This window comes from Lagenorhynchus albirostris, chromosome 15 (assembly GCF_949774975.1).
Source record: "Lagenorhynchus albirostris chromosome 15, mLagAlb1.1, whole genome shotgun sequence".
Taxonomy (NCBI): domain Eukaryota; kingdom Metazoa; phylum Chordata; class Mammalia; order Artiodactyla; family Delphinidae; genus Lagenorhynchus; species Lagenorhynchus albirostris.
In genome coordinates this window covers 15,232,978-15,371,006 of record NC_083109.1, presented here as the reverse complement: position 1 = coordinate 15,371,006, position 138,029 = coordinate 15,232,978, and the positions used below count along the sequence as shown (strand labels likewise).

Below are 138,029 nucleotides of genomic sequence, written 5' to 3'. Positions count from 1 at the left end.
CCTGCTTCACCTCGGCCGCCGTGCCGTAGCGGCCCAGTGGGAACTCGGTGCGCACGCGGCTGGAGAACTGCACCAGCCCCACGCGCGTGCCTTCCGGGGACACGTCCAGGAAGTCCACGATCTGGTTCACGAAGCGCTTCACCAGCTCGAAGTTCTGCGGACGCATGCTCTTGGAGCCATCGACGAGCAGAACCAGGTCCACGTGGCCTTCCTGGCACCCTACGCCCACCCGAGCAGAAGAGCTGGGATTAAGGGATCAGATCCTTGGCTGGCAGCAGCCACCTGCTCATTCATTCACTCGCAAACGTTTATTATATAACAGATACTATGTGTGAAGTCCTTCCTATGCCAGGCACTGTGCTAACTAATAATTATTATTATCATCAGTGGCATCATTATAATCTTTGCCATTTATTAAGCGCTTACCACAAGCCTGCTAAAAGCATCTTTTTAATCATCATCATCACAATAGCTACCATTTATTGATCATCTACTATGTATCAGACAGAATTCTAAACTTTACCACTACTAACAATAATAAATAAAAACAAAAACATTACTATTTGACAGCTTACCATGTACCAGGCACTGGGCTAGGTGCTTTATATATTTTTTCTCAATTCTCCCAATAACCTTGGGTATTATCCCCATTTTCTAAGAATCTGAGATTCTGAAGGATAAAGTCATTTATTTGCTCTGGATTCCACCACTAGTAGTGGCTGAGCCAGGATTTGAAGCCAGGTCTGTCTGACCCCAAAACCCAAGCTCTTAATCACTCTACAAGATTGCCTCCCCTGTTCTGAGACAGGGACCTTGCTAGGCCCTGAAGGAGGTTCGCCAATAAATGAAACATAATCCTGACCCATAGGATATCAGGATAGAGCAGAGCAGTGAGGCATGCCATTTGCTACCATCAAGGAAAGTGCTTGAATAGAGGGGCTTGCAGGGAGCAAGGTAGGGGTAATTCATTCTTCCTGGAGTTAGTGAGGAAGGCTGCATGGAGGTGGTGACATGTGATTTGATCTTCAGGGATGAGTAGGAGTTCTCCAAGGCATGAAGGGACATTCTAGATGTTGGGGGCAATGTGTGTGGAGGCATGGAAGCTGGGAGCCCTGGACACGTTTGGGAATGGGCAGGCCAGTATGGCTCAAATGTTCAAGTTTGTCAGGAGACAGGCTGATGGGGTTGGCTCAAGCTAGATTATAATGACCTAAGGCGGTGGTTACAAAAATTTGACCACAACCCACAGTAAAAAAAAAATAATAATTAATAATAATAATGTAACAATACATCATGATGCACTTATACTCACATATAATTAAAATTAAGTTTCGTGAAACAATACTTACTCTTTCTACATCCATGCAGTAAACTCTATTTTCTCTCTCTCTTTTTAAAAAAAATTTCTAGTTTTTAACCCACTAATTTGATTTTGTTATCCACTGTGGTTACACCCGCCATTTGAAAAACTCACGGGTAAGGCATTTGATCTTTATTTTGTAAGCACTGGTGAGCCACAGAAGGCTTTCGAGCAGGGGAGAAATGAGATCAAATATGTATTTTTGAAGTTAACCTTGGCAGCAGGGTAGAAGATTGAGGGGTAAGACATGGAGGCAGGGCATGGCACACCCTCCAACTCCACCACCACCAGCGCACACACACACACACACACACTCATACCACATTCTTGGGCCACAGCAAGGACAGGACAGAGTCAAGGATACTCAGAATGTGGGCAGTGGGTCAGAGGCAGACAGAACCCCCTCCCACCCATAACTCACGGCTGCAGCTCTTGCCATCTGCCTGGAGCTGCCACCGCTCAGGGCACAGGCAGCGGTAGGAGAAGCCCTCACTCACGCACTGGAACTCGCATCCATGGTCTACGCCATTGCAAAGGTCCTGGGCTTAAAGGAGAGACAAGACAGAACGAGTCAGGGTGGACTCCACCAGCTAAGATCCCTCGTCGCTCTGCACAAATGCAGGAGACCCCTCCTCACCCTGACAGCTCCTGCCGTCGGGCAGCAAGTTGTAGCCCCCTCTGCAGCGGCACCGTGGCCCACCAAAGGTGCTAACACACTCATGCTGGCAGCTGTGGTTCCCAAAGCTGCAGTGGTCAATGGCTGGTGGGAAGGAAGAGACAGCAAGATGTCACTTCTGCCTGGAGCCATCAGAGACCTTGGTCCAGGTGCTAACTGGGGGGTTCGCTCACCCCTGCAGCTCCTCTGGTCCTGCTGGAGTACAAAGCCAGTTCGGCAGCGACAGAAATAGAAGCCCGGGGAGCTGACGCAGTGATGCTCACAGCCATGGGTCCCTTCAGTGCACAGGTCGAGGGCTGAGGAAGAGGTGAGGTCAGGCTATGCCCTGGGGCTGCCCTTGTCAGCCCTGACAGCACAACCACCTGGGGAGCTTTTTAAAAATACCTATGCCTGGACCCCAACCCCCCAAAATCCTGACTTAATAAGTCTGGGGTGGTACCCAGGCTTCTGTAATTCCTCCAAGCAAAGGCCCCCTTCCTACTGAGCCAAGCGGCCCTCCCAATTCAAGCTCCAGATATATCCCAGTGGGCCCATGACTGAGCCAGGCATAAGAATGGGAATCCACAGTTGTAGAAGACGGACCCCTGCCCTCAAAATGTTCACTAACTCACAGAGGAGGACCAGAGTTAGTGAGGCTCTGCCACTTTACCCGTCTGAGCCTCTATTTCCCCATCTGCAAAATGGGGATATAATGGAAGAGAACAGTTGTTATTTACAACTGCCTTCTGAGGAGGGTGAACTATTGCCGCGCTGAGTATCTTCATGGTTTCGATGTGCAAATATGGCCTAGAGCTGAGCTGGGGAATAGGGGCTGGAGAGAGATGAGATGCCCTGCATAAAAGTGTGAGAATGTGGGGTTCCTAGAAAAGAGATGGGGAGTGGAGAGAGGAAAAAAAGGACAAGAGAGATGGTGTGGAGAGGATTTACTGTGGATTGAGTTTGCCAATGGAAAATCCCCTATAGAAGGGTGACTGAGGACTTTCGGGATCAAGGGTGCCTAATATCCAATTATAAATAATGGGTGTTTCTTTTTCTGTGTATATGTTTGACTTCACTTAGACGTAAGTCACACCTCTGTCCACCCCCCATCTTTAGTAAAATAGATGTATGCACGACTTAACATATACATGCCCTTGTGTGCACAAGTGTGTCAACCGAGGAAGAGGCTGAGTTACACCCACAGGACAAGAACAGCGTGTGTGGACTGAGAAACTGCACGAGGACCCATAAATTGAATTCAGCAGAAGCTCAGAGCTAGAGGTGACCACAGGATGTAAGCACTTGGGGAATTCCCGGAGATCTTGGGAAGGGTTTTGAACGTTCACAGGTCATCAAATGGGGCTTCACGCCAGCCTTTTCTAAGCCCCAGAAACAAGAAGACCCCAGCTGACATCTGGGTTATTGGAAACACAGGACCTCTTTTTCCAGAATGTGGTGAGCTTGAGAGATGATGCATGTAACTAACGCTCCTAGCTTAATGTCTGATGCTAACCTGGCATACAGTAAATGACAGCTGCCGTTATGATCAAAGGATTGGACATATATACACAGGGGGAAAATCCTAACTGTATAAGCAAGGCATTGTGTGTCATAGCTTTTCAGAAAGCAAACATGAGGAACAGGCCTTGAGAGATCTGCAGCTGCAAAGAGGAGTGGCAAGAGCAGCCCAGGTGAGCAGCCCGGAAAGAACTGAGATGCAGAAGCAGGAATGAGCAGCGTATATGGGGGTGGGGAATGTAGGAGATGTATGGAGACCCCAACTCTGTCAAGTAACAGAAACAGTAAGGATATGCCTGTGAAATTACACAAGTTTGGGAGCTGTTTTGAAGCCAGGTAGGAGATGAGCCTGAAAGAGGGGGGAGACAAGGCTATAGAAAATACACTTAACTGTATTAACTGTATGACCTCTGTGAGGTCAAGATTTCTAGCCCTGGTCCCACCAAGGACTTACATGACCCCAAGCGACACCTTCCCTTTCCTAGACTTGTAAAGTGAGGGAGCTGGACTTTGACCTCCAAAGGCCCTTCCAGACTCATTGTACTGATGCTAGGCCAATGGGGAGCCACAGAAGGCTCAGGAGCAGTGAGACTGGAGGGTGGGGGTAGCTCTCACCCAAACAGCTCTTGTCATCTGCTGCTAGCCGGTAGCCGGGGTTGCAGGCACAGTGGAACGTGCCGGGGGAGCTGACACATTGGTGCTGGCAGCCGTGTCCCCCCTCAGCACACAGGTCCTTTCCTGAGGACATACAAGAGTAGAATCAGCAGGGGACAGATGGGGAGAACCCTCCAACAAGAGAGAGCTGAATGCGGTCAGAGCAGACCCCATGCTCAAGGATGTCTTTAGATGGAATATGACTTGGTTGAGAGGGGCCAATACAGGTGGGAGGTCTTAGGGAAAGTATAGGTCCTCAGTGGCCCCTGTGAATAGGCTCGGAAGACAGGAGCACGGGGCCAGAGCTGTCAGTGGGATAAGGGAGGACTACACGGTGTAAAGTAGAGGAAGAAGAGAGATGCTAAATCGAGGTAAGCGGCATAACTCAAGGTGTGACGAGAAGAGATCTTGCAGCATTGTGGGAGGGGCTAAAACGAGAGGGGAGGGGTCATCCCCAACTGGGCGGGGCTTGACGCCCGAGTGGGCGATGGCTCTCAGCCTTGAGGGGTGGTGCTTCTTGTGTAGAGAGGCGGTTTTGGAGTTAGACATTAAGCCTGTGGTAAACCACAACAGCTCATCAAGGTACGCGGGCACGCTAAACGTTGCTCCTTGTGGGCGAAGCCTTGAGCAAAAATGAGCAGAGCTGGAATTCCACACAACCCGTGGTAGGCCAGGGCAACTCCACGGCCTGTTGGGAGGGGCTAAAGATGGAGTGGGCGGGGCCAGCCGGGAGGGGGATAGGATTCACTGTGGTGGGAATGAGAATCGGAGCGGTTGGAGAGTTCGAGTCTCGCTCCAGCGCTCCCCTCACTCACGACACAGCCGGCGCTGGAACTGAAGGCCAAATTCCTGGATACGGTCGAAGGACTCGACGAGGAAGACGTGCTCGTCCAGCGGGGGGGACGCCATGGCGCGCAGGGAGGCCACGTCAGCGCGCTGAACCCCCACGGCGTAGATCTCGATGCCGCGAGCGCGCGCCTGCGCCGCCACTTCGGCCACGCGATCCTGGGGCCGCCCGTCGGTCACGATTACAGCGACGCGCGGCACGCGCGCCTCCGGCGGGCGCGCGCCCTCGGCCACACTGAAGGCCACGTTCATGGCGTACTGGATTGCCAGCCCGGTCATGGTGCCCTGCGCCAGTGGCACTAGAGTGCGGATGGCGCGCTCCATATCCTCGCGGCGTGAGAAGGTTCCGAGCGGGAAGACGCTCTGCACTTGACTCGAATACTGGATCACGCCGACGCGCGTGGCGTTGGGCCCCACGTCCAAGCTGCGGAGGAGGCTCACCAGGAACTGCCGCATCGTCTGGAACTCGAAGGGGCGCACACTGCGCGAGCTGTCAATCACGAACACCAAATCCAGGGGCCCAGTACGGCACCTGGGACCTGCGAGGAGATCAGGGAGGACTTTCCTAGGTTAGCCAAGCCTCACGTCCCGGGAGAACCCCACAGAAACCCAGGGCGGAATGGTGCTCTCACGGTGTAACAGCGCCCAGCACAGTCTTAACCTAGCAAATGCAGGTTAGCTCCATCCACTCACGCAGCATTTGAGGAGGGCCTGGACTGGGAGACTGCACCAAATCTCTATCCTACAGCTCTGAGGGCTATACTGAGGAGGTGTTATCCACTTGCAAGGAGGGCGAGGGGACGTCGCAAACTCAAATGCCTACAGGAGTTAGGCAGGCAATATAAATAAATATAAATAAATGAGTGAATGTGATGGGTTAGGACGGAGGACCCAGAGAGCTTCTATAGCTCATAAAGTGGGCAGCTCCAGACAAATGTTGCCTTGCAGCCGTGAGATCTGCCAACCCCATGTTGGCAGATCTTGGGTCTTTTCAAGAGAAGCCCAAAATTAGGGTTTTTATGTGAAATCTCCTGATTTTTTTCAATTAACTTAAAAAAATTAAACACCAACTGGACAGTTCTGCATGAGCCCAACTTGGGTACCTCCAAGCTACATCCTACAGATGGGAAAGCTGAGGCCCAGAGAGTTGAAGCTGTGAACTCGAACCCAAGCCCTATGGTTCCAAAGCTCTTGTTTTGCTCTCCCCAGCAGGCAGTTGGCTGCAGATGGAGAACCTGCTTTTGCTCCCCTCCCCCTGCTTCTGAGGGCTGGGCTCTGGCTCACCTGCGAACTGGAGCTGGGTTTCCCAGGGCTGGAGAAGGAGCAGGAACATGGGCAGCTGCGAGCATAGACGCCCCCTCATCGCCCTCGGGGAACAGAGAACAGGGGTATCAGAGCCTGAAGGGAGGAAGGAAAATAGCAAAGCAGAATTTGCAGAGTTCTTATTCTAGGTGATGGGCATTTTGAGGGGGAGGAGGGTCATGGGTTTATTTTACTAATCTCTCTAGTTTTGTGTATGTTGAAATTTTTCGTAATAAAAAAATTTCATCACGGTGAGATTGCTGGAAACACAAGGAATTCTGCTTTGCAGAACTGCAGAATAGTAAATACATAGAACGTAGATTAAAAAGATACAGAATTTAGGGCTTCCCTGGTGGCACAGTGGTTGAGAATCTGCCTGCCGATGCAGGGGACACGGGTTCGAGCCCTGGTCTGGGAGGATCCCACATGCCGCGGAGCAACTGGGCCCGTGAGCCACAACTACTGAGCCTGCGCGTCTGGAGCCTGTGCTCTGCAACGAGAGGCCGGGACAGTGAGAGGCCCGCGCACCGCGATGAAGAGTGGCCCCCGCTCGCCACAACTGGAGAAAGCCCTCGCGCAGAAATGAAGACCCAAAACATACAAAAAAAAAAAAAGATACAGAATTTAAAAAGGAAAAGCCTTGGACTTCCCTGGTGGTCCAGTGGGTAAGACTCCGCGCTCCCAATTCAGGGGACCTGGGTCTGATCCCTTGTCAGGGAACTAGATCCTGAATGCCACAACTAAGACCCGGTACAGCTAAATATATAAATAAATATTAAAAATAAAAAGGAAAAGCCTTTCCTTAATGCCAGCCACGATATTAAACGTTTTTCATGCATCGTGGCATTCATTGAACCCTCTCGACAATTCTATGGGTCTAAGGCTGTTGTTGTTCCCATCGCACAGATGAGGAAACAGGCTCAGAAAACTTCAGCGCTAGTACCCGAAGTCGCGCGGCAAGAAAGTGGCTGCACCAGGATACAATCCTACGCCTGCGGGGTTCCGAGAACCAGCCCGCGTGAACCTTTGCAGAGGGAAACGATTCCCCACCGCAGCCCCTCCTCTCTGCATACAAGGCGCCTCTGTGTGACTGTCCTCCTGCCCACCCCCCCAACCCATCCCACAGCCAAACAGGCACCGCCCCATTGCAGGCCTGCATCGCGTTGGTCTAAACCCTCCACGCAGATGAAGTCGCGACTTGACGCCGCCCCTTCCCGCCAGCTCTCAGGAGAGGCCGCCAGGGGGCGCCTTCGCGCGTCTGGCTGTGTTGGCTAGGTGGCCGTGGGAAGCCCACATCTGCCCAGCAGGTGCCCCTGCCCAAAGCAAATAGGGGACTGGGAGCCCCAGGGCCTTGGAGATAAGGCCCGGGCAGAATATATCCGGCGTTAGGGCCAAAGAGCAGAAGTGCGCAGGGTTCCGGGGACAGTGGCATTGGACGCGCCCCGGACGCGAGCCGGCCCGGGCCTCGGAGCGCAGCCATGGACCCTGTGGGGGCAGGTGAGCGCTCACTCTCCCGCGGCCCTTGGCGACGCCCCTTGAGAGTCATGAAGGACTCCCATTATACAGATGGGAAAAGTGAGGCCCAAGAAGGTGGCCCGCCGAGCTGCAAAGGAACCTAGGACTCCTGGCTTCCCTTCTCCCTTCTGAGCTGTCTGGCAACCTGGCCCCTAGGCGTCACCTCTTTTCCTTCCATTCGCTCCCTGGGTCCCTACCCCACCCCCACCCCCGCACCCCCTGCTGAAGCTGTGTTAGCCATTTTTCTGTTTCTGTTTCTTGGCAGAGGGGGCCAGCTGACCCTAATCCAACCGCAGCCCCGCCCCCTCCCCAATTCCGTGAATGGTCCTATTCTGAGCAAGGTCGGGTGCCTGGAGGGAGCGACAGGCGCCCTTCCCGTGCTGGATCCTCACCGTCTTCGCCTTTCAGGCCTGGTAGAGGAACAAAAATCCCTCTGGGAGGACCCATCGTGGGAGGCTGACTAAGCCAGACGAGCCAGCTGGAGGTGGGAGGGTGTGGAATGCCTTCTCCAGCTTGGGCCACAGTCTAGGCCGGCGAGCACCCTTGCGGAGTATGAGGGTAAAGGCACAGGGGCCTTCGCTGCCTCCCATCCGTTCCCACCTGCAGAAGCCTCTGAGCCCCCAAACCTTGATTAAGTTTCCCCTTATCTTGCTCTTGGCCTGAGCCAACATCTCGCCTGGCGCCCCACCTCCACCCAATCCTAGAAAGTCGAAATAGTCCTTGCCTCAAAGTTCATCACCTTTCCAACCCCTCATTCTACAGAGGAAGAAAGCAGGACCAGAGAGGGTAATGTCTTGCCCATGTCACACAGCAACGTGGCAAGGTGACAAAGCTGACACTAGAACCCGGAGCGCCTCTGAGGCGGTTAATCATAGCTTTAAGAAGAAATGCCCTTAGGGTGGGGAAAGTGGACTCTTGAGGGAGGAGAGGTCTGCGAATAATTCCTCAAGAGTTGGCTGAAGAATAAACACTTTGAGGACGTTCCGGGGAGCGGCGGGGGGGGGAGCCGTGGGGGGAGGTTCCTGGAAGGAGGAGGTCAGGGAAAAAGTCCCCCCCTCTCCATTTTGGCGGCCGTGCTGGTGGGGCCTCAATTTGGAAAGGACCCTACATAGGTGAGGAAGGGCACAGCAGGTCGGACGGGGGCATCGTAGGCGGTGCAGCCGCGCTTAAATATGGTCGCCTGGTCTGCCTGGATGCCTGCTCCCCGCAGACCCCTCAGCGCACCCAGGCCCTCTGACTCACCTAAGCCTGCCGGACAGCTCGGAGGCGCGGCCGCAGAGCGGAGCCGACGGGCGGAGCCTCCCGGGCAGCTGGACCAGGTAACGGCGCAGGAAGCGTGCCCGAGGTGCGGACGGCCAGGCAGCTGGAGCGAGTGGAGGCGGCGGCCGCATTTAACCCGGGGGCTGGCGGGTGGGGAGGGGAACGCGGGCCGCGACCCCTCCCACTGGTAGGGAGCGACTCCCCTTCCTCCAAGGGCTGGGGCGGGGCCAGCGCGGCGCCCCCTGCTCCCGCCACCCCTGGAGCCGCAGACGCCAGCTGCGGGGCCGGAATCGGGCTACGGTTGGAGGCTGGGCGGCTACGCTCTCCGCAGCTGGAATGCGTTGGAAGCCTCCGAGGCCCTTCCCCGGGGAGAGCCCCAAGGGGCGGAGCGGGGCCTGGCTCGGCCGCCGGCTGCTTGGCTCCGCTTCCGAGGGCGCGGCCCGGCTCTTATCCCCCGCCGTCCCCTCCAGGGGTGGGGAGAGGTCCCGCACTCTGATCCTGCGAAGAGGGTAGCCTCAGGGTTCATTGCTCTTCCCAGGCCCCACCTGGTAGTCCCTCAAATTCCGCCATCACCGACGCCTTTCCACGGTCTCTGCAATTACTTAGGTCTTGGGCCCATCACCCTCACCCATCAAAACTCCCAGGCGAAGACGCCACCAGGCCCCTAGGCTCTAACTGGTCCACTCCACAGGGCCGATGGAGGCCCTGTAATCAGGAGAAGGAAAGCTAAGACAGCAACAGGCACCTTCTCTTGGGAGAAAGGGGGCTGAGAGTGTTGCTTTAACCTGGAAAAGACGAAAATATTCCCCCAGGATCCTGGGCACACAGTTTGGGGGCCCGTCCATTTTCCCAGGCATCCACAGGTAGGCGAGAGAGCACTCTGGTCCAGGGGTCCAGCAAAAGCTCCCCCCCATCAAGACTGCACCGGGGTGGGTCCCCCCAGGGTGCAGGGAAGCCAGGCGCCCTCACAAACTCTGCCTCCATCACAAGACCGGCACAAGCGGGGCCTTTGTGGCTCTGGGGCCTCTCCCCAGTGCTCCAGGCTGCAATGGGAGTGGAGCCAGACTTGCAGAATGGCGCCTGGGTGGTCCCGGGTGGGCTCCAGGCAGACCTCAGTGAGCACCACGCAACCCAAATATTTAGCCGACAGCTTGCACCCAAGTCCCCTCCCTTGCCTAAGGCTTCTTCTCTTTGACCCCGAGGGGGCAGACCTAGAACGGTCTCTTCCTCCCATTCATTGCATTCCACCTGCCCCCTTCGGGCGCGCTATGCCACCTCGCCCCTTGACGCTCCCTGCTGTGGGCGGCCGGTCTGTCCCCACTCCCAGGTCATCCCCAGAGCCCGCCGCGGTCCTGAGGGAAGGTGTGCGCCAGTGCCTACAGCAACAGTGTGAGCAGACGGTGCGGATCCTGCACGCCAAGGTGGCCCAGAAATCATATGGAAATGAGAAGCGGTAGGTCCCTCAGTGGCCCTCCAAGGTCCCTGCGACCCGACCTTCTGCCCTGTGTGCCCCTCCCTTTTTAGTGTCTTTTAGAACCTGGAGAGGACTCAGGGCTCAGCTATTGGCCAATCAGGGGCCTTTTCCTTCAGCCACCATCAGCCCTGATTTCGGTTTATAGCAGAACCTCCCTGTGAATCTCTAGTCCCCATTCACTCCCTCATTCACCCATTCATTCATTCTTTCATTCCACAACTACCTACTGAGTGCTTATCATGTGTCAGGCTCTCTGGCACTGCTGGGCACCAGGCATACAGTTGAACAAGACAGCTATGGTCCCTGCACTCCTGGCATCTTCACTGTCGTGTGGGAGAGACAGACAATAAACTCCTCACAAATCAGTAAACAAGAGGCTTCCAGATTGTGGTGAGAGCTAGAAGGGAAATAGAACCAGGAAAGGTGATAGAAACTGAGGAGCGGGGATGTACTTTAGCTAGCAAGGTCAAGGTGGTAGAAAGACCCTTTAAGGAGGTGACATCTGAACTAAGACTTGAATGTGAAAATGGAGCCAGACATGAGAAGATCACGGGGAAGCGTGTTCCAATTAGAAGGAACAGAAAACACAAAGACCTTGACACAGTACTAGCTTGGCCTGTTCCAGGACAAAAGAAGTCAGAGTGGCTGGGATTAGAGAAAGAGGTGGGCATTGCAGGAAGTAAAGTTGGAGAGGCAAGCAGGGGCCAGATCATGTGAGGACTTTGAATTTAAACGGCTGGAGGATTTTAAGAAGATGAGTAACATAGTCTAAAAAATTTTTTTTAAAAACACATTCTGGCTGCTGTGTGAAAAACAGGTTGAAGCGGGTAGGAGTGGAAGCAGAGAGGCCAGTTGGAAGGCTGATGCAGAGGTCCAGGCAAAAAGCTATGGCAGTAGGGACTAAGGTGGAGGTGGTGAGAAGTCAGTGGATTCTGGATATGTTTTAAAGGGAGTGGATAGGACTTACGGATGGATTGAATGAGGAATGTGAAAGAAAGAAAGATTCGGGTGTTCATGGGGTTCACAGTCATGGAGAAGCCTGGGGAGAGCGGTGGGAAAGATGTGTGTTGGGGGGGAATCAAGGATTCTGTCTGGTCTTTGCTACCTTTGAGACGCCTACAGGACAGTCAAGTGGAGATGGATACACGAGTCGAGCGCTTACATGTCTCCGCAGGTTCTTCTGCCCCCCGCCCTGTGTCTACCTCGCAGGTCCCGGATGGAGGGTGAAGCCAGTGCAGGGCCAAGGTGAGGGAGGACTCCAGGGATGCCGGGCGCCACCCTCTGTAAGGGGACCCTCAGTAGGGCTCGGGAGCGGGGCGGTTCTCAGTCGCAGTCTCAACGCGCCCTCTGGCGGCGAGAACTAAGCTTGCCTGACACTTGAGTCCCTCCAGAGCCCGCTCACATCCCTTCCCAGCCCACCAGGCAGGGGAGACCGGGCCCATCGTCTGCGGTTACATGGGACTGGACGGCGCGTCCGGCAGCGCTGCCGAGACGCAGAAGTTGAATTTCGAAGAGCAGCCGGACTCCAGGGTGAGAGCGCATGGGAAGGGGGTTCGATTCTTGCTCCCATCCTTGCCTTTCTCTTTGGTGCAGGGGGGCTCCTTTACTCCCCTGCAGAAGCCAAAAGATAGGTGAGGATGCCGAGAGACCGGGGTTCTGCCTTGAGGGTGCGCCCAAGAGCTTGGACGTGCAGCTTCATGTCACGTCCGACGGGGCGGACGTCAGATAACTGGGGAAAGTCAGTTCATCCAGGGACTGAGGGCTGGGGTCAGACGACCCATCTCCGCCAACCCTGTAGGAATTCGGTTGCGCCAAGACCCTGTACATCTCGGACGCAGACAAGAGGAAGCACTTCCGGCTGGTGCTGCGGCTAGTGCTCCGAGGGGGGCGGGAGCTGGGCACTTTCCACAGCCGCCTCATCAAGGTCATCTCCAAGCCCTCGCAGAAGAAGCAGTCGCTGAAAAACACCGACCGTGAGCGGGGTGGAGCCTGGCCGCTGGGCGGGGCGGGGAGGTGCCCCTGGTCTGGAAGCTGCTAGGTTTGGGAGGGGGGAGGGGGAGATGCCTGGATTGTAGGGTTGGGGTCAGAGTGGGAGAGGTGGAGTTTGAGTCGGAAGGGGGCGGGGTCTGGGTAAGTAGGTGTGTGGCTTAGGTCGGGGAATGGGAAAAGTTGGAGAGGCAAGAGCAGAGGGAAGGGGACAGAGGCCGACTTGAGGTTGGGGGGTCCCCAAAATGGTCGGCAGGTGTTGAGCCAAAGACAGATTAAAGGTGATAATGAGGGCTTCCCTGGTGGCGCAGTGGTTGAGAGTCCGCCTGCCGATGCAGGGGACGCGGGTTCGTGCCCCGGTCCGGGAAGATCCCACATGCCGCGGAGCAGCTGGGCCCGTGAGCCATGGCCGCTGGGCCGGCGCGTCCGGAGCCTGTGCTCCGCAAGGGGAGAGGCCGCAACAGCGAGAGGCCCGCGTACTGCAAAAAAAAAAAAAAAAAGTGATAATGAAAAGGCAGGGGAAATTCAGTTAAAAATATTTATCCAGTGCCTGATGTATATGCAAGTATCTGTTCTGGAGGAACGGACAGCCTAGCAGAGGAGAGAGACACACACAGCTGATCAAAGAGACAGTTTGAGATAAGTACTGCCCTGGATGCCAAGTGACAAATCCCAGGGCTGATGGCTTTGAAAATACGAGGAAACAAAGCCTGAATGACAATGACTACATCACTGCTACCCTCACTGGAAGATGGAAGGGAGAAGTAGGGGACGGGGGACTTTCTTGGCAGGTATATACATACATCACCCTGTTTGATGCTCATCCTTGTAAGGTGAGTCATCGATGAGGAAAATGAGGTTTGGAACGTTCATGCATTCATTTAAGAAATATCTGGGCCTAGGACTTCCCTGACGGTCCAGTGGTTAAAACTCAGCGCTTCCACTGCAGGGCACGTGGGTACAATCCCTGGTCAGGGAACTAAGATCCCACATGCCATGCAGCGTGGCCAGAAAAGAAAGGAAGAAAGAAAGAAAGAGAGAGAGAGAGGGAGGGAGGGAGGAAGGAAGGAAGGAGGAAAAGAAATATTCGGGCCTGTCACCTTCAGGTGACTTGCCTAAGTTTTCCCAGCTAGAAAATGGCCCACCCAGGGTTTGAACTTGAGTCAATGTGACTGTGAAGCCCAGCTCCCACCCCTACACCTTACTGTCTGTTAAAAACCTTGAAGAATGTCTCAGATCCAGGCAGTGCTCTGGCTGGCCCCTGGTGTCAGGAAAGGGCCAGGCAGGGGTAAAGTGGTGTAGTGTGATGGTTTCGAGTGCAGATTCTGGGGCCAGGCGGCCTGGGTTTCAACCTGGCTCTGCCACTGGCTAGCTGTGTGATCTAGAGGGAGTTGTTCTCTTGAGTAGAGATAATATTATCTACCTCCGAGGGTTGTTAAGAGAAGCAAAAGAGCTAACACATTTTAAGCATTTAAAACAGTACCTGAAACACAATAAGCATTAGCTATCATCATTATGCAATGTATAGGAACTTGGGTTAAGTATACATTGCGCACCAACAGTATGCCTAGCACTGTGAGGAGAGAGAGGGCGATGACCCAGTGCTTTCTCCCCAGGTGGTCAAAATCCAATTAGAAAACAAAGTGGCTGCTCTGAGCCCGTGTTAAAAGGCTGGAAGAGATCAATGTCAAGCCCTAGAAATGTACTGCTGTTTCACACCACGTAGCCTTTGCTTACGCAGCCCCCTGAGCAACTCCTACCTACTTCACGCTTCCCAGCTGAGAGTATAACCTCCTCCAGGAAGCCCTCCTTAACCCAGCCAGCCCTCACTATATCATATGGAAATTTTATATTTATTCCCTGTCTCCCCTCTGAGACTGTGAACTCCTCTAGAGCAAAACTGGGTCTAATTCACCCTTTGGCACCCAGTACCCAGCACAGTGCCAGCCACCAAGTAGGCACTTAGTAACTACTTGATAAAATTCTGTTTATTGAACTGAAGGATGCCCAGGCAGCAAAAAGAACCAGACAAAGGTACAGAAGCAGGATTACAGCAGGTGCTAGATAAATAGCGGTGACATATGAATGCCCAGTGTGTCTGGGAATTTGAGCCAGACTGGCTCAGGGGACAGAGGATGGGAACTTACCTGGCAAGTCCAAGGGACCAAGCCAGGCAGGGGCACTGATTCCACCTCCCCTCACAGTGTGCATATCCTCGGGCTCAAAGGTCTCCCTCTTCAACCGCCTGCGCTCCCAGACGGTCTCCACGCGCTACCTCTCTGTGGAGGATGGGGACTTCGTGGCCAGTGCACGCCAGTGGGCTGCCTTCACTCTCCACCTGGGTAATCCCACCAGCAGGCCTGGGGCTGGGCACTTCACATGCATTCCCTTTTTAAATCTTCACAACTCCTCAAGGAAAGTAAAATTTGCCCCATGGAACAGAGGCTCAGAAACACAAAAAGACTTGCCAAAGGTCCCAATGAGTTGGTGACTGATCCAAGCTATTCAGACTCCGGTGTCCAGCCCCTTCCCTCAACTCAGCCCCCACCCCAGGGGGCAGACATTCGCAAGGATGGCCACAAATGACATCTCCAGGCTGAGAATCTTCAGCCTTAGCTGCCTTCCTGTGTGCCAACCTTGCCCATAAGACCCATGTGCAATGTGAGGTGGAGCTAGAGGCAAGAAGGGTGGGATTTGGGGCAGAAGCTTGGAACCTCTGAAACCCTCCTTCCTTCCCTCCTTCTTTTTACTCCCAGCTGATGAACACTGTTCCCAGGGAGACTTCCCGCCTCGAGAGGGCTATGTCCACTACGGCTCCCTGGTGCAGCTGATCTGCACGGTCACGGGCATCACACTACCTCCAATGGTATGGGAAGGAAGGGCACAGCTGGAGGGGTCCCCCCAGATCCACACAGAGGGTGTGACCCACAAGTGCAGCGCTGGAGAGTGAGAGCCCAAAGCATGATGACACCTATCCTCACTTGGGATACTCAGTGCTTTGTGGGGCTGGGTGGAGGTCGAGCGCTGGCGTGGGGGGAATATGCCAGTGTCCTCCCTGGCTACCGAAGAAAGAGAGAAGGGAAGCCTGTGGGCACCCAGGCAACTTGCTGCCACGCTTCCTCCCACCCTTTTGCTGTAGATCATCCGCAAAGTAGCTAAACAGTGTGCACTCCTCGACGTGGATGAGCCCATCTCCCAGCTGCACAAGTGTGCATTCCAGTTCCCAGGTGGTCCTCCAGGAGGAGGTGGCACCTACTTATGTCTCGCCACAGAGAAGGTGGTGCAGTTTCAGGTGAGAAGCGGAGAATATCAGCACCAAGGCGTCCCAGAAAGTCAGAATGCTGAGAACGTAGAACGTAAGGTCACCATCAGCATCATGGCTGCTACTTACTGAGCAATACTGCCTCCCGTGGAACGTTAGAATCGTAGACTATCGGGACAGAATCAGAGAATGTAGACAAAATAGTGATAATGGTGTTGAGCAATACTCCTTCCCAAAGGATATTAAAGTCATAGAATGTTGTGATATAAAATTGTAGAATGTAAATTAAAATAATAATAAGTAATAGTATTGAGTATTATCGAGCAAAGACTATTAGAATCGTAGAATGTTAAGACAGAATTGTGGAAAATTACTATTATTATCATAGTAATAATATATTACTATAAATACAAATAAACTATTATATTATCATAAGAGAGAAAACCATAACATGTAGAAAATAACATTATTATTCAGCAATAATCCGTCCCAAAGAATTTTTAAATTTTGGAACGTTAGGGCACAGAATTGCACAATGTTTAAAAACATGGAATTCTAGAATTCTAAGAAAATACACCTTTAGAAACCAGCTAGTCCAGCGAGCTGATTTAACTCTAAAGAGAGAACTTAAGGGTTTTGTCCAAGCTCACAGGGCAGGTAAACTGCAGAGCCGAGGACCAGAACGCTAGGAACGCGGAAGCCTCTGCACTGCGCTGGATGGACGCGCTGACAGCCACCATCCGCGGCTTCTGCCCCATCCCCTCGGATCTCCCCTCAGGCCTCCCCCTGCCCCAAGGAGGCGAACAAGGCAGTGCTCAATGACAGCTCTTGCTGGACCATCATCGGCACCGAGTCAGTGGAATTCTCCTTCAGCACCAGCCTGGCGTGTACCCGGGAGCCTGTCACTCCGGTGCCCCTCATCAGCACCCTGGAGGTGAATCGCGCGCTGGGGGACGCTGGCGGGCGTGGATACCGACCGCGCTGGAGGGTGGGAGTGCAGGTGAGGGAGGGCTGCGGGCTCTCGGCCACCGCTTCTCCCACACCCCCTGGTCTCACCCTCCCCCAGCTGAGTGGCGGGGGCGATGTGGCAACACTGGAGCTCCACGGTGAAAACCTCCACGCGGGGCTCAAGGTTTGGTTCGGGGAAGTGGAGGCCGAAACCATGTACAGGTATGAGGAGGGGGGACTCCCATGGGTCCCAGGGAACGAAGCAGGTTAGGGGTGGGGGGATGCATGTCATCACTCTCACTGCAGCCCTGACCTCGATGCCCCACCCCCAGGAGCCCGCGGTCCCTAGTGTGCGTGGTACCAGACATAGCCGCCTTCGGCAGCGACTGGCGCTGGCTGCGCACACCCATCACAGTGCCCGTGAGCCTCGTGCGTGCCGACGGCCTCTTCTACCCCAGCGCCTTCTCCTTCACCTACACGCCGGAGTACAGCGTGCGGTCCGGGCCTGCGGGTGCCTCTGCGCCCGCCGCCGACGCCGATGCGCTCCTGGAGAGCATCCATCACGAGTTTACACGCACCAACTTCCACCTCTTCATCCAGACGTAGCAGGCGCGGCCTGGACGCTGGGCCTGATCCCTGGCCGGTTTTCTGGGTTCTGGGCCCTGCCCTCTGCCCCTGTGCTGCGGAATTGAAGGCTGCAGCCCGAGCAGCAGAAGCCTCTCGCCCTAGAAACCCGTCCCTGTGGGTCTAACACGGGTCACTCACTCCTCCTTTTCCAGCTAGGAAGACACGACCTGAGTGACGCTCCCTTTGTGTCCAGTCAGGAGTGTGGCTTTCCCTGTCTTTGTTTCTGGTTCACTCTCTAAATCAATCACACACTCTCCGTCCCTCAGGAACTTTGTAAATCTCTCTTATTTGTGCATCCCTATCCCTCCATCTTTGTCTTTCTCCATCTCTCTATGTGTCTTGCATACAGTTCCACACACTCTGAAAAGTGTGTGAAATTCCAAGCCTAGAGCATTTCCCCTCCCGGCAGCTGTGTTTCCCCTAGAAGAGGAAATCCAGAGTTTCACACATCCGGGCAAGGGGCAATGGACTCCTGAGGCGTGGCCTGCTTGCCCTGATGTACCAGGTCTTACGTGGAACACTGGATCCCACTCAGAGCACTGAGTCCCTTCTGGAGCATGGGGCCCCTGCCCCGGAGTACCGGGTTTCAGCCTGCAGTACAAAGCCCTAACCCTCCTTATTCTTCCTATGGCTGGAGCCAGGCACAGTACCCATGCGGGCTGTTTGGTCTCTGGTCCACAACTTTGGTGGCTGGTTAGATCCCTGGTGTGGTGGTCAGGTCTTGCCATCTAAACTGTCTACCCAGGCATTTCTCTCACAGGCCCAGTAAAATGCAGTCCTGAGGGTCAGAGATTGCTCTGCTGTCCTATCCAAGGCAGAGTCTGATCTGTATGACCCACCTCCACACAGAGGGAGGTGCCCCAGTGTACTTCGCCCCCCGTACACACAGAGGAAAGGACCACACGTGCGATGGAGAAGATAGCTTACATTTGTGACCCTTTCTGGAGGAGGAATGGGGGTTCAGAAGCAGCCAGCATCCCTGAGTCCCTGTCCCTGCCCTGGGGACCACCTGTTGCCTCTGGGGATAAGTTACCCTACTAACTATCCCTCCACCTCAAGCAGAGTGGCACCCCAGGCCCAGGGGCAACCACAGGACACAAAACAAAACTTTCCGAAGACAACTCCAGGCAGAACTCCTGGGATCAACTGGGCGATAAGCCAGCCAAGAAAGTAGCTTCTTTGCTTGGAGCCCAGGGACCAAATCAAAATTCATCCCTGCCCAGCCTTCCCACCCTCTGCCAAGTCCACGCTCTACAGGGAGGGTCCTGGGTCGGGCTTTTGGAACAATGAGGCAGATCTCAGAGGTGCCAGCTACTTGTACCAGCCCCTGGGGGTGCCGAATGGGGAGAACTGGTCTGAAATGTGGGTTGAGAGCTCTCACCCCTCTGGGTCTTCCTTTGAACTCTAAGTTCATTTCCTGTGACACTCTTCCCCTAGAACATGGAAACCCCCGTGAAAAAGAAGCAGCTGACATTTCCCAAGGGGGCGAAATGGGCTTTGCTCTTAGGCTCCCCAAAGTCTTGGCTAAGTTCTGTCCTCTGCCATCAGCAAGCTGAAACCTATAATGATGGGAAAAGAGAAGCTTGTTCAAAGCCTGGCATGGCCCCGAGAGTGGATCCTGGCTGAGGAATGCAGAGAGCAAATTGATAGGAAATGTCCTCGACATGAGTGCCTGCCCGAGGAGAGTTTGAGCTCACTGCTCCGTGAAGATGTTGAAGCAGGAAGCCACTTGTATAGAGGCTAAGAGGAGTTTCATAGCACATCACATGGGGAGTTAGGGCTCAAGGGCCTTTCCAGCCCTGCCCTCAAGAACTTCCTCTACCACTCCACAAGGCAGGAGTCCTAGAAGCCAAGGACCTAGGTTGACCTGAAAGCCCAGGCCCAGCCATGCAGCTCTGTCTTTTTTTGCACTCCCCTCAGGGCACCCCAGGACCCTTGGTTCCACCTACGCACCCACCTGAAAGTCTGTGGCCTCAGAGCTCCAACCCTGGCCTCTCTTCTGAGTTCCAGCTGCTGGACTGTCCTTGGACGTCTTCCCTGCTGCGAGCCTGAATCCATCTAACATCAAACGCCCCTCTCTCTCTCCTTCCCTTTGGTAGAATAGGTTTCTTCCTCTACTCCACTGCTGCCCTGTTCTCCAAACTTAGCTCACAGAGTAACTTCTTCAAGATTTCCACAAGGCAAGACTGGCTACATAACTTGTAGGACCTAGGGCAAAATGAAAATATATGGCCCCTTGTTCAAAAATTATTAAGAATTTCAAGACAACGATAGCAGAGCATGAAATCAAGGCAGGGCCCTGCTAAGCACAGAGCCTTGTGTGACTTTCAAGGTCACAAGCCCACGAAGCTGGCCCTGGCCCCAGGCTTTCCATCTCTTTTTCCCATAGAATCCCACTGGGACCATGTACTGCCCACCTTGGATCAAAGAGCTTTATATATGCGTCAATTGTCCCCTCTAGACTGTGACCTTCATATGGAAAGGAGCTCATTCAGGTGTGTCTTAGGAGGTGCATTACAATGCCTTGAACAGAGTCGGCGCTTAATAAATACCAAATTGCATGGCATTGCATTGGCAGGTATTTGGATTTTCCAAGTGCAAAGTGAAACCAGCAGATGGCACTGTTCTCCTCTCAAGAATTGAGTTTGTTTTGTTTTGTTTTGTTTTTTTGCGGTACGCGGGCCTCTCACTGTTGTGGCCTCTCCCGTTGCGGAGCGCAGGCTCAGCGGCCATGGCTCACAGGACCAGCCTGTCCGCGGCATGTGGGATGTGGGATCTTCCCAGACCGGGGCACGAACCGGCATCCTCTGCATCGGCAGGCAGACTCTCAACCACTGCACCACCAGGGAAGCCCAAGAATTGAGTTTTCATTTATAGCTGGAAGAACTGTTGGGGTCCTTAAAGATAATCTTAACTCTTCCATGCTCTCAGGATTAGAACTCCACAGGGTTGAGAGTCATTACTGTGGTCCATATTTCCTCCTCATTTTACACATGGGGAAACTGAGGCTCTGAGAGAGAAAGTCCATGAACCTGAGAGCAGGTTGATGGCAGCACCTGATTTGAATCCTATATTTTTAATGCTAAGTCTGGGGCTCTTGAGATTCTTTTCGTTTTCTACTTAATACTCTTAATTCCCTGCTACGTGTAGGTAGAATGTGTGTTTTACAAGGGGCGGGGGGTGGGGGGATGAGGTAGGGCACATAGTGTACTCTCACTACGAATAAGGTCAAAATCTCCGTTCCAAAATCTCCCAATTTACCAGCTCTCATGCTGCCTGAGACCCCACTAGGAAAAAGCTAATCTTCCGGTTTAAGCATTGACCTTTGGGTTTCTCTCTCTGTTCCGTTTCTTTTCAGTTGTTTCCTCAAGTAGAAAGTCATTATATAACCAGTGTGGGTAAAATTCTCATACCCCTCCTCCCTGAGGATGCTGACAGCTGTGGGCACAGACCGTGAAGATGGCAAGGGAGAGAGGAATTAGCTTTAAGGGGAACGAAACCAGTAAGATGATATATACTAAGTTTTGCAACGTCAGCCCTGACCATATTCACCCAAAAAGGCCCCCCCAGGCAGACCTGGCTCTGTTCCAGACTCCAAGGGACAAAAGGCAGGCCGGGCAGCGGTGCTACGATAATGATTTCTGTGGTTAAGTGGTAAACACCTGTTATGGCTGGCTGTTCGCCTCCTGGGGGGACGGGGAGGGGCAGGTAAAGTTCAGGGATGGGGGCAGGGGGTAAGGCAGATCCTCGTGACCAAGTTCTCTATGGACTCACTCTGGTTATAGGGCATTGAAGTGGGCCTCACTCTGCCAAGCTCATCCCCAAGCCGCCATCTGGTTCTAAGTATCCTCCTCCCGACCCTGGCTGGGGTCCGGAAGTACACCAAGAGCCCCTCATCCAGCGTGGGAGTATCCTGGGCTTGGCTGGTTGTGTCCTGGTATATACATATACAGATGGTCCCCAACTTACCATGGTTCAAATTACGATCTTTTCACTCTGCGATGGTGCAAAAGCAATACATGTTCAGTAGAAACTGTACTTTGAATTTGGATCTTTTTCCAGGCTGGCGAGATGCAGTCAGGTTTTCTCTCCTGATGCTGGGCAGCAGCAATGAATCTCAGTTCCCAGTCAGCCACGTGTTCGTGAGGGTGAACGGCTGATACACTGACAACCATTCTGTTTCTCACTTTCAGTACAGTATCAATAAATTACATGAGAGATTCAACACTTTATTATAAAATAAACTTTGTGTTAGATGATTTTACCCAACTGTAGGCTAATAGAAGTGTTCTGAGTACATTTAAGTTAGGCTAAGCTAAGCTAGGATGTTTGGTAGGTTAGGTGGATTAAATGCATTTTCAACTTATGATATTTTCAACTTAAAATATTTTCAATTTACGATGGGTTTATCGGGACATAGCCCCATTGTAAGTCGAGAAAGTATATATGTACACTATATGTATATATATACATTCCCTTCTCACACTAATGACTCATATGTATTTTCAGAGAAGTCACCTTAAAATGAAGGAACGCAGAGCTAACAGTGACATTTCAGACGACAGCCAAGCTGTATGTACTAGATGGGTGAGTTTGTCTAGTTCAAGGCACTTAACCTCTCTGTGCCTCAGCTTCCTCTTCTGTAAATGGGGAAAATAGGATTGGTTTCATAAGATGTCATGAAGAATAAGATAATACATGGAAAGTACGGTCAACAGTGGCCCAGAGTTAACCACTTTATATGCGCCAGTTGCTGCCATTGTTACTCCAGAGGCCCTTTTAGAGACATCCAAACACTGCAATTTTCCTCCGACAGATGAGGAATCTGATGGTCCAGAGGAGGCAAGTGAACTTCCTGTATTCGTGTTCCATGTTACATAACTAATTAGCACAAACATAGCAGGTTGAAACAACATGGCTTACTGTCCCACAGTTTCCATGGGTCAGGAGTCCACACACAGCTTGGCTGGGTCTTCTGATGTGGGGCTCCCAAGGCTGTCATCAAGGTGTCAGCCAGGGCTGCAGTCTCTCTGAGGCACAGGGCCCCCTTCCAAGCTCACATGGTTGTTGGCAAAATCCATGTCCTTGTAGCTGCAGAACTCAATGGCAGCTTGCTTCTTCAGGGCCAACAGGAGAGCCTCACTCTCATCAGGAAGGTCCCAGACCCTCTTATCCATATCTTCAACTGATTAAGCCTGGCCCACCCAGGATAATCTCCCTTTTTACTAACTCAAAAACCAACTAATTCAGGACCCTAATGACATCTGCAAAATCCTTTCACGGGTGCTACCCAATGTGCCCTTACCATGGGGGTGACATCCATCATATTTAGAGGTCTTGCCCGTACTCAAGGGGAGGGAATAGACAGGTTATGTACTCCAGGGGGCAGAAATCTTGGGGGTCACCTTGGAATTCTGACCATCCCATTCCCCAAAACCACATAGCAAATTATTGGCAAGGGGGAATCCATTTGGCCTATAGGCCTCTCTCTGCCCCAGGAAGGAACTGCCCCATACAGGGGTCAGTGCTTCTGGTGCTTCAGAAGATTGGCAGGATCATGAACAAAACTGGCCCAGTATTGTCCAAAACCACTCTGCATCCCCTGCCCAATTCTCAGAAATAATATGATACCAAGCTCCACTCAGAGTTAGCATTCCACATAAATTAACCCCTGTCCAGAGTTGACCAGCTGGGGTGCTGTAAGAACCAGCCTTTAAGATGGCTTCTGACGAGTCCTGCCTCCTGCCTTCTGTAGTCCCCTCTCACAATGAATAGGGTTGACCCCTTTGATCAATGGGATTTAGTAGAAACGACAGTGTGCGACTTCTGAGGTTCAGCCATAAAAGGTGTTATAGCTTCCACCTGTCTCTCTTAGATCACTCTTTGGGAAGAGCCAGCTGCTGTGTCATGAGGACACTCAAATCAGCCCTATGGGGGTCCACATGGCAAGGAACTGAGGACTTCTGCCGACAGCCAGCACCGCTTGCCATGTACGTGCACCATCTTGGGAGTGGATCCTCCAGCCCAGTCAAGCTTTCAGATGACTGCAGCTCTGGCCAACATTTTCACTACAATCCCATGAGACTCCAGAACCACCTAGCTAACTCCTGACCCGTGGAAACTATGTGAGATATTTACATTGTGATAAATCCCTAAGTTTGGGGGTAATTTTACACGGCAATAAAAGATACAGGGCTTTCTGGAACTAATACCTCACCCAAAAGATGTGTTTATGATGAGGATAAGGTGCCACTTATGGAACACTTCCTATGGACCAAGTTCTGACCCACCTCCCTGGAGCCCATTGGAGCCCAAAGTAACAGCTAATGAAGGTGAAATCCAAATGCCGGGATCCTGAGCTAATCTCACACCATCCAACCTAGCCCTACCGCAGTCGATAATGTTCTATATCTGCTCTATCCAACAGAGTGGGCACCAGCCACGTGTGACTATTGAGTACTTGAAATGTGACTAGTGCCACTAAGGAACTGAATTTTAATTTTTTGAATTTTAATTAATTTTAATTTAAACACTCACATGTAACTAGTGGCCACTGGATTGGATAATGCAGATCGAACAGATGGGAGGAACTGGGACTTCACTGGTGGTCCAGTGGGTAAGACTCTGCACTCTCAATGCAGGGGGCCCGGGTTCCACCCCTGGTCGGGGATCCTGCACGTATGCCGCAACTAAGAGTCTGCATGCCACAGCTAAGAAGTCTGCATGCCGCAGCGAAGATCACGTGCCACAACTAAGACCCAGCACAGCCAAAATAAATAAATAGATAAATTAAATTAAATTTAAAAATAAAAAAAAGGATCTTACCCACCTCAGAAGGTTGTTATGAGGATCGAGAGGCATCAATGGTATCTGACCAGAGCCTACCAGCTTCGATGCCCAGAGGCCAAGCAGGTGGACAGACTGTGGCAAAGCAGAGAGCCTGCATCTAAACAGGTACCCGCCCATCAGCAACTCCCAGCGGTTGCCATGCAGCCTGAGAGTTGCCAAATCTTGATTTTTTTCCCCCAGGGAGAAGTAGGGAATCAGTCTGGATTTTTATGGGAAACATCCTCACTTTCATAGTCAGCAACTAATTCAAGGATTTCTGCGTTTGTTTTTGAAACACGGTGCCGCTTAAACAAAAGTCCGAGGTAGGCAAGACATGGCCCACCGGCCAGTGTGCATGTTCTGACTTTCCTCCCTCCTGTCCGGGCTCTTTCCTGGCGTCTTACATCTCTGCCTCTGGTGTCTGGTAGCAATTACCTCAGGCTCCACTGAGATCAAGGGAAAGGATGACGTCTGATGAACTTAAAAATGATAGAGGCAGGCGATCTAGAAAGTACCAGGTTTTATTATCTTTTTATCAAAAAATCAGTAACAGACAACAGTGTGAGGTGCTCACTCCCAACATGGCCAGAGGAAAAGGACACCAGGGGAGGAAGAGGACCCAGCCAGCTGGGACCCTGGGGTTATGGTGATGAAAGGTGAGGGAAGCAAGGGTAATCCCCCCCCCAACCCCAGCCAATGGGGTCAGGAGGTGTCGCCTGCCCTGGCTAAGCCACTAGGCCTCTCCAGGCCTCTCCTCTCTGGAGAGGAAGGGTCACAGATAACAGGGCCAGGGCCTGATCAGCCCTCCCCCATCCCCCTTTGTCTAGGGAGACAAAGGTCATCTCAGCAAAACTGGGGCTGTGACTTGTTAAACCAGCTTAGTTCTCGAGCTGTGCTGTCCAAAGTCGCCAGTGGGCTCTGCCTACATGTTTGGTACACCAGCCACCAGCCACACGTGGCTGCTGAGCGCTTGAAATGTGGTTACTATAACTGAGGAACGAACATTTGACTTCATGTAGTTTTAATTGATCTCAATGTGGCTAGTGGCTGCCATATTGGATAGCACTGCTCTCCAATTTTCTCTTAAATCAGGAGACAGCAAATGAAGGAACCCCAGCTAGGCTCAAAGCAAAAGCTGGAGAGAAGGTTTCCAGCCCAATCAGGAGAAGGCACCAAAGAACAGGACCAGAGAAAGAGGCAAAAATCCACTCAGCCACACAAAAATTCACTCACTCAACCACCCAGCTTTACGTGGGAATATCATAGCACACTATTTCCTGAAAAAATATATTTATCTATTTTGCTAGAACCAAGGAAGAATAATAATATATTACATGAAAAAGAGACACAAATATCCCATCCCCTAGGTTATGTTTTGGGATCTGCTAGAAAACTATATTTCAGCAAAAGCTTCTTAGAGGAAGCAGCTTTAGAAAGGGCCAAGGTCATAAGCAGGGAAGTATGAAGAATTAAAAAAACGAAAAACACGGGGAGGGGATTTAAAGAAAAAGAGGCAAGAGGGAAGGAGAGGCCCTGTCTGAAGCTATAAATAGTAAAAAAAAAATTAATAAAAATTATATCTCCAACTCTGCTCTTTCGAGTAACAAAAACAAAAAACATTAAATACAAACTTAGCAAGTACTGTGGAAAGGTGCAAGAGGGAGGAGAATGCCTCAGCTTCTGTGTATTCTTGCCCAGGTAGAGAGGCTCTGTACAAAGGAATGAACCATTAAAAAAAAAAATCCCACTAAAAATAGATTTATGAATATTCTACAAGTCCATTTCACAATGAACTTTCAGCTCTTCTCCCCACCCTCCCCAAATAAAAAATGTTGATTTCCAAAAGTCACTTGGAAGAGGCTAGAATGGCCCAAGGTGTACCACATACTCTCATAGTGTGGTTGCAGGTGCCCTTTGAGGGACACATCTCCAGGTGCAGATAGATGGTTCTGGTTCCTTCTCCCAGCTCCTGGCAGAGGGGCCAGGCTGTGGAAGGAAGGGAGGGAGGGAAGAAGGCCGGGGGTGGGGGCCCCCCTCCAGCAGGATTCACACAATAGCTTAGAAAGGCTCTGGATGAGGCCTGTTCAGTACAGGCTCTCAGCTGGGCCTCGATTCTAAACCGGAAGATGAAGAAACGATCCAATCCCAGACTTGGCCTTGAGAAAGGCCAAGTTTAACCCTGTTTTTCTGCTGGGACAATGGAGGCCCAGAGAATCAAGAAGAGGCAGGCAGGAACAGTAGAAGATGATGTCTCTTCTGACACTGAAACCCTAATCGGAGCTGGAGATGCTGATAGATCAGGACTGGGTTGCCCTCCCCCTCCCCTAATGTCCACCCTTCAAAATCCTTCAGCGGCCCTTCCCCATGAAGTCCAAGCAGGTGCTCAGGAGGAAGCTTCAGGCATAGAACTCGTTGGTGGGGGCTTTTTTGTAGATAGGTTTCTTGCCCAGGTCGTAGCTGCCCTCGTCCTTCTTCTTCATGCGGTACACCAGCAGCAGGACCAGGAAAATGGCAAAGAGGATGCCCACGCCACCGCCCACAATCAGAGCTGGAGAGGAGAGAGGGGAGCGGTGAGGTGAGAGCTGGCTGCCCGTCGCGACCTCGGGGTACACTGGCCACTTCCGCCTGGTCGGTTCTCCTACCACTAGACGTCCTCGCCATCACTCCCCTGGGTGTGCTCTGCTGATGCCTTACTGAATTTGATTCTCACAACCTCATTAATGAGAAGGGGGTCACTGTAAGTCACCGAAAAAACCATAGAACCAGAGTGACAAAGGCACCATTCCAACCCACATCTGCTTGAGTCCAAAGCCAGGCTCTTTCTCAACACCAGGCCAACTCCCAGCTCAGCCCTGAGCCAGGAAGAAGAGAAACTGCAGGCTGTGGAAATCCCCCTTAAACCTACTTACCCCATGGTCCTTAGTACAGCGAGCTCTCTAGCTGACCCCGTGTGCATGCATCCCTGTGCAGACCTACATGTCTATAGACTGGTATATACCTTCTATACACACGCAGGTATATGCTACCATACACAGTTACCACATGCAAATGTGTCCACACTCCTACGTTATAGATAATTATATATGTGGTTTGGGACTTCCCTGGCGGTCCAGGGGTTAAGACTCCATGCTTCCACTGCAGGGGGCATGGGTTTGATCCCTGGTCGGGGAACTAAGATCCCACATGCCGCACGGTGTGGCCAAAAAAAAAATTGTACATGTGGTTTATGTCCCTACATACGAACTCAGTGCTTAAGGCCTACGTTCCATTCCTATCTCTGCCACTTAACTGGCTGCGGGATCTAAATAATAAAATTCCTTCATCTCTCTCATTGCAAAATGGACACAATAGTGCCTTTCTCATAGGTTTGTCCCCAGGATGAAATCAATTAATCCACTTAGAGAGCTCAGAACAGTGCATAGCTTATGCCCAGCACTCATTAATGATGAACTTCGCGGTTTATAGCTGTGTCCCTAGCACCCTGAATCATCTGGCACAACAGTAGGTGCTTAACATATGACACAGTTCGGCTCAGAGAGGAGCACTGGCCGAGGGCACCTGGTTAGTGTCAGGCAGGTGTGGGCTTCTCAGGTGAACGTTATGTTCTCTGTACGACACCAGGCTGCCCGGAGGGCTCACTCCTGTTTGTTGAGCGGGCAGGGATATCTCCCAGAATCCTTTCTGTAGCAGATTGAGTCCCCTAATTCAGTCTTAACCTAAGAAGATTAATTTTCTGCCCTTGCACACACTCCAAATCCATGCACAGAATGGGGCAGAGTGGCAGAGAACCAAATCAGGCTCTTTCTTGACTAAAATGACGAAAAAGCAGCAACAAAGTACCCCCAGGAAATACCAGAAAAAGGACGTGGACTATCAGGTATCAACCCCCTTCCCGTTTCCATCGCCTTTCCCTCTGATGACTCCTGTTAGACCCTTGGTCTGTGCTGGGATTCCCCACAAGGTCAAGGACAGTCTCAGAAGTGCCTGTGGTCCTAGGTTCCAATGCCAGGTCTACCACTGTCTGGTCTTGTGCCTTTGGACAAGTGACTAGGTTTCTCCAAGCTTCAGTTTCCTTATCTGTGAGAGTATAGATAACCATACCTGGTGGATGTGGTTGTTATGGGGACTCAGTGAGGCAGGTGCATTAATCACATGGCACATGACAAGCACTGGATAAAGTCCCAGGTGCTTTTTAAAAACTACTGGAATGGAGGGTCCCGCCTCAGCTAGCTCAACAATATAACTTTTCAACTGAAGATCTCACACTTGTGTAATTCTCCATTGGAAGTATTGAGATGACCCGGTTCTCTCTTGCTAAATGACCCGAAGTAAGCGGTTTGCTTTCTCTGGGTCTGAGTCTCTCTATGTATAAGAAACAGCTGTTTGGACTAGATCAGTGGTTTTTACGTTTTTCTTTAAAAGCAGTAGAACGCTTAGTTGGTAAAAGCCAAAACCTTATCCCACAACCACCAGATAAAAGTGAAACTCTGTGGGTGAAGAAAGATGGGGCAGGCTTTACCTCTGAACTTCCACCAAGTAGTTTGAAACTTACAAAGATTAAAAGGTCTCTAAGGGCCCCTCTAGTTTCGACAGCATCCCTCACCCCACCCACATCACACATAAAGTTCAAAGAACATTGACTCTGGGACCCGTGGGCCAGGGTCAGCGCTGAGCTGGGCCCAATGTCCCCAGGGGTTATACCCCGGCAAGATGCAGGCAAGATCCTTCATCTGTCCTGGTTGCAGGCAGCGCACAGGGCTCTTTCCCTGTACCTCCAGCCTACTCGGAGCTGCCGGCCCAGCTGCTTGCCAGAAGACAGGAAAAACCCAGCCTGGGCCCAGAGTGCGCCTTCACCAGGCTGGTTCATCCAGGCTGGCCCTCGGCCTGTAGAATCTGGCCAGAAAGGGAGTTCCCTCTGACAAAGCCCCCGACCCAGCTTTGGGGATCCCCACAGCTGCCAGGGAAGAAGAGAAGAAGCCAAATACCACCCCAGCTGAAGACCCCACAGCCAGGCTACACAGAGCCACTCCTGAAGCCTCTCCCCGGGACAGAGCTTTCGCCACACAGCACATTACAGTCAAGAGTGCTACAGCTCTTGCCAAACACGTACTCTCTCTAGGCCTCTGTTTCTTAATCTGGCCCATGAAGTTTCCCTGGGTGCCACCTACTACTAGTGTACTGTACTGTACCGTCTACTATTGTGAACTCTACTAAAACCAGAACGGCCCTTTACAGTTTGCCAAGTTATTTTAGATTCTACTTTTCATGAAGTCATGAAACCCAAGGGGATAGCACTGTACCCATTTGCAGACAAGGAAACTGAGGGTCACTTCATCCATTGAGGCTGGAAAGCTTCTCAGCCTAGGTCACAAGGCTGCCAAGTGACAGCAGGGGGAGGGGAAGACAGCCCAACCCAAAGGAGCCTCTGGGCTTTCAGGGGACGTTTTCAAGGTAGGTTAAACTTTTAATAATTGACTCCCCAGGTGCTAAACTCAGGCTGGGAAAGTGCTTTGTAAATAAGAGAAGGACTTCTGGCAAGTGAATGACTCAACATCTATTTTTTTTAGCCCTTGATATGTAATTCTTCCTCTCTGTGCAGCAGGCTGCACACAAAGTCTTTGGGGAAGTGTCATCCTTCAAGGCCCCAGGGCACCCAGGGGTTGTAAGGAAGGGGTACCAAGTTGCCTAATGGGCTAGAGGCATCCTTGCCTGCAGCTCTATTCTGCCCCCACCTGAAGCCCTCTCCCCCTTCGGGGTATCTTGTGGGAAGCATGGGACCTTACCTGCCAGAACCTCTGTCCTCTCAAAGATGTTGCTGCCCTGGGCTGTGCTGGACATGGACACCTTGTTGGACACATCCTCGTCCCCACCAAAGGGTGACATCCTCTTGGGGATGACCTCATTCTCCTCCAGTTCCTTGGGTTCGGTGGGGACCCGGCTCCCAAGCCCTGTCTTCTCAGGTATGTGGTTATCTAGAGGCACCTGGATAGAGGGAAGGAAAAGAGACCAACACTCAGCATGGTTGGGGGAGGGACCCAGGGCAGGGGACAGGGACATTCAGCCAGGTGAGGAATCTGGTTCTGCATCTCGCTGGCCAAACCACATGGTCCTAGAGCAGAAATCAGCAACAACCTCTCAACAATTATGCTGTCAACTTTTCTAGTAAATCTGTCCCAAAAGGGGAATGAATAATGTGACCAAGGGCACAGGGAAGCAGGTGTTCTAGAATATTCTAGAGTAATAGAATATTACTATTCTATTCTGGAGGGTGGTTTGGCAAAACTGCAGAAATAGCTTTTCCATTAAGGCAGCAATTTTGCCTCTGGGACTCTGTCCTAAGGGGCTAATCAGAGATTTGTGTAAAAGATGCTTGCTGTAGTGTTGTCATTGAAGGATCAAAAAATCATAAACCTCTTTTCCATCAATAAGGGAAACTGGGTGAACTCTGATTACGCAGGCCATAAAAATGAATAGGAAAAACATTTAATTATGTGTGGAAATACTCATGATCACTTTAAGTGAAAAACGAAGTACATAGAACTGTATGTATAAATTGATATTAATGTTGGGAAATACCTAGAAACGCACACTAAAAAAGAGGCTGGAAACACATCTAGTGTTTATCACTTACTGATTACCCCTGCAGAGAGGATGGCTTGCCCATGACCCACAGTTGTGCCTGTCCCACGAGTCCAGGGCCACAAATAGAAGCCTTCTTGCAGAGTGAGGTCAGACTCCCACTTATTCTGCTCCCCTCAAGAGGTACTAAGAACAGGAGAGGCAAAAGTGTGTAGCTGCTTACCAAGGGATGGATCACTTCCGGGAAGATAGGGCTGTCCTCTGAGTCATCTGTAAGGACAGAAAGGCCGTGTGAATGTGAGGTCGGTTACCCCCAGGTCAATGACCCAGGGCTGGTGGGAGTTCGAATTCACAATCGGCCCCCAAATGTTCAGTGTCCAGCAGGTGATCATTCCCACCCCAGCCGCAGCCATCTCATCTGTAAAATGGGGCTCCTGAGACCTGCCTCCCTGGCTCTTTCACAGGAATGTTGAGCTGGTAACTGGGCAGATTTTTTTTGTCAGCTCCATATAGATCCCAGGACCAACAGCATCACCCAGTAGCTGGTTAGAAATGCAGAATCTCAGGGTCCACTAAATCAAAATCTGTATTTTAACAAGATCTCCAGGGGATTCATTTGAGAAGAATCTAGATTGCAACAGTAGATATTAGAAATTGCAATATTCGTGTATTTCCCGAGGGTGTGGTAAATGCCAAGGGCTTTCACTCAGTCCCAACTCCACAACACAGACACCGATGCACTGTCATTTCTATTCCCATCTTACAGATGAGGAAACCAAGGCTTAGAGGTCACCGAGTGGCAGTTGGAACTCGGGACTACATGTCTCCAAAGCTCAAACTTCAAATTATTACACCACCTCACACATAGGAGGGATGCTTCTTGCAGTTCTGTCTAGCCCGGCAGCCGGAGCCAGGAAGTCACAGACCAGGAGAGTTGCCGGCCCCTGGTCTGGGCCCCTTCACTACTCCCACGCCCTCCGAAGCAGGGGGTTTGCTATCCGTTCCCACCCACACCGCTCTCGTCACCTTGCCCCCAGGCTTCTGAGCTGCTCCCTTTCCTTTTCAAAGGAAGAAAAACACTCAACAGTCCTCCTCCACACGCCCACCCCACCCAACCCTGTCCGAAGGTGGACAGGTTCGGGCTGGCGCAAAGATAGAACTAAAATTGAACTCAAAGCAACAAACCATTTGCCCAGAGAGCGTTTCAGGGATGGGTTGATCCGGCAACTTTTGTTTCCCCCCTTTTTAGGGGGAGGGGCACGATAGGAAAATCCAACTTCAAGGCGGGGTCACCCTTGTAGGAGGAAGAGGATGGGTTCCCTCCAGCCCTGGGCCCCGGCCTGCCCACCACATCCTCCATACCCAGATCTCCAGAGCCAGACAGCTCAAAGTCATGGGGCTCCTGCCCAGGTACCCCAACATCCTCGTCGTCCGGTAAGTCTCCGGAAAAGTGTCGGCCTTCTAGGAGGTCTCGGGGGTCGATGACCTCAGTTTCTCGGATCTAGGGTAAAAACAGGAGACACATCAGTCAGTCGCCTCCCAGTGCTCTATAGCAGCCCCTGAACCCTGGAGAGGCAGTGAAGTGGGCGTTCAGGAAGGTGAGCTGGGGTGCTGGAAGAGGATCAGGCCAGAGCCTGGAGACCTGGGTCCTGGCCCCCTCCTGGCCCCTAACTTGCTGTGTGACCTTAGACAAATCCCGTTCCCATTCTGAGCTAATAAAAATATAAAGGTGGTCATGAACCGAATATAAATACCTTAGGTGCCCTGTACTGAGGCACTTGCTATATGCCAGGCTCTGTTCTTAATAACTCTAAAGGCCAGTCTTTAACTCCATTTTATAACTGAGGAAGCTGGGTATCAAAGATATTAAATCATTTTCTCTTGGTGACAGGAGTAGCAGATGGAGAAGTGAGGACTCCACATAGGGCTTCCCGCCTTCAGAGCCACTGTTCCCCATCCACACTCCAGGGCGCTATGATGCTATCACAGCTGATTCACCCACGGCAGGGAGAGGGCCACTGGTGCTGGTCACGCCCTGTCTAGGACAACTTTCCCAGCTGAGTCGGACGGGGCTGGGACAGGCAGGGCTGGCCCACCCACACCCCAGGACAGCTTCGGGTCAGGGCTCTGCCTGGAGCTAGGGACTCAAGAGTACATGAGCACACTCGTGTGTTCAGCCTTCCAAACATCTCCCACAGTCATTCTGCGGTGTGCTAAGTGAGCCCTGCCTCTGCCCTCACGGACCACCCACTCCAGGACCCATATGTGTCACTCAGCTGCCACCTATTGGGGCTAGCTGTTCACAGCAGAACCTTAGGTCCATCCCCACTGAGAAGCTTTCAAAAAGAAAGTATGAAAGATCCAGGAAGGCGAAGAACTTTCCCCAAGTCCTACAGAACATCAGCTACCCTGCTCCCATCCCCTCAAGTTCAGCTGAGTGTAAAACAAAGCTCCTTCAAGAGAGTCGGGAAATATATGGGATGCGCACCACCCTTCCCCCTAGCTTCTGGGTTAAGCCTTCCTCTGCCCACAGAACAGCAGTCCTGGGCAAAGTTCATTCTTTCACTAATGAACTCAAATATTAAAGTGCCTATTATTTCCCAGAAGCGTCAGGGTTTCGAATACATTCAATACACACCCCTGCCCAAGACATTCTCTTTTCCCCAACCCCCTAACTGCAGGGGGTGGAAGGTCTCCTCAGAACCAGGAACACCAGCTGGAGCCCAGGGAGGCCCCTGTCCTCCCATTTCACAGAATTTGCAAGATGAGTCCCGGACACAGCAGTGACTTGCCCAAGGTCACACAGTGAGTTACCTACATAGCTCAGGAAAGAGGCCAGGGCGTGCTTCTGACTGCCCAAGCTGTCCTTCACCCAGCAGAGACTTGCCAGTAACACAGGGGAGAGCCTGAGAAGGAATATCCGTTCCTAAGACAAGGTTACCATCTGTGGGAGAGGCCCAGGCTTCCGGGGAGAGGTGGGCGGAACCGGACTATCATATCAGGTCCCCTTCCACCCTGTCAAGGGCAGCTGGATTCCGGGAAGGGAGCAGGGTCAGGCCGGGAGGAAGGCAGTGGGCAGGCAACCCCCTCCCACCGCCAAGGCGAGAATCTCTGCTGAACGCTTGGTACACGTGGGGGTGGGGAGCCAGAAGGGGTTAAGCCCTGGTGGGGGATGACTTCATGACTCGGGAATCAGGAGCTGTGGGGTTGCCGCGCTGGAATTCCAGCCCCCGCACAGCCCCATGCCTGTGGCTTCAGTTTGGCAGCACTGGAGGAAGGCTCCTCCGTGGTTGCGCAAGCTGCCTGTACCTAGGGTGGGGTCCCTGTGCTCTACCCCCATCTCCTGCTGCAAATTCCCCTGGGGCCCAGAATCAGAAACAGCAGGACCCCGGCGGCTTACTAGACTAAGCACTTAGCGTGAATGAGCTCCACCTCATAGCCCTTATTTGCAGAAGTATTAAGAGGTGGGGGGGGGGGGGCAGGGAGATGCTCAGAAAATTAGTCACTTCCCCAAGATCACCCAGGCAAGAAAGTCCCCACACTGGACCAGAACCCAGGCATGGGTCACCTGAGCCTTTAGCCACATACGGATAAACACATGCATGAACACACGTGTACACAGAGTGCCCACCTACCTCGGTTAGGAGGGAGTCCTGTCAAGCGGGAGGTCAAACCCAGCCCAGGAGGGAAAGAAGGTACTTTGGCCACTTGCTTATCTGGCCTGGAGACAAGTCAGAGCTCAAAGTCCTCAAGATGGGGGCTGGGGTCCCAACACTGTGTTGTTTCAGGCTGAGACCTTCCCCTACCTTCTCATTCCCAGGAGCCACGACTGGTTATTTATGAATCCTGCCTTTCTTTTAGTGGGTGAAAGTGCTGAGGAGTGTTTCAAAACAACCCACGGGATCAGCACACTGACTGGTTGGTAACAGCTCTGTTTTACATCAAGAAATGAAGACCAAGTCTGCAGCAAAACCCAGGCTGAAAACTAGATTGATTCCTAGTTCAGCCATCTTGGGGGTCACCGGGTCATCCCTAACCCTTCATTTTTTGTTGTTGTTGGGGTTTTTTTTGGGTTTTTTCACGGGCCTCTCACTGTTGCGGCCTCTCCCATCGCGGAGCACAGGCTCCGGACGCGCAGGCTCAGCGGCCATGGCTCACAGGCCCAGCCGCTCTGCGGCATGTGGGATCTTCCCGGAACGGGGCACGAACCCGCGTCCCCTGCATCGGCAGGTGGACTCTCAACCACTGTGCCACCAGGGAAGTCCCTAACCCTTCATTTTTATACCAGGTTCCTTGAGAGCATAAATGACTTTTCTTAAGGTCAGGAATGGCCAGAATTAGCCAGGATTAGATCCCATCAGACACCTATCTCAGCTCTAAAAGGACAGGGATTGGGAATTCCCTGGCAGTCCAGTGGTTAGGACTCCGAGCTTCCACTGTAGGGGGCACGGGTTCGATCCCTGGTTGGGGAAGTAAGAACCTGCATGCCATGTGGTGTGCCACAAATAAATAAATAAATAAGCAAGCGGACAGGGATCCCTGAAGGAACTTGCATGGCGTGTGGTGTGCCACAAACAAACAAACAGATAAATAAATGGGCAGGGATCCCTAAAGGCTGCATTAGATGAGCCCAGGTGCCCTCTTCCAGCAAGTCAAAGGGCTTAGGAGGAGCTCTGTGAGGCGTACTGTTGGAGGACACAGGAAATTAAATCCTCTCCAACTACAGAAGTGGCCCCTTCTCTGCCCAAGACCCCTGACAAGAGGGAAATTCCCAAGTGGGCAGAATCCCTAAGACTAGACCAGCAAGACGCAACCAGGCTCCCTGGGATTGTGGGCAAGCATCCCTTTTGTGTCTGTGTGCGGATGGGGGGATGCCAAGAGCCCTCCCTTCCCCCACCCTCTTTTCAGACAAGGCCCATTCAGTCTGAGGTGGCTTTGAAGAACCAGGCCCCCCAGCAGCCAGGCCGAGCCCTGACCAGAGAGGGACTCCACCCTGCACCTGGCTCACCCCATCCCTGCCCGGGGAGCATGTGCACGCACAGGCACCCTCTCTGGGCCCTCAGGTCTCTCTATATCTTTGTCCTACTCATAGACACACAACAGAAATCAGCAGCTGAATCAGCAGACCCTGGTGGGCACCTGGGGCTGCTGCCTGGAGGTTTAGAGATGCTGGATGCTTCCCCAGAGTCTCCACAGCAAAGAAGAGGGGTAGGCGCTATTTTGTGCCGTAAAGACTAATGCCTACCTACAGAAGGTGTCTGAGGCCCAACCATCTCACTTTATTACCCAGATTAAAAGATAAGGGCCTTTGCCAAGGTCACCCAAGCAGAACTGGACTTAGAACTTAGGTCCCTAAAAAAAAAAAAAAAAAAGAACCTAGGACAGAAATAGAGACACAGATGGAGAGAACAAACGTATGGACACCAAGGGGGGAAAGTGGCGGGGGGTGGTGGTGTTGGGATGAATTGGGAGATTGGGATTGACATGTATACACTAATATGTATAAAATGGATAACTAAGAACCTGCTGTATAAAAAATAAATAAAAATTCAAAAATTCAAAAAAAAAAAAGAACCTAGGTCTCTGGGCTCCTGGGTTGGACTTGCCTTCCTTTCCCACTTCTAGGGTCTGGGCTGCCCCTAAAGGGCTCAGCAAATGCACGGGCAGCAGCTGTCACTCCAGATATAACCCACATCCAATCCTTAGGCGATTGGCATGAAGCTAGGAAACATCAGCAACCCTACTGCAAAGTCCTACAGCTTCAGTCACCCAGGAAAATCATGGGGCCAGGCACTAGTACCCACGACATGCCGGGCACCAAACTGGGTTTTTCTCCGTATGAGCTGTTTTTATTAACACAACAGCCTTGTAAGGTGCTCTACCCATGTTGCCGGAAAGAGAGCTTCAGTTGAGTCATTCATGTAAAGTCACAGAGCTAGAAAGCGACAGAGGTGGGATTCAAACCTAGATCTTTCTCAAGACCATGTCTTAGCCACAACCAGACTTCTCACTGCCACCCACAATTTACCTCTCCACCCCAGTGCCACAGCCCAGAGCGTACAAATTCCAGGCCAGGGCTCCAGGGCACCCCTTCCCCTGGTCAGGGAGTAAACAAAGGTAAAAGTGATATTGCTTAAACAAAAGAACAGAAACTTGGCTGGGACACCGGGGAGAAGTTCAGGGTCAGAGAACGGGTGGGAGGAAAAGAGAGGCGAGCCTTCCCCCACCTGGCCCTTCCCCAGGGGAGGAAGCCACCCCCAGGGGTCAGGGACACACACGACCCTTCTTTCGGGGGTGAGACCAGAAGGTCAATTGGGCAAGCCAAATTTGGGGGGAAGCTGGGATGCCGAGTACCCTGGGCCCTAACTGCTGAGCCCAGCACAGTGGTCCCGGCAGGAGATCCCCAGAAGGGGCCACTGATCCAGGCATGGTCCTCCCCCATCCTCCTTCTGAAGGGTCAGATATACCCTAGAATGAGCAAAACCTGGGTGCCACAATCAGGACTCTACATGTTGGCAGAAATGGAAGGATCTACCACCAGAGTGGTGACCTGTGAAGGCAGTTCCACCAGCAAACCGCAGTCCTATCACTCCCTAACTATACAAGCCTGGGCATTTATTTCACATCTTAAAGCCTCAGTTTCCTCTTTTTGTAACCAGGGCTAGTAGCACCTTGCTGAAGGATGAGGATTAAGTGAAACGCATTGGGGTGTGCAAGGGACCCAGCACGTGGCCTGGTACACAGCAGGTGCTCAGTGAGTAGCAGCTATTATTAATCCCCATCTGCCTTCCTTCTGGCTAAGGGGATTAGTGCTCAAAGGGTCAGAGAGACCTGGGAAAAGTTGTAGAAGCAGTTGCATTGCTAGAAAAGTGGTTGGTGGGTGGGCAGGTGCTTTGCAAACTGCGCAGGGACATACCCTATAACTTGTTATTTATTTTGCTTCCGAGACCAGAGACTCTTTAACAACCAGTCAGGCCCCCTGATAGAAGAGAGAAAGGCCCAGAGATGGGCAGAGCTCTGCGCAAGGTCACACAGCTTGGAGCACCTGTCCTAAGCAGGTAGAGGCAGAGGAGAGACCAACTGCATGTTTCCAAAAAGAGCAAACGGCAGTGACCAGAGAGACACTTGAAACTCTACTTGGGGACCTGTATCCCCAGAGTATTTCCTGACCTGCCTTGAGGATGAAAAAAATATCTAGAAGGCCAGAAGAAACCACACACAAATCCAGGACCTGGTGTGCTGGTATGGGAAGGGTTAAGCCAGGTCTGGGGATGGGGGTTCGAATGTCGGCCCTGCCCACTCCAAGGTCGGCTTACTAGGAACACAATCGCTCAGGAGAGAAGCCAGGCCTGGCATTGCCAGCAGCTTTTCACCAATCCCCCCTGCCCATCCAGGGCAGCTCCAGGACCCAGGGGTGCCAGCTAGTAATAGAGACTGGAAGGGGAAGGGTGGGGGGAGCTTCTGGACATCCCCCTGGCCGAAGCTGATGCAGCATCCTTGTCACTAACACCCCAGATAATCGTGGGAGATTCTCTCTCTGGGCCTCGGTTTCCCCACCTATGAAAGGCGATTCTCAAAGAGACAAGCCTTCCTCTGTCTGGAGGCCTGGTAACCAAGCTGGGGACTGCTCCGATTACCGATTACCGGTGGAGACAGCCGGGAGGGGGCTGGTTCCCTCAGGGCCGCAGAGACAGAGGTGCATTGAAGCTGGGCTGGTAATCTAGGCAGCGGATCCGAGGTCCCTGCTGGATCCGAGGGCAGGGTATAAACAAGCCTCCCGTGTTCTCTAGGGCAGAGTCGATATAGCCTTGTCTCGGCCGATTAGATCAGCCCTGGGTGCTGGCTTCCTGCCCCTTCCCAGCCTCCCCCGCCGCTCGGGGAAGCCACAGCTCCAGATCGGGTCAGTCTGTCCTGCAGACGTCTTTTGGCTGGGTTTCCCCAGGGCAAGGAGTGTCCCAGCCGTTGGTCACCACTGCCCCCATGCCCCGAGGTTGAACAGTACAGCCAGTCCCCCGCAGGCCTGGCCACGACCGGCGGGCCCCACCAAGTCACTGTTTCCACACATACCAGCCTCTCCCTGCCTCCCCTTTCCATTACCCCAGGTGTCACCTGACTAGCAGCCTCTGCTACTGTGCCAGAGAAAACTGGGGCAGCCGAGCTCCAAGCCTGAAGGAGGGGGAGGGGGGGTGCAGAGTAAAGCAGGAGGGAGGGGGCTGAGTAGGAGGGCCTGGGGCTGGGGTGGGAGGTAGGGAGCCACAGGGCTGGGTAGGGGGGACCGCAGAAGGCTGAAGCTGTTAAGAACTGTTAGGATCACGGAGTGATCTTTTGGGGGACTCCTGGAGCCCTGTGAGAGGGATAAAAAGTTCTGAACCCCAAGAACCATAACTACTGGTTTACATTTCTCAGCGCGCACACAGACAACCGCCTCCCCACGCCAACCTCTGGCCAGGTCAAGAACCCTTGTCTAGCCACTAATAATAAACTAAACTTAAACCAGAACTTCACAAGTTTGCCAAACACTGATGACGACCCGGAGTGACACAGGTGTTTTATAGAGGACGCTGGGGCTCACACCGGCCAAATGACTTATTAACTAACTGCGTGTCCCTGGCTGAGCAGTAGGGCTGAGACGGGAACTCAGGTTTTTCTGACGTGAAACGTACCCATTTTCCAGTCTCCCAGCCTCCCGGGGACAGGGCCAGAGGGGACCACGCCCAAAGATCACCAGTGAGTTAATAACAAACCCGCCCAAGTCAGGTTGCTTGAACTCTTAGGGTTAAATCAGGCCCCAGCTGTTGACACAAGCCTTCTCTCTCCCTAGGCATCACACGATGAAAACATCTGAAAACTGGCATTCCAGAACACTGCACCTTTTCTGTCCACCATCACACTCCCTCCCCCAGAGCCCAGGGCGTTTTTTTTTTTTGCAATTCCCTCGGTCTCTGGACTGGAAACACCGGCCCTCCCCCTACTGCACAAGGCTCCTCCAGCATGGGAGGCCAACCCCTGCGGCCCGGGCAGTGTCCTGGCTGTCCGGTCCCCCTGCCCCGTCTCTCTCCAGGCTGAAAAATTGCTCAGCGGGGGGATTCCTACCGATCCCCGCAGGAGGGGTAGGGCTGCCGGGAACTGGTTCTTGTTTAAATATCAACCCATCCGATAATTAACAAACTTCTAAGACAAACAAATAGGAGATTTGGGCTCTGTCAGCCCCACCCTAGACTCCTCCCTTCCCACCTTGCAGCTGTTGGGGGGAGGGGAGAGAGCTCTCCTGGGGCCCCTGAGGGTGGGATCCTCTAAAGGAAAGGACCATCTGGCAACAAGGCAGCCTGGGCAAAGCTGGGAACTTTCACTGAGGCCTCCTGCCTACCAGGCGGGCTCCTAAGAGCTCCACTTGCGGCCTTGTCATCTCCTACAAGCCTCCCCACAAACCCCATCTTCTTATAGACCAGAAAGCAGAGGCTTGGAGCGGTCCAGTGGCCTGTCCCAAGCCATGGGGCTGGTAAGAGGGGGGGGGGCTTCACATCTCTGGAGTCAGGTCTGCCTAAATCCAAATCAATGTTCCAATCCCAAGAAGCAAGAGAGAGCGTCAGAAAAATCAGAATCCTGGGATCAATCTGGACTGTACCAGCTTTGCTCTGTAAACTCAGACCAATGGTAACTTCAGTTTTGCTTTAAGGGAGGCGGTGGGGGGGGGCGGGGAGCACTACCTGCCAGGGGTCACTTATTTTCTTCTCTTTTGCTCTACGTAATCTTTTTTTGTTTTTAATTGAAGTACAGTTGATTTACAATGTTGTGTTAATTTCTGCTGTACAGCAAAGTGATTCAGTTATACGTATATATACAATCTTTTTTATACTCTTTTCCATTATGGTTTATCAGAGCATATTGACTATAGTTCCCTGTGCTATAGAGTAGGACCTTGTTGTTTATCCATTCTATGTGTAATAGTTTGCATCTGCTAACCCCAAACTCCCGCTCCGTCCCTTCCCCACCCCCTTTCCCCCTTGGCAACCACAATTCAGTTGCAGAGGTCAACTCTATTCCGTCAGAGGCCACACACAGGCAAGGCGCTGTGAAGGTCTGGGGCCTAGTACTAGTATTTCCTGTATGTCCCTTCAAGGCCCTGGACACTAGTTGACTATCCCTAATAGCCCAAAGGACAAGGTGAAACTCTGGAGCCCATGCCAACATGCCCACTGCAGGGCCATCCTATTAGCGAAGAGGCTGAAAGGAAATGGGTGACTCAGGCAGGCCAGCTACCACTCTCCTCCAGTGACTCACAGAGCCCTGTCCAGCCCTTTCCCCCAATTTTAAGTCGTCACTTGGAAATCACACCCACTAGTCCAGGAGGCCGAGGACAGCAAGGAGCCAATTCCTCCCAAGAGGGACCTGGGGCGGGGGAGCCAGGCCAGGCTTCCCACCCCCTCATTCAGGCCAGCTCAGCGCTCCAAGTACTTGGAAAAGCCCTGTTTCCAGGAGCTGGGGATGGAAGGAGCTGAATGTCTCCACCACCCGCCTCCCCACCGTTGCTTCTTGCGTAGACTCTTAACCAAGGATGCCAAGAAAGCTCCTCTCCCCCCGCCAGAAAGGACCCTTTAGAGGGCTTTGGTCCAACAACCTCATTCCAGAGTGGGGGACACTGAGACCGAGAGGGCATGTTTGCTCAAGGTCACCCAGCGATTCAGAAGGAGGACCCAAGGCATCTACTATCAAACCCAGCCAATTTCCTCATCTGGAATGTTCTCCGAGGACCTGCAAATCAGACACCTTGTGTTACCTGACAGACCTGGTCCTGACCTTGGCAAGCCCCTACGTTCCTCTGAGCATCACTTTCCTGTAAAAATGGAGATAATAATACCCACCTCACAGTATCACTGGGAGGCAATCATGTTAGTAAGAAATAACCTCAGTGCACCTTTTAGAATGAAGTTACATGCATACATTTATTTGTTCATTCATACACACATTTCCTGAGTACTAACTATGGGCCAGGTATTTCACTGAAAGTGAATAGAGCAGAGTTCCTGGCCTGGGTGTGTCGGGGGCTGGAAGAGGGGCGGAGGAGGAAGGGCTCAGAATTTGATGGGGTATGTTAATACCCTCATGAGCCATAAGTTTCTTCAAGGGAGGGAATGCCTTAGATGTCTTTATGGTTTCCACAACCCTTTCAAAGAGTAGCTACTTAATTATTAATAGAATATCCGAGCTGGAAGGGGCTCTCTATTCAGTTCAAACTCCATTTTACAGATGGGGGATGTCAACCCAGAGAGAGAAAGGGACCCAATCTCACACAGCCCTCCAAAGCATGGCCCAAATATTTTCCTTTGGTAGCTCTCTGGGCTTCTAAGAATTCCAAAGAACTCTCTCTGGCCACTCAAGGGTCCTAGACCCCCTGGGCTTCCATCCCCACCGCTACTTCCAAGGAGAGAATTCTCAAGAAGACCAGAAACATCTCTTAGCTAAAGTACACGGGGTGCATGGGGGACACTTCCCCAGGACTGACTGGGCCTGGTGCCACGTCTGTGCCCCTGGGCAGCAACACCACGGGGCGGGGGTCCAGCTCCCAAAACAAGGCTGCCTTTAATTGGCCAGGGAGGGAGTGGCAGGAAGGCAGATCAGGGGAATGCTTCCAGCTGGACAGGAAGAACTGGTTTAGGACGGCAAGCCCCACCTAACAGAGAAGGGTCTGGCTCAGCCTGGGTTCCCTTCCCAAAACCTGTGGCACTGAGGGGGCGGAAAAGAGGGCACTACCCACGGGGAGGACAGGCCTTTGGCTTAAACCTAAACTTTGGGCAGTGCCCCCAATAGTATTATTGGAGGGGGACTACAGGACAAGAGATTCTGATGGCCTGGGAGCTCTCTGCTACCCCAAGATGGTACCATTTCACCTCACCTGTAAAATGGGCATAATATAATCCCCACATGTTAGGGTTTTTATGAGAATAAAATACACCAGACCTGGTATATGGCAAGCACTCCATAAACAACAACTGTTATTACCAAAACCGTTCTCTCTGGGCCTCAATTTTCTCCGCCTGCAAAAAGAAGAGTGTCGACCGGATCATCTCTGTGGTCTAATCCAACTGTGACTAGGTCTGATTTTTCCAGCCACAACCTTGGGAGGAAGAAAAGTGCTGGGAGCAGGGTGCGGGGGAAAGGGGGGAAGCCCTGGGACCCAGTTCAAGGTGGAAGATCTCGGGCTTCCCTGGTGGCGCAGTGGTTGAGAGTCCGCCTGCCGATGCAGGGGATACGGGTTCGTGCCCCGGTCCGGGAAGATCCCACATGCCGCGGAGCGGCTGGGCCCATGAGCCATGGCCGCTGAGCCTGCGCGTCCGGAGCCTGTGCTCCGCAACGGGAGAGGCCACAGCAGTGAGAGGCCCGCGTACCACAAAAAAAAAAAAAAAAAAGGTGGAAGATCTCGTAACATTAGCCAGGAAGGGAGCGCTGAGGTCAGGATGAGAGAGACGGACATCTCTCTCAGGAAGCAGCTGTCTAGGGCTCACTTCTCCAGCTGATGGGTCACCACATACCCTCCCCCAAACCACATCCTCCTGACTGCCCCCAGGCACAGCTGCCTGCTCCTCCCCCGACCCCCCAAGCACCTGCAGGCTTGGCAGCCCCTGAACCGAGACCGGCATGTTACCTCTCAACCACCAGGGTCTTTCCCCTTTTCCCCACACCACCCAGGCCGATGCGACATGCCATGCCATTCCTTCGGATGCCTCCACAGCTGTGACGCCAACACATCCTTCAGCGGCCTCGTTTAGAGCACTGCACGGGGAGCAGCAGGCTTGGGTTCGAGTCCTAACTCAGCCACTCACCTTTTGGCGAGGTTGCCCTTCTTAGTTTGGGGAAGTCATCACCTCACTCTGGCCCTCGGTTTCCTTCTACCCCAGAATTCCTTGTGGCCGGCCCACCCCAAATCTTTTATGGATTCTAAAGAGTGACCCAGGGATGAGACATAACAGCAGCCACTCAGAGTAGCATAAGACTACACGTCAAGATACGTGCAAAAGAGAAAAAAAAGGGACCTGGAAGCCTGTCTGCTTCATTTGCATCTGACTCAGCCTCTTATCAGCTGTGTGACCTTGGGCAGGTTAGTTGACCTGTGTAGCCTCAGGACCAGTTTAAAACAGTAAACAGAAGGGCTGAATTAAACTAGCTGATAGAGCCATTACAACAGCTATTAGAAAGCTATTAGAACAGTACCATAAGCACTAAATGTTTGCTGTCATCACTCAGGGCTGCAGTTGTACGTGGGGACGGGGTGGAAGGGGGGCTGGGGTCAGGGGTGGGTATAGCTCAGGGTCTCACCCATACCTCAGATGAAGCCTGCCAGGCAGAAACAAGCACCCCTAAGTAATCCCAGAGGAATAGGAGCCCATAAAGAATTAACATTAATGATTAAACGCCACTGGACTTGCTCTCCCCAAAACCGAGGTTTAAGGGCACCAAGGAAGCACAAAGCCCAGGCTTTTTGGGGGGGCGGGGGTCAGATTGCCTCTCAGCAATTCCTGCACCCCAACTTCCCAGATGTGATTGGCTCACTCCTTCCCAGCTGGCTGCTGGGACGAACGGAGCTTCTGGTGGGCCCCAGGCTTTGTAAACTACAGCAGGGACCAGTAAGCGCTGAGAAGGACGCTCCTCGGGGCTCACTGAGACCTTCTCTTCCCCCAGCCCCCCTTCACCCCACCCCAAAGTGGGAGCTTTAGGTTTCCCCAGCGCTAAACGCTCTTCTGGCGGAGAGCAGAGACTTGACTCCTGGCCAAGTGGTGAGCCTAAACCGTCCCCTCCAGTCCGCCCTTGAAAAATCAGCGTCCCAACTTTGTAGGGACCCTAAAGAAGCACTGGTCACCTCCTGTCCCAGTCCTCCATACGCTTTGGGCCGATGGGAAAATCGAGACTCAGAAGGGGCAGGGCCTTGCCCGGAGCCACAGGCCAGTGGCAGGGCTGCGGCCAGAACGGAGGTCAGGGCTCACTCCTTGCCCCGGTGTGTGAAACAAGGCCCTGCAAAACCCTAAACCCCTCCCCATTCCTAGTACAGGCAGCCCTCTTCACTCCCAGGCCATCTCGGATTCTAGAGGGCGAGAAGGGGCGTCAGGGCTCCGAGCCTGCCCCAGGATCACCAGGGAAGGGGCGAGAGGGTGAGGGGAAACGAGGTGACACCAGCTTAGTCACGTCCGAGCCTTGAGCCCGCGGCGGGTCTGAGGCCAGAGGGAGACGGGAAGCGCAACAGGCTGGGGGCGCACGGCGCGCGAGGGAGCCCCCCACCCCCCCCCTCCCCGGAGCCTCCCTGGGACCCTGGAGCCAAGTTTCCAACAAAGTGTCTCTGGCCTCTGCGTCTAGCTGGGGGCGGCGCATCCCCCTCCCCATTGCCCCCGCATCGCAGGATGCCAGGAACAAAGGAGGCACCAGTCCGCCCCCCCGGGGATCTCCCAGTACCCACCGACTCGGCGGCGACGGCAAGGGCGCCCACGAGGAGCCACAGCAGCGCGAGCAGGCGGGCGGGGGCCATCGTACCACAGTCCGGAGAGAGCGCGAAGGCTGGTGGCCAGGGCTGGCGCGCGTGCCCTCTTATAGGCGGTGATCGGTCCCGCCCCGGCCCCGCCCCGGCCCGCCCCCGTCGCCCGCACCCGCCAGGAATTCCCCAGCGAAAGCTGGGCCTCCGGGGCGCTACGCCTGCCCGCCCAGCTGGAAACCCGAGGGACCCGCCCCGTGGACCGGGCCGCTCAGTCCACCCGAATCCCTGACCTCCAGCAACCCGGATCCCCGATCCCCTGCTAGGCAGGTGACGGGAGATCACTGTGCCTAACCCCATTTTACAGATGGGCAACTGGGGAAACTGAGGCCCACGGAAAGGAAGGACTTGTCCAGGGTCGTGAATTTAGATTAGCGCCCTTCCAACCGGGTACGCTGCCCTCTGAGGGACAGAAGACTTTCCAAATGGGCAGTGAATGCGGGTTGTTTTAAGGCAGGGGTCAGCCATCATTTTCTGTAAAGAGCTAAATATTTTAGGCTTTGCGAGCCAGATGGTCTCTGTCACAATTACTCAAACTCTAGCACAGCAGCTCAAAGGCAGCCTTAAATGTTAATACTTAAAAGAAGGATAGTGGCTGTGTCCTGATAAAACACTATTATGGACTCTGAAATTTGAATTTCATATAATTTTCACGTGTCACGAGATAGCATACTTCTTTTGATTTTTTTTTTCCCCCAACCATTTAAAGATGTAAAACTATTCTTAGTGGGCTGAACACAAACAAGCCGCAGGGCAGACTTTTTAGTCTTAGGGTGGCTGACCTCTGTTTTAAGGGATTTGTTTTCCAGATTTTGAACTTCTTAAAAAGTTTGATCTCGGGTTTCCCTGGTGGCGCAGTTGTTGAGAGTCCGCCTGCCGATGCAGGGGACGCGGGTTCGTGCCCTGATCTGGGAAGATCCCACATGCCGTGGAGCGGCTGGGCCCGTGAGCCATGGCCGCTGAGCCTGCGCGTCCGGAGCCTGTGCTCCGCAACGGGAGAAGCCACAACCGTGAGAGGCCCGCGTACCGCAAAAAAAAAGTTTGATCTCTTTGAGAACCGGTGGACAAGTTTATCTTAATTCTGAGATCTGCTCCCACCCTTTGTAAAAGATAGTTTCATGTTCTCCTTATCCCCTGAATATCCTCCTTACAGTGTGTATTTGTGTGTGTGAGTGTGTGTGGGGGGGGAGGGGTTTGGTAAAATTCTCTGAGGCCCCAAGTACAAGTACTGTTGGAATTATTAGGGGGGGGAGTATTCTATGACAATCAATCAGTGCCCAAAGTGCCTAGACTTGGGCACTGATTGTATGTATATATATATGTATATGTATACACACACACACACACACACACACACACCTGTATATATACCATAAAGATATGTGTACATATAATACATATATATATCTATCTTTCTAAGGCTGAAGCATGGCTTCAGAACTGGGGTATTTGGCCTCTGTTGGCACATTATGAATTCATACACGAAGTGGAGACTTGGGAGTAACTTTCCCTCTTCCATACCTTAATTATTATCAAAGGATGAAAATCTTTTTTTTTTTTTTTTTTTTTTTGGCTGTACGCGGGCCTCTCACTGCTGTGGCCTCTCCCTTTGCGGAGCACAGACTCCGGACACGCAGGCCCAGCCACTCCGCGGCATGTGGGATCTTCCTGGACCGGGGCACGAACCCGTGTCCCCTGCATCGGCAGGCGGACTCTCAACCACTGCACCACCAGGGAAGCCCCAAAGGATGAAACTCTTTTGAGGCAGAGAGCCTTGACAGTAAAGCAAGCTTCCAACCCTGATCATGTTTTTCCCTACAGGTTTAAAGGTGAGCAATCAAGTTCAGCTCTTCTCAATACTCTTCCTTAGGATTTGGAAATAAACTGAGAAAATAAATGAATTTCAGGTCAGAATAAGAAATCCTTTTGCAAGTCAGATGGTTTTTGCAATCCTTGATTTCCACAGAATGGAAGTAAGGTCTAATCCAGTTGTCAGTAGATAGATCATTAAAAATAATTTTTGATGATAGGTCACTGTGCAATTTCAGTTATCTGTCATCACATCACTGTAACAACACTCCTTTTGTTCCCATCAACTTCATTAACTGAAGAAGGTTTCTCAGCACTTACCAGCCCTGTGCTGGTAAATGTGTAACAAAAGGTTGGGAGAGGCGGGTAGTGCTAATTTGTACCATTGGCCAATTTCTGTGGTGTAAATACTCCCAGGGCTGATTTCAAGCTACCAATGTGATGTCACTGAACACAGAGTTGGTTAGAGATGAGCAGTATTTCTACGCACAGACACAATAGTTGCAGATAATATCAAGAGCATAGATAACAGTAAAATGTAGGGAAATAATTAGTAAGTGATGAGTTTTGAGTACTTATTTCCTTTGTTTTAAATACAGTTCATTTAACTGTAAGTTTATATAATTTAATTTTTTGTAATCATTATGTGTTACAACTACCCACAAAATTTCCCCAAATTGAACCAGTACAAGCTGGCTTTGGCACACCACTGTTTGACCGCAAGAAAAAAAGAAAAATGGGCATAAAATTATTGCTAAAAACCTATCTCATTCTAGCACAAGCAATATTCATTCAGGGATATGTGACTCATGGAGCGGGGAACCTCACTTTTTCTGCTTAATAATTATCTAAGTTTGTAAAACAGGTTTCCCAAGTGTATACAGATGTCAAACGGTATGCTTTAAATACATGTCATTTATTTTATGTCAATTATATCTCTATAAACAGTTAAAATTTTTGTAAAACCTTTTTTTGAATTGTATTTTATTTATTTTTTATACAGCAGGTTCTTATTAGTTATCCATTTTATACATATTAGTGTATACATGTCAATCCCAATCTCCCAATTCATCACACCACCACCACCACCCCCCTCCCCCGCCACTTTTCCCCCTTGGTGTCCATACGTTTGTTCCCTACATCTGTGTCTCAATTTCTGCCCTGCACACTGGTTCATCTGTACCATTTTTCTAGGTTCCACATATATGCATTAATATACAATATTTGTTTTTCTCTTTCTGACTTACTTCACTCTGTATGACAGTCTCTAGATCCATCCATGTCTCTACAAATGACCCAATTTCGTTCCTTTTTATGGCTGAGTAATATTCCATTGTATATATGTACCACATCTTCTTTATCCATTCGTCTGTCAATGGGCATTTAGGTTGCTTCCATGACCTGGCTATTGTAAATAGTGCTGCAATGAACATTGTGGTGCCTGTGTCTTTTTGAATTATGGTTTTCTCAGGGTAGTATGCCCAGTAGTGGGATTGCTGGGTCATATGGTAATTCTGTTTTTAGTTTTTTAAGGAACCTCCATATTATTCTCCATAGTGGCTGTATCAATTTACATTCCCACCAACAGTGCAAGAGGGTTCCCTTTTCTCCACATCCTTTCCAGCATTTGTTGTTTGTAGATTTTCTGATGATGCCCATTCTACATAGTTTTTCAATAATCATTAGCGAGTAACTAGCAGAAAGGATTGAGGAGTGCTAAGTTGAGACAGTTAGTGAAAGCTCTTCTATAAATCTATCCTAACCTGAAATTAAGAAATTAATCTCAGCTAACCATCAAAAAAAAAAAAACAAAAGAAAGAAATTAATCTCTGCTTGTCCAAGTTCTGAGAATCTCTCTGAAGGCATCCAACATGTTTGAACGTAGTTATTTGTGAATTTGTGGGATTTTAAACTGTGCTCCTTGGATTGGGGATAAAAGTATGTGGATGGTCCCTACTTCTGTTGGGTATGTGTCTCTATGTAAAGTTTTCTGGGGCATAAAATTTGAGTCTCTCTTCAGAGCCACAAAGTCCTGACCCCGGAAGAGTTAAAAACAATTTGACCGGACCCTGGGCCCCTTTAAAAAGTTCTAATCGGTTTTTTCTTGGCTCTCACAAAACAAAATGCAGTAGTCCAAGGTTTGTAGAACTGAACTGAAGTCCCCAATTCCCTGCACCAGACTGAGACACCAAGCTCAAGAAGCTACAACCAATCCTGTGCTTAATGACCCACCTCCAAGGCCTCCTCCTCCAGGAAGCCTTTGAAAATCCCTCATTCTTTCCTTCTACCTCTCATGTCTCCTTCCCCTGAGATAACTTGTATTTCATTTGTCCCTCTCCTTTGGCATACATCCCTTTCTCACTCGTGTTAGAGTTAGAAATTAAGATGCCAGTCTTCAGGGTCAGAAAGATCTGGGCTGTAATCATGGCTGTGTGACCTGGGGCAGGATACTTTACCTCTCTGTGTCACAGTTTCCTCATTTGTAACTTGGGAGTTGTCATAGTTCCCATATCATGAGTGTTGAGAGTATGGTTCTTAGCACATACCTTGCACATAGATGTTACCCGTTGTTATGATAACAGAGGTCTACCTGTGACAGTCTCAAGTTGGGAAGCTCCCTCCGCAACAGGTCTCCACACACAGTAAACAACAGGGAATCATGTCACTATTTTCAGAACATCTGAGAGAGTGAGTCCTGGGGCCTTCTCTCTCCCAGAATGGCACCAGCCCTCTCTGGTCTTCTTTGCTCCATGCAAATCTCTCTTCAGCTCCAGATAATGACAACCTGGGGTTTCCAGAGGCTGTGGAATGTCCAGCCGCTGCCTTGCATAGCCACAGAAACTGGGAACACTGGGCTCAGAAGGATTCTTCCAGCCCATTCAATCCAACAGCACTCCCATTGAGACAGGCAAACCAAGGCCCACACAGTGAGTCAGCATCCACAAGGTATGTTAAAGAATTCTCCAAACAGCCCTCCCCTCTTTCAGTCACTCTTTTTCCTTGCTTTGCTTTACTTTTTTTGTCATAACACTTCTCTTACCTGACATCATATATTGATCCTTTTTCTTGTTTATCATCCACTTCAACTTCAGACATAAGCTTCACGAGAGCAGGGATATTGTCTTGTCCACGGAGAGATTCCTGGCACCTTGTCCAAGATCTGGCGCAAGTGGATATTCGGTGACTCTTTGCTCTTTGCTCTGTGGATAAATGGATAAATGCCATTTGAATGTTTTTCCATAGGGGCTCAGACATAGAAATTCACTCATTTGGTCATTTATGTAATAAACTTTTTTTTCTTCTTTTCTTTTTTTGGCTGCGTTGGGTCCTCGTTGCTGCGCGCAGGCGTTCTCTAGTTGTGGCGAGCGGGGGCTATTCTTCGCTGTGGTGCGTGGCCTTCTCATTGAGGTGGCTTCTCTTGTTGTGGAGCACAGGCTCTAGGGGCGTGGGCTTCAGTAGTTGTGGCACGCAGGCTTAGCTGCTCCGTGGCGTGTGGGATCTTCCCGGACCAGAGCTCGAACCCCTGTCCCCTGCATTGGCAGGCAGATTCTTAACCACTGCGCCACCAGAGAAGTCCTGTAATAAACATTTGATGAACATCTTCCATGTGAGAGGCCTTTTGAAAAACCATGGTGGATGAGACCCCATCCCTGCTCGTAAGCAGCTCCTTGATTAGTGAACAGTAGCTACCAGGGGCCAAGAACATACTATATGCCAAGCTCAGGGCTGGCAACTTTATATGCATCTTCTCCGTGTTAGTGCAATGCTTCCAAGTGCAGGGAGCAAAGTCTCACTCAGGACTCTTTAAGAAAAAAGGGCTTGGGGGTTATTAGAGGGATATAGGGGGGCCAAAGACTGAAACTGAAAGGAAGATATCAATAGCTGAGGTGATTCCAGGGGCTGGCAGACTTATCTTCAGCTCTTGAAGCCTGCCTGATCTTTATTTGAGGGTATCTCCTCTTCCTGGATGTGTGCCCCTGTCTCTTTTACTGACCTACTGGCTCTCTATTCTAGTCTGAATTTGGGGGACAGCCAGTCTGATTGGCTTGGCCAGTAGCCTTCATTGTCTCCTAGAGTGAGAGCTTTCAGGTCAGACCACTTCTTGTATTACTAGTGGGTCTAGAGGGTGAACGTCATCTAGCTTCTAACATATCCTGAACAGAGGGTTTGTTTAGTTAAAAGGGAAGGTTGAACATCATCCTCACTCTGACCCTGTAAAGTAGTATTACTTGTATTTTACAGATGAGAAAACAGGCTCAGAGAAGAGAAATGACAGCAAAGCTGTAACAAAGCTGCCCTGGCTGACCTACAAACCCACCATTGAGAAATACATGCTGATTGCCCCTGAGATTTGGGGGTTGTTTGTTATGCAGCAACAGCTGACTAATACAGGATTGAAATCAGGTTTCATTGATTCTGTCTCACTGTGTTGTCCCACTGAGTTCGCAGCTCTCATTCCTGTTCTCCCCTCAAAAACATCTTTGAAGTATACTGTCCCCAAGGGAGCAGAGAGGAAGATGCTAGAAAAGAGGTTGAGAGATTGGTCCCTGAGAACCTCCTGCATACTGCTTCCCCTGCAGTCCCCTACTCTGACAGCTAGAGAAAGGCATAGATATTAGTAATTCCAACCATTCACAGAGTACTATGTAGTTCTACAAAGAGATTTCATCTAGGTTATTGCATCTATACACCCCAAACAGTCCTAGAGGGTAGCCAGGGCTGGTGTTACTATAACCATTTAAAAACGAAAGCTCGGAGAGATGAAGTGAGTTTCCCAGGTTACGAAGCTTTCATCTAAACCCAGATCCCTTGGTTTCTAGCCCTGGGCTCTTTCCACAACACCCTATTGCTTCTGAGTCCCTGATAGAGAGCATCCTCTGAGCACTTAGATGTGGTTGGCTTAGTGCCATGTGATTCACACCCGGCAGCACCAAGGGCTGGAGTGCAGCGCACAGAGCAGGGCACTTCCATCCTCAGCCCATCACCTCCCTTCACCAATCATTCAGCTCAACTTACAATTTTCTCCCATCTTTCCTTGTTTCCATGAGGTCTTTTTCCCCTGCCTCTAGCCACATCTAGTCAAGGCAGAGATAGCACAATTATTTTCTAGATGCCACAGCCATCAGAATCTGCTCTTCGCAAACAGCAAAAGCTATTGGTGCAACAGAAGGTAACAGGGCAGGGAGGTAAAGAACCTCGATGGAAGCCTGGCTTGGCCATTTGATTTATCACATGGGCGATTGACATCCCATGTCTCAAGTCTGTTTTCTCCTTTAATAAACGAGAATCATTGTGTGATGACATAGAGACTGGTATAAACGCGCTGACACATCCTTGTCCTGGCTAACTCCACTCATCTTTCAGGGCTACTCCTTTCATACTACTTCCTCAAACAGACCTACCCCTGAGGTCAAATTATGTTCCTGCCCAAATTCTTTTACATGGCTTCTTTTATCACATCTACTGCAATTTATCTTTATTCAATTATTTCTTGATTTTTCTGCTTTATTGTATATGTCCCCCGCTAGATCAGAAGATCCCTGAAGGGAGGAGCTATGTCTGTTTTGGATACCTATAGGCTAACACAGCGCTTGCTACCTAGTAAGCACTCAATAAATATTTGTGCGGACTTCCCTGGCAGTCCAGTGGTTAGGACTCCACGCTTCTACTGCAGGGGGCCTGGGTTTGATCCCTGGTCAGCAAACTAAGTTCCCGCAAGCTGTGTGACACGGCCCACCCCCCAATTTTTTTGTTATTAAAAAATAATAAATAAATAAATATTTGTGAATGAGTAAATCTGCTCCCTCTTCCCATCCCTCCCACCTACCCCCACCCAGCTACCCCACTCACCTCCCAGGGGTGTTGTAAGTTGAAAATAAACTGTAAGCTGTCCATTCTTGGTCAAGGGTGATGGGGTAACCTCCGTTCCTCCCTCTGTTCACTCAGATCCTGCCACACTGGCCTCCTTGCTCTCCCGTGAATATGCCAATCTCATTCCTGCCTGAGGGCTTTGCCCTTGAGTTCCCTCTATCTGGAATATTCTCCCCAGATATACAGTTGGCTTCATCCTTTGCTTCAGTCAGATCTCTGCTTCAATGCCACCTCTTCCGGGAAGGCTTTGCTGACTGCCATTTCTGAAGTGACAGCTCTCACCCTCCATCCTCTACTGCCTCTGTCCCCTGACCCTCATTTTTACTCATAGTGCTTCTCACTGCTTGATGTTCAATTTTACATTGTTGGTTGACTTGTTTATTGTCTCTCTCCTCCATGAGAAAATAAATTCGACGAGGGCAGAGATTTTCTCTTTATTCTTTTTTGGCTGCGCCGTACGGCTTGCGAGATCTTAGTTCCCCAACCAGGGATTGAACACACGCCCTCAGCAGTGAAATGGCAGAGTCCTAACTGCTGGACCGCCAGGGAAGTCCCCATTTTATTCATCTCTATCTGTATACTCAGACCGGTTCTTGGCACATAGTAAATGCTCAATGAATATTTATCAAATGAATGATTGAATGACTGACTGAGTGAATGAAGACGAAAAGGAAAGTGAAGAAAACATCTTTTCTTCTTAAAATAAAGCCCTGAATCCTTCAATGTCAGAGTAAGGAGTAATTTCTAGGGAGGGGCAGAGTATAGTACACGGTGGGGTCAGAAAACCTGAGGGGCTGGGGTAACTGTTTCAGAAAATCTCACTTATCTCCAGGGTGTCTTTGGCCTGGGTAACCAATCCCTGGAAAAGAGTTCTTGATTCAAGAGAAACACCCTCTGCTCGGAGGCCCAGCCACCCACTGGAATGCTTGGCATCGTCCATCCTCCACAGAGAGGTGATTTGTAGAAACCACTGACCACTGAGCACAGAACACAGAAAACCAGTTCCTCGACCCCCTCTGGTGTAAGGAAGTGGGAGGCTGGAGTGGAAAGATTAAAGCTCCAGAGGCTTCTTAACTCTGATCATTCCAACCGACAAGACCAACCGTACCTCAGCTGTATACTGAGCTGAGTCACTTCTTTCTCTGAGCCTCAGTTTCTTCATCTGTAAAATGGGGAAAGTGTATATACCCACCTCCCCAGAGCTGTTGGGATGATAAGATCATGTAGTTGAAAGCTCTATGTAAACTGTAAGGTCCAGTGCACTTTCTATTGTGCGCTGGGAAGAGGTATGTGTGGAGTCAGGCTGACCTGGGTTGGAGTTCAAGCTCTACCAGTGTGGTCTTGGGTAAACTGTCCTTTTCCTCAGCCGAGGTTCTTCATCTGTTAAGTAGCACCATTCGTTGTACCTACAATTCACAGGCTCGTTTTGGAAATTAAATAAAGATTAAATGGGGACTTCCCTGGCGGTCCAGTGTTTAAGACGCGGGCTCCCAATGCAGGGGGCATGGGTTCCACCCCTGGTCGGGCTGCGCAGCGTGGCCAAAAAAAAAAAAGAAAAGATTCAATGTGATAATATGTGTCTGGCACACAGTAGGTGCTCAGCAAATATCCTTCCCCAGAAACAGAGGCACACGCAGCCCTTAAAACAGTGGAGGTAACAAAGCGTTCTCAGTCCAGAGGAAAAAACAAGCAGGCAATGAATGAACTCTCTCTGGTTTTCCTTCTAAGAGAGTGACTCACTGGCCAGAGCCCAGGATGATCACCAATGCAGAGGACAGGCAGCCAAACGCTAGCCTCCCACGTGGAGTTTCCAAAAAATGTAAGCACAGAGTTGCATAACCTGAGACATGTGTCTCCCTTAAGTGTTTTCCTGCAAACCTTCCCTGAAAAAGATCACGGAGCGGAGGCTGTAGGGCAGCCTTGGGAGGGAAGAAGGGAGAAGTGGGGGGGTGGGGGTTGGAGAACTCAGGGGTGGGATGGGATTAGGAAGAGAAGGTACCACACTTACTGAGCTCCTATTATGTGCCAGGTAATAGGAGCTCACTCTGTCTGTTATCTACTTAGATCCTTGCCGTAAATCTGAGAGAACAGCTATTACCACTCCCACATTCCAAGGGAAGAAATAATAACAGTAATTAATTTGCTAATGTTTACATAATGCTGACCACATATCCGGTAGTGAGACAATGCCCGACACACATTTGATTCTCAGGAAAGCCCAGGACATGGGTAATATTCTGACCCCCATTTCATAGAGGAGGAAACTGAGACTCAGATAAAGTAACTTCCCTAAGGTCACCCAGTAAGACAGTAGTAGAGCCAGTGTTCAAAGACAAGAAGGGTTCCAAAGTCCATAGACCTCTAAGAGGGCATTTCCCAAGGGATTTACAGCGGTGGATCTAGAAAGTGCCCCTAGCAGGAGTTGTCTTTATGTGCCCACAGTGGGAGCCCAATGTGAGAGTGACGTCAATGACCAAGTCACCAGAGGCAGTCTCTTCTGTGCCCAGAGGACAGTTTGTCCCAGCTTGTGGCTTTTTGTCATTCTGCCTCTGACCCAAAGTTTAAAGTTTCATTCATAAGTTTGAAAACTACAAACTTGGCAGCGTGGGAAAGGCCCTTGGAGATCAGCTATTTTAGTCCAACCCACTCATATTACAGACAGGGGAAGAAAACCCTGAGGCCCAAAGAGAGCCGTGGACATGGCAAGGTCACAGCACAATTTTCTGTTAGCAGCAGAGTTAGTTTGAGGTCAATTACAGATCATCTTGTTCTGTAATTATCAAAGGCGGATGTTCCTCTGAATCACTTGGGAAGCTCTTTACAGATTTCTGTACTCTGCTCCTGGAGATTCAGACTTCGGTTTGCAGCAAGGCTTGAGAATCTGACTGTATATGTTCCTCAGGTGACTCAGATGGCTCAGGGCCATGGACTGCGTTTGGAAGTTGGAGTCCAACGAACCTCTTTGATTTTATAGTTTGGGATACTAAGATCCAGCGTGGGACTTGCCCAAGGTCACATGGCAAGTTGGCGGGGCCCTAGCACAGGCTTTGTGGTCTGAACCCAAAGCTCATTTTCCTTTTCCAGGCCACCTGTAGTCAAATTCTCAAAATGGGTCGCGAAGACTGGCCAAGAGTAGTACCGTGGTTTTCCTCAGCTTAGGTTCCTTCTCGTAGCCAAATTAAGACTTGGGACACTGCCCATTTCCGGGGTTTGGAAAGGTAGGAATTCAAGAGCTGAAATTCTACAGGGAAAAGGAAACTGCTGTCTGGCAGGCCCATGGGGGTTTCCCAAAGGCAAGCTCCAGGATCCAGGGATGACTCAGACACCAGCTATCCACCAGTCCCAACGCCTCAGGGCTACCTGCATTTTCCAGGAAGGAAGGTGTTCCCTCCCCTTTCTTCTGTGGGAGAGATGGGGTGGAGAAGCCCCAGATGTGACTTGAGGGGGCCCAACTCAGGAAGAGACACACCAGCTAGCACCTGGAAGAAAGGAAGCTGCCTGCCGAAACTAAGTTGAACCTCTCAAGCACTTTTCCTAAGCCTCTCTTCCAACCTCTCCATAATCCCTCACCCTGAACCACTTAAGCCTAGGGATTCACTGCTCCTTTCTCACTTCCCACTATCCCACACATATTTCACTGTCTTCTTCCTTTCTTTTTCTTTTTTAAAATTCTGGAATGGTACCTTGGTGTTTGGAGTCAGGTGTCCTGGGTTTGAATCCCAGCTCAGCTTCCTATGAGCTCTCTGACCTAGGTAGAGTCACGCCCCACTCTCAGAGCCTCAGTTTCCTCACCTTTAAAGTGGGGGATAATATCTATCTTCTCTGATGATGATGATGATTTTGGCCATCGTGGGATCTTAGTTCCCCGACCAGGGATCGAACCCAGGCCCTCGGCAGTGAAAGTGCAGAGTCCTAACCATTGGACCGCCAGGGAGTTCCCATACCTTCTCTGATTATGAGGATGAAACAAGATCACATAGATACTTAATAAACAGAAGATGTTTTCTCAGAAGCACTAGATCATGTGAGTCATTAATACACCAGAGAGATTTGGTGAGCTGAAATGAGGTGCCTAAAAGAATAGTTGAACTGGAAATCACCTCAGAAATCTTTGAGCCTTAATGACTTCCAAGCTGGAGTCCAAGTGAACTGTTTACAATATTTCCAAACGATAAGGGAAATCACACACTTACTCTTGATAGTGTCTCAGGTTTCTTTACCTTTGTCTGGAATTGTAACAACTCAAGGTGATAACATGGTTAACACATGCTGTTCAGAAGTTCTGATTGGCAAGTTACATAGATCTTTGATAAGCTTTTTTTAATGGGAAAATAATTAGTGGAGGGCAGATTAAATGATGGAAAACATTAATCTTGTCTAACTCCTCATTTCATAAACAGGGAAGCTGAGGTTTAAAGAAGAAAGTGGCTTGCTAATCACACAGCTAGTAGAGCAGGCTAGAAAACCTGGACTCTTCCTGGAACCAGTTACTTCCCTTCTTTCCTTTCCGGAGAAGGAGAACCTAGGATCAAGGAAATCGATGGGTTTCGGTCGGCTGAGGCAGGAGTGAAATGACCCATCAATTTGCTGTTGCCCTTTCTCTATTCTTGACTCATTCAGCACGTATTTACTGACTGTCCACACTATTTGGACTCAGAAGAGAAGGCAGAGAGAAATAGCTATGGCGGCAGGCAGCATCGGGATCTGCTTCCAGGTATGACTTCAGAACCTGGGCTTTTTTCCCCCATTTTAAATATATATATATATATATACATATATATATATATATATGGATATCCACATTATAAAACACCCACTACTCTGCCTTCTAATACAGTTAGGTTGTGTCTGAGGGCAGGGGCAGTCTCATTCGAACGTGTGCAAATTTTCCTGGCACTCAGTAGGGCACGAAATCAGTGCTGTGGTATTGGAAATACTTGAACTCTAATTCTGACTGCCACTAATTCTATGTCTTTGAGACAGTATATTCCTTTCCTTCTCTGGCCCTTAGTTTTATCATCTGTAACCCAGAAACAGTGGCAAAATCATGTGTGGAATTGCTGGCAAGTTCAAGTTATCCCAGGATTTAACTAGGAGAAAGAAAACATTGGGTATCTAGGCTGAAAACAGAGTCGACGTTATCACCTCGTTAATTCCCAAACATCTTTCCCTCGCCCTTGACCCCTCCTCTTACCTTCTACCCTAGCCGTCCTCCTTTTCTTCAAGATTTCCCTCTAGAGGGCACGCTAGCTCTACCGTTCTGGTGCCCCACTTCCGTTCGCCTTCATTTTTTTCTTCTGCGCATGTGCATACTTCGCTTCCGGGCTTCCCTACTCTCGTTTAGGCGGCTCAACCGAAGACTGCACCCGCTACGCCTGCGCAATGTCAGCCCCGCCCCTCCACCGCTGTCCCCGGAAACGCTTCCTTCCTACGCAGCGGCGACAGTCGCAGCAGCAGCTGGAGCTTTGCCTCTCTAGGCCGGTAGGGCCTCTCCTCCATGGTCCTGCTTGTCAGCACCGTTCCGGGGGCCAGTCGTTGAGGCTGGGCTGCGCTCGGAAGCTTCGATCCTCGAGTCCGTCACCCGGTGAGTGAACCCCACAGGAGCTCGAGTACGAGCGGGGCCCGAGCAGCTGCTGGAACGGGCAGGATTTCCCCTCACTCCGGGAATGGGTCTGTCCGCCCCGGCCTCCCCCCCAACTCCCGGAATGGGCTCGCCCCCTCGGTCCCAGTCCCTCCTCCCGACTGGGCGACGTTGCCATGGTGACGGCCGGCGGGCTGAGGCCCGGCGTGTGTCCTCTCAGGTGCCGGGGCGGCCCGGGGCCCATGGCGCGGCGGTGGCGCTGACCCAGGCCCGGGCGGCGGCCGGGCCCCGCGGGCCGGCATGGCGGGCCAGTTCCGCAGCTACGTGTGGGACCCGTTGCTGATCCTGTCGCAGATCGTCCTCATGCAGACCGTGTATTACGGCTCGCTGGGCCTGTGGCTGGCGCTGGTGGACGGGCTGGTGCGCAGCAGCCCCTCGCTGGACCAGATGTTCGACGCCGAGGTATGGTCCCCGGGCCGGCGCGGGCGGCGTCTCGGCCTCACCGGGTGGTCTGACACTACTGGGCTCTAGACCTGGCTGGGCCACCTTCTCGTTTTGTGGCCCTGGGAAAGGGATATCACCTTTCTGAGCCTCGGCTGCCCTATCCATAAAATGGAATGACAGAGAGGCAGATTAGTACAAAGGAAGGGGCCTGCGTTCCAGGCAACCTGATACATCTCTTTTCTGACACTGAAAAAGTGACTTCACTTCTCTGAGCCCCAGATTCTCGGGTGCCAAATTGGGGACGGGGGGATGGATAAAAGAGCATTCACGGAGTATAATGGGAACTTCCTGGACTTTGGAGTCAGGTCTCTAAGTTCCATGTACTAGCTGTGTGACCTGGGGCGAGTGTTGTCATCTCTATGAACCTCAGTTTTCCTGTTTGCAAAATCATGAGACCGCTGGCATAGAGGTCGTGGACTGCAGTACAAAGAGCCTGGCTTTGGATTCAGAAATGCTTAGTGTCCAATGTAGGCTGAAACATACCAGCTGTGGGATTTGGGGCAAGTTGCTTTATCTTTCTGAGCCTGTTTCCTCTTCTGGAATAGAATAATCCTCAGCAAAATGTTATGAGGGCCAGAGGGGCCTAGGAGTAAGAAAGTGCCTTATAAAGTGTAATGGGAGGGTGGAGAGGTGTTTTGCTTCAGAGAGGCAGCTGTGGTATATGGTAATAAGCACAGTTCTTGGAGCCAGGAGATCTGGGATGGAATCTTTCCTCCTGTTGCTTATTCTCTATGTAGCCCTTGGGCAAGTTATTATCCAAAAAAAGGTAATAATAAGCAAGTTATTATCCAAAAAGAGGTAACAGTAACAACAATAACAACTTTATGAGGTTGTTGTGAGGATGATATGAGATAATGAATGTCAAGGCCTTTGAAAGCTGAAAGTGTGCAGATGTTTGGTGTTGGATAGTACCATATGGACAGTGGTGGAGGTCACTCACCCACCAGGTGCCTAGTAGTACCTTCTTAGGAGCCTTGCTGAACCCCGTTCTAACTCTTTTGCTGTTTATTTACCCTGTCACTTTGGGCAAGTGACTTAACTTCTTTGAATTTTCATTCCTCCTTTGTAAAATGAGGATAATGATCCCTTCCCGGCTGCTGTGAGGGGTCAGATGAGATACAGTGGTGGATGTCTGTAAAAGCAGCTTGGTGGAAGTAGGCTGCCATACAGATGAAGAGGCCTGTTGGCTTCTGTGGTCCTGGAATGATGTTTGTTCCTGAGCGGGGCTGCTGGGGTCCTGGAGCCTGGGGCTCTGCCAGGTCACTTCTCCAGCATATTTCCATTTGTGATTCCCCCTCAGATCCTGGGCTTTTCCACCCCTCCAGGCCGGCTCTCCACGATGTCCTTCGTCCTCAACGCCCTCACCTGGTGAGTATCACCAGTTTTGCTATCCAGCTTTTGGGGTCTTAGCACTGGAACTAACTTCCTAAATTCGGACGTGAAACAGGCTGGCACTTGTTCCTGGGCAGTGGTGGACTAAAATGGGTGGCAGAGGCCAGTTCTGGGACTGGCTCCACTGTAGGGTTTCTTTGATCGCTGTTTTGACTTAGCTGGAAAGCTCTTATGTCACTCTGTGCATGCTGCCTTGGGACAGCTTTCATCTCAGACCACTTCCCTGATGTGGAATCAGATGAGGAAAGGATTGCACCGGGAGTCAGTCTATTCTTGGCCCATGTGCCATTGGCCAAGTTCCTTCCCTTCTCTCTAGGCCTTGGGTCCTCATCTATACCCTGAGGGCTTTGACTGAGAGGTGGTTTAGGGAAGTGATTAAGAGCTTAGGCTCGGGAAGCCGACTCACTTGGCTTTGACTCTCAGCTTTACCACTAGTCTAGTGACTGTGGACAAGTTAATCTGTCTAAGCTCCAGTTTCCTCATCAGTAAAATCAGGCTAATAATATTACCCACCTCATAGTGGTAAGGGTTCCATGAGTTAATTCACAGGAGGTACTTAGCACGATGCCTTTCACATTACTGTTTTTTTTTTTTTTTTTTTTTTTCACATTACTGTTCTTGACCTTACACTAGAGGTTGAAAACTGGTGGGGTGACTTTGACCTGAATTTGGCTCCCAGATATGTTCTGTTTGGCTTACACAGTTGTCAACCCATGCAGGGTGTTTAAGACTTTTTTCACTTAGTTGAAAATCAGGATATTTTATGTTAAAAATACAGATTTCTGGCTTCTCTTAAAAAATGGGATGATCGATTGATTCCAGGCCAGCATTCTAGCATGGTGACTTGCCTAGCTGCAGGCCACACTTCAGATGAAACAGGTATGCTTCATGCTGCCACAGTCGCCACCAGTCGCTGGGATCCCTCTGAGCGGCAGCTGCATCGGTCATCAAGCTCGCACTCCTTCCTTCTCCCCAGCCTGATCCACTCTCGGCATCACCTGCCAGGTTCCTCTGGGCATCTGATAATGTAACCCCTGCCTCCCACTTCTCTCGCTTGCTTCTGACCACTGTGCTGTCATCCTAATTGTCCCTGCTCCCCCAAATAACCTAATCTAAGGCCAGGACAACCCAGTGACAACCCACTGCTGTCCTCTCCCCACAGTGCCCTGGGCTTGCTGTACTTCATCCGGCGAGGGAAGCAGTGTCTGGATTTCACTGTCACTGTCCATTTCTTTCACCTCCTGGGCTGCTGGTTCTACAGCTCCCGTTTCCCCTCGGCGCTGACCTGGTGGCTGGTCCAGGCCGTGTGCATTGCACTCATGGCTGTCATCGGGGAGTACCTGTGCATGCGGTCGGAGCTCAAGGAGATCCCCCTCAACTCAGCCCCGAAGTCCAGTGTCTAGAGTCAGGTCCTTTGGACACCCAGCTGGGCACTTGACACCTTGGGCTGCTCCGACTGTCCAGATGAGGTCCAGCCCAGGCCTGAGAGGAACCCGGGAAATGTGAAGTCTCTGTTGGTGTGGGAGAGAGAGTGATGCCCCGTCAAGAAGGCAGGTAGCAGGCAGGATCACAACTGCAAGAACGGCCTCCGTTCACTGAAGCCTTGGTATCTGGGAGGTCGGCAAGGGGGACCTCTTTCAGGGTAATAACAGAATCAGAACCATGCCGCTCTTGAGCCACCATACCTGTCACCAGCCTGTTATTTTAAAAAGGAAAAAAAAAATAATCAAGGGTATCTGATCACAGCGAACCACTCTTCTAGCCACCTGTCTTACCTCCCTGGGACAGCTGTTAGCTTTGCCATGCTGCTGGACTGCAGCTGTTCTGTTTGGAGCAACACTGGGTTTCTGGATCCAGAGCCACAGAAAGATGTAGGCGCAAAGTAGCAGGCTGCTGTCAGTGAGAGGATGGCAGGTGGAGGCATCAAGCAGAAAGAAAACGCACAACCTGTGTCCTGCTACACACGTGTGTGTACACCAGTGAACCCATGACTGACTTTCTTCCGGTTCTCTCTACTGGGCCTCCACCCTGCTGCCAGCTTTCAACATTGCAGGCCATAGGACCCAGAGAAGAATCTTAGCGTCGCTCCCCATCTAACCCTCAAACTAGAGTCACTGCCTGTTCTCTAGGAATGACCGGGCATCCCAGCTCCCACGGACCTCCGTTCTGGCAATAGTTCCCTTTTCCCGCCTTGTTTGGAATTACACAGTGGGAAGGGTACAGTGGGCGCCCAGACACAGGAAGCCCAGCCTTCCAGCTTGAGGTGCACTTGATAGTGCCGAGGGAGATAGGAATTTGCTACTAAGATTTTTCTTCGGGGTGGAGTGTCCTCTGTGAGGGGCTTACAGCTGCCCTTCCCGTGTACATAAATACAGTATTTTCCACGGTTCTGCCTGTGCTTATTTTGTAATGCTGTGCTCGGGAGCTATACAGAATGATTAGGCCACCTTCTTTTTTTCCTGAACCCAAGTATTCCTCCACCTGGTTAAAACACTAAGTGCCGGGGACACCTGTGTCCCACCCCCGCCTGCAGCCTTCTCCGCCACGCCTTGGGTGAACTGCCGTGACGCTCAGGGTACCTTTGCCATTTGCCAGTGACTTCTGAACGTGCCCAGTGGAATGCACTGGTCTAGACCCATTTCTGCCTGGAAACCATTGCTGCTCCCCTTTGGGTCCTCCAGAGCCTGCCTGAGAGAGCTGTCAGTGCTGAGCTTTCAGTGTTAGGGCTACACGGCTGGGGACTTTTGCCATCTCCCCAGGAAGCCTTTCTAGCCTCCTGGCTCCCAGCCCTGCAGAATAGGAAGTTGAGGCCGACAGGATGAAGGTTTAAGAGTGAACATGCCTGGGCAGAGGCTGGGAAAATGCTCGGGTGAGGCACCTCAGTAACTCAGGGAACTCTAGCCAAGCTGGGAGGAAGCAGGTTGTTAATGAGATTCTAATCCTGGCTGCGGGGTCCAGGAGGTATGACCAGCTGAAATAGCTTCCCCTGGGTGGATGGATTTCCCCCCAGACTCTAAAGGCAGGTGACCAACTTTATTTTGAGGCAAGCCTCAGAGCGCTCACATCGTGTGGCCGCAGGCTCCCGTGGCCAGCTCTGGTGGTGGTAGCTCCAGCTGTTGGCACACCTCTTTGGGAGTTTCCCACAAAGGCTGGTGCTGTCCTGCACATCTTCGATGACAGATCTCTGCCCCTTGAGTGTCAGTTGGATTTTATGAAAACTGCCAAAGGTCAGGGGAGCCAAGGTGGGTTTTTTTTGTTTTTTAATATCATGACTAAGCTGAATGACAGTTGGGGGTCAAACATATGTGAGTTTCCTGAGATTTTTATGAATTCTAAAGTGACAAAGCAGTGTCTAGAGGCAAGTTCCAGAGAGGACTGGGCAATGGAAGTAATAAATAACATGCATTGAGTGCTTCCTAAAGAGATGTCCAGCAGTAGACTAAGTGCTCTGCACCTCCTTGCTCACTTAATCTTCACAACAACCCTCTGAAGTAGGAAACAGCATCATCTGTATCTTACAGATGAGGAAACTGTAAGGAACTTGCCCAAGGTTACATGTTAGGAGCTGGCAGAGCCAGGATGTGGGTTCCGGTAGTGACATTAATAAGCTCATTCTGAAGAGATTAATAGTTAAAGATGTTTAAGTTCTTAGTGGTTAAACAATCTGCACCTTATAATCATACTTTCTCATCCTACTGTATTGTTTTAAATACTAAGGATGTAAACTGTGTAAATATTACTTGCTTTCCAAGAAAACGGATAGGCAGTACATTAAATATGGCCACAGATTTCCAAGTGAACATAGGAATGTTGGAAATATTTTTATTTCCAAAGGATAAAGGAAAGTACCTAGATCCGAAAATTACCGCCACCCTACCACTGAGTTGGTGTAGCTCTTGACTTCGTAGGGGTCTGACGTCTAGACGCCCCCCCGCCCCATCCCGTCCACTACCATTTGGAGAGACAAGTGGAGACTAGTGCATAGCTGGTGCTCAGAATAGTTTATAACCCGCAAGAAGGACGGGAAAGGAGAAAGGGATGTCTAGCTCAGAGGGTGCCTCTAACCCCTAGTTCTAGGCAGGCCTGCCCAGATCAGAGCCACAGGGGGGTCAGAAGGGCAGCCAGCAGGCACCAGTGAGGCGGGAAGCTCCAGGTCCCCGTGAGTCTTATGTGAGGCACAGCTCAAACAGGTTAGGTTCCCCTGGAAGCAGAGTCTTAGACTCTCTTCAACAACTCCCAGATCAGGGTAACTTCCTTCTCGCAGTCCCCGGGGGCAGTCAGCCTGTAACCCAGGGACTACAGCCTCAGGGGCAGGGGAAGGAGAGGCCAGTTCTGGGCACAAGAGAGGTTCTTTGTGGAGAGGGAATTAAGAGCTACTGCGTGCTTGAGGTTTTCTGTAGGAAAGTAGCAAAGGATGGTAGAACAACATTGAAGCAAGGGGAGTAGAGGGAGCTGAGAGTTTTAATCCCTGACCTGCCTACCTGGCCAAGCCAGGGAGACTTCTAGGGGCCCAATGTCAGAAGGCTTTAGAGAGCTGCAATGGAGTGCAAGGTTAAGTCCTGGAGTCCCATTACCAGCTCTGAGACCTTGGATAAGCTACTTAACCTTCCCTGGGTTGAACTTCCCTGAGTTTTTGTGAGGATTCAGTGAGATGTCATAATGTAAAGCATTTAGTGCTGTGCCTGACCTATAAGAAAGTGATCCATGAATCTAAGCAGTTAGAATTATGGGACCGCTGCCCCCTTCCCATTTTACAGAGGAGATATCTTTCTTCAAAGCCTCAACTGTTAGGTGGGGGACAGGCTTGCCCATGACCTAGGTACAGCCACCAAGTATTGAGCTCCTATGTGCCATGCACTGTAAAGTGATTTATGTTTCTAACTTAACCCAATGAGATAGGCACCACCGTTTTCCCCATTTTGCAGACAATGAAACTGAGGCTTAGGAGTAAACAACTTTCCCCAGCATCAAACAGCTGATAAGAAGCTAGGCCTGTCTGCCTCAGCAACCTCAGCCCCATTCATCCACCAATCATGTTTAAGTGGTACATGGCCCAGATTGGGAGAGGGACAGTCTCCGGGATCCAGATGCTATTTTGTGAATGTGAACATAAGATTGCCTTTTTAAACAAGCAGCTAGTTCCCTAAAGGTGGGCAGTTAGGCAGCCGCTCATAAGTGAGAAACAGGGCCAGTACTGGCTTTATTACAGCAAGGAGGCCTGGAAAAAGGCCGAATGTTCAACGTCCCACAAACTGGTTTCAACTACATCAAGCCTGATTTGCCCAAAGCCCTCTGGAATGGCTATTAGTATCCCTCTTTAAATAAACAGATGGAATACGCTCTGAGAGGTCGTGTGACTTGTTAAAATTCAAACATTAAAAAATTTCCCCCAGTTAACTGTTAGGGAGCCATTTCTCCTGCGGTCTCTTATCCCTGAGATTATGGGTTGCAGCATCCTGCCCAAATCAGGATCTGACTGAGCCCTGAAGAGGGGCCTCAGGTTGAAGTGGTTAAACAATGGGAGAATGGTAGTGGGGAGACCCTAGTCCTGGGATTATGGGAGGCAGGTTGCCTGAGCCTAATGCCAGCAGGTGGAAGGGATAAGGCTGGAAGGAGTGCACTGCTGGAAGTCATTCACATGCATGAGGCCTGCATCCTTGCTTCCCCAGCGGCACCCTGGCCACGCTGGGTCCCAGCCTAGGCACACAGGCTTCTGTCTGCTCACTTGATGGCATTGCCCGTGGGAAGCTGGGGCCCAGCTCTGGCTCCCAATTGGGCAAAGCAGAAGTTGCCAACCTCGCCTAGGCTCAGGCCATTCGGGCCCCCACTTGGGGCTCCCCGGGGAAGGTTCCCATGAAGACTAGTGCATGCCCCCCCTCCCACCCCGCCACACACACAGGGTTTGGCTTTTTGTTTGGGAGTGCGCTGCCCTAATCGCCCGCTGATAGAGCACGCTGGACAGAAGTTTACTTGAAGGTTGATGGAACGGAAGGTGCTTGGGAGGAAAGATCGAATAGAGGGTTGATGTGATTGATGATGCCCAGCGAGGGAACCGAAATGGAGACTACCCAGGAAACGGGCTGGATTGCAAGCTTAGCGGGAAGACAGCTTGAAGTGAAGGTTACGGGAGTGGAGGTTGCGCGGAGGGGGCGGGGCGGGGTGCTCGGGAAGGGAGCGCCGCGCCTGGGTGGCCGCAGGTAGGGAGCGCGCTGCGGGGGCGTTAGGTCGCCATTCCCGAGGCTGAGCAGTGCGGTGCAGAGCGGTCCAGCGCCAGGCCCCGCTCAGGCTGTTCTCGCGGCCCGGTTTCCGCTGGCGGCCTCCTGGCGGATGCTCAGTCAGGGTGCTGAGCCCCAGTGGAGAGGAGGGGTGCGAGCCGGCCGGTTTAGCGGGAGCCTTTCCCATCCTTCTCTCTCCCTCCCAATCTGAGGATCTCCATCAGTGTCCTGGCTCCCTGGGAGTGAGGGTGGAGGGCTCTGCGCCCCTCGATGGCTCTGCTGCTCTCCCGAGGGCGCCCGCTGCACACAGCCTGTCTCCAGGGGAATACGGAGGACCAGGATCATAGTCTTTGTGCAGAGAAAGCCTGGGCCCCCTCTGTTTTCCTCTCCCCAACTGCATATTCAGGGCCCTGTGGCTCCTACCGGACTCGGGGTTGGAGGATGGACGCGCTGTGTCCCACGGGAGCAGTAGGACGAAGTACCAGTTCCCCGCCTGACTCGGTGCTTTCCGTGACCCAGGCGGGGCACATTTCACATTTCCGGCTGGCATTTATTGACACCCGGAGCCGTGATAATCAGGGCGCAATGCACGTGCGTGACGGGCTGGATGCTGCGTTGCACCTTTTCCCCTAATTCGGGAAATGGAACGGGGAGCAGCCAGGAGACCTAGATTAGAGTTCTTGCTGTGCCACTTCCCAGCGGCGTGAGCTTCTCGGCGCCGCGGTGGTTTCCTCCTCTCCTTGGCCTGCAGGGCCATTGTGAGGCACCTGGCACCCAGGAAGCGCACAACCAACGCCCCCCTTCTATGACTTCATGGAGAGCACCGCTCAGGAGGCCAGCTTGCAGAGGCGGGGGAGGGGAGCAGCCCGCTTGCTTCTTTGTTACGGCTTCTACACTGACCGAAGGGACCTGGGGATGGAGTGGAATTAACCTGAAGTCGTGATTCACACTCTTCCCCACTCCTCCACCTTACCTCCGCGGAGGGCCTCTTTCCTCTAGCCTTTCCAGCCCCAGATAAAGAGGCAGAGCCAGCGGCAGTATTCTTCAGCGCCATATGGGAGATTTTATTTGTAGACTCGCGAATTTTCCCGCCCATACCTCCCGTTGAGATGGTTGCGCGATCTCCGCCCTCTCCGCACACCTCTGGCTCCCATCCAAGGTCACACCTGCGAGCAGAGACCTCAGCGTCAGTTAGGAGCTAAGACCGCCCCCAGAGGGCGCTGGCGTCCAGGGAGAGGGCTCAGGGACCAGGGCGCTGCGGTGTCTGGCAGATTGGCGATGTCCGGTTTGCTGAAGGGGCAGCTTCCCATTCAGCTGGACCCCCAGGCCCATCACCCCCTTCCTTTCTTGGGACCTCAGTGGAGGGGCTGGAGTATTTCTACTTTTTCTTTTGCTAAGGAACTTTTGTTCAGAGTAGGTCTTATTTGAGGCACGAATAAATAAAACAAATGCAGAGTTTATCTAAGAGGGGATGAGATGCAGAAGAGCCTTACTTGACCACGCCCCCTCCCCTTAGCCCCACATTTGGAAATCCCTAAACTCACTTACTCAGACTTCTGTGAGATTCTGAGCCATAGCAGATGGCCCCTCCTGAGGCCTCCAGGCAGTGGATGACCCACCTCAGAACCACACTCCCAGTGCCCTCCTTCCCCAGAGCCCCTACTTGGGTCCTGAGAGTACCCAGCCTGGCCACTGCCCTGCTGTGTGGACTTGGTCAATGGCTTCCGCCTCTCTGGGCTTCCCTCTCTGGGCATGAAGGTAGGGCCTCCCAGCACCGCCAGCCACAGCCCCCAAGACTCTGGATCCTAAGCCCTCTGACTCTGGGCCCAGCTCAGGGCCTGGCTTGGGGCTTGTGTCTCACCCTAGCCTGGCAGTGGCATTGTCACATCTTGTATGGACGGACCATTGGCAGCTCAAGTGATGCCGAGCAGAGGCGGGTGCAGCAGCGCTTGACCGAGCGCAGGGCGGATGGTCTGCACATCACCCGGGGCCCTGGGAGGTGGACTCGTGTGGGCAGCCCCTCACACCAGATCCACTGGTCTGCTGTGTCCAGCTGTTTCACGTCCTCCATGGGAGTTCTGTACTGGTGGGTCTTCAGGAAGACGACCCGGGGGTCCACAGTGGGTGATTGCCTCTCCTGGGCTCCAGGGCCAGTGGGCAGGCCACGACCCTTTGATGTCACGGGGACCTCAGGTTCCGGCCGCTCCTCCTCGTGCGGCACTGCTTGCTGTGCCGTGTGCCCCTTCCGCAGTGCCGCCTTGGGCCTTGACTGCTCCGGGTCCTCAGGCTCCCTCAGGGGCTCTGATTTCTTGGAGTCCAGTTTCTTGTTGGGACACCCAGCCTCCTGAAGATCTTTGTTATTTTGTTCTACTGTATCCCAGACGTCTTCGTGGCTGGCAGGGAAAGGAGCGGCAGTCAGCAGAGCAAGACCAAGGTCCTGGGCCTCCAGCTAGACCGAGACAATGGTTCTGCACTCAGCTCAGGGAGCCTGTCAGGAAAGCTAGAGAGGGCCTGAAAAGAAGCTTCTCTACCACTCAGAGGTCTTGTTCCTGGGGGCAGGGGGTGTGGTGATAAGGACCGGCAGGCAGAAGGGATGTGAGAGGTTGGAAAGGCCTGAGGCAATGGCTAGTAGTTAGGATACCTAGAAATATATATTGCCTGCATCGGCCACTAGGTTAGGGTTCTGCCTCTTTGGATTTCAACTGATGGAGTGGACTGGTCCAGTGTTTTGTTTTTGGGTTTTTTTTTTTTCATATTTTGTTCCAAGAAATCTTAGAAAATATCTCAAATGACCACCCCCCACCCCTGGAGGGGCAGGGTGAGGGGCAGGATAGCTTCCCTCCAACGACACAGTTGGGGCTTGGGGACAGAAATTTGAAGAGTGGCTCTGCTGCTTTAAAAAGGCTTGGAAATCTCTGGGACTAGATGATCCTGACCCTTCTGGCTCAGTGTTTCCTGAGCACCTGCATCGAGGAGGAGGCCAACTCAGAGGGAGGAGCCAGAGGGGTGGAGTTACCTAGAGGGGTTAGGAGACTTTCCCCAGGGGTGTCTGTCGTAGACTGAGTCCCCTGCAATGTGGCAGCCCCCGTCCTAGCTGAGTGTGTGTGGAGAGAGAGAGGCCTCAGGCTCAGGATAATGACAATACAGAGGATAATAATGGCCACTGCCGATTGGGTGCCCACTGGGTGTCAGGCCCAGGACCCTCACAACAGTCCTGCAAAGCAGGAGACAGGGAAGAGGCAGAACGGCTTGGAGAGCACAGGCTTTGGAGACAAACTGGGATTCACATTTGCTTCTGCCTCTTACCATCTGTGTGATTTGGGGCAAGAAAGGTAACCTGTCAGAGCCTTAGTTTCCTCATCTGTAAAACTGGGGTAATTCCTTCTACCTAACAGGATTTTTGTGAAGAATAAACTAAGTGGGAAAATGCTTTGCATGGTACCTGGCACTTAGCGGGTGCCTCATGTCAGCTTTCTTAGCATCCTGATGTGACTTGTGAGGAAACTGAGCCTCAGCAGAATGACTAGTTTGCAGGTGAATCTCTGCGTGGTGTTGACTTGGGAGAGGCAGAAGGGGTGGCCCCTCGTGCTCAGAGCACCAGGTGGTGGTTAGTCCCGTGGTTGGATGATTATGACCAGGGTTATGACAACAGCTCTGATATCAGCTGGGAACGGCTTCAAATCCTAGCTCTGCCACTTACCAGTCCAGTTAATGGGATAAGTTACAACATCTCTTGAGCCTCAGCTCCTCAGTAAAATAGGGCTAATAAATAACTACCTTTCTGCCAGAGCCTAGTCAAAATGCAGGTTGCGAAATTCCTTAGCATAGTGCCCGTTCCTAGTAAAGGTGGCTATTGGGCCCATGATAGGGGCCGCGGGTGGGCCATGCTCACCCAGAGGAGACCCTGCGGATCTTCGGAACTCTGAGCAGTGAATTCCAACACCTTTTGGCCAGGTTATGCAGTTCTTGGGTCCGAGGGTTCGAGCTCTCAAACAGCTTCAAGAGCGCCAAGTTTTTTAGCACCTGCCAGGGGCGAGGAGCCAGAAAAACTGAAGCTTCAGCTTTCCTGGGCTAGCGTCCCACCCCGCTACCCGGACTTTGGCTCAGCTCAGCTCAGGGCAGGGCCAGGTGACTCCTCCCGGGTCACTCGGCCTGGCAGCCAGGAGCAACACTGCATGGGGGCTTAGGCTCTCCTAAGCAGACACCAAAACGGGGCGCCTCACCGCTTTAAGTCGGTTCCGCGCAATTACTTTGCTGACAGGCTGCTGTATCTTGTCCTGTGGTTCCTCATCTTGCATCTGACAGAGAGAGAGAGGGGAGAGAGAGAGAATGCTAACACAGTAGGAACCCCCCGAACGCCTCCATAATGCCTCTCCATTGGGCTGGGCTTGGTGTGACCAACCCTAGACTGGGAGTTTTGTCACCTTGGTTTGGGGGTGGAAACAGGGAGCCCATTCTAACTCTCCTGACCTCCCTTCACCCTTCACCTCTGCCTCTTTCCCCCAGGCTGGAAGGTCCCCATCCTGGGCATGGTTGGACTCTTTGTTGAGACCCCCGCTGGGTCTAGTCCCAAATCCAACCTTGGAAACCACTGTATTCTTGAGCCTCTTCTTTGCTGATGGACTCATGCTGGAGCTGTGAGGCCTCAGAGACAGATGGAGCAAGGCACCGCCTGCCCCCTGCCTCTCTCAGCTCAGCCAGCGCTCAGGCTGGGCATCGGGGTGATTGTGCTGGGGCTCCCAGGGAGGGGGCTGTGACATCACTGAAATGTGTGACAGTGGCAGGGCTGTCTCCGAGGAGTATGTGGATGGCAGGGGTGGAGGGTGAGGAGGAAACTCCTGTCTGTGGAGAAACCTGGTAGGTGCCGGGCAGAGGCATATATTGTCACCATCTCCCTGTGAGGTAGGAAGATTCCCCCGTCTTTTCGTTTGTTTGTTTTAATAAAGAACCCAGGGTTCAAAGAAATTAAATAATTTATCCACACAGCTGGATAATGTTGGAGCTGGAAACCTAAGTTCTGACCGTCAATCCATGAAACGTGGGTTCCCAACTATGCTCATATGTTCATTCATGTCACATATGTTGACAGTGTGTCTGCTATGTGTTAGGTGTGTTCTAAGTGCTGGATTAAAAAAAAAAACAATTCCTACCATCAAGGAACTTACATTCTAGTGGAGAGTGTGTGTGCTTGTAAAGGTTTAACAATAGGCTCTCTGAAACAAAGTGTGTATATGTGTGTGTGAATGTGTGTTTACCATAAATTTTACTGAAAGAAACCTAATAAAATACTACAATACTCTTTATTGTGAATTCGGTATAGCCAGTTTATTCTTACAGTATACTTTTCTTGAATTTTGCCTAACTCTTGCATCCATAGTTAACCTATGGTTATAACTGATGAACAAGTGTAGTTCCAACATGAATGTTGATGTAAGAAAGTGAAAAAGTGAAGGAACAAAGATGTTGGAATTCAACTCATTTCTCAATGACCTGATCGACTTCTCTGCTGTATTAGGTCACAGTTTTCAAACACCGGGAGTACATTTGCTCAGCTTTTTTTGCGCGTGTGTGGCTATTTTCAATGTACAGGCATACCTCAGAGATATGGCAGGTTCGGTTCCAGACCACTGCAATACAGCGAGCTACCTGAATCTTTTGGTTTCCCAGTGCATATGAAAGTTATGTTTACACTATACTGTAGTCTGTTAAGTGTGCAATAATAGCATTATGTCTAAAAAAATGTACATACCTTAATTTAAAAATACTTAATTGCTAAAAAACACTGATCATCATCTGAGCCTTCAGCAAGTCGTAGCAGCAACATCAAAGGTCACAGATCACTGTAACAAGTATAATAGTGAAAAAGTTTGAAATATTGTGAAAATTACCAAAATGTGACACAGTGACATGAAGCAAGCAAATGCTGTTGAAAAAATGGTGCCTATGGACTTGTTCAACTAGGGTTTCCACAAACCTTCAATTTGTAAATACCGCACTATCTGTGAAGTGCAGTAAAGCGAAATAAAATGAGATCTGCCTGTAGCAGCTATAGACAGAACATATTTACATTTAATCTACATTATTAACATTTCCTCCATTACTTTCTTAAGGCTAGACCGGGGGTAGGCAAATTTCTTCTGTAAGGAGCAAGATAGTAAATATGTTAGACTTTGCAGGCCATGTAGTTGCAACTACTCAACTGCTCTTGGGATGTGAAAGCAGCCACAGATATGGAAATGAGTGGGCCTGGCTGTGTTGCAATAAAGTTTATTTACAGAAATAGTTGGTGGGCTGGATTTGGCCCATGGCCAACTGCTGGTCTAGACAATCAACAGAACAATAAATCAAAACCTGATTTATCATACTTACCTATTTCTGTGGTGTAAATACTCCTACCAGGGCCGATTTCAAGCTACCAGTGTGATGTCAATGAATGCAGAGTTGAAAAGAAATGCACAGTAGCATGCCATTATATATTATATATTTCTACCATATTTCTACAGCTGTAAAGATTCTCAAGATCATAGATAATAGCAAAAGGTAGTAAAAATTAGAAAGTGATGAGTTTGAGCATTTTTCACCTTTGTTTTTATCTTTTATTTTTTTTTAATTAATTTATTTTTTATTTATTTATTTTTGGCTGTGTTGGGTCTTCATTGCTGCACGCGGGCTTTCTCTAGTTGCGGTGAGCGGGGACTGCTCTTCGTTGCAGTGCGTGGGCTTCTCATTGCGGTGGCTTCTCTTGTGGAGCACGGGCTCTAGGTGCTCAGGCTTTGGTAGTTGTGGCACGTGGGCTCAGTAGTTGCGGTGCATGGGCTTAGTTGCTCTGTGGTATGTGGGATCTTCCCGGACCAGGGCTCGAACCCGTGTCCCCTACATTGGCAGGTGGATTCTTAACCACTGCGCCACCAGGGAAGCCCCTCACCTTTGTTTTTAATATCATTAACTTGATGAAGTTGGTATAATTTAATTTTTAGTGATGGCATTGCTTAACAACCAGCCAACCAAGTTCCTAAAAATGTCATAGGCTTTTGTAAGCCCTCAGAGTCGGTTCCAGCACGCTTCTGTTAACGTTGGATGGGAGTAAGTGTGTGGAGAAAAGTAAACAGTGTGGGCCGGAAAGGGAGAACAAAAGTAGAAGCTTTGCTTCTATTAAAAAGGATGGAATGGGGCCATTTCACCGACAAGATGAGATTTGAGGAGAGACCTGGAGGAGGTGAGGGAAGGGGGAAGGAGTGGCGTCAGGAGATGAGGGCAGAGGCGGAGTCGTGGTGAAGGGCTGGGGACAGATCATGGGAGATTTTAGCAGCTTAGGCTGCTCTGAGTAATCTGCCCAGCTGGCTGCATCTGAATAATCAGAAGAGCTGGTGAGATCCAGCCTCTCGGGCACCACCTCACTCAGTCAGCCAGTCTGGTACCACATCCACACCACACCCGGGCGGAGGGGTGTGCGTGCATCTGGGGTGCTTAGCTCTGCCTTTTAGGGGTGATGGACCAAGACCAGACTACCGAACAGCTTCTTACATGTACATGCCCTTTATTATTAGGGCAAAGATAAGCGGGTGGTAAAACACTCTGTGGACCAGGGAAGAAACCCAGGAGGTGACTTGGGAGGGAAGGCGTGGAGCACAGCCCCGCCCCTCTCCCTCTGCCTCAGCACTCTCCGTGGCTCCTCTGCTTCCCTCTCCCTGCGCGATTTCAGCTCTTCCTGGACCCTGCTGGACTCTGGTGGGCTGCATCAGGGTCGTCTACCCCCGCCACTCAGCACCTGGGCATCAAGGGCTGGGGCCCCGCTGTGCGCTCCCCACTGAAGATGGCACACAGGCCCAGGGGAGAGGTCCTTCTAGAATATGCGTTCCTCAGGGGCAGGGACTTTTGGCTGTTCTCTTCGTTGCTAACCCCTCAGAGCCTAGAATAGTACCTGGCTGACAATAGGTGCCCACTAAGTATTTCATGAAAAAGTGAAATAAATGGCGTTACCTATGATAAGGGCTGGGGGGTGGGCGCCGCTGGAACACAGAGGAGCAGTGTGGGGAGGCCAGGGAAGTCTTCGCAGAGATGGTGACGAGGAACAAAGGAGGAGTATGGCCTCCAGGCAGAGGGCTGTGGGCTGGGCAGGGCACTCTCAAAAGAGGGGATTTTAAAAGTACAGGTGTGGGAGGGAATTATGAACTGGTGTATGTGCTGGAGTGGAAAGTAGGAGCCCAGAGCGGCAGTGACCAAACCCGGAGGAGTGAGCAAGGCACAGACTGCTAAGGGCTTGATCACAGGCTCAGGGGCTGGGAGTTTGTCCTGAGGGTCAGAGCATCCTGGGAGCGTTCCAGCAACCGAGGCAATGGGGCTTGATTGAGCTCCAGGGGCTGGCGCGCGCCTCTGCCATTCTGTTCTAGTCTGTTCTTTTCATCGTCACTCACTTCCCTCCCTTTGGAAGCTTAGGGAGTTCATCCCCAAGGGGGCAGGGCATTCTCCCTGACCAGACATTGTACCCCAGCAATGGCTCCTAAAGCAAATTCCCATATTCTGTCTTGTTTGTCTCTTCCGTTTACACAGGAAAAACCATTTATGGGAATAGTGACACCCAAGGACACACAGCTGGTCAGCCTTTTGGACCAAATCCAAGGCACTTGAGTGAGAAACTGCCACTCTGTTTTTCTTAGTTGTGGTAAATACACATAACAAAATTTACCACCTTAAACATTTTAAATGGGCAGTTCAGTAGTGTTCAGTACATTCACACTGTTGCGTAACCATCACCGCCATCCATCTCCAGAACTCTTTTCATCTTGCAAAACTGAAACTCAATACTAAATAACAACTCCCCATTCCCAACTCCCCCTCAGCCCTGGCAACCACCCTTCTACCTGCTGTCTCTATGAATTTGACTGCTCTAGGGACCTCATGTGAATGAAATCATACAATATTTGTCTTGCTGTGATGGCTTATTTCACTTAGCATAATATCCTCAAGGTTCATCGCGTTATAGCAGAATTCCCTTCCTTTAAGGCTGAATAATATTCTGTTGTACATATAGACCATATTTTGCTTATCTACTCATCCATTGGTGAGCACTTGGGTTGCTTCCACCTTTTTGGCTACTATGAATAATGCTGCTATGAACATGGGTGTACAAATATCTCTCTTTTTAAATTTTTTTTTTAAAAATTTATTTATTTTTGGTTGTGTTGGGTCTTCGTTGCTACGCGCGGGCTTTCTCTAGTTGCAGCGAGCAGGGGCTACTCTTCATTGCAGTGTGTGGGCTTCACATGCGGTGGCTTCTCTTGTTGTGGACCATGGGCTCTAGGTGCACAGGCTTCAGTAGTGTGGCACGTGGGCTCTAGAGCGCAGGCTCAGTAGTTGTGGCACATGGGCTTAGTTGCTCTGCGGCATGTGGGATCTTCCCGGGCCAGGGCCCGAACCCGTGTTCCCTGCTTTGGCAGGCGGATTCTTAACCACTGTGCCACCAGGGGAGCCCCAATATCTCTCTTTAAGACCCTACTTTAAATTCTTTTGAGTGTACACTCACAAGTGGAATTTCTGGGCCATATGGTAATTCTATTTTTAATTTCTTTTAATATTTATTTATTTAGCCTGCGCTGGGTCATAGTTGCGGCATGTGGACTTCTTAGTTATGGCATGCAGACTCTTAGTTGAGGCATGAGGGATCTAATTACCTGACCAGGGATCAAACCTGGGCCTCCTGCATTGGGAGCTTGGAGTCTTACCCACTGGACTACCAGGGAAGTCCCTCTATTTTTAATTTTTTGAGGAACCACCATTCTGTTTTCTATAGTGGCTGCACTATTTTACATTCCCACCAACAGTGCACAGGGTTTCAGTTTGCCACATCCTCACCAACACTTGTTATTTTTCCTCCCTCCCTCCTTTCTTTCTTTCTTTCTTTCTTTCTTTCTTTCTTTCTTTCTTTCTATAGTAGCTATCCTGATGGCTGTGAGGGTCTACTCTTTTTTCGTCATTGTTTTGTTTCATCTCATAGTTTGTACTTTACTTTCTTTAAAGTTAGGTTTATTGGGGTATATATATATACATATATATATTTCAAAGCGGGATACATATTTAATTTTTTTCTTTTGATTTTCTTTTTTTAAAAATAAAGTTATTTATTTATTTTGGGCTGCATTGGATCTTTGTGGCTGCACGTGGGCTTTCTCTAGTTGCGGTGAGCGGGGGACTACTCTTCGTTGGGTTGCGCGGCCATCTCATTGCCCCGTGGCTTCTCTTGTTGTGGCATGGGCTCTAGGCATGCGGGGTTCAGTAGTTGTGGCTCGTGGGCTCTAGAGCGCAGGCTCAGTAACTGTGGCACACGGGTTTAGTTGCTCCGCGGCATGTGGGATCTTCCTGGGCCAGGGCTTGAACCCGTGTCCCCTGCATTGGCAGGCAGATTCTTAACCACTGAACCACCAGGGAAGTCCCCCATCTCCGTTTCTATATTTTTATTATTTCAGGAATGTTACATGTATGAAATCATACAGTATGTAACATTGCAGGCTTGGCTTTTTTTGTACTCAGAATAATGCCCTTGATATCCATCCAGTTGTGTGTATCACTAATTTGTTCCTCTTTTGCCAACTATTATTACACAGTATGGATGTACCACAATTTGTTTAACCATTCGCCCACTGAAGAACATTTGTGTTGTTTCTCATTTAGGGCTATTACAAATAAAGCTGACATGAACACTCGTGTACAGGTTTCACATGGACATAGTTTTAATTTCTCTGTAATCAATACCAAGGAGTATGATTGCTAGATTTTGTGGTAAGTATATGTTTAGTTTTCTAAGAAACCGCCGAACTGTTTTCCAGAGTGACTGTATCATTTTACATTCCACCAGCAATGTTTGGATGATCTAGCTTCTTTGCATCCTGACCTGCTTTTAGTATGGTCACTAATTTTTAATTAACTGGTATAAAATAGATGTGTAGTGATACCTCATCATGCTTTTAGTTTGCATTTCCCTACTGCCTATTGATGTTGAGCATATTTTAATGTGTTTATTTGCCATCTCTATGTCCTCTTTGGTGAAATATCTGTTCAAATCTTTTGCTTATTTTCTAATTGGATTGTTTTTTTACTGTTGAGTTTTGAGAGTTCTTTATATATTCTAGATATGAGTCCTTTGTAAGATGTGTGACTTGCAAATATTTTCTTCCCACATCTGTATACCTTTAATTTCCTTTTCTTATTTTATTGTTCTGGCTATGACTTCCAGTACCATTTTGAATAAAAGTGGTGAAAGCAGACATCCTGGCCTTGTTCTTGATGCTAAGGGGAAAGCATCTTATCTTTCACCATTAAGTATGACGTTAGCTGTAGATCTTCTGTAGGTGGTCTTTATCCAGTTCAAAGTTACCCTCTATTCTTAGTTTCTTGAGTTTTTATCATGAATAGCCATTGAATTTTATGATTTTTCTGCGTCAGTTGATATGATCATGTGATTTTTTTCTTTTGTTAATTACTATGGTTGATTACATTAACTGACTTGAATATTGAACTAGGCTTGCATCTCTGAATAAACCTCACTTGGTTTTGGTGTTTAATTCTTTTTATATTTGCTAGACTCAATTTGCTCATACTTTGTTCAAGTTTTTTTTTTTTTTTTTCGGTACGCGGGCCTCTCACTGTTGTGGCCTCTCCCGTTGCGGAGCACAGGCTCCGGACGCGCAGGCTCAGCGACCATGACTCACGGGCCCAGCCGCTCCACGGCATGTGGGAAATTCCTGGACCAGGGCACGAACCCGTGTCACCTGAATCGGCAGGCGGACTCTCAACCACTGCGCCACCAGGGAAGCCCTGTTGAAGATTTTTATGTCTATTTTTATGATGGATATAGGTCCTTTTATATGGTACCTGTACTACCCTTGAACTGCTATAGTTTGAGAGTGGACTTAAATTCGTTGTAAACATATGTTACAAACTAGGGAAACAGCTAAAAATTTTTAAAAAGAAGTACCATTTATAAGCTAAGGAAGGAGAGGAAAATAGAATTTTATAAAATACTTAATTAAAACAAAAGAAGCAGAAAAAGAGGGAAAGAAAGAAAAAGAAACAAAGAACAAGTGCAACAAATAGTAAAGTTATAAACATGGTAGATGTTTATACTAAGTATATCAGTAATCACTTTGTGACTGGCCTAAATATTAAATATTGAAGGACTGAGACTGTCAGAGTAGATAAAAAAAATAAGACCCAACTATATACTGTCTTTAAAAAAATCCCACTTTAAATAGAAAGACACAAGACAGTTTAAAAGCAAAGGGGTGGAGAAAGATGTGCCATGCTAACACCAATCAAAAAAAAAAAAAAGCTGGAGCAGCTATATCTTAACTTCAGTCAAAGCAGACTTCAGAACAAGGAACATTATCGGGGATGAAGGGCATTAAATAATAATAAAGGAGTCCATTCTCCATGAAGACAAACAATCTTTAATGTGTGTGTCCCTAACAACAGAGTGTCAAAATATGTGAGGTAAAAACTGGTGGAACTCCGGAGACTTCCCTGGTGGTCCAGCGGCTAAGACTCCGTGCTCCCAATGCAGGGAGCCCAGGTTCGATCCCTGCTCAGGGAACTGGATCCCACATGCCACAACCAAGATTTCCCATGCTGCAACTAAAAGATCCCACATGCTGCAACGAAGATCCTGCACGTGGCAACGAAGATCCCGCGAGCCGCAACTAAGACCCGGCGCAGACAAATAAATAAATAAATAGTTTTAAAAAAACATCCCCCAAAAGTGGTGGAACGCCATAGATAAATAAACAAATCCCACTACTACAGTTGGAGACTTCAACACCATTCTTTCAATACTTGATAAATCAAGCAGGCAGAAAATCAGTGAGGATATAGTTGAACACCACCATCAGTCAACTTGATCTAGTTGGCTTTTATACTATAAAATTCTATAAAATTTATAGAATACTTCATCCAAGAACAGCAGAATACTCATTCTTTTCAAGCTCATATGGAACGTTCAAGATAAACCACATTCTGGGCCATAAAACCTACCTGATCAGATTTTTAAAAGTAGGAATCATACAAAGTGTGTTCTCAAGCCAAAATGGAAACAAACTAGAGACCAATAACAGATAGCTGGAAATTCCAAGATATTTGGAGATTAAACAACACACTACTAAATAACACATGGATCAAAGAAGAAATCTCAAGAGGAATTTAAAAATATTTTGAACAATATGAACATACAGCTTCTCAAAATTTGTGGGATGCAGTGAAAACAGTGCGTAGAGGGAAATTTATAGCACTAAATGTGTATATTAGAAAAGAAGAAAGATCAGAAATCAATCTAAGCTTTCACCTTATAAAACTAGAGAAAGAAGAGCAATTTAAGCCTAAAGCACGCAAAATAAAAGAAGTAATAAAAATTAGAGGAGAAGTCAATGAAATTGAAAATAGGAAAACAATAGAGAAAATCAATGAAACCAAAAACGGATCCTTTGGAAAAATAAATAAAATTGACAGACCTCTGGCCGGACTAACCAAGAAAAAAAAGAAGACACAAATTACCAATATTAGAAATTTAAGGGAGTTCCCTCATACCCCAGTGGTTAAGAATCCACCTTCCAATGCAGGGGACCCAGGTTCGATTCCTGGTCGGGGAACTAAGATCCCACGTGCCACGGGGCAACTAAGCCAGCGTGCTCTAGAGCCAGCGCACATGGCAGCAAAGATCCCGAGTGTGGCAGCTAAGACCCGATGCAGTCAAATAAGTAAATAAATACATACATATATATTTTTTAAAGAAATTCTTTTAAATTTTATTTTAAATAAATTTTTTATTTTATTTATTTTTTAAATAAATATTTTAAAAAAACGAAATTTAAGAGGGGCCGTCACTACTGATCTCAGGGACATCTAAAGGATAATAAAGGAACGTCATGAATAACTCTATGCCCTCAAATCTGTCAGCTTAGATGAAATGTGTCTATTGTGTTTTATTTTATTTCAGTACTGTCTTTGTCTGGTTTTGGTATCAAGATAATACTAGCTTTATAAAACAAGTGGAGAGATGTTCCCTTCTATTCCATTTTCTGAAAAAGATTGTATAAAATTGGTATTAATTCTTCTAAAAATGTTGTGTAGATTTCTCCAGTGAAACTCTCTGGGCCTGGGGATTTCTTTTTCAAGAATTTTGTGGTTTTTTGGTGTTTTGTTTTTAATTAACTACAAATTCAATTTCTGTAATAGTTATAGAGTTATTTAAATTATCTGTTTCATGTTGGATGAATTTTGGCAGTTTGTACTTTTTGAGGAATTGGTCCTTTTCATCTAAGTTGTCGAATTTATGTGTGTAGAGCTGTTCCTATTGGTCCCTTATTATCTTTACAACATCTGCAGAGTCTGTAGGGATATTTTCTGTTGCACTCATGATATTGAGAGTTTAGGTCACTCTCTCTCTTCTTTTTTCTTTGTTAGTATTGTCAGAGGTTTGTCAATTTTATTGATCTTTTCAAAAGGGAGAATTCAAAAATAGGGAGGGAGTGTAGTTCTTTGTTAAATTTTGGGAAATTTCAGCCATTATTTCTTTGAATGCTTTTTCAGTTCCACTTCTTTTCCCTCCACTTGAGACTCCAGTGACACAAATGTTAAATCTTTTGTTATTGTCTCACAGGTTGCTGAGGCTCTGTCCTTCCTTTTTCCCTTCCTCCCTCCCTCCCTTCTTTCCTTCCTTCCTTCTTCTTTAAAATCTAATTTTCCTTGTTTTTCAGATTGGGTAATTTCTACTGTTCTATCTTGAAATTCACCAATCCTTTCATATGTTATTTTCATTCTTCTATTGAGCCTATCCAGTGAGGGTTTTTTTTTTTAATTTTAAATTAAAAATTTTTAAATTTAAACTAATTTGTGTTAGTTTCATAGGGTTGCTCTAACAAATTACTAGAAACTTGGCTTAAAACAACAGAAGTTTATTTTCACACAGTACTGGAAGCCAAAAGTCCAAAAATCAAGGTGTTGGTTCCTTCTGGAATCTCCAAGGGAGAATCTGTTCCATACCCCTTTCCTAGCGTCTGGTGATTGCCAGCGATCCTTGGCATTCCTTGGCTTGCGATCTATCATTCTGATATCTGCCACCATCTTCACATGGTGTTTTCGCCTGTGTGTCTTTTTATGTTTTCACATAGTCTTATAAAGATACCAGTTATTGGACTTAGTGCCCACCCTAATCCAGTACAACACCATCTTAACTAATTACATCTGCAAAGACCCTATTTCCAAATAAGGTCACAATCTGTGGTATTAGGTAGTCGTGAATTTTTGGAGGACACTGTTCGACCCAGTACAGTTACTTTTTCTTCAGTGCTAATATTTCTATGTGGTTCTTCTTTGTATCTTCTATTTGCTTCCCTCAGATTTTTATTTTTTCATTTATTGAGTTGGCCAAAAAGTTCACTTGTGTTTTTCCATAACATCTTTTTGGCCAATCCAGTATTTCAAAAAGTTTGCAATTGCTTGTTTTTTTTTTTTTGTTTTAAATAAATAAATTTATTATTTATTTATTTTTGGCTGTGTTGGGTCTTTGTTGCCGTGTGCGGGCTTTCTCTAGTTGCGGCGAGCGGCGGCTACTCTTGGTTGCAGTGCACAGGCTTCTCATTGCGGTGGCTTCTCTTGTTGCGGAGCACGGGCTCTAGGCTCACGGGCTTCAGTAGTTGTGTGTCGTGGGCTCTAGAGCACAGGCTCAGTAGTTGTGGTGCATGGGCTAAGCTGCTCTGCAGCATGTGGGATCTTCCCGGACCAGGGCTTGAACCCGTGTCCCCTGTATTGGCAGACGGACTCTTAACCACTGTGCCACCAGGGAAGTCCTGCAATTGCTTGATGAAGCATTTTTATAATGACTGTTTTTAAATCCCTGTCAGGTCATTCCAACAGCACTGTGATCCACTAGCATCTGTTGATTGTCTTTACTTGTTGAAGTTCAGACTTTCCTGGCTCTTGGTATGGTGAATTATTTTCATTTATGACCTGGATATTTCAGAAGTTATGTGGTGAGACTCTGGATCTCATTTAACTCTTCTGTGTTGGTAGGCCTCTATTGTCCTGGGCCAGTGAGATGGGGCACCAACTTTTTACCACCAGGTGGGAGTGCAGAAAGTCCAGGCTGCCCACATGGCCCCCACTGACACCACCCTGTAGGGGGAGGGGAGGGTTGGAAGGTTGGTTCCCTCATTACTGCTGGGCGGAGGTGAACATCTAGGCTCCACTCTTGGCCACCTTTATGTTGAGGGGAGGGAGCGGTGCCTCCTTACTGTTGGATGGGGAGGGCAGCCTACCTCCCCACATGCCCTCCACTGACATCATGGAAATTGTGGGGAGGGGTACTTGCTACTGCTGAGCACTGATGAAGCCCAGGCTCCCCGTTCCGCCTCCTCTCACATAACACCATCTGGAGGTGAGAGGGAGAGGTGCCTTGTTACCATGAGACAAAGACTGGGAGTGAGGCTTCTCCTCTAGGATTTTGCTGGCGGGGTCACTTCATGTCAAAAGATTTCTGTCTTGCTAGGGTGCCTCTTTCCCAATCCTTTGACAAGAGAGAGCAGGCTTTTCATGGGGGCGATTTTTGTCTGTGCCTGTTTGGCTTCTCCAGAGCTCTAGCAAAAAGAAAACCCAGGGACTCACTGCTATGTCATTTGTGTTCTTGGGTTCCTAGCTCATCTGCCAACTATGTTTACGTTTGTTTTATATATATAATGCCCAGCATGTTAAGCTGCACTTAGTGGGAGGGAAAGAGAGGAAGGCATCTAATCCATCTTGTTCAGAACTAGAAATCCTTTTTTTTTCATTTTATACTCTCTTTATCCCTCTAAGTCCAAGTGGAGATGTTTCTGGATATAGAATCCTTTTAAGAACTTGTGGGTCACTCTGAATCTTATTCAGATCCACACTATTAGACAAAAGCCATGCCCCAAATTTCTCTGAGATAAGCCCTTCTCTCTATTAGGCTTCTGCTGAATTGGCTAAGGGGCAACACCCTTAAGCTTTCTAGAACCCTTCTTGCTTGATTCAAAGGATCTGTGAGGCACACCCATCATTTCTTTAGGGGTCTTTTATCTGACAGAAGACTACTCGGATGCATTGTCTTGAATCTTCCTGAGATGCAAACAAAAGATTTGATGGTCACATTCTCGGACCATGTTCTTCTGGTAATGCTCTGGATTTGAACTTTGCTAGGAAACCTTTTTTTTTTTAATTAATTTTTATTGGAGTAGAGTTGCTTTACAATGTTGTGTTCGTTTCTACTGTACAGCAAAATGAATCAGCTCCACATATACATATATCCCCTCTTTTTTCAATTTAGGAAACCATTTTTTAACTTTACTATCATTTGCCATTTAGAGAGAGTGAGAATTTTCTACCATGAAGTCCTGGCTCCTTCATATTTAACAGTCCTTCCTCTTAGTTCAGGATTTCTCAACCTCAGCACTACTGACATTTCAGGCAGGATAATTCTTTTTTGTGGAGGGAGGAGGTGGTGGGTGGTAAGAGGGTTTTGTCTTGTGCATTATAAAATGTTTAGCAGCATCCCCGGCCTCTACTAATTAGATGCCAGTAGCAACCTCTCCAGATTTTTTTTTTTTTTGGCCTTGCCATGCGACATGTGGGATCTTAGTTCCCTGACCAGGGATCTAACCCACGCCCCCTGAATTGGAACCACGGAGTCGTAACCACTGGACCGGCCAGGGAAGTCCCCTCTCCAGTTTTGACAACCAGAAATGTGTCCAGACATTGCCAAATGTCCCTACACACACACACACACACACACACACACACACACACACACACACACACACACACACACACACACACACACACACCCGCGCTCCCCCGCCCCCACCCCCGCCGCCTCCCCGCCCCAGGCGCCATCACTCATTTGAGAGCTGCTGCTTTAGTTTCTCTCTCCCCCTTGCGTTTTACTATAAGGAGCAAGAAGACACCAGGTGGCACCTTCAACACTTGATTTGGAAATGTCCTTAGCCAGATCTCAACTCATTGGGCACGTTTTCTGCTTTCCACTTTACCACAGGCAACAGGGTTGCTAAACTGTGCCACAGCATAACAGGAATTCCTCTTTCCCCAGTTCCCAATAGTGTTTACCTGACTTTCCTGTATACCCTGGCTGCAATCTTATCAAAGGCACGAGGCTTCTTTTAAGAGCTTTTTCAAGGCATTTTGGGCTTTGAGTACACTCTTCCCAAGTCTATGGCCAGTCCACTGCCGGCCCCATATTTCAGAGTGCTGTGATAGTGGCACCCTGTTCAATACCAAAATCCCTATGTGTTACTTATTGCTGCATAGCAAATCATCCCCAAATTTAGCAGTTTAAAAAAAAGAATTATTATCATCTCAAAGGTTTTGAGCATCAGGAATCCAGGACTGCTCTAGCTGATGGTTCTGCCATAGTCTCTCCAGAGGTTGCACTCAAGCTGCTGGCCTGGGCTGCAGTCATTCCAAAGGCTCTACTGGGGCCAGTGAATCTGTTTCCATAATCACTCATGAGGTTGCTGGCCGGCCTCTGTTCTTCACTGGCTGTTGGCTGGAACCTTCAGTTCCTAGGTACATGGGCCTCTCTGTAGGGCTGTAGACAACATAATAGCCTGCTTCCCCCAGAGTGAGTGATCCAAACAATAGAGAGAACACACACCCAAGATGGAAGCTTTGGGTTTTCCAATTTTTTTAATCCTAATTTTGGACGTGATGTACCATCATCTGCCATGTCTTATTGACCACATAAAGTAACCTTGATACAGTGCAGAAGAGGACGACACAAAAGTATGAATAAACAGAAGGCAAGGAACATTGGGAGCTTTTTTGGTGGCTGGTTGCTACATTTCACTTTTATTCAGTCAAGATATTTCTCTAATTTCCTTTCGGACTTCATCTTTGACTCATGGGTTATTTGGAAGTGTTGTGTTTTATTTCCAAGTATTGGGGTGTTTTCCAGATCTCTTTCTGTTTTTATTTATATTTTCATTCTTTTATAGTCATAAAACATATTTTGTATGATTTAAGTTCTTTTAAATTTGTTGAGGTTTGTTTCATGGCCCAGAAGATGTATCTTGGTGAATGTTTTATGTGCAGTTGAAAAGAATGTTTATTCTGCTGGTAAAAGTGCTATAAAAGTGTCAGTCAGAACAAGCTAGTTGGTAGTGTTCAGGTTTTCTGTATCCTTACTTTTTTTTCCTACTTGTTTTATTGATTACTGAGAGAGAAGCACTGAATCCTCTAACTGTATTATGGATTTTTCTCTTTCTTATTTTAGGTCTATTTTTATCTCGTGTTTTTGAAGCTCTGTTAACAGATGTACACATACACATTTATGATTGTTAAGTCTTCTCGGTGAAATGAACAACCTTTTATCATTATGTAATGTCCCTCTTCATCCCTGGTAATAGTCCTTCTTTTGAAGTCTACTTTTTCTGATATTAATATCTCTATTCCAATTTACTATGATTAGTGTTTGTATGGTGTATCTTATTCCATCTATTTACCTTTGACTCATATATATCCTTATAGTTAAACTGGGTTTCTTGTAGACAGCATATTATTGCCTCTTGCTTTATTTTTCCCCAGTCTACTAACCTGTCTTTTAATTGGTTGCTGTTCATTCACACAATTGGATGAAAATCTTCCATCGCACTATTTGTTTTCTATTTTTTCATCTGTGCTTTTTTTTTGTTTTTCCTCTTTTTCCCCCCTTACTTTGGATTAATTGATTATGCTTTGTCAGAGAAAAACCTCATGGGTACCAAAAAGAGACAATAAGACTTACTGCATCCAATCAAGACAGTTTATTACTCATAGAACATCAAACAACATGAACATCAGCATAGTTTTGTGTTGATTCCTTCAGCCCGAAGTTCAACAAGTGATACAGCGGTCCCAGATGCACGGTACACACACAGTGGCTTTGCATCATGGCTAAGGAACCCAGGCCCAGCACTTTTATAGCGAGCAGTCAGCAAGCCTGCCTTTGTCTGAGAAAGACCTGGTCTTATTTCTCAGAGCTGCCAGCTGTATTAATACTGAGCAAGGGCCCAGGTGAAAGAGAAGTCAGATCCTTGCAATCTTGACATGTTGAACACAAAGAGGCCCAGGGAGGATGCCTCCCAATACTTTTATGACTCTACTTTGTCTCCACTATTGGCTTGTTATCTATACTTCTTTAAACATTTTTTTAGTGGGTTGCCCTTGCATTTACAATATATATCTTCAATTAGTCATAGTCAATCTTCAAATAATATTATACCACTTCTTATATAGCAGAAGGACTCTTTCACAGTGTGTTTCCAATTCCCATCATTTTTACTACTGTGATTGTCATACACTTTACTTTAATATGTGCTCTACATCCACCACGTATTGCTACTCTTTTGCTTTAGACACTTATCTTTTTTTTAAATAAATTTATTTATTTTTAAAATTTATTTTATTTTTGCCTGCGTTGGGTCTTCGTTGCTGCGTGCAGGCTTTCTCTAGTTGCGGCAAGTGGGGGCCACTCTTTGTTGTGGTGCGCAGGCTTCTCATTGCGGTGGCTTCTCTTGTTGCAGAGCATGGGCTCTAGGCACGTGGGCTTCAGTAGTTGTGGCAAGCAGGCTTCAGTAGTTGTGGCTCGCAGGCTCAGTAGTTGTGGCACACGGGCTTAGTTGCTCCACGGCATGTGGTATCTTCCGGGACCAGGGCTCGAACCTGTGTCCCCTGCATTGGCAGGCAGATTCCTAACCACTGTGCCACCAGGGAAGCCCAGTTATCTTTTAAGATGATTAAAAAACAAAAGTCTCATATTTACCTTTATTCCATCCATTTCTGGAGATCTTCATTTCTTTATGTAGGTCCAGGTTTTTCTCTGGTATCATATTCTTTCTGCCTCGAGAACTTCTACCATTTTTTGTAATGCTGATCTGCTGGTAATGACTTTTCTGTTTCTGATCATCTGAAAAGAATTATTATATCACCTTCATGTTTGAGAGAGTTTCTTGCTGAGTATAGAATTACAAGTTGACAGTCTTTTTTTTTTTCCAGCATTTTAAAGATATCATTCTATTATCTTCTAGTCATATAATTTCTTCTCTAATGAGAAATCTGCTGTAATTCTTATCTTTGTTCCTCTGTAGGTACTCTGTCGTTTTCCTCTTGATGCCTTCAAGATTTTCTCTTTATCTTGGGTTTTCAACAGTTTGAATATGATAGATCATATTGTGTGTGTGTGTGTGTGTGTGTGTGTGTGTGTTTGTGTGTGTTTGTCTGTTGGTATTTAATGGGTTTTTTTTGATTCTATGATTTTCTTCGCTCTGTGGTTCTTTCATTATTTTTGGAAAATTGTTGACCATTATTTCTACAAGTGTGTGTGTGTGTGTGTGTGTGTGTGTGTGTGTGTGTTCCTATCTCTATCTCTTCTCTTTCTGGGATTCAAATTATGCACATGTTAGCTTTGGATCTTCTGGGGTTTTTGTTCTGTTTTGTTTCACTCTTTTTTTTCTCTTTCTGTTTCAGTTTGGGTAGTCTCTGTTGACCTATCTTCAAGTTCACTGATTCTTTCCTCAGCTGTGTTGAGTTTACTGATGAGGCTGTCAAAGGCATTCTTCATCTCTGTTACAGGTTTTTAAAATTTCTAACATTTTCCATATGACTCCTTTTTATAGTCCCCATCTCTCTGCTAAAACTCCCCTTCTGTTTATGCATGTTGTCCATATTTTCCAACAGAGCCTTTCACATATTGTTATAGTTGTTTTAAATTTTCTGGCAGGTAACTCCAGAGAGTTATCTGGTTCTGTTGATTGCTTTGTCTCTTGACAATAGGGTTTTTTTTTGTTTGTTTTTCTTAAACTGCTTTTGATGTGCGTGTTGTAATTTTTGATTCCTGGACATAATGTGTAGAACAGTAGAGGCTGAGGTCAATATGATTTTTGCCTGGAAATTGTCATATCTCTTCTTTTCTTAGGCCATTAGTGTTGAGAATTGAGCCAATCTTGTCAGGAGTTGAACAAAGTTTGGTGTTGTTGTTTCTATGATTACTTTTAGTGTCTGTGACTCCCAAGGATTCTATACTCTCATGCTAGCCACACCTGGCCTTTAGCAATAAAAAGTGTAGCTGAACTCTTCTTACCTGTTTGCACGGAAACCTCGCCTTCCTCCTACTTCAGAGGTGTGCCGTGCCTACATCCTATTTCTTCTTGGAGGTGCCTGTCCTTCTTTGGAATTCAGGTTAATTGGTTGCTCTGCAGCCTTAGCTCACTGCTGACGAAAGTAATTTGACGAAAGTAATACTTTTATAATTACCTAACAGTTTAAAAAAATTATTAGTGTGGTAATGATGCTCTTCCCAGCTTTGGCATCCTAGATGGAACCCAGAAGTCTAAGCCATCTACTTTTTCACTGATCCTTTCAACTCCTTTTGCCATCCACCCTTGGGTCTGCTGCCTGGGCCTCTCTCTTGGCTAATACCCTTCCAGCTTAGCCCTGTGAATTATTTCTAACTTGGATGCTTTTTCCTCTTCCACCCTTGTATGTGGCAAATATCTGGCAAAGGGACAGAGAGGTTCCTGATCTGTCACCATCTTGGGGACGGCTCAAAATAATCCATGCAGTCCTGTTCCCAGGGATAGGCCTGAAAAGGGGGGAGGTGACTTCGGGAGCTGAGCTCTCATCCACTGTACTTTTGACTTGGCCTCATTCCTCTGTGCTAGAAAACGGGACCAAGTATCTACTCCATCCATTAATGAGGAATAAGAATCAGACTGAGCAAAACATTTCTCGGAAGATGAAAGCTGCAACGGGATAAAAGCAGAGCAGGCTGGGAGCCATGGTTATAAGCACAGTCTCTGGAAGCAGCCTACTTGGGTTTGAATTTCCGTTCCATCACTTAGTTGCTGTAAGGCCTTGGACAAGTTCCTTCACCTCTCTATATCTCAGTTTCTGTATCTGTAAAATGGAAGTAAAAATAGTATTTACCTCACAGGATTATTAAGAGGATTAAAAGAGTTAATACATGCAAAGCACTTAGAACAGTGACAGGCACATAATAAGCTCTGTAGAAGGTTAGAGCCTACTTCCTATAATTTCAGAAATTCATGGAAGAAAGCAGTTTCCTCCCTTTCTCAGAATCGATTACAGTCAAAACAACTAGTGTTTATTGTTTACTGAGCATCTCCAGAGTGCCCAAGTCCTGTACTAAACATTTTATATGAATTATGTCATAGGAGGTGGAGATTAATTATTCCTACCTAATAGGCAAAGAAATCAAGGATCAGAGAAATTGTTTACACGGCTGGCTAGACACCAGAGCTAGGTTTACCACCCAAGGAATTCAGGTCCAAAGCCCACATCCTTAACCTATAAGATAGATATTCTCTTACTTAAAACTGCTAGGAGACTCCCAGGCCTGTGCTCCTAACCACTGCACTTTTTGCCTCCCACAAACTGGTTTCCTTGCTTGTAAAATAATGGGAAAGCTGCTTGCTGTACTTATCTCACAGGATTGTTTAGGGATCTCAGTAACAATAGAAGAGGCAGAGCTTTAGGTATTTGTACTGAGTGCTGGTCTCCTGACAGGGAAGCCTGAATATGTCCGGACTTTTCACACCTCTGTCCCTCTGTACATGCCCTTCCCCCTCTTCTCTGCTTGTTGAACTCATTTCTTTAAGACTCAGCTCAGATGTCAGCACCCGGATTTCATTCTAACAAAGGAGGGATTTAAGCAGGGGGTGGCACATCGGACCTGCGTTTTTGAAATGACTGCTGTGGGGTTCCATGGTTAGCACTCTCGATTCTACAGTGACGACTAACTGCTGTGGGGATGGAGCGCCGCAGGACCAGAGTACAAGAAAACCAGAGAGAAGGTTTCCGTAGGAGCCAAGGGAGAGATGGTGGTGGAAACGGAGAGGAGCGGCGGATTGGAAAGATATTTAGGAAAGAGAATCGACAGTTAATGGAGATGTGTTTTAATGTGGGCATTGAAAGACAGGGAGATGCCAAGGATGACTCCTAGTTTCTGGCTTGCTCGTGGATGTTTGTTGAATGAATGATCGAGTGACCCCACGGCAGAAGCATCTCCGACAGACGCCCCCCTACCCTGCCACCCCGCCACCCCGCGGTTTCTGGAGCTACGTACGGGCACAGGGTGGAAGGGAGGAGGAGGAGAATGAGCACAGTGCCTCGGTCCAGGAGACTTGTGGCCCTGGTCTGAGCCAGGAGGCACTGCGAGAGGGGCAAGCGTTTCCCCTCTGGGCCCACAGTTTCCGCTTCGCTCCTCCACCCCCGCCAGGCGGGACGCGCAGCGCCCCTCTTGGCACCCCGGAGGAGTTGGCTCCCCGCCGGCGTCCACACCCCACCCCGCCCCGTCCCCGCGCCCACCCCGCCCAGTGCGCTGTAAGGCTGGACGGCGGCCCTGTCCATCCCGGAGCCGGGAACCGGGGGCTGCGGGGTGAGTCCCAGGGTCAGGGGGCCTCCGCCAAAGTGCACCTGCCCTGATGGGCGGCAGCGAGTCCCCAGCCCCTCTGACCCTGCATACGCCTTCTCGAGGGGTGTGCGTCTAAGCGTGCCGAACGTGGCCGAGGGTGCTGGGGAGTCCGGGTGCCGGCGCGTGGAGCTTGCGTCGGGGCTGCCCGGGAGTCGGGGAGCAGCCGGGAGCAGGGGCTGAGAGCCCGCGTATGGGAGCGCGCGGAGCCGGGCGGAGCGCCGAGGGGCCCGACGGGTCGCGGGGAGGAGGGATGCGTGCCGGGAACTTTTTGCCCGCCCTGGAACTGCGAACGATCGCGCCCGCAGGGGCTCCTTACGGCCGCCGGGCGACCGGCAGAAGCGTGTGTGCCCGCCGCCGCCCCTCCCCCACTTCCGCCTCCCGCCGCTTCCTCGTTCCCGGCTCCCAGGGCCAGTCCGTCCCGGGGGAGACCCGGAGGCGCAGCCCCACCCCGGCCGGCGCTGCCCGGTACCACGCCCCCACCGCCGTCGCGCCGCAGCGGACAGCCTGAGTCAGCGGGGGCTCTGGGCGCGGCAGGTAGGGGCTCCGCTGGGCGGGCGCAGGTGCAGCGGGAGGCCGGGGGGGAGCGCGAGCGGAACGGCCGGGGGACCCCTCCGCCTTCCCCCCCTTCCCCCGCGGTCGCGGCGTGTCCCCTTTTAGGGAATTCTTTCGCTCTCGCTGACTCCAGTGCGGGTGGGGCAGGACGAAGAGGGAGCGCTCCATTCCACTGGCCGGGCCCCTGGCCGCCTCCGGCCACCCAAATCTCTACAGCTCTCTCCACCCCTCTCCCCTGCACCTTCAGTTATGTAAACACCCCCCTTCCTCTCCCCAGCGCTTAGCTCCGCACCTCCCCAGGGGGCAGCCCCTCCAGTTTCCTGAGGTTGATGGGGTGAGGGGGAAAGGGAGGAGGCGTCCCGGAGCCTGTGGTCCCCTCCAGTTCCCCGACCCCGACCCTCTTTGTCGCCCTTCCCCGCCCCCAGACAGCCCCAGAGGCCCTGGGTATTTTTAGTATTGTGACCTGGGCGGCAGCGCTAAGAGCCTTTCCCAGGAATCGGCGTCAGCGCCTCCCTCCTCCGCTCCCAGCCCCGGCCACATGGTCTCCCCACACTTCCTTGGCCCTGCCTGGCCCACTTGGGTTTGGGTCTCTCGCGGCCCACCCCAGCGCCGGTGGAGCCGGCCAGGGTCTCAGATATGCCGAGTCCAGATGAGGTGGGGAAGGCAGTAGGCGGAGGATGATGATCTGGTCCTCAAGCTTGATACTCCCTTGCCTCCGGTGATGGGCTCAGGAACGGAATGGAGCGAATCCGAGCGAATGGCGTTCTGGAAAGCTCTCAGCACTGGGGGCCGGAAGGCCTGGTCTGAATTGCACCCTTCCGATTGCTACTCGATGCCTAGTGGGGAGAGCAGACATTGAGATGTGTCAGAGGAGAGGAGCTCAAAGAAAGAGCTGTGGGGGGCAGAGAAGAGATGGTGTCCTCTAAATAGCACGGGGACCAGAGCTTTCCGTTTTGCAGAGCACCTTCACCGCCTGTGTCTTGTGCTGGAGGCAGGTAGGAGGATGATGCCATTTTCAGATGCGGAGACTGAGGCTGGAAAGCTGACTTCCTTAGGGGCAGAGCCAAGCCTAGAAGTCACGTCTGTGATTAAAGAGCAGGGTTTGGAGGGGATGCTGGTGGTGGGGTGTGTGTGTGTGTGTGTGTGTGTGCACGTGTGTGTGTGTGTGTGTGTACATGTGTGTGTGTGTGTGTGTGTGTGTGTGTAGAGAGAGAGGGAGAGTAGGGGAGGGGGTACTTTAGCTTTCGTCTGGGTTTTGAAGAATGGCCAGGAACCAGAGCTGCAGCTGGAGGAAGGGACCTTCCTCTCTGTCCTCTTCCCCAGCCTTCTGAGGAGAGGCTGGGTCCATTGAGCGGAAAACGTGCCTCCCCCATTTGAGCTGAACCAGCCCTTCCAACCCCTCTCCGAAGGGCATGATGCTGAGACTTGGCCATTGACCGCGTTCCCTGAATACAGAGGAGCCTCTTTTGCTGTGCCTGGAACTGGCATCCCCTTTGTGGAGCTAGGGTCAGCCCCGCCTCTGCGTGAGACTTGAAGTTTGTGGTAATGGACTTTGTTTTAGGAAAGGGGAGGAGGTAGTCAAGTCGAGAGGCCCCAGTGCTGGGATGCTGGCTGCAGGGGGGCTCCCCAAGCCCAGGCCCCCACGGAATCCCCTCTCAACTTCATAGCTGTACTTGCTCTTCCAGGAGCTGACATGGACCCAAATCCGCGGGCAGCCCTGGAGCGCCAGCAGCTCCGCCTTCGGGAGCGGCAGAAATTCTTTGAGGACATTTTACAGCCTGAGACAGAGTTTGTCTTCCCCCTGTCCCACCTGCATCTCGAGTCGCACAGACGTAAGTTCTGAATCCTGGGGAGAGGGACTAGGGTGGGGCAGGGAGGAAGTCCTATAGGTCCTGAATCTTGGTACCTCCCCCCTGGTTTTCTTGGCCCCCTAAACGTCTTATCTCCAGACCTGACATACGTCTCTGACCATCCTGTCAGTTCTGGCCTGGCTCCTCCTGACTTGCCCCCTTCTTGATCTGCAGCCCCCATAGGTAGTATCTCATCCATGGAGGTGAATGTGGACACACTTGAGCAAGTGGAACTTATCGACCTGGGGGATCAGGACGGAGCTGACGTGTTCTTGCCTTGCGAAGATCCTCCACCGACCCCCCAGGCATCTGGTATGCCCCTTTACTTCGGGCACTTGGGCACCGGTTAGCCAGAGCCGGATGTCAGGGCTCTGAAGTGAGGTTGCAAGGCTGGACTGGGGAAGTATGCATGTAGGGGCTGGGAGTGGGCATTTCCACCCATGAAACAGCTGTCTGTTCTGATTTTAGGGAAGTCGACCTTGAGGGAAGCTGGGTTACAGATTCCTAATCCAAAACTCTAGGAAGGCCCAACCCCCTTAGCCTTTGTCAATTTTATGTTTGTGAAATTAATGTAGTTAATTAACATAATTAAAATAACATAAAAATATGATTTTTATATTAGACAGCTTAAGCGGTTTTAGTCATCTTAATATTTATTTTGCACTTTATTAGGTTTCTAATACTGTGCTAAGCTATTTTACATATATTATCTCAGTCCTTACAATGTCCTATGAGGGCAGGTGGGATTATTCCCATCTTATAAAGAAGGACATTAGAGGGACTTCCCTGGTGGTCCAGTGGTCAAGACTCCAAGCTTCCAATGCAAGGGGCGTGGGTTCGATCCCTGGTCAGGAAACTAAGTTCCCACATGGCATGCGGCCAAAAAAAAGAAATATATATATATATATATATATATATATATATATATATATATAAAAGAGGGACATTAGAGTCAGAGATATTGTTGTCACATAGCCAGAAAGTAGAGAAGCTGGATTCGAACCAGAGCTATCTGACTCCAAAGCCCACATCCTTAACCTATAAGATAGATATTCTCTGACTTAAAACTGCTATTGAGCTTCCCTGGTGGCGCAGTGGTTGAGAGTCCGCCTGCCGATGCAGGGGACACGGGTTCATGCCCCAGTCCGGGAAGATCCCACATGCCGCGGAGCGGCTGGGCCCGTGAGCCATGGCCGCTGAGCCTGCGCGTCCGGAGCCTGTGCTCCGCAACGGGAGAGGCCACAGCAGGGAGAGGCCCGCGTACCGCAAACAAAACAAAAACAAAACAAAAAAGAAAACCTGCTATTTATTGGTGGTCTATGTGCCAGACAGTTTATGAGCATTCTCAGATTTCATCCTCAAAACCCTCTGGAATGTCGGGGTCCCTTTTTTACAGAGGAGGGGCAGAGTCCTTGAGAGGGAAAGTAAGTGACTTGCCCAAAACTACTCAGCAGCAAGGAAGTGACGTAGGTAGAATTTGAACTCTTGACTTGATTGACCAGACTCTAGATCCCAGATGTGGTGCGGTGAAGTGGAAGGAACTGGGAGTCAGGAGCCTGGCCGGGTGACTGGTCAAGTCCCTGCTCCCCTCTGGGCCTCAGTGTCTCCTGGCCAGAGCGCCTCTAAGAGTCCTCTGAAGCCCTGTTCATGGCCCTGACGGGCTCTTCTCTCTGGGCAGGGGTGGACGACCGTCCCGAGGAGCCGAGCCTGCCAATGCCCACGGCAGACAGGACCACATCCCGCACTTTCTCCTCGTCCTCTGACTCCTCCACCAATCCGCACAGCCCGGATGTCAGTGATCGCGGAGCAGACACGCCCTTGGCACAGTCTGACGAGGAGGAGGATGGGGGAGATGGCGGGGCAGAGCCTGGAGCCTGCAGCTAGCAGTGGGCCCACACCTACAGACTGATTGAGCTGCCTATTCTCCACTTGAGACCGCAGGCCCAGCCAGAGCGCTTCGAGAAGACCAGACTCTTTACCTGCAGTAGGCACCAGAGGGGGGAAAGGATGGTGGGTGGTGTACCTTTCTGGAAATTAACCCGCTCCTGCTTTACTGCTAACCTTTCCCTGCTGCAACCTCCCTGCCAGGTTTTGGCTTACTCCTGAGGTAGGGCCTGCAAGTGAGGAGATGGAAGACGAGATAGGACAAGATGCCACTGCTTTTCTTAGCACTCTTCCCTCCTCCAAACTATCCTGCAGTCTCCTGATAGCGTCTCCTAAACCAGTGTCTCTAAATGGACGTGAACTCCTTAACACTCCCAGTGAGATGGTACTCCAGCCAGCCTGCTTCCTTACATCCTTTTCGGAACAGGGCACGGTATGAATAATAAACAGATAATAATATGCCAACCATTCCACTTCATCTGTTCACATTGTACAGATATCAAACCCAATACATTTCTTTAGCTCTCTAACCGATACCATATTCCCATGACTCATTTACTCCATGTATTCAAGAAGTCGTTATTTGGAATTAGCTGCAGATTTGGAATACAGTTTTGAACAAGACAGGCTGCCTGCCTTCATGGAGGAGAAAATCAAGTCAGCACCACAATTCACAGCATAATAAGTAGCATGCCGAGGAACTGTTCTGTTACCAGGAAATGGGCATCTTAACCTGGCTTTTATGGTCGTTGAAGAGGTGACTTTTAAGCTGGGTTGCAGAGGATGAGGAGGAGTTAGCCAGGTGGGGCTGTAACCCAGGCAGAAAGAGCAGCTTGGAAAGACTTTAAATGGAGAGAAAAGTCCCGAGGAGCTGAAAAACATTCAGCTTGACTGAATTGTTGAATTTGAGCAGATGAAGGGAGAGGCAAGATTGACAAAGGTCAGGTCGTAAAACGCTTTGAAGCCTGTATCAAGTTTCGGTTTGCTAGTAAAATATCAGTGACTTAAGGTATAAACCTGGTTTCCTCATGTAAAGGAAGTCCAAAGCGCAGGGCAATGTGGTCGCTCCACAGTTATTGGACACCAGGTCCTTCTTGGCTCTTTTTGCGCAGCCATCTAAGGCCCGTGGCTGGAATTCTCATTGATACCTCGTGGCCGAAATGGCTGTTGAGGCCCCAGACACCATGTCTCTGAAGCTGGTGGAAAGAAGGAGAAGAGATTAAGGATGGGCAAAACAGGCCCGGCCTGCTGCCGAGTCCCACCTCGACAGGCATTTCTGGAAGTTCTAACCAATAGCGTCCACTTACATCTCATTGGCCAGAACTTGGTAACCTGAGGGATGTTTCATTTACAGATGTTTTATAGACTTAGGGACACAACATTATCTAGAAGAAAGGAAATTCTGGCGTTTGGAAAGACAATAACCCTTCAAGTTTCAATTACCAATGCGTCTGATTCCTATACTTCCTGTCAGACCTCTCAGAAGCACCCTGGCTACTGCAGAGGCTGGGGTAGTCCTTTGGACACCCTGCTGTCTTGATAAAATCAGGGTTATGTTACTGAGAAACAAGGGGACAGCAGTCATTGGGTAGATAACTAGCAGTTTACACGTTACAACTTTGAACTTTATTGGGAGTAATGAAGGATTAAAGTGGTTGATGTTGCTTCCTAAAAAGATAATTCTGGCTGCACTGTAGAGAACATACTGGAAGAGGACAGGCTCCAGACAGACGTAACACAGTAATCCAGGCAAGAGACAACGGTGGCCTAGAAGATAGTGGTGATGATTAGCTTAACTGGGTTGAGGCAGGGTATGAGCAAATAAATGACATTCATTCAATAAATATTAAATGTCAGTGTTAACATGTGTAAGACACTGAGCTTGGCCTTGGGAATGTGGTAGTGGCACAAAAAAAGAAAAAAAAAAGACCCCATCCTGCTCTTATGGACTTCAGGGTCTATTGGGGACCCAAATGTAAAACTGCAACCAGGACTAGTGCTAGGAAGGAGTTAATAGCCTATTAAGAGAGGTCAAGAGGTGTTTGCCTGGAGGAAGTGGTTTTGAGCTGAGATCTGAAAGTGGGGTAGGAGTAGTTTAGGGGGAGAATGGGTGCAAGGACTCCTGGTAGAGATGTACTGATTGGAGGGGACCAGCATGGATGCCTGGAAGCCAGGAGATGATTGTAGCCATCTAGGTAAAAATGGAATAGCGTGGAGGTGGGGCGGTTGTAGAAAAGTGGAAGGAATGGAGAGATATTGGGGAGGCAAATTTCAAACTATTTTCATAGGTGGGTGTGAGAGAGGAAGGGCTCAGGGGTGCCACCCTTGCTTCTGCCCTGTGCAGCAGGATAATTTGGAGGGTTCTTCATCCAGATGGGGAGTTTAGGAGAGCACTAGGTTTGGGGAAGAGGCCATAAATTGGGTTTTGGACATGTTGAGTTCGAGTTGCTTTTGAGACCAAGAGGACATTTTGAGTAGGCACTTGGACGCATGAGAGTGGAATGTAGATCAGAGGATTGGGCTGGAAAATCAGTAGGTGAGATATCAGTACGTAGGAGGTACGTTTAGGTATGGGTGCAAGTGAGCTTGCCCAGGGAGAGACGAATAAAAGGAGGGTTATAGGACCTAGCCTTAAGGAACATCAAGTCATTTTTCATATTAGAAAAACTAAATCATTCCACCTCCCTTCATACATCAAACCATCCATGGAGTCAGTGACCTTCGGCCTAAATCCCAAAGCTCTTTGTACCATCCAGGCTGAGTGACAGGGGTGCAGTCTTCCCAATAGCCCCATTTTGCTTCCACCCCTGTAGGAGGCCATTGTAAGTGACAGTTCTTAAGTGCTTTTCCTAGCGCTACTGAAAAACTTGTGGGAGTTCTGTGTTCCTTTTGTCTAAAAGTGTCTGTGTCCAAGTTGAGATCATCCGCTATGCTGGGCCAGGGCCCAGCCCCATGTTAAATTTTGTGGTTTTTCTGGGTTGCCGATGACTTTGCTGCACACAGAAGACATGGTCTCCGCCCTCTTGTTCTTTGTCCCTTCCTTTGGAGTAGCGAGGCTCAGCCTCCGGTCTGACTGCGGCCGAGCCTTCTCCTGGGGTGCACCCCATAATATCCACAGGTCAGCTCTGAGGGCTTCTCAGCTCCTGGGATCTCCCCATTCTCCTCCAAGGTGAATGATGGGAAGCTAGCCTAGCTTGGTTGCTGTCAGCATGTCAACAACCCCAGGCACACAATGCTAAGATCTGTGGGGTCTGGGGCAGGGAGCCTGTCCAGGGAGAGGGATCTGCAGCCCTCTGGAGAGGTGGAATTGTTTGTGAGCCTACGGGGAGCCTCCAGTTCAGCTGCTATGAGCCCCAGCCCTGCCTGGGAAAATCTAGGGTCAGCTGAGACCCCAGGACCACTTCCTGTTTGGACAATGACCTCTTCTTCTGCCAAACCACAGGGGCTTGGCTGGCCTTCAGAGCCAGAGCCAGCATCTCCAGCTGACTGTTTTATTTGAGGCCACACAGGGCCCTTGGAGATGGGGGATGATTTGACTCCAACTCCGAGGCAAGCAGCCCAGCTATCAGTCTCCAAGCCACAGTGTGGTGTCTTCTGTCCATTGCAGAGACTTGTCATAGACTCTTGAGAGGAGGGAAGAAGACAGACTCCTCCTGTAGAATCCTGTGCTGTGGAGGAAATAGGAGGGACCACATCTTAGGGGAAGATTCCCAGGACGGCTCACACTGTAGCAGTCCCCAGGGGTGCACAGAACTTGATACTGTGAACAGTATGGCAGTGTGGGGACAACATGGAACGGTGTTATGATATTTTCTTGTTTGTTCATTCAAACATTACTGAGCCCCCACTATGTGCTAGCCTCCTTGCTTATGCAACAGAAACACTAAGGTGGCCAAGAGCTCTTCCAGGAAGAGACATGGCCACAGATAATGGAACTATAATGTGGGCACACTAGAGAGGGAGAAGGCAAGTCTTCTCTGGGGGTGGCTGGGTCTTGAGTGATGGGGACAGGCAATTTCAAAAGGAAACAAAGCACAGAAGTACAAGGTAATCATAATCATAACAGCAACTCCCTTAAAAAATTTGTTTTTGAAGTTGAAGTTTGTTTTGAAGTTGATAGTGTGGACTCGAGTTCTGGCTCCATCACTCACTGTGATCTTAGGCAATTATCTCAGTTTCTGTACTCAGTTTACTCATCTGTAAGATGGAGATAATAGTGCCTGCCTCATAGAGCTCTTGGAGTAAAGGTTAGTTGAGGCTATTAAGCACTTACTACATTCCAGATTCTACATGTACCTAATTTCTGATCCTTACAACAACCCTGAAAGCAGGTTTATCTGTTTTACAGAGCAGGAAGAGTGGCACTCAGGTTGCTCATGCTCATATGGATTAAAGGCTGGTGTGGGGATTTGAACCCACGTCTGTCTGACATCTAAGCTCGTGGCCTTCCTTCTATTCCATGTCTAGTGGGGCAGGAACACTGGATGTAAGTAGAATGAGAGCATAATGAGACAAAGACGTCTTTTTGACACTTCCTCTCCAGTTGGTCAGGGGTATATCTAAGCAGACCTGGCAGACACCAAATCTCTGGTTCTTCAGAGCCAGATGGTTGTCAGTTTTACCAAAAGACTGTACAAAATCCTTCATGAATGTGTACCCCATTGGGCAGGTGGAAAAACCAAAGCAGGAATTGCTTGGAACTCCTACAACTCAAGTCAGCACAAAAGGGGAGAGGTGGAAAAAGATTTTAACAGATCTTTCGCAAAAAAGGTATGAATGGCCAAGAAGCACATGAAAAGCTGTTCAACATCACTAGGTACCACGGAAATGCAAATTAAAACCACAATGAGATACTACTACAAACACACCCACGTGGCAAAAACGAAAAAGCCCTGCAAATTAAATGTTCACCAGGATGTGGAGCAATGGGGACTCTCATACATTGTTGGTACAAGTATGAAATGACATGTTTTGGAGAAAGATCTAGCAGTTTCTTGTAAAATTAAACATATACCTATTCTTTGACCACTCCTAATTATTTACCTAAAAGAAATGTAAGCATATGCCTACAAAGAAACTTGTATAGCAGCCTAGCTCATAAGAACTAAAAACTTGAAAGAGCTCAGGTGTACATGGACAGGAGAGCAGATAAACTATGGTATATTCAGACAATGTATGACTACTACACAGAAATGAAAAGACACACACTGCTGATACATGCAAGAACATGAATGATTCTCCAAAACATTCTTCCCATGAAAGAAGCCTTTTACAAAAAAAGTACACATACTATATGATGATTTCATCTATACGAAGCTCTAGAACAGATTAATCCATTTTCTGGAGAAAAATCAGAACAGTGGTTGCAGGGGTCACAGACATTGCCTGGCAAGGGGCATTAGCGAACTTTCAGGGATTTTCCAAACATATCTTGAAGAGTTACACAGGTGTATCCATTCGTTGAACTCAATGAATGTGCACCTCAGAGTTGAGCATTTCATTGTTTGTAAATTTTACACCAAAAGAAAAATGTAAACAACTGTGGAACTCTAGTTAATGATATGCATGCTGAACTATTTAAGGGGAAGTGTTCTTGTGTCTGAAATTTCTTTGAAATGCATCAAAACATAAGATGAATTGGGGAAGATAGAAGCTGATATGTGATAAAAACAAGTGCAGTAACATGTTAATAGTGGAATCTGGGTGATGGGGATACAGATGTTCATTTTAACAGGTATTCATCCTTTCAACTTTGTTGTATGTTTGAAATTTTTCATAATAAAAGGGTGAGTTATTTGAGGGTTTTGCAGTAAAGTTCTTGGCTAGGCTTAGGACAGGGCAAATAGAGACACGAAGCTCAGGGAGACAGGAGCCCCGCAGTGTGACCTTGCAGAAGTAATAATTTTTCAGTCTGTTTCTTCAACCATCACGGAGGCACAATGGCGGTCGGTATTATTAAGAACTTTGTCGTGGGGAAGGGGGGGGTCCTCAATCCAGGTCCCAGCCACGCCACGTGCCCACTGCCCTTTGTGCCCTATCAGCGCCCCTTTACACCCAGCAGCCCTTCAAAGGCCTATCCTGGCAGTCGATGTGGTAGCCGCACCCCGGCTTCCGGGACGGCACCGGAAGTCGCTTCTCAGACGCTCTTCCTATTGGAAGCCGGCCTTTCGCGGGGGCGGGGCCATTGGGAGGCGGAAACAGCCGCAGCTATGGCGGCGGCAGCGCAGCTTTCACTGCTGGTGCTGTTGCTTCTCGGGCCGGGCGTCTGGGGCCAGACGGAGCCCCCACGCGACAGCCTGCGGGAGGAGCTCGTCATCACTCCGCTGCCTTCTGGGGACGTAGCCGCCACATTCCAGTTCCGCACGCGCTGGGATTCGGAGCTGCAGCGGGAAGAAGGTGAGAAGAGGACACTGACGGGAGAAAGATATCTGTGGCACCTGCTGGGAGTGGGGTGGAGGCTAGCCTTGGGGGCGAGGACTGATCCCTGGGTGAGGTTCTGGTCCCTGGGCTTGGGGCCTGACAAAGATGGTCCTTGTAGAAGGATGGGATAGTTTTTGAAGAATCCCGTTATACCAGTGAAGAAACTGAGCCCCGGAGAGGAGCAGTGACTCTTCCTGACTTCTAGTCCAGTGCTCTCTCCGCAGCTCCAGGCTGCCACTCTAAACATTTAGTTAAAACCCTCTGTTGACAACACTGATGATGATGCTATTGACGGTTACGGCTTATCGTGGGTGCTGGGCACGGTGATAAGTTCTGTGAATGATTACAAGGAAGAAATTGGAGGTATAGAGAGGTAAGGCACCTGTCCAAGATCACATCGCTTGTAAGTGACTGAGCCTGGTCAGGAATCTAGATTCCTCTGACCCCAGAACTGGGGTGTATTGTCTCTTTGGGGTGGCTGAGAACCCTCCCTCCAGGATCATCACTCACCTGCACCTCCTTCTCCAGTATCTCATTATAGGCTCTTCCCCAAAGTACTGGGGCAGTTGATCTCTAAGTATTCTCTACGGGAGCTGCACCTGTCCTTAACCCAAGGCTTCTGGAGGACTCGATACTGGGGGACACCCTTCTTGCAGGCCCCATCAGGTGCAGAGCTGTGGGCCTGGTTCCAAGACACCGTCACTGAGTGAGTGCCCACCTTGAGGCCTGTGGCAGGCTGTGCTGGGAGCATGGCAGGGCAGGTGTTGTCCTCCTGCTACTGCCCTTGGGGGCAGCAGTTCCATGGGGGTAAATATGGCGTTGGAAGTAAGAAGTATTATGACGTAGTGGCATTCTTTACTTGGCTGAATATACTTCCTTCCCCTAATACTTCCAGACCTGAGGTAGCATGTGTGTATATCTACAGATGCAGATAACAAACATGTGAAGCTTACTTAGATGTAAGGCAGTAGGAAGCTGTGGCAAACTGGACAGCCTTTTAAAAGACATTCATTCACATAATAATAACAAAATGCCACAAGGGCCAAACAAAATATATGTGGGCTAGAACTGGCCTACAAGACACCAGATCTCTGTATTAGAAAAATTGCTTTTATTTGCGGGGCGGAGGGAGTTGGTTAGGTACTGTGGTTGGACCACAGTATCCTCTTAATCCGACTGTGGGAAATCAGTAGCACGTGTATGATTAAAAAAAAAAAAAATTGGAGTCAGAATAGGGAGTGATGAGGACTGTGGCAGAGCTTGGGAGGACAGCTGCCACTCTGCTCCTATGGTTGTTGCCACGTGGGAATAGGGGCCTAGGGTCGTCAGATACTCTCATTTTTAAAGAGTTACCAGCAATCTGGATTTTAATGTGAAAATTGGCAAGTTTAAGTATCAGCAGGTAATTAAAAAATTTAAGAAATGCCACATGGGTTAATGTGCACGTCAAATGAAACATGGCTATGGTTTGGGTAGAGCTTTCAGGCTTCCAGTTTGCAATCTTTATTTGAGGCCTAAGGATTGGAGCAATTGGAAAGCTCTGAACAGAGGACTATTGAAAACCCCCAGGACAGCTCTAAGGTGATGTCAGATGAGGAGCAAACCCCACAGTAGCCAAGGCTTCCTCTCTTGTCTGAACCCTGGCTTCTTCGCCTTTTGTCCCAACTGCTCTGCTGTCACTGTCTCCCCTCATAATTACCTATAATATGGAGGTGATGTTCAGAATTCTAGTTTTATTCTGTTATTAGTATAAAGAGCAAATCTGTTTTGGTATTTCTCTAAGGAAAAAGTCTAATTTAATTTGATGTTTCTGTGGGGTCCTAGAATGCTTGTTTTCCCTTGCTCAGTGAGCCTCTGTAGATGTAAGACTTCCCAACCCTGAGCGTAGAACCAGGACTCACCCAGGGTTTTCACAGGGAAGTATGTCATTTTGCCCAGCTGAGCACACCTCAGGTTGGATCAGTGAGCTGATCTCAGCCTCTGGCGTGTGGGGCGTTTTGCATAGCATTGTGGGAGGTACGTGGGTGACCCAGACTTGCTCCCTGTCCTCAGGTTGCTCACAGCCTAGTTGAGGAGAAAAGATGCTTAGGACGAGATGCTGTTGCCACCCAGCCATTTCCCAGGAGGACCCTGGTGAGAGGCTCGGATGGTCAGAACTGCAGCAGCCCAGGAGGAGGCTGTGGTTGAGGAGGGCGGCAAGGCTTCCTGGAGGAGGGAACCTCTTCGAAGGGGAGCAGAGAGGAGTTAGGAGGGCATTACTAGGCGGGAGGAGAAACCACCCAAGCAGAGGCCTCTGGGGATGCAGGGGTGTCCAGAGGGGAGTGAGGAAGCAGACACAGCCCTGGAACAGTGAGTGGGTTTGTGTCTCCGTTTAGTGTGGATAAGTCCTGGAAGGAGCTCAGTAACGTCCTCTCGGGGATCTTCTGCGCCTCTCTCAACTTCATTGATTCCACCAACACAGTCACGCCCAGCGCCTCCTTCAAACCCCTGGGGCTGGCCAATGGTGAGACAGCCTCCACGGCCCCTTCCTTCTTCCTGTTCCTCCTACCCAAGCCTTTGCCTCCTTTCCCCTCTGCTTCCTTCTTCCTCAGCGGGGCCAGGTCATAAATCCCCTGGGTGTGCAGGCCCCAGAGGAAGGTTTCCCGAGACTCTGCTGTCTCCGCATTGCCTTTTCCCAAAGGGAGGAGGGTGTCCTCCCCGCTTCCCCCTGAGCTGACACTGTTAGGGCGGTGGTACTAGAGAGTATGTGTGGGTCCTGAGGAGGGGCGCCCCGAGAGCCTCCCCAGACAGGCTTCCATCTCTTAGGCACAGATCACTCCTTCCTGCGCTATGCGGTGCTGCCTCGGGAGGTCGTCTGCACTGAGAACCTCACCCCGTGGAAGAAGCTCTTGCCCTGCAGTTCCAAGGTGAGGCCAGAGGGGCCTCAATGTAGGTGGGAGCCCCAGAGAGTGGATGGAGTCGGCAGATGCCCCCTCACTGCCTGACAGATAACCTCGGCCCCATGCCCGGGTACCCTGCCGTGTGGGACACTGACATTTTCTCTCTTGCCACCTCCTCCAGGCAGGCCTCTCTGTGCTGCTGAAGGCCGATCGCCTGTTTCACACGAGCTACCACTCCCAGGCAGTGCATATCCGCCCTGTTTGCAAAGTAAGTCACGGGGAACAGGCGATGGGGGCCATCCAGGGGCTCTGAGAGAAGGTGCAGGTAAAGCACATAGCCCAGTGTCTACCGAGGGCTGAGCCGGTAGTCAGTGGGAGATGTGATGATGATGAGTCAGGGCACTGGCCACGCACCAGGGAAACCGAGTGGTTGCCTGGCAAGCATTCACTCAGTCTCCGTCGTGGTTAAGAGTGATAGCCGTGTGGGTGCAGCTGCTAGCTCAGCCACTCACCAGCTGACTTGACCTTGAGTGAGTCATTTTGGTTCCCTGGTTTTCTCGTCTGTCAAATGAGAATAATAGTAGTATCAGTTCCTCTGGTTGTCGGCGATGCTTCATCCCAGTGATGCGCGTTAAGCTGCCGGCACGAGGGCAAGTGCTCGGTAGCGGGTGGTAGCAAACTGATGGATGGGGAGGTACAGGATGGACAAGGGACTGAGTCCGGGTCGTAGTCCCTGGGGCTGTGCGGCTGGGGGAGTGGCAGGCCCTCACTGCTGCCTTCCGGCCCTCGTGGTAGGATGCACGCTGTGCCAGCACCTCCTGGGAGCTGAGGCAGACCCTTTCCGTTGTATTTGATGCCTTCGTCACGGGGCAGGGGAAGCAAGGTAAGCTGCCCACCCACTGCCAACCCCACCCCATCTACGTGGAGCAGGCCTAGTCCCGCCCCTGCTCAACCCCTCTCTCTGCTCCTCAGACTGGTCCCTCTTTCGGATGTTCTCCCGAACCCTCACAGAGCCCTGCCCCCTGGCTTCGGAGAGCCGAGTCTATGTGGACGTCACCAACTATAGCCAGGTACGAAGACTAAGGCCTCCAGCCACACACATCGCCCCCCCCAGCCCCCAAGGCCAGCCTGCCCCTCCGCTCGCTTCTCAGCCCTGCCTTGTATCCCCAGGACAATGAGACATTGGAGGTGTACCCGCCCCCGCTAACCACGTACCAGGACGTCGTCCTGGGCACCCGGAAGACCTATGCCGTCTACGACCTGCTGGACACGGCCGTGCTCAACAGCTCGCGCAGCCTCAACCTCCAGCTCAAGTGGAAGAGACCCCCAGGGAATGGTGGGTGGGAGGTGGGCGGCCGCAGCCCCATAGGCTACAGAGGGTTCAGCTCGTGGGGGAGACTCACAGTCCTGCCTCTTCACCGCGAGGTAACAGGCTTGTGTTTAGACCCAGAACTCTTGAGTCAGACGTCCTGATTCTAACTCCACCTCTTCTAAGCTCTGTGCCCTTGGCAGGTTCCTAACCTTACTGCCTCGTCTTGAAAGCGGGGACAGTAATACCTAGCGGATCAGGTGAGGTAATTAATGGAAAACATGGAGGTCAATCATGCATTCAGTCAACAAAATTTTTTTTGAAGACAGAAGTACCCTGCTTTCGAGCAACATTAACATCTGATAGTTGAAGCAGGCATCAAACAATTGTGATTATGTTCAGTGTTACCAAGGAAAAATGTGAAATATCGTGAGGAGCACTTGGTTTGGGTTGGAAGGGGCACAGAGCTCGGCCTGTATAAGTACTTAGTAAATATTAGTAATTCTGTTATTGCTGTGGGTTGGGGAAGCCAGGGATGGTTCCAGAATGCAGGTTTCCCAGTTCTGATGGCAAAGCATCACCCCCTCCCCTCCCTGGCTTTGAGACTCTGAACCTGGCCCAGGCGGTGAAGGTGGGGAATGATGCTTTTTTTTTTTTTTTAAAGGAGTGGTTAACTGTTGACTTTTCTCTGAACAGAGGCCCCACCCATGCCCTTCCTGTACGCCCAGCGGTACGTGAGCGGCTACGGGCTGCACAACGGGGAGCTGAGCACGCTGCTGTATAACACCCACCCGTACCGGGCCTTCCCCGTGCTGTTGCTGGACACTGTGCCCTGGTACCTGCGGCTGTACGTGCACACCCTCACCATCACCTCCAAGGGCAAGGAGAACAAACCAAGTAAGTGCCGACTCCCGACCCAGCCCCCCACCTCCCCTCCAGGTCCCCCAAAGCCTCAGTTCTCAGCGTCATTCCGGAAGTGCCTCGGCAGTCTACACAGGCATCAGGAGTTAGGAATAGTTTGAGAAATGGAAAGGATAACCTCACTAATGCCAGATCTGGAAGTATTTATAAAGCCAAAAGAGTTAAACCACATAGTTCTGGTGACTCTTAATAGGATTTGACAAAGGCAGGAGTTTCCATATCTTTTTCATTTGCTTCCTGGTGCTCTGGGCACATGTTTTTGTTTTCTGATGATTCATAGGCTCTTTCAGGTGGAGAATGGATTAGCACGAAAAACAGAGTACTGGAAACAAAGAAGATAACAGCTGGAATAGATGGTTTTGCTTCCTCGGGTAGGGTAAAGAGGTGTGATTTTTAAAATTTGTTTTTATTTTCTATTATTTTTCTAAGGAGGAGTTAATATTTACTGAGTGCTTTCTAAGAGATGCCAGGCATAGCACAAAAGCACTTGTTTTCGTTTGGAGTGGAGGGAGACTAGTAATACAGAAGACGACTTCCTAGAAAGAGGTTACAGCACATCCCAAACAGCTAGACTTACAATCTTCTCTAAACCCCTCTGTTGTTTCCCATATTTTCAACCCTGTGGTTAATAGTTTTACTTATTTTCAGCCCCACTATCTGTACCACTTTCAAAATCTCTACTTCGAACATCCTACCAACAATGTATTTTGTAGGGTTTTCGGTTTTTTTGTTTGTTTCTTTTGTTTTTTTAACCGTTCGCTCTGGAAAATTTCAAACGCATACCCAAATGGAATAGTGTAATGAACCCCCCATGTACCCATTATCCAGCCTCAGCAGTCTCCAGCTTCATATACTATTTTTTGTTTGTTGTTGTTGTTGATGTCTTTCTTCCAGTTTTATTGAGATATAATTGACATATAGCACATTATAAGTTCAAGGTGTTCAGCATACTTATTTAACTTACATCTATCATGAAATGATGACCACAGTAAGTTTAGTGAACACCCACCATCTTGTACAGATACAGAATTAAAGAAATAGAAAAAAAATTGTTTTTTCCTTGTGATGAGGACTCTTAGGATTTACTCATAACAGCTTTCATACATAATGTACAACAGTGCCTATTATATTTACCACGTGGTACATGACATCCCTAATTCTTTTTTTTTTTTCCTAATTCTTATCTTAGAACTCGAAGATTGTGCCTTTTGACTGCCTTCATCCAATTCCCCTTCCCCCTACCCCTCACCTCTAGTAACCACAAATCTGATCTCTTTTTCTATGAGTTCGTTTATTTCTTTATTTTTTAAATTTATTTATTTATTTGGCTGCAGTGGGTCTTAGTTGCGGCACGCGGGATCTTTGTTGCCGTGTGCGGGATCTTCATTGCGGCATGCAGGACCTTTAGTTGCGGCATGCGAACTCTTAGTTGCGGCATATGGGGTCTAGTTCCCTGACCAGGGATGGAACCCGGGCCCCCTGCATTGGGAGCGCAGAGCCTTAGCCACTGGACCACCAGGGAAGTCCCCTTTTTTGTTTATTTTTGAAGTATAATTGACCTATAACACTATGTTAGTTCCTGGTGCATAACATAGTGATTCAGTGTTTCTGTACATTTCAAAATGACCATCATGATAAGTCTAGTTACCATCTGTCACCATACACATATTATACGTAGTTATTGACTATATTCCCCACACTGTGCATTTCATACCTGTGATTCATTTATTTTGCAACTGAAAATTTGTACCTCTTACTCTCCCTCACCTATTTCTTTCCTCGCCCCCCACCCCCCCAGCCTCTGGCAACCACCTGTTTGTTCTCTGTATCTCTGACTGTTTCTGTTTGGTTATGTTCGTTCATTTGTTTTTATTTTTTAGAGTCCACATATAAGTGATATCATACAGTATTTGTCTTTGTCTGATTTATCTCACTTAGCATAAGATCCTCTAGGTCCTTCCACGTTGTTGCAAATGTCAAGATTTCCTTCTTTTTTATGGCTAATATTCCATTGTTTATATGTACCACATCTTCTTTATCCATTTGTCTATCGATGGGCACGTATGTTGTTTCCATATCTTGGCTATTGTGAATAATGTTTCAGTAAACGTTGGGGTGCATATATCTTTTTGAATTAATGGTTTCATTTTCTTCAGATAAATACCCATGAGTAGAATTGCTGGATTGTATGGTAGTTCTATTTTTAATTTTTTGAGGACTCTCCCTGCTGTTTTCCATAGTGGCTACACCAATTTACGTTCCCAATGCAGTGCACCGGGGTTCCCTTTTCTCCACATACTCACCAACACTCTTGTCATTTGTTGTCGTTTTTTTTTTTTTTTTTTTTTGTCTGCGTTGGGTCTTTGTGGCTGCACACGGGCTTTTCTCTAGTTGTGGTGAGTGGGGGCTACTCTTCATTGCAGTGCGCGGGCTTCTCATTGCGGTGGCTTCTCTTGTTGGGGAGCATGGGCTCTAGGCACATGGGCTTCAGTAGCTGTGGCTCACGGGCTCAGTAGTTGTGGCTTGCGGTCTCAGTTGTTGTGGGTCACAGGCTTCAGTAGTTGTGGCACCTGGGCTCAGTAGTTGTGGCTCGTGGGCTCTAGAGCACAGGCTCAGTAGTTGTGGTGCACGGGCTTAGTCGTTCCACAGCACGTGGGATCTTCCCAGACCAGGGCTCGAACCCATGTCCCCTGCATTGGCAGGTGGATTCTTAACGACTGTGCCACCAGGGAAGTCCCTGTTGCTGTCTTTTTGATGACAGCCATTCTGACAGGTGTGAGGTGATAATCTCATTGTGGTTTTGATTTGCATTTCCCTGATGATCAGTGATGTTGAACATTTTTTTGTGTGCCTGTTGGCCATCTGTATGCCTTCTTTGGAAAAATGTCTGTTCAGGTCCTCTGCCCAGTTTGTAATTTTGGGGTTTTTTTTTACATTGAGTTGTATGTGTTCTTTGTATAGTTTGCATATTAACCCTGTATCGGATATATCGTTTGCAAATACCTTTCCCATTCAGTAGGCTGTCTTTTCATTTTGTTGATAGTTTCCTTTGCTGTGCAAAAGCTTTTTAATTTAATGTAACCTCATTTATTTATTTTTGCTTTTGTTTTCCTTGCCCGAGGAGACATACCCCCCAAAATATTGCCAGGTCAAAGAGCATACTGCCTATGTTTTCTTCTAGAAGTTTTATCATTTCAGGTTTTACATTTAAGTCTTTAATCCATTTTGAGGGGTTTTTTTGTATATGGTGTGAGAAAGTAGTCCAGTTTGATTCTTTTGCATGTAGCTATCTAGTTTTACCAGTACCATTTATTGAAGGGGCTGTCTTTTCCTCATTGTATATCCTTGCTTCCTTTGTCATAGATTAATTGCCCATATAAGTGTGGGTTCATTTCTGAGCTCTCTATTCTGTTCCACAGCTTCCCGTCATTTTTGTTTCATCTTTCCCTTTATTTATTTATTTTTTGGTTTGGTTATGTTTCTGCTGGAGTATCTTAAATTCTAGACATTGTATCAATTCACCTTTAAATACTAAAGTACACAAATATATAATCTATCATTGTCACTCCTGTTTCCCCAGTGTTCTTGAAAATAATTTTATAGTTGGTTTGTTTGAATTGGACCAAAGTAACCTCGTCACATTACATTTGCTTGATATGCTCTTAAGTTTCTCTCTCTCTCTTTTTTAAGGTAATAGACTTTTAGGTTTTAGGTTTATAGAGAAGTTGAGCAGAAAGTACAGGGCTCCCGTATACACTCCCCCTCACCCCCATTTCCCTTGTTATTCACGTCTTGATTAATGTGGTACTCTTAAATCTCCTTTAACCTATAAAACAGTTCCCAGGCTTTTTTTTTTTTTTAATTTATTTGTTGGCAAAACTGGGTCATTTGTTGTATAGGATGTTCTGCATTCTGGATTTGCCCGTGTTTAACATGTTCCCGTCCCTTGTGTATTCTTGAGTATCAGTGGTTAGATTTAGAAATTTGATTAGATTCAGGTCTTATATTTTTGGCAAGAAAACTTCCCAGGTGGTTCTGTGGACTGCCTTTCGCATCACGTGAGGCACCTGATGTCTGGTGGCCCAGTTTTCATGATGTGAAGATGGATTAGGTTGAACATGTCCTGGGATGGCGGCTGCCCTGGAAACACCTTTTCCCTTTTCTGCGATCCTCCTCCCTCCTGTGAGCCTGCCTGGCTTCTGTGATCCAAAGCCCTCCTTCTGGGCACCCCGATCCAGACCCCAAGGCCTTGATAGGTAGGGATGAGAGGTGCAGGTAGTCTGAGCCCAGGAAAGAGCTATGGGTGGGATTTCCCTGGTGGCGCAGTGGTTAAGAATCCACCTGCCAATGCAGGGGACACAGGTTTCAGCCCTGGTCCGGGAAGATCCCACATGCCGCAGAGCAGCTAAGCCCGTGCGCCACAACTACTGAGCCTGCGCTGTAGAGCCCACGAGCCACAACTACTGAAGCCCACGTGCCTAGAGCCCGTGCTCCGCAACAAGAGAAGCCACCTCAATGAGAAGGCCACGCACCGCAATGAAGAGTAGCCCCCGCTCGCTGCAACTAGAGAAAGCCTGCGCACAGCAACATAGACCCAATGCAGCCATAACTAACTAACTAACAAAAAAAGAGCTATGCGTGGCCCCTACCTCTCCCCCAGGTTACATCCACTACCAGCCTGCCCAGGACCGGATGCAGCCCCACCTCCTGGAGATGCTGATTCAGCTACCGGCCAGCTCGGTCACCAAGGTCTCCATCCAGTTTGAGCGGGCGCTGCTTAAGTGGACCGAGTACACCCCGGACCCCAACCACGGCTTCTACGTCAGGTGAGCTCCCCGACCTGCTGCCCCCACCCTCCTGACCCACCCTCTCTGCCACTTACCCTTGATAGAGGAGCCGTGAAGAACACGGCTCACAGAGTATCTGTCTGCTTCTCTGCAGCCCATCTGTCCTCAGTGCCCTCGTGCCCAGCGAGGTGGCCGCCCAACCCGTGGACTGGGAAGAGAGTCCCCTCTTCAACACCCTGTAAGTGTGACCTCAGCCGTGACACCAGCACAGAGGATCAGGTTCCTGCGGGCTGGGCTGGGGCTACATGCTGCCTCTTCCAAAGTAATGAGTGGGTTCCCTCAGTCCTAATTAAAACCCTAGTGGTCTCTAATATTTGTACAGCCTTTATGGAATGATCCTAAAGAGCTTCTAGGAGAATCAATAGGTGAGAAGCGCAGTATGTATAGCCCAAGTTTACTCATTATTTCCCTTAACAAATATTAATTGAGCACTTACCAGATGCCAGGTACTTCAGAGAGCACCATGTGTACCACAGTAAACAAAACAGACTTGCCCCTGCCCTTCCTGTGCTCAGTCTAGAGGGGAGCTGCTAGGGTCACTGGGGAGTAGTCTGGTGGGTCATTCAGGAAGGCTGCTTTGAGGAGATGGCCTTTAGGCTGAGACCAGAAGGCTAAGGAAAAGGCAGCCAAGTGGAGGCAGGGCCCCTTCCCTCTCCCTCAGCACCGGAGCTGCTGTCCTGTGATCAGATTTCTGTGTTGAGCTTTGAGGCTAAGAAGGCTTTGAAAACCCTTACTGCCAAGACTGGCCCAGTGCGGTCCGAGGAGGGGGTGGCGAGATGGCGCGGGGTAGCAGCCGGTCCAGCCTCACCTCTCCCTCCCAACCCCCAGCTTCCCAGCCTCCGACAGCTCCAGCTACTTCGTGCGGCTCTACACGGAGCCACTGCTGGTGAGCCTGCCCACGCCGGACTTCAGCATGCCCTACAACGTCATCTGCCTCACGTGCACAGTGGTGGCCGTGTGCTACGGCTCCTTCTACAACCTCCTCACCCGAACCTTCCAGATTGAGGAGCCCAGCAAGGGCGGCCTGGCCAGGCGGCTGGCCAACCTCATCCGGCGCGCCCGAGGCGTCCCCCCGCTCTGAGGCGCGCCCTCCTCACAGCTGGGCTGCTGCTTCTCTCCGAGGTGGGTGGTGACTGACCCCCAGGGCTGCTTCCGCCGCGTGCCCTCCCCCGAGGCAGTTTTTGAACCAGGCTGACCCCTGGATTGGGCCAGGGCCTCAAGTGGCGCTATCAGGACGGTAGCCACTAGCCAGATGTGTGTTTGAATTGAAATTAATTGAAATTGAAAGTGTACTTCCTCAGCCGTACTAGCCCCATTTCAAGTGCTCGGTAACCAAAAGTGATCAGCAGCTGCAGTACTGGGCAGCGAGGACAGATGTTTCCATCACTGCAGAAAGTTCTGTTATACGATGGCCTGGATAATAGGATGTGCTGAGGAATTCGTATCATGCGGTAGGTGGAGTTCACTGGGTGTGGAATAAAAAGTGCCTGTTTCCTTGGTTCTTTGCCTCCTGTCCCTGAGGCCTGGGAAGAGCTGGGGACTAGGGCGTGTTTGCTGGGTGCCTGAACAGGACCTCCTACCCCATCCCCTCCTCCCTACAAAAGAAACAACCAACCAACCAAATAAAATTCCCCTACCTCCTCCCACCCCTGCCAGAAATTCCTTCCCGTCTCCTGCTTCCCTCCCCGCCCAACATGTCTGACTGTAATTCCCAGAACTCCCTGGGTTTGGCTGGGAGTGTTTTACATCAACATTTCCATGACCATGAAAATGAATCATCCTGCGCCTTTTAGGAGCCCTGAGAACCAGTCCCCATCACCAAGGGTAGGGCTGGAGTGACGGAAGAACTCCGTGTGGTGGTTTTCCAACCAGACTGTGTATTAGAATCATCTGGGGCTCTTGTGAAATAGTGCAGATTCCTGGGGTCCAGACCCTGTGAATTCAGTCATTCTGGGTGTAGCCTAGACTTCGAGTTTTTATGTTTTTATCAGGCTCCTCTGGAGCTTCTGTTGCAGGTGGTCCTTAGACCACCCACAGGCTTTGAAGCCCACCCCTGCCTACCTCTCCTGGTTGTATAACCCTGGATTCCTGTAAAACAAGTCCTTAGGCAGATGTCTGCCCTGCCCCCATCGTTTGTCTCTTCTTCTTACACACTTGGCATCAACTGTATAAGCTACTTGTGGTCTGCCCCTCCCTCCCCCAGTTCTCCCATCATAGTGGTTTGGTGGATTGCCCATCAAACAGAATGCCCTGCTCCACCAACCACATGCCCCTCTCAACTGCTAGGTTCACTCTGACTTACAAAACCAGGTGAGATGTTCCTTCCTCCAGGAATTCTTCCCTGATACACCGAGCTGCTGTGTGCCCCTCCCCTCCTTGGACTTAGCTTTCATGTTCCTTATCACCCTGGCTGTTACTGTCCTTTAACTTCCATTAGACTAGGAGCCTCCTGGAGGCACAGGGGCTGTCCTCCATCTGGACCTGACTGCACTCAGGACAAGTTGTAAGTGCTCAGTCAACAGACGTAAATGTATGAATGGGTGTGGGCTATTTTGGCTTGGGGTCTGGGGTCTAGAGGTAGGGATGGGTAGGGTGAGGGGCTTTCTAGAAACCCCACAAGTATGAGTGCAGTCTTTAACACGGTAGGATTGGTCATGTCTGTACAGCTAACATAGATGGGGCTGTTCAGGTTACCTCTGAAGGTTTTCCAAGAGCCTCTAGAACATACAAACGACGTGTGTGTGTGTGTGTGTAGGAAGGGAGGTGAAACGACGTGTGTGTGTGTGTGTGTGTGTGTGTGTGTGTGTGTGTCTGTGTGTCTGTGTGTGTGTGTGTCTGTGTGTAGGAAGGGAGGTGATATGAGTGAGCCACTCCAGACCATGGGCAAAAGCAACTGGGTCAAGATGCTTTTACTCGTTTACTTCCAAGCAGTAAATACGCAGGGTGTAGGCGAGATAAGAATGCAGGTGGGTAGATAAGGGAAGTGGTCTTGGCTGCCTGCATGCAGCAGGGTGTCTGCCAAGTCAGAAGAGCACAGAGTTGTGGCCTAGCTGCCTTTTATTCCCCCAGCCAAGTCAGTACCTAGAAATGCCCTCCACTACCATGTCTTATGTAATCTGTGTATAGACAGCACCCCATATCTTTAGTCTAGACCGCCTCCCTGAATTCCAGATTCATTTACCCAGCTGCCTACTTGCCATCTCCACTTGGATGTCTAAAGGCATCTCAAATTCAATATCCCCAAAACCAAACTTCTGATAATCTCCACCCCCACCCCAAACATGCTCACCCATCGTCAGCTCATCTTTGCTAATGGCAGCTCTCATCATTCCAGTTGTCAGGCCAGAAACCTTGACTCATCCTTGATCCTTCTTTTCATTCCCCATTGTGCTCTGTCAACAAATCTGTTTGCTCTCCCTTCAAAATAAATGCAGAATCCAACTCCTCTCCACCACCTCCACCATCAAGTTATTCATGAGGTCTTCCTGGCCAACCCGATTTTAAATTGCTGCTCCAGCTACCAGCTCACCACTTGCCTATCTTGTTTTCCTCTGTAGCCCTCACCACCATCTAAAGTGCTGTGTGTCTTACTTATCTTGTTTATTAACGATTACTCTCTGTAAGGGCCAGGATTTGTCTTTTGTAGCTGCAGTGTCTGGAACAATGCCTGGCATGTCGTTAAGGCTACCCTCTCTCTTATCTTCCAGAGCTCAGTCTCTGGTAACAGTTCAGAACACGAAAGAGAGTGGGGAAATAAAGAGAAAAGCATGCCCTTTGTCTCAAATATATATGTACTCATGTCTATTTAATTTAAGTATTTCAGGCCTTTGATAAAGCCCAAGGGTCCATTCAACTTTTTTTTTTTTAAGATTTTTTTTTGATGTGGACCATTTTTTTTTTTTTTTAGTCTTTATTGAATTTGTTACAGTACTGCTTCTGTTTTATGCTTTGGTTTTTTGGCCGTGAGACATGTGGGATATTAGCTCCCAGACCAGGGATCAAACCTGCACCCCCTGCATTGGAAGGCGAAGTCTTAACCACTGGACCACCAGGGAAGTCCCAGTCCATTCAACTTTGGGTTCCCACTTTGAGCCTGGGGCAAGGCTGGCTACTCAGCATGTCCTTCCTGATGTGATTTCACATGATCTAGATTGGCTCCTGGGCAATAGGATATCTGAAGGGGATGGAGGTGGGAAGGGCACACCAAGGGAACCAGTGACATCACCAGGACAGGGATCTAGCCTAGGGATTCCAGGTTCTGGCTTCTAGTATTGCTCTTTGACTTTGGGCAACAGTTTCCCTTTCTTTCTTTCTTTTTTTTTTTTTTTTGCGGTACGCAGGCCTCTCACTGTTGTGGCCTCTCCCGTTGCGGAGCCCAGGCTCCGGACGCGCAGGCTCAGTGGCCATGGCTCACGGGCCCAGCCGCTCTGCGGCATGCGGGATCTTCCCGGACCGGGGCACGAACCCGTCCCCTGCATCGGCAGGCGGACTCTCAACCACTGCGCCACCAGGGAAGCCCAGCAGTTTCCCTTTCAGCAAGAGGAAGTGGTTAGATTAGACGCAGGACAGGAGGAGACAGTTACAGGGGGTGGTGGGCATGGTGGTCAGGCAGACCTGTCTGGTTTTCAAAAATGTATATAAGAGTGGAATATTATTTAGTCTTTAAAAGGAAGGAACTTTTGGGAATTCCCCGGCGGTCCAGTGGTGAGGACTCCGTGCTTCCACTGCAGGGGGCACAGGTTCAATCCCTGGTTGGGGAACTAAGATCCCTCATGCTGTGCGGAGCAGCGAAAACAAAACAAAAACAAACAAAAGAACAAAAACCAAAAAAGGAAGGAAATTTTGATACAGGCTACAACATGGATGATGCTAGGTGAAACGAGCCAGTCACGAAAGGACAAATACTGTGTGATTCCACTTCGCTGAGGTTCCTAGAGCAAACTCACAGAGACGGAAATTAGAGCTGTGGTGTCCAAGGATTGCAGGGAGGGGGAAGAGGAGTTAATTTTTAATAGGTACAAGTTTCAGTTTGGGAAGATGAAAAAGTTCTGGAGGTGGGTGGTGGTCACGTTAGCACAACAGCGTGAGTATACATAATGCCACTAAGTTGTACACTTAGAAATGGTTAAAATGGTAAATTTCATGTTGTATGTATTTTACCACAATTTAAAAAATATGTATAAATTTCATTTTTCCAGTATCCCTCTGGGTGGAGAGGGCAGTGCCACCCTAGCTGGCCAAGATTCCCTGAATTTCCACCCCTCTCCACACTCCTCCAGGCCATGGTTCCTGCTGGACAGGAAGAACCTTCTGGCTCATCCTGCAGCCCCGGGCAGGACAGAGCAGCAGGCCAGGATCTAGGGACAGACACTCAAGGTCCCCAAATTTCCATTCAGTCTGGCCTGCGTGAGGACCCCTGGCGATAGGGGAACTTGTGTCCTCTGTCCTCATCTTCATTCTGGGGACACAGAGCAATGCGGGTCTGAAGGAGGCTAGGGGTGGGGGTGATGCAGGTTTGATTGCCCCTGTGGCTGTGAGCAGTTTTGGAGGACAGGCCCAGGGCCCTTGTAGGAAGGCTTCAGGTCACATCAACTTTGAACACTTTATTAACTCAGTCCCGGAGGGTTACAGGATGGGCTCAGAGCAGGGCCTCTGCGCAGGAATGGCAGCCGAGCCAGCTTTCGGTCAAGGCCTGGGAACGTGCAGGTATCACCTTCAGCTGCTCTTGACCTTGGTCTCTGTAAGGGAGATGGCAGCCAGCTCCCTATTTGGCTGACCTGTTGGTGACCTAGAGCCAGAGCCATCAAGCTGGACTCCTTACCCAACCCCTTCAACACCCACCAACCTGGGGGCCTCCTCATTTCTGTCACCTCCCACCGTGATCAGTGCTACAATCACGTTCATCACCTCTGTCAACAGGATCCCCCCTGTGAAAGTTACATTGCCGTCTTCACCTTTACCAGCCCCACCATGTATTTTAAAAGGGCTTACTGCAATAACCAAGCTTCCTTTCATCTTTACTATCCATGCCACCATCCACCGCAGCCTTACTGTCTACACCTCATTACCACCATCACCAGCCCACGGTGACCCATCTCTTATTCCCATTATTCCCATCATCACCAACTTCCATATTTACATGATCATCTGAATCACTGCCAGCATCCTCGACAACACCACCTCCCTTCACATGCCCAGCATGCTGTCACCTCCATTACTCCTCCTATTTCCATCAGAGGACTCACCAGGGGGTTTGCAGACCCTCACACAGATCTCTGTGGTCTCAAAATTGTTGGCATTGCCCTGACAACCACCATAGGTAAAGGGCTCACACTCAATGGACGTAGAGTTGTAGAAGTATCGGTGCAAAGAGGCTTTGCAAGGGCCCCTCACTGCGGGGAGCTGGCAGAGGGCAGGGGGAGTTCGGAGCAACTCCTGGGAAGCCTCTTGCTGAAGATTGGCTGCAAGGTAAAGGAAGAACAGGATTGTCACTTACGTGTCCTTTTAAAGAACTGATGAGTATTTTTCCCCCAGCATTTATTCTACACCAAGTACCCTCCTAGGTGTTTGCTATACTTGCCATTATTTAACCTAATGGAGAGGATATTACTGTCCCCACTTCACAAATGTAGAAACTGAGGCTTGGAGAGGTTTGGTAATTTCCCCAAAATCATAAGACCTGTAAGTTGAGAGAGGCTTGGGATTTAAAGCCAGATCCAATTTCAAATCCCAAGTGCTGTGTCCTATAGCCTCTCATAACTTGACATCAAGATGTTTGTTGTAGATTTGTTTATAATTGCAAAGAATTATAATTTGGAAAATATGTAAATGTTCACCAACGGGATCCATGGGCCATTATGCAGTCACTAAAAAGCATAGTGTTGGGACTTCTTGGTGGTCCAGTGATTAAGACTCTGACTTCCACTGCAGGGGCACTGGGGAAGTTAAATCCCGCATGCTGCACAGTGTGGCCAAAAAACAAACATAGTGTTGATCTATACGCATCAGCATGGGGAGAGGTCCATATCTTGTTGAATAAAAAAACCAAATTACAAAATAGGAGATCTGGTATGACCTGCGGATGTAAAATATATGTATAAATCGGTAGAATGATGACATGAAAGTTGTTCACCAATATATTTAGAGTAGTTATCTCTGGGTGGTAGAATTTGAAGGGATTTTTATCTTCTAAAAAAAAATTTTTTTTTTTTGGCTGCGCCACGTGGCTTGCGGATCTTACTTCCCTGATCAGGGACGGAACCCGGGCCCGTGGCAGTGAAAATGCCAAGTCCTAACCACTGGACTACCAGGGAATTCCCTAAAAATTCTTTTTAGTATCATTTGAATGCCAATGAACAAGTATCATTTTTTATAACTAGGAAAAAGATATTTACATTAAACTTAAATATCCATGAGTAATCAGCAAATAAGGAAACTGGCCTCTTTGACTGAATCACTTGTTATTTTAACTCCTCACTACATCTAGGTCCAGTTATCACACAAAGGAATTTATCAAACCCTCACACACACCCTCCCTCAACCATTAGCCTTGGACACTCAGGACTTTTTATGGGATGCAACAAACTCCACTTGGATAATTACACTTTCCCTAATAAGGACAGCATCCCTCAAACAAGTAAGCACGTGGGTCAACTCACCTCTACCGAACCATTTTGTGACTCTTCACTGCGTATGACACTGACCATGCTGAATATACTGGGAGAAACTTAACCAGAATAGGGAAGAGGCCATTCTAGGAAGGGAATTTGAGACCTTCTGTTAGGCAGCAGTTCTCAATCTTGGTTAGAATATTAGGATCTCTTGGGGAACTTTAAAAAAATGTCCCAATGCCCAGGCTTCATCCCAGACCAATCAAATCAGAATTTCTGAGTGTGGGACCCAGAGACTCCTCAGGGGACTTCAGTGTGCAGCCAAGTCTGAGAATCTGGCCTCATTTCCAAAGCAGTATGAACATTTATTTTCTTGCTTAAGAATTCTAGGGAGTAGGATTCTGGAGAGCAGGATTGTTGGCGCTATGTAAAACAGGGGACCCACTTTTTAAACTTCATACATTTACATATGGTTTGTCTTCAACACAAACGTGTATTGCTTTTTAAGAAAAATTAGAATTTGGTGAAGATGTCACTTAGACAACCGGGGAGGTCTGGTCCCACATTTTCCTGAGACCAGATGGTGACCCCATGGGAGCCCTAGGCTCTGGTTTCCATACCTAGGCCCTGGTTTCCTCCTGAGGGGGAAGTGACCAGGTGGCCTCTTGGATCCAGCATCCTCACACCCCATAGGCTATGATCTCAGGGACCCTTTTCCCAACCCCTCAGCTCACCTGAGGTCTTTCCTGAGCTGGCCAAGCCCACCAGGCAGAGGGTGAGGCAAAGGGCAAGGAGGCGGCTGAGCTTCATGGTGTGAGTAGCTGCTTGTTCTGGGCTGAGGCTAGGAGGCGGGAACTTATATCTGCAGCTGAAGGAGAAGGGGTCCTCTTCCCCAGGGCTGAGGGAAGTACTCACTTTCCATTACTTGGAATAGGAAGCACCCTGGGCAAGGGGTGTGGGCTGGAAGAACTGGACTTCTTACCTGGAGGCTGTGCCACTGGCCTTGGATGGGCTCTTCATGGCTATTGAGCAAGTCCCCTAAGACGGTGCTTCTGTAGCATCCGGAACGCAGTCCCCAGCCTCATGTACTGCAGACTCGAGTCTCTGTGACCTTGGACTGAAAAGGGACCTTTGGGGGCCTCGGTTTCCCTATCTGTAAAACAGGTGGGCTAGACCACATGGTCCCTAAGGGCTCAGCACAGCTATTCTCCATTCTGTTATTATTGGTTCCTATCCAGAGCCTCCCAGCTAGTGTCTCAACATCCCAGGAGAGAGAACATAGCTCTTTGTTCATTGGCTTATTTATTTAATTTTGGGATAATGAGTGTATTGTTTCATAGAAATCATCATATTTATTTTTAAAAGATCAAGCTATACTGAATAGCATAAACAAAAGACAAAATCACTCCCCACAGATTCTACCATAGTGCTGTGCAGCAGAAATATAATGCAGGCCGCAAGAGAATTTTAAATTTTCTAGTAGCAGCATTTTTTTTCCCACACTGCATAGCCTGTGGGATCTTTGTTGTTGTTGTTGTTATAAGTTTCACTTATTCATTTATTTTTGGCTGCGATGGGTCTTCGTTGCTGTGCATGGGCTTTCTCTAGTTGTGGTGAGCGGGGGCTACTCTTCGTTACGGTGCGCGGGCTTCTCATTGCGATAACTTCTCTTGTTGCGGAGCACGGGCTCTAGGCACCCAGGCTTCAGTAGTTGTCACACACGGGCTCAGTAGTTGTGGCTCGCGGGCTCTAGAGCACAGGCTCAGTAGTTGTGGCGTACGAGCATAGTTGTTCCGCAGTATGTGGGATCCTCCTGGACCAGGGCTCAAACTCATGTCCCCCGCATTGGCAGGCGGATTCTTAACCACTGCACCACCAGGGAAGTCCCAGCTTGTGGGTTCTTAATTCCCCAACCAGGGATTGAACCCGGGCCCACGGCAGTGAAAGCACTGAGTCTTAGCCACTGGACTGCCAAGGAATTAGCAGCTTTTTTTTTAGCAGCAGCATTTTAAAGATTAAAAAGAAAGAAGTAAAACTAGTTTTAATAATAGTTTATTTAACTCAATAGATCCAAAATAGTATAATTTCAACATATAATCCACATGTAATAAAGATTAATATGATACTTTACTTTTCTTCGTACCAAGTCTTTGGAATCTGAGTGTATTTTGCACTTGAGGCGCATCCTATCCTGATTCATGCTATTCCTATTTCCTGTGCTCAGTAGCCACGTGTGGCTAGTGGCTACCAGAGTGGACGGTGAAATTCCACCACGTGAAATAAGTATCTTTACTTCAAGTTATCCTCATAAACATTTTGTTAGGTAGATAAAAAAATAATAATTCTAAAAAACAAAGGGTTTACAGGTATTTTTTTCTCTGAATTTTTGCATATTGCCTTTATATTTCAAGGACAATTTGATGGGATAAAAAATCCTGGATGAGACTTTCTTTTCCCAGAACAATTGTGGACCTGGTTCCACTGAATTCTGCCATGGAGTGTCGCTATGAAGTGGCCTGAATGTTTTTCTCCCTTAGGGGTGACTTTTTTCCTACCTGAAAGCTTGAAGACCTCTTTGCTTATCCTTGAGATAACGTATTTTGGTATCATTCTGCATCATTTTTTTTTTGTACTGGAACATGGAATGCTTTTTCCAACCTACAGATTTTTGTAAGGGAAATTCCCTTGTATTACATCTTGAAATAAAGTTTCTTTTCCAATTATTGAGTTTTCTATATGAGACATCAGTTATGTTAGATTATCTTCACTTGTGCTTCAGTAGTTGTTAAAAACCTCACCATTGGAGACAGAGAAATTCAAATTCCAGCTTTGCTATTCACTATCTGTGTGACCTCAGGCAAGTTATTTACCTTCTATGGATATAGTTTCTACTTGGAGATAACAACGGAAACTGTTGCCGAAAACCCGGCCTCTCTTCACCAGTACAGAATAGAAACCCGGAGACAGAGCTTTGGAGGAGTAGAAAGGAGTAGCTTTATTACTTTGCCAGGCAAAGGGGGCCACAGCAGGCTAACACACTCAAGGCTGTGCCCCGCTTCCTGGGAAGTAGAAAAGGGTCTTACAGTTTCAGGGTGGAAAATAGGGCTGTAGATAAGGATCAGGGCTGATGTAGTTTGCATCCTTCTTTCCTCCTGGAGACATTGAGATCATTAGGGCTGGTGTCACGTGGTTCCGGAATAGGTTCTGGTGGTCCTCGAGATTATCGTTCCGTGACCTTTTCGGAATGAAGAACGCTCACGAGGGAGAGGAGCGTTCGGGAGTGTTGTCATGGAGAAGTAAACATCAGGCGCATGGTGCAACCTTAGCTAGAGGGCAGTCGTTTTCAGAGTGCAATTAAGCAAGAAAGAGAGGGGGAGAAAACATCTGTAGGAGACAGGTGGAATGGGTGGAAAGAATAAGGGCTGAATAAGGTCTAACGTAATGGGGGTGCCTCAACTATTTTCTGCTGCAGCAAGACTACTTGTGTTTGGAGTTCACAAGACCACACTCAGGTTTAATTCATAAAAGGACTCACAGGACACAAAGGTGTTATACTTGAGTTTATATCAAATGGATGCAGAGTAGAATCGCCAAAGGGGGAAAGCGCATGGGGTGAAGCTAGAGGAGCACAGGCACAAGCTTCTGCTTGATTCCCTCAGCCCAACACATCCAAGGTGTTGCCAACCAGGGGAGCTCACTTCTGTCTGGGAGTCTTGGGTTTTTACTGTGGTCAGGCATGCAGGTATATACTGCCTGCACAGCTGACCTCAGGGAAGCCCCAGACCCCAAAGGGAAAGCAGGCATTTCCCTTGTCTAAAATGATTAAAGAAGACAGTTCAGGTGACACCAACTAACACTTCATGAAGTGAGCGGTCTCCATCCCCAAGGGTCCAAAGAACTGTAGGTCATTTACAAGAACACAGAATTAAGTTTCAACGTGCTGACATGGCACCCCAGACATCTCGGGTCTAGATATTTATTTCAACACAGGCCTGAGATCAGATCCAGACGTTCCTACTGGGAGTTGGGTGTCATGTTGATGATCACAAGAGGGGCCCTGAGTCTTTGAGTATTTACCCCCCAGGGGCACAGAGCTGAGCATTCTCTATTCATTAGTCTCAAATGCGTTCACAGCATCCCAAAGAAATGGGGTTGATTTTATAAACAATCCCGTTTTACAGATGAGGGCGCCAAGGCCCAGGAACACTAGGTAATTTGCCAAACCCAGGTCCTCCTACTGTTGTTGGGGAGGAAACCTTTCTTTGCTTCCCTTCTAGGTTCCTTGGCTTGTTTGGTAAGACAAACTAGACATAAGACAGATGAACAGGAGAAAACCAAATTTCATAGGTAGAGCATCCCCAAAGACATGGGACCCAAAGACAGGCAGTTGAGGCTTATATGCCATCCTGAGTGAAGGAGAAGGGGATGGGGATCTAATCAATCATCTCATCCTCGGGGAATGGAAGGAGACTCACGTTTGTTTCTGCAAAAGAAGTCCAGTGACTTGTACTTGTCACAGGCCACCAGTGTGTGATCATTGCAATGAATTAAGGTGAAGGCAGAGAATTAGGAAGAGGCGCAGGTTAGTGGGAGAGAACGCGGGGCTTCCTGAGATTCAGCTCTTCCCGACCTTGGCTTCTCTGCTCCACTTCCCAAGGTGCGTGGGAAAGGCAGCTTTCCCCTGCGCCTGCTACCCTTCTCCTCCACCCCGGTGAGTCTCCTCCAGGCTTGCTATCAAATTGTGGACCATCTTATAGGAGGGGAAACTGGGGCTGGGGACACACCTGTGATGGTGAGCCTGTTAGGAATGCAGCTTCTCAGGCGTCACCCAGACCTGGGGAATCAGAATGTGTATTTACTTCCACAAGACCCACAGGCAGAGTCAAGTCTGAGAAGCGCTGTTACTGGGCATTTGGCCTCAGCAGGCAGAGGCAGGAAGCCTGATTACGTGGGAGATGAAGCATGAACAGCACTTACCCCAGCTCCACCCCTTCCTCACTCCCCTCCTCATTACCTGATCCCACCCCTCAGCTGGGATATGAAAAGCTCTGTCAGCCCTCCTGCAAGGCCACGAACATGAGCCATGAGCCGGCTCTGCCTCTCTGACCTGCTTCTCGTCCTCCTGGGCACCCTGGTGGCCTGCACCCCGGGCGGTAAACACAAGAGCCATGCCAGAGGTAAGTCCCGGCTCACCTCTCCTCCACAGGCTGGGGGAGAAATGAGGCTAGTCCATTGTCGACTGAAAAAAAGTGTGCAACCTAAAAGTTGAGAGTTGGAGGAAATTTTTAGAACTTCAAGCCCGGGAGGCAGCATCTCAAGTAACCGTGAGAGAACTGCTCTGAGGAGGTGAGCGGGAAGCCAGCATATATAGAAGGAAGTTTTCCAACAAAGGGCAGGTAGTCTGAATGTCAAAAGATTATTGTATATGAAAGAAAACCAGATATCCCAAGTTAAGGAATTTAGCACTTTTCTTTTTAAATTAAAACAATTTTTAAAAATTTTTTTGTTTTTTACGTTTTTTCCCCTGTAATTTATTTCTAATGTCATAGCGTTGCAGTTGGAAAAGATGCTTGATATGATTTCAATTTTCTTAAATTCACCGAGGCTTCATTTGTGACCCAAGATGTGGTCTATCCTGGAGAATGTTCTGTGTCCACTTGAGAAGTGTAACCTGCTGTTTTCGGATGGAATGTCCTATAACTATCAATTAAATCTATCTGGTCTGTTGTATCATTTAAAGCACGTGTTTCCTTATGAATTTTCTGTCTGCATGATCTGTCCATTGGTGTAAGTGAGGTGTTAAAGTCCCCCACTATTATTGTGTTACTGTCGATTTCCTCTTTTATAGCTGTTAGCATTTGCCGTATGTATTGAGGTGCTCGTATGTTGGGTGCATATATATTTATAATTGGTATATCTTCTTGGATTGATCCCTTGATCATTATGTAGTGTACTTCCTTGTCTCTTGTAACATTCTTTATTTTAAAGTCTATTTTATGTTCTGAAGAACCTAGGGTCAGGACAGGAATAAAGGCGCAGGCATAGAGAATGGACTTGAAGACACGGGGAGGGGGAAGGGTAAGCTAGGACGAAGTGAGAGAGTGGCATGGACATATATACACTACCAAATGTAAAATAGATAGCTAGTGGGAAGCAGCTGCATAACACCGGGAGATCAGCTCGGTGCTCTGTGACCACCTAGAGGGGTGAGACAGGGAGGGTGGGAGGGAGACACAAGAGGGAGGGGATATGGGGATATATATATATATGTATAGTGGATTCACTTTGTTATACAGCAGAAACTAACACAACATTGTAAAGCAATTATACTCCAATAAAGATGTTAAAAAAAAAAGCTAGAACAATATTATCCAAAAAATAAAAAAATAAAGTCTATTTTACCTGATATGAGTATTGCTACTCCAGCTTTCTTTTGATTTCCATTTGCATGGAATATCTTTTTCCATCCCCTCACTTTCAGTCTGTATGTGTCCCTAGGCCTGAAGTGGGTCTCTTGTAGACAGCATATATATGGGTCTTGTTTTTGTATCCACTCAGCGAGCCTGTGTCTTTTGGTTGGAGCATTTAATCCATTCACATTTAAGGTAATTATCGATATGTATGCTCCTATGACCATTTTCTTAATCATTTTTGGTTTGTTTTTGTAGGTCCTTTTCTTCTTTTGTGTTTCCCACTTAGAAAAGTTAGAAAAGTTCCTTTAGCATTTGTTGTAGAGCTGGTTTGGTGGTGCTGAATTCTCTTAGCTTTTTTTTTTTTTTTTTTTTTTTGAATTCTCTTAGCTTTTGCTTGTCTGTAAAGCTTTTGAGTCCTCCATCGAATCTGAATGAGATCCTTGCCAGGTAGAGTAATCTTCGTTGTAGGTTCTTCCCTTACACACTTTAAATATGTCATGCCACTCCCTTCTGGCTTGTAGAATTTCTGCTGAGAAATCAGCTGTTAACCTTACGGGAGTTCCCCTGTATGTTGTCATTTTTCCCTTGTTGCTTTTAATAATTTTTCTTTGTCTTTAATTTTTGTCAGTTTGATTACTGTGTGCCTTGGCATGTTTCTCCTTGGGTTTATCCTGCCTGGGACTCTCTGTGCTTCCTGGACTTGGGTGGCTATTTCCTTTCCCATGTTAGGGAAGTTTTCAACTATAATCTCTTCAAATATTTTCTCAGGTCCTTTCTCTCTCTCTTCTCCTCCTGGCACCCCTATAATGTTAATGTTGGTGTGTTTAATGTTGTCCCGGAGGTCTCTTAGGCTGTCTTCATTTTTTTTCATTCTTTTTTCTTTATTCTATTCCATGGCAGTGAATTCCACCATTCTGTCTTCCAGGTCACTTATCCGTTCTTCTGCCTCAGTTATTCTGCTATTGATTCCTTCTAGTGTAGTTTTCATTTCAGTTATTGTATTGTTCATTTTGTTTGAACTTCTAGGTCTTTGTTAAACATTTCTTGCATCTTCTTGATCTTTGCCTCCATTCTTTTTCCAAGGTCCTGGCTCATCTTCACTATCATTATTCTGAATTCTTTTTCTGGAAGGTTGCCTATGTCCACTTCCTTTAGTTGTTTTTCTGGGATTTTATCTTGTTCCTTCATCTGGTACATAGTCCTCTGCCTTTTCATTTTGTCTATCTTTCTGTGAATGTGGTTTTTGTTCCACATGCTGTAGAACTGTTCTTGCTTCTGCTGTCTGCCCTCTCTATTTTTTATTTTTTAATTAATTTATTTATTTTTGGCTGCATTGCTGCATGTGGGCTTTCTCTAGTTGTGGCGAGTGGGGGTTATTCTTTGTTATGGTGCTCAGGCTTCTCATTGCGGTGGCTTCTCTTGTTGCAGAGCACAGGTTCTAGGCATGCGGGCTTCAGTAGTTGTGGCATGTGGGCTCAGTAGTTGTGGCTCGTGGGCTCTAGAGCAGAGGCTCAGTAGTTGCGGCGCACGGGCTTAGTTGCTCCGCGGCACGTGGGATCTTCCCAGACCAGGACTCAAACCTATGTTGCCTGCATTGGCAGGCAGATTCTTTTTCTTTTTCGTTTAAACATAATTTTAAAATAGAACAGCATAGAGATAGAAACTATTTATATATTTTCCAATGCCTATTGTGCCTCAGCAAGGTTCATGTGAGGGCTGTCCTCCCAACAGTTTCCTGAATTCTGTATTTTCACCATTAAATTCCACAATAAAGTTGGAAATCCATTCACTGTTTTTAAATACATACTGATGTATTTAATAGAACGGCATGGACTATATCTTTTTCATTCCTGAATCCCAGCATTAAGTACGGTGCCTACCATGGGCCAGGTTCTCACTACTTGAATGACACATAAAGAGCCGAGACCGGCAAGTGTTTTCTGGGTGGGCTTGACAGAATTTCCGTACTTGCTGGGGTCACCATGAAATCCATGGTCTTCAGCTTTGCATTTTCAGCAATGTAGCTTTATCACGTTATCCTCAGGTGAGTAGTGAGACCCTTGGGAGCTGATTCATGGCAGGGTGGCTTTGTAACGTGTCACCTTGACTAGGCTACGTTTCCCAGTACTCCCTTCCTCGTACGCTTCCGGTTAGGATGGGCCACAAGAGACATTTTGCGTGATAACTGGAGGGCAGAAGTGAAGCAGCAGTGCACCCGGAAGGCTGGCGACGTGGCACGAGGCACTGTTGCAGTTCACATATGTCATTTGTCTGCAGGCTCACCTCGTTGGTGTGGGGCAGCAGTCAGGCCTGCAGCTGCTTCACCTTCCCCAGGATCTTCCTTCGGCTTCTCTAATTCCTGGCCCAGATGCGTATTTAACTCTGTGATGAAGGGCACCAGCTTCTTCTGCAGGAAACCCACATCATCGAAGTTAGGGGTGGTGAGAGGCTGACATGGGTTCTGGGCCATCCGCGTGGTCTCCAGCTTGTACTCGTGGGTGCCAGTGTGTCCTCGGTCTCCCACTCTTTACATCCGTCTCCCCTTTCCGATTGCCTGTCCTTGGCAACCATACTGCTGTGTCCCGGAGGCGGGTTCCACCCAGGCTGAAAATCTCCATGATCACGGGCGTGCCAGCCCCTCCTACCTCCTCGTCTGGGGCCAAGTCAGAGGTGCCGTCATCCTTGTTTTCCTCAGGGTCAGGTGGCTCTTGCTTCACAGGTGGCAGGCCAAGGGTGGCTTCAGGGTCTGACCCAGACAGGGCCTTCGGGTAGAGCCAGGCCTGTTTCGACGCGGGTAAGGTGTGGGTGGCCCTGTGCCATCCTCGGACCCTGGCAGGCAGATTCATAACCACGGTGCCACCAGTGAACTCCCCAGACGAAGACATCACGCTGGAAATGGATAGCATCGGCCGTGGAATGTGAAAAAACTCTTTATGTGACGATGGGTAATCCCTTCCTAGAACCTGCGTGGCAGGTGTCACCTGTCTACATGGGGAAACTGCAGACACGTGAGTGGCCTCTTGTCACTTCGTGGTGAGTGGTATAAGTTCAAGTCAAAATACTATTCTGTCAAAATCCAGTCAGTGAAGCACCTGACATCTGCAGGGAATTGTTAAAATGCAGATAATGGGTAATCGTTTCTGGATGCACTGCCCCACACTCATTACTCCCCTGTCCCGAAGCCGCATCTCAGCCACCAATGCCCAGCGACGAGTGGGTCTGGGTTTTTTTCCCCCAGACACCAAATCCATGGTATCTCTACCAACACCAACCAACTCTCCGACACCCACTGGGCATCCCCCAAGTCGATTCCCTTCTGACATTAAATCCCCAGAGTTAGACTAGAGCCCACAGGCGGAAGACTCTGTGCCACAAAACTGCCCCACTTCAAGGGCCAGCCACAAACCCGTCCCGCCCTCTGCAGCTCATCACCCAGCTGTGTGCCCGCTTGACACTAGGCTGGGCTTGCTCCTGGGGCTTCTGGGCATTGAGCCCAGCTCCCTTCTCCTTGACGCTGGAAGTGGAGCACAGGGTGTGTGTGTGTGTGTGTGTGTGTGTGTGTGTGTGTGATTGCCTACAAGGCTGGGCTGTGGTCTTGTTTTTACTGCTGATCAGCAGTTTGGTGATGCCTTCACCTCTCTGTGCTGCATTTTTTCTCCTCTGTGATAGGTGGTAAGGTAGAAATACACCCTAGAGAGGAGAGATTTGATGTGATCATTAAAGGAGATAAAAGATGTACACAGAGGGAATTGTAATCATCACATCTCAGCAGTGTTAGCTGTTAGTGTGTGTGTGTGTGTTAGTGGGAGGATGCTTGTCTGTGTGTGGATGAGTGAGTGTGTATGGGGGGGCCTTGCTGTACATGGTTGTAATTGGGAGTGAATAGATGGGACAAGTGAAGAGGGGAGGGTATGTAAGCCTTCACACGTGCCTGCACTTTATACCTTACAAAGCAGCCGAGTGCATGGTCCGCAGACTCTGAAGCCGGTTTCCTGGGTTCAGGTCCTGTTCCTACCCAGCATGACCTTGGGCAAATTACAGATTTCCTGTTGCCTCAATTTTCTCCTCTGTATTGTTAGGAAATATTAAGATTTCCTCACCCTCTTTTAGGATTATCGTGAGGATTAGATGAGTTAAATGCTTAGGGTAATGCCTGGCACATGGAAGGAGCTAAGTGTTTACTGCTGTCATTACTCATTATTATAATTATTTTTTAAAAAAATAATTAATTTTCAGCTGTGTTGGGTCTTCGTTGCTGCACGCAGGCTTCTCATTGCGGTGGCTTCTCTTGTTACAGAGCATGGGCTCTAGGCGTGCAGGCTTCAGTAGTTGCAGCACGCAGCCTCAATAGTTGTGGTGCACGAGCTTAGTTGCTCCGTGGCATGTTCGAGTCCGGACCAGGGCTCGTATCCGTGTCCTCTGCATTGGCAGGCGGATTCTTAACCACTGCGCCCAGGGAAATCCCTATTATTCTTATTACAAGGACTGACTTTGCAGGGAGAAGGAATATATGTCTGTTGACTCCACTGCTTCCATAGCAACCCCACGACGTGGGCAGCATGGATCTCAGATGACACCTGACGACACAGGGCTGTGGGAGATTTCTGGCCACAGGTCACAAAGTTAGGGAAAGGGAGAGCTGGGATGCAAATTGACATCCTCCGACCCCAAAACCACAGGTGGAGAGACCTGAGAACGGGAGATGTTGCAGGCGATCTTTCCAGCCTCCCGCAGATCACTCCAGCCCCTGAGGTCTGCTCAGGTAGGCAGCTCTCCTGTTGGTGTAACCAGGTGAGGGGTGGTAAGTGGTCATGCTGTGGAGACGTGTTCAGTTCCCTGCTTCCCCTCTGCCCACGCCCCTTACTCTTTTTTCTACCCAGAAAATCAGGGTTTGTCTCCCAGGAGAACATTGCCTCCCTCCCACCCCCCAGCTTCTGCTTGGACCAGTGCCAGGTAAAGAGCAAGTTCCATCCAGCTGAGAAGCTGTGGCAGTGTTGCAGGAAGGTGTCCTGTGCCACACCTGTCTTCTGAGGTTAGTGAATTTGGGGTGGGGGGTGAAAGGCTTTGATGCCCAGATGTGATGACATCAGCAGGAGGCTGAAAAGGAGGACCTGAGCTAACACACTCCCGTTCACTTATCTGTCCTTTGATTTGCTCTCATCCACCCACTGACTGTCCATCACCTGTCATGCACTGCTCTAGGTGCTGGGACGCTCCCTGAGTCAATATATTGGACAAAATTCCACCCGTGGAATCACAGTCTGTGTTTCCATGAGACCCACAGGCAGAGTCAAGTCTGAGAAGCGCTCTTACTGGGCATTTGGCCCCAGCAGGCAGAAGCAGGTTAGATGGGGAGATTACGCAATAAACAGGACCCAGCCCAGCTCCACCCCTTCCTCACTCCCCTCCTCACTGCCTGTCCCACCCCTCAGCTGGGATATGAAAAGCTCTGTCAGCCCCCAGCTTTCCTCAGAAGCCCTCTTGCAAGGCCACGAACATGAGCCGGCTCTGCCTCTCCATCGCCCTCCTCGTCCTCCTGGGCACCCTGGTGGCCTGCACCCCAGGGGCTGAACACAAGAGCCGTGCCAGAGGTAAGTCCCGGCTCACGTCTCCTCTACAGGCTGGGGGGAGTGGGGAGGGAATGAGGCGAGTCCATGGGAGGGGCTGGGGAGCAGGGGTGGGGTGGGTGCTGACAGCCTCTCTGGATTTCTCCTGGGAAGTTGGGCAGTTGTAACTCCAGGGACATTTCATGACTCTCAAAAGGAATCATTATGTTTCAGCTTTTTAAAAAAGGAACCCACCAAACCGTACCAGACCAGGGACTCTATCTCTGAGACTCTCTGTTCCTGGTCACTGCCTGTCCCTGAACCTCACTGTAGTGTAATGAAAAGACCCATATTTGATCCTTGTCCTGGTTCCTGGCCCAGATGTCCTGCAACCCTTGGAATTTACTGTCTTCTGTATGGTAATGCGATGAGTCAAGGAAGGGGACCCAGGATAACTTAAGGATGGGGCCGGTCTCCAAAAGGTCTCATCAGGTGATTAGACAATTAGAACTTTCAACCTGTAGTACTTCTGGGGAGAGGAGAGGGTAAGTTCTGAGGCTGAGTTCAATCGTCAGTGACCAATGATTCAATCAATTTGCTGACCTATTGAAACCTCAATAAAAACCCCTAAACTTTGGGGTTTTGGAGAACGTCCAGAGTGGTGAACATTCAAGGTGATGTGAGGGGAGAGTGTCCTGAGAGGGCATGGAGGCTTTGCACCGCTCAACCCCCCTTTGCCCTATGCGTCTCCTCCATTCAACCTGAGCTTCAACCTTTGTAATAAACTGGGAGCAGTAAGTAAAGGGCTTCCCTGAGTTCTGTGGGTGGTTCTAATGAATTACTGAAAATGGGAAGTGGGGTCATGGAACCTCCGAATTTATAGCAAGTTTGTCACACGTATGGGTGACCCCGGGACTTGTGACTAGCATTTTAAATGTGGGACTGAGCCCTCATATTGTTGAATCTGCACGAGCTCTGCGGTTTTAGTGTCAGAAGTGAATTGACTCGTGGGACGCCAGTTGGCCTTGCAGAATTGGCTGGTGTCAGTAGGGACACCACATGTTTGCTCTCAGGGACGAAACCCGGAGTCACTCTCCCCTTTAATTTGGTGACTGTGGTTGTGACATGATAGTATCATGGTGACCTAAATACTTACGTGCTGTGTGTGCTGGGGCTAGTCGTCTGTGGTTTCCTCACCTGACTGGGGACACCTGTTGCACAGGTTCTCTGAAGGGATAACCAACCAATCATGAACTTCATAACCAATGATGTCCATTTTCCCCCGAGATGTATTGATCTGGAAGACTTAGTCTACTTATCTTTCCCTTCCCAGCCCAAAATATTTACGTGTCAAAAAATGATTATTTCTCTATTATTAAAATTCATCAGAAAAGTGTGGGGCAGCTGAGCTTCTGCTCTGCCTGAGGCAACTACAGGGAGGGCAAGAAACCTAGCACTGCTGGGAGTTTGTTCGTGGGCCTAAGGCTGTTTTTTTTTCCAGGCTGGAACAATATTACTCAAAACTCAATGCCCTTCCCCTTGCCCCCCTGTCTATCACTTTACTATCCTCTCAAAATATAGAATGTTAGAGCTAGATTCATAGTTATATAGACTTGCCTCATCATTAAATAGACTTTTCACTAACAGCAATTCAATGCTATCCATCCTATTCAATGAACGTACGCTTAGCATGAGCATGAAATGGGAGGTCAATTCCATTAACAATATTTCTCAAGTCCTTACAAGCATAGTTCTTGATGTGGGGAAACAGCTGTACACAAAATAGCAAACTAACTTGCCTCCTAAGGGGGAGACAGATCACAGAGAAAGGGGAAACTAATATGCCAGGTCGTGATGAATATTTTGAAGAAAGAGAGTGCTCTTTCCACAGACTGGTCGGCAAACCTTCTGTGATAAGCAGGTGCTGGAGCAGAGGCTTCAGTAAAACGTGCCTGGTGTGTTTGAGCAGCAGCCAGGACCAGGGTGGCTGGAGCTGAGTGGGGGGCGGGTGGGGAGCGGAAGGGGATGAGGCAGAGGGGCCGTGGGGCAGGTCGTGTAAGATAAGAGTCAGAATTTGACTGAGAGAGATGAGGGCTTGGTCATGGGAGCAATGGGATAGGATTCAAGTTGTAACAGGGTCCCTGCGGCTGCAGTGTGGAGAGTGGCCTCTAGGGGGCAAAGGGCAGAGACAGAAGCCCATGGACAGGCTGCTGCAGGGGTGCAGGTGAGCCACGGTGGAGTGTGTACCTATGTTGTTCCCTGGGTCGATGCCAATTCTTCTGAATAACATGAATGCCTTGGTCTGTTGAGGGTTTTATGCAGGTTTTGCTACCTAGTCATGATTCATTAAATCATTGGCCTCTGGTGACTGTTCAACCTCCAGCCCCTTTCCCCTCCCTGAGCGGGGCTGGGGGAGGCCATAGAGGAGGGTGGGAATGTAAGTTCCAACCCTCTGGTCAGGCAGTTAGCGCCTGTGGCAACAGCGCCCATCCTTGGGTTACTAGGGGCTTCCCAATAGTCAGTCACCTCCATCCCATAACAAAAGACAACTTACAGCTCTCTTCACTTTGGCAATTCCAGGGGTTTTAGGAGTCTGTTACCAGAGATGGGATGAAGGACAAATATATATTTATTATAAGGCACAATATCAATATTCCCTCAATATTCCATTATTCCAGTCCCTATGAGGTAACCAAAGCTAACACACCGTTGTGTTTTCTTTCATGCCTTTCTCCGTTACATCGTGATTCCTTCACACTTTTTTTTTTTTTGGCTGCACCACTCAGCTTATGGGATCTTAGTTCCCTGACCGGGGATCGAACCTGGGCTCCCTGCAGTGGAAAAATGGAGTCCTAACCACTGGACCACCAGGGGATTCTTTTCACACTTATTTTTTTTTTAATAGTGGAAACTTTCAACCATTCAATTAAGTACAGAGAATAGTATTATAAACCCCATTTACCCATCATCCAGCTTCAACAATTATCAGCATGTGGAGAATATTATTGATGTGGGTCCTCTTTTCTTTGTAGACTGTTTCAAAACTAATCTAAGATATTATGGCAATTAATCCATAAATATTTCATGAGGAAGATATAATTTTTTTTTTTTTTGCTGTACGCGGGCCTCTCACTGCCGTGGCCTCTCCCGTTGCGGAGCACAGGCTCCGGACGCTCAGGCTCAGCGGCCATGTGGGATCTTCCCGGACTAGGGCACGAACCCGTGTCCCCTGCATCGGCAGGCGGACTCTCAACAACTGCGCCACCAGGGAAGCCCAGAAGATGTAATTTTTTAAGATGATTACTATATCATGGTCACACCACAACATTAATAGTAACGTGTTGGAGCACAGACCCTCGACTGGCCTTTTCACATTTCACACCCCTGCACCCCAACATTCTCTATTGCAAACAAGCAGGGTGTTGCTGTTGTTGACCTTATAGACCAAGCTTTGATGACCATCCTCATAACTGACCTAGAGTCCCTCCCATCCTTGCAGACCCACCGCCCGCCTTCTGCCTGGAGCCTCCCTTCAAGGGTCTCTGCAAGGCTATCTTTATCAGGTACTTCTACAACGCCACCTCCAGGCTCTGCGAGACCTTCAAATATGGCGGGTGTGACGCCAAGCAAAACAACTTCTTGACGTCAGAGGACTGCATGAGGACCTGCGGTGGTGCCGAAAGGCCCTGGAGTAAGACAGGGGCAGGCAGGGTGGGAGGGGAAGGGCTGGGGAAAGAGGAGGGGCTCAGGGGGCCACCCACCATTCACAGCTGCACAGTGTCTTTCCTCCTCGCTGCCTCCCAGGACAAGTGGCTCAGTGTCCTGTGAAACCACACACTGAGCACATCCTCCATGGGCCAGCTTGGCAGAAGGTCACCCTAGAAGCCCCGTCATGAGAATCTGAGCCTCCTCACATGCTCCCCTTTTTCAGATGGGAACACTGAGTCAGCCACCCTGCAGAGCAGGTCTGCAGAGCTCCTGAGCTCCCCACCTAGGCTTGGAAAACTCACTTCCTTCTTGTTGGTCATCCTGGTCCTGGGAGGACTGTGGTTGCTCATTTCTGGGATGGTCTAGGACCCAACAGAGTGTACCGTGTCCAAGTCTGGGGCTTCAGAGATGTCATTCAGCCAGTCCCTTTCTTTTTGCAGAGGACCTGTGAACCGTGCTCCCCCAACATGCTGAAGTCCAAGGAGGACCCACGCAGGGCTGGGCTGTGGCTGCTTCTGAAACAGTTCAGCCTCCCCGGCTTCCTTCTCAACCCTACCCTCCTCAGCAGAACGCTGCCTCTTTCCTCCCCCCATGGGTCTACTTGCTTTAGCTCTGTCTCATCCAGTCGGCTCTAAGCGCCATGAGAGACAGTCTTCCCTTTATCCCTAGTGCTTAGCATGGTTCCTGGCACAAAGGAGACGGTCCATAAATATTCGAGGAAGGAAGGAAGGAATACAGGAGCACATTCCTCATGACTGGAGTGACTGCAGGGCCTGGGATTTGAAGCAAGTATTCTAACCCTAACCCTCATCCTCACTGCATCCTCACCTTCATCCCCCACCCCACCATCACTGCTCTCCTTGTGGGTATCGTTGGTGGAATTTCTGGAATCTAGCTCTGAGAATCAGTGATGGCAGAGGTCTTTTCATTAAAGAAGTCCCTTTCCCCCACCGCGATGTTGAACATTTTCCTATCTGTCATTTAAAATTCTACATCCTTATAATCAATAAATTAATTTCCTAATTGAGCTAACTTGCATGGAATCTGATTTTTGCACCGAAGAACCTTATCCAACACTGTCCACAGAGATAGTGGCCCTTCTCATTATTCTGCAGAGCAGTGGACTCCTCCCCTTTTTCTGCCCTTAGACTGGGCCCTACCAACTATTGGAAGAAAACCTATTGCAATGCCATCTACCTCTTAATGGACACCCCAAGCTACAAAAATATCTGGGAGACACCTCAACATGAAAGCTTTCTTTCTTTACTTCTTGGGCCAGGTCAAATTTTGGGGCAAGTTGTTCTCCTGGACTCTTAGAAGGACAAAAGAAGAAGCATGAGGTTCAATTGTCCATTTTTCCAAGGAACACCCTTCCGCAAGATCATCTGTATGGAGAGGGGGCTTCTTCTGTTAAAGAAGGACAACTACCCTTTTTTGTGAGACTGGCCATGTGCCAGGCTCTGTGCTTGTCATTTTCCCCAAATTATTTGTTTGTATTTTCCTAATGATACTGAGAGGGAGGAAATGGGAGCATGGAGATGTCAGTTAGCTGGAGGATTAGTTTCCTGGGGCTACTGTGGGAGCCGAGGTGGAGGCCCTGGCTGTCACCTGAAGAGGTCAAGGCCAGTTTCCCAGAAGAGGCGATGTCTGAGCTGAGTTTGGAAGGGTGAGTTGGATTCTGTCAGGTAGAGAGAAGAGGGCAAACAGGAGCTTTGGGGCAAGACAAAGAGGCAGAGATGAGAACAGAGATTCTACATCCGTCCATGTCCCAGATCGGAGTCTGTGTTGGTTTCCAAGTAGCCTTTGAGCATCACGAGGAGACCCCAACTTGTTCCTCGAAGTCCACCCAACCCTGAACACGATGAACCTGGGAGTCCCCCTGTACAGAGTAGGGGAACAGAAGTTCCCTAGGAGGGGTGGGGGAACCACCGTATTTGCATGCGAGCCCTGGTTCCACAGCTTGAGTTTTCCGCTCCCTCCTGCTAAGTCCCAGCTCCTGAGGGGAGTGAGGCAGCCGCTTTTGTCATCTCTAAGAAACAGACCCATTAGAGCTGAGCCATGTGGGTGTGTAGAGGTACCAGTGGAAGAGAAATTAGGTTTTGGAAGAACACTGGAGAAGGCTTCTGAATAATTAAATGTTAAATTTTCATAGAAGGTAGCTAGTCAACCAGCCTCAGTGTTTTTTACCTCCTGCTAGGGGGAGCTCACTTTCTCTTGGGTAGCAGGTGCCAGCCGGTAGCATTCATGAATAGAACACTCTTCCGTCCTATTGAACCTATAAGAGTCCCCCTCCTCTCTGGCCCTGTGTTTCCACATTGGTCCTGACTCTGCTCCTAAGAGCCCTACAGACAAATTCTGCTGTCTTTGTTAGTTCTACAGACATTGGGAGATGGCCGTCAGGGAAGTACCCCTCCACCACCACCCAAGTCTCTTTTAGTTTCTTAACATTTGCTAAGTCCCTTTCACCATCTTTCAGATTCTCAGGACTCAGAGTTAAGGGAATGACTCTTTAGAGCTCCCTACAATTTATGCTGCTAGGATGGTTGGCACCTTCCTGAGGTGCCCCCTCACTGGGCTGGAGATGAGGTTAGTGGAAGAATAAGAGGATGGTCAGTAGGATCACAGCTCCCGGGTCACCCTCCAGTCTTTTTTTTGTAATTTATTTAATTAATTAATTTTTGTCCGCGTTGGGTCTCTGTTGCTGTGCGCGGGCTTTCTCTAGTTACGGTGAGCGGGGGCTACTCATTGTGGTGGCTTCTCTTGTTGCAGAGCACGGGCTCTAGAGCGCAGGCTCAGTAGTTGTGGCGCACAGGCTTAGTCGCTCCGCGGCATGTGGGATCTTCCCGGACCAGGGTGCGAACCCGCGTCCCCTGCATTGACAGGCGGGTTCTTAACCACTGTG

The 138,029-nt window shown here is 49.3% G+C and overlaps 9 protein-coding genes across 17 annotated transcripts in view; 5 read left to right on the top strand and 4 right to left on the bottom strand.

Annotated features, from left to right (window-relative positions):
• MATN4 (matrilin 4) overlaps window positions 1-9,398 on the bottom strand; it is a 12,450-nt gene extending 3,052 nt beyond the window's left edge. For all 6 annotated transcript variants that reach the window (XR_009535510.1, XR_009535508.1, XR_009535509.1 and 3 more), the window contains exons 1-8: window positions 9,093-9,398; window positions 6,318-6,431; window positions 5,003-5,572; window positions 4,149-4,271; window positions 2,210-2,332; window positions 1,998-2,120; window positions 1,782-1,904; window positions 1-219 (exon numbers count right to left, since the gene is read on the bottom strand). The exon at window positions 1-219 is cut by the window's left edge and continues 195 nt beyond it. Coding sequence is in view for 2 of the 6 variants with exons in the window: in XM_060123927.1 (XP_059979910.1) it covers window positions 1-219; window positions 1,782-1,904; window positions 1,998-2,120; window positions 2,210-2,332; window positions 4,149-4,271; window positions 5,003-5,572; window positions 6,318-6,396 (1,360 nt within the window). In the remaining 4 variants the exon portion in view is untranslated. The remainder of the gene's footprint in view (window positions 220-1,781; window positions 1,905-1,997; window positions 2,121-2,209; window positions 2,333-4,148; window positions 4,272-5,002; window positions 5,573-6,317; window positions 6,432-9,092) is intronic.
• Window positions 7,814-17,386, top strand: RBPJL (recombination signal binding protein for immunoglobulin kappa J region like). Its single transcript, XM_060123929.1, has 12 exons — window positions 7,814-7,832; window positions 9,061-9,169; window positions 10,438-10,563; window positions 11,759-11,829; window positions 11,999-12,114; window positions 12,383-12,557; window positions 14,775-14,912; window positions 15,327-15,436; window positions 15,710-15,862; window positions 16,611-16,766; window positions 16,899-17,002; window positions 17,113-17,386. Exons 1-12 carry the CDS (start codon window positions 7,814-7,816, stop codon window positions 17,384-17,386), a joined length of 1,551 nt encoding a protein of 516 aa, XP_059979912.1.
• A 7,354-nt stretch (window positions 17,387-24,740) lies between these two features.
• Window positions 24,741-45,375, bottom strand: SDC4 (syndecan 4). Its single transcript, XM_060123357.1, has 5 exons — window positions 45,261-45,375; window positions 32,177-32,315; window positions 31,038-31,084; window positions 30,019-30,217; window positions 24,741-26,783 (listed from the first exon to the last, which is right to left on the bottom strand). Exons 1-5 carry the CDS (start codon window positions 45,327-45,329, stop codon window positions 26,632-26,634), a joined length of 606 nt encoding a protein of 201 aa, XP_059979340.1. The 5' UTR covers window positions 45,330-45,375; the 3' UTR covers window positions 24,741-26,631.
• A 13,009-nt stretch (window positions 45,376-58,384) lies between these two features.
• SYS1 (SYS1 golgi trafficking protein) lies at window positions 58,385-93,564 on the top strand. Of its 3 annotated transcripts, none has more exons than XM_060122381.1 (4): window positions 58,385-58,596; window positions 58,793-59,055; window positions 60,398-60,465; window positions 89,417-89,735. In XM_060122381.1, coding segments are annotated over exons 1-4 (534 nt in total). In that variant the 5' UTR covers window positions 58,385-58,394; the 3' UTR covers window positions 89,418-89,735. The 3 variants fall into 3 exon arrangements, with proteins under 3 accessions (XP_059978364.1, XP_059978363.1, XP_059978362.1); XM_060122380.1 differs by lacking the exon at window positions 89,417-89,735 and adding an exon at window positions 93,426-93,564 and having other exon boundaries at window positions 58,392-58,596; XM_060122379.1 differs by lacking the exon at window positions 89,417-89,735 and adding an exon at window positions 61,652-62,879 and having other exon boundaries at window positions 58,422-58,596; window positions 58,814-59,055.
• TP53TG5 (TP53 target 5) lies at window positions 68,587-71,332 on the bottom strand. Its single transcript, XM_060124358.1, has 4 exons — window positions 71,285-71,332; window positions 70,928-71,002; window positions 70,597-70,727; window positions 68,587-69,097 (listed from the first exon to the last, which is right to left on the bottom strand). The coding sequence occupies exons 1-4, from the start codon at window positions 71,330-71,332 to the stop codon at window positions 68,587-68,589; spliced, it is 765 nt and encodes a 254-aa protein (XP_059980341.1).
• Window positions 93,434-95,933, top strand: DBNDD2 (dysbindin domain containing 2). Its single transcript, XM_060122382.1, has 3 exons — window positions 93,434-93,572; window positions 93,765-93,902; window positions 95,269-95,933. Exons 1-3 carry the CDS (start codon window positions 93,434-93,436, stop codon window positions 95,472-95,474), a joined length of 483 nt encoding a protein of 160 aa, XP_059978365.1. The 3' UTR covers window positions 95,475-95,933.
• A 5,713-nt stretch (window positions 95,934-101,646) lies between these two features.
• On the top strand, window positions 101,647-113,351 carry PIGT (phosphatidylinositol glycan anchor biosynthesis class T). Of its 2 annotated transcripts, none has more exons than XM_060123129.1 (12): window positions 101,647-101,870; window positions 102,423-102,600; window positions 104,270-104,397; window positions 104,700-104,800; window positions 104,955-105,041; window positions 105,569-105,656; window positions 105,746-105,843; window positions 105,944-106,109; window positions 106,779-106,979; window positions 111,634-111,829; window positions 111,945-112,028; window positions 112,679-113,351. In XM_060123129.1, exons 1-12 carry the CDS (start codon window positions 101,684-101,686, stop codon window positions 112,929-112,931), a joined length of 1,767 nt encoding a protein of 588 aa, XP_059979112.1. In that variant the 5' UTR covers window positions 101,647-101,683; the 3' UTR covers window positions 112,932-113,351. The 2 variants fall into 2 exon arrangements, with proteins under 2 accessions (XP_059979112.1, XP_059979113.1); XM_060123130.1 differs by having other exon boundaries at window positions 101,648-101,870; window positions 111,664-111,829.
• A 4,685-nt stretch (window positions 113,352-118,036) lies between these two features.
• On the bottom strand, window positions 118,037-120,270 carry LOC132505656 (colostrum trypsin inhibitor-like). Its single transcript, XM_060123822.1, has 2 exons — window positions 120,195-120,270; window positions 118,037-118,311 (listed from the first exon to the last, which is right to left on the bottom strand). The coding sequence occupies exons 1-2, from the start codon at window positions 120,268-120,270 to the stop codon at window positions 118,037-118,039; spliced, it is 351 nt and encodes a 116-aa protein (XP_059979805.1).
• Window positions 120,271-131,217: 10,947 nt separating this feature from the next.
• Window positions 131,218-136,154, top strand: LOC132505201 (serum basic protease inhibitor-like). The gene is made up of 3 exons (XM_060123137.1): window positions 131,218-131,464; window positions 134,919-135,110; window positions 135,568-136,154. The coding sequence occupies exons 1-3, from the start codon at window positions 131,371-131,373 to the stop codon at window positions 135,576-135,578; spliced, it is 297 nt and encodes a 98-aa protein (XP_059979120.1). The 5' UTR covers window positions 131,218-131,370; the 3' UTR covers window positions 135,579-136,154.
• The last annotated feature ends 1,875 nt before the right edge of the window (window positions 136,155-138,029 follow it).

What these genes read in the sequence shown, in the direction of transcription:
- RBPJL (XM_060123929.1), top strand. An exon ending in TCATATGGAAATGAGAAGCG is followed by an intron (nt 10,564 to 11,758) that starts GTAGGTCCCTCA and finishes ATGTCTCCGCAG; the next exon opens with GTTCTTCTGCCCCCCGCCCT. An exon ending in GAGGCCGAAACCATGTACAG is followed by an intron (nt 17,003 to 17,112) that starts GTATGAGGAGGG and finishes CCCCACCCCCAG; the next exon opens with GAGCCCGCGGTCCCTAGTGT.
- SDC4 (XM_060123357.1), bottom strand. Translation starts at nt 45,329, where the DNA reads ATGGCCCCCGCCCGCCTGCTCGCGCTGCTGTGGCTCCTCGTGGGCGCC. An exon ending in TTGCCGTCGCCGCCGAGTCG is followed by an intron (nt 32,316 to 45,260) that starts GTGGGTACTGGG and finishes TTTTTACCCTAG; the next exon opens with ATCCGAGAAACTGAGGTCAT. An exon ending in CGGAAGTGATCCATCCCTTG is followed by an intron (nt 30,218 to 31,037) that starts GTAAGCAGCTAC and finishes CCCTCTATCCAG; the next exon opens with GTGCCTCTAGATAACCACAT.
- SYS1 (XM_060122380.1), top strand. Translation starts at nt 58,395, where the DNA reads ATGTCAGCCCCGCCCCTCCACCGCTGTCCCCGGAAACGCTTCCTTCCT. An exon ending in ATCCTCGAGTCCGTCACCCG is followed by an intron (nt 58,597 to 58,792) that starts GTGAGTGAACCC and finishes CGGCGGGCTGAG; the next exon opens with GCCCGGCGTGTGTCCTCTCA. An exon ending in ACCAGATGTTCGACGCCGAG is followed by an intron (nt 59,056 to 60,397) that starts GTATGGTCCCCG and finishes ATTCCCCCTCAG; the next exon opens with ATCCTGGGCTTTTCCACCCC.
- TP53TG5 (XM_060124358.1), bottom strand. Translation starts at nt 71,332, where the DNA reads ATGAGTCCATCAGCAAAGAAGAGGCTCAAGAATACAGTGGTTTCCAAG. An exon ending in AGAATACAGTGGTTTCCAAG is followed by an intron (nt 71,003 to 71,284) that starts GTTGGATTTGGG and finishes TCTCTCTGTCAG; the next exon opens with ATGCAAGATGAGGAACCACA. An exon ending in ATCCGCAGGGTCTCCTCTGG is followed by an intron (nt 69,098 to 70,596) that starts GTGAGCATGGCC and finishes TTTCCCTGCCAG; the next exon opens with CCACGAAGACGTCTGGGATA.
- DBNDD2 (XM_060122382.1), top strand. Translation starts at nt 93,434, where the DNA reads ATGGACCCAAATCCGCGGGCAGCCCTGGAGCGCCAGCAGCTCCGCCTT. An exon ending in GCATCTCGAGTCGCACAGAC is followed by an intron (nt 93,573 to 93,764) that starts GTAAGTTCTGAA and finishes CTTGATCTGCAG; the next exon opens with CCCCCATAGGTAGTATCTCA. An exon ending in ACCGACCCCCCAGGCATCTG is followed by an intron (nt 93,903 to 95,268) that starts GTATGCCCCTTT and finishes CTCTCTGGGCAG; the next exon opens with GGGTGGACGACCGTCCCGAG.
- PIGT (XM_060123129.1), top strand. Translation starts at nt 101,684, where the DNA reads ATGGCGGCGGCAGCGCAGCTTTCACTGCTGGTGCTGTTGCTTCTCGGG. An exon ending in TCTTGCCCTGCAGTTCCAAG is followed by an intron (nt 104,801 to 104,954) that starts GTGAGGCCAGAG and finishes CACCTCCTCCAG; the next exon opens with GCAGGCCTCTCTGTGCTGCT. An exon ending in ATATCCGCCCTGTTTGCAAA is followed by an intron (nt 105,042 to 105,568) that starts GTAAGTCACGGG and finishes CCCTCGTGGTAG; the next exon opens with GATGCACGCTGTGCCAGCAC.
- LOC132505656 (XM_060123822.1), bottom strand. Translation starts at nt 120,270, where the DNA reads ATGAAGCTCAGCCGCCTCCTTGCCCTTTGCCTCACCCTCTGCCTGGTG. An exon ending in CAGCTCAGGAAAGACCTCAG is followed by an intron (nt 118,312 to 120,194) that starts GTGAGCTGAGGG and finishes TTTACCTTGCAG; the next exon opens with CCAATCTTCAGCAAGAGGCT.
- LOC132505201 (XM_060123137.1), top strand. Translation starts at nt 131,371, where the DNA reads ATGAGCCGGCTCTGCCTCTCCATCGCCCTCCTCGTCCTCCTGGGCACC. An exon ending in ACACAAGAGCCGTGCCAGAG is followed by an intron (nt 131,465 to 134,918) that starts GTAAGTCCCGGC and finishes CCATCCTTGCAG; the next exon opens with ACCCACCGCCCGCCTTCTGC.